Here is a 132,582-nt window from a genome sequence, read left to right on the forward strand (position 1 = left end):
AGTGTTGGCTATTCTAGAAAATCCTACCTTCAAACCACCTCCCAAAGGCTCGCAAGAGATAAACTAGTGCATCTCAATGGACGAAGATCACTTGCCTTACCAAGTGTTAGCCCAAGTGATTTAAAGGTGTTTTAAGTTAACTAAAAAGATAAAAACCATTAACGGGTCACACTTTCTCTTCATTAAAAACTAAAACAACAAAACTTCCAATTTATGTATGAGGAAACTTACCCGGTTTTCTTCACTCCAAGAGACGAAGAGCCTAGCCTCTCATCCTCTGAGAAAACATCCTCAGAGTTTGATTGGCTAGAAATAAAAATAACGAGAAAACAAAAATATATAGGAAAAACAAAGCAAGTGCTCTATAAAATATATTTCTTACTATTACAAAAGGTTGTCTCTGAGAACAAGCTCCCGAGAGATCTATTTTATGATGATAATTACAAACTATATATAAGAGGTTATTCACCCCTTTTTCCAAACTTAATAAATAAGGAATCCTATAATTGGTGGGTTACAAGGAGAGTTTGGGGATTTTGACATCAAATATCTAAAGCAAAATATCTCAAAATGTCGGTCGCAAATATCCGGAAGCTTCAGGAGAACACCGCGGCACTGTGCAAAATAGCTGCGAAACTCTCTAGGTAAGCGCTATCAGAGGATCCGGATATGTCTGACCAGGGAAGTTGAAACGCCCTCCTCTCTCATCCGGCGTCAGGCGCCAGATGCGAAATATCCGGATGGAATGTCGACGGAGAAGAATTCCGAATGTGAGACATCCGGGTGGAATGTCGGCGGAGCAGAATTCTGGATGTAAGACATCCGGGTGGAATGTGCGATGCCACACGTCATAAGGGGGTCGTCTGCATGTGCAAGGTGTAAGGACCCCTCCCCATGATGACACGGAGCGCTCATCGCTATCCGGAGCAACTCCATCTGGATTCTCTAAGAGAATATGTGGCACGCTCCCCTATCCGGACTCCCTCAGGGAGAAGCACACGGCACTCGCGATCATCACACCCTGGACGATAGCATATCCTATCCAGATATGTTATCCGGATCATTGACTAAAGTGCACAAGCCTTGCTACGTCATTCCGACAGCCTGCCATAGCCAACGTTCCGTCGTCCTCCGATGGTGTGTCTAGATGCCCTGTCCGGACATCTTTTGCCATGGATTCCAAAGAACTCTCCTCAATCTCGGATTTCTTTGGTGATCAAAAAGCTATCAAAACACCAAAAGTTAACACAATTTGATTAGAATTGATTACAAGGGTCCTTAATATGTTAATTGGGTTAAAAGGTGATAACTACTACTCAAAAGTGTTTAAAAGAGTTAATTACAAGCTATGAAATAGCACTTTTTGAGTAGTAATCAGGAATGATGTATGGCTAAGGCTCCTAAACAACTGCCAGTAGATTCCAGTCTGTTAGGAGAGTCTGGTGATTCTTTCCGTCCGTAGAAATTACAAAAATCTTGTTAAGGCGATCAAAAAAGGCCTTCTCCACCCGCTCTACTAGGCAACCTCTTTTTTCCTAGCTTGCGTCACACAAAATGGGAATGTTGGGACTAGAACTACAATTAATAAACTAAAAAGAGAAAGTAAAGGAGAAGGGAGCCAATTCTACCCAGAATACTTAATGTGTGACGTGGGTGAAAGTCTCAATCCGAATACTCAACTAAACCAGCCCATTGGCCCCGAACAAGGACGTGTCCCCTAGCATCGCCCTTGTTGGAGTCTAAAAGCCCTGTCACCAATTCAAGTGAAGGGATCTAAGAGAACAAGCTAAAGATACCCTTCCCGCTCATCTTGATTATATAAACAAAGAGGACCTCTAGCAGGGAGAGGTCCAGATGAAGAAGCATGTCTAGGATGTTGCATCCCATCAGCACCCTAACAGCTTTTGGATAGATAAAAGTCGGGGGAATTTTGGTAAAATGGAAGAACTGTTTGAGGAGTGAAGGAAGAGGAAGGCGGAGCCCTGCGTTGAATTGCTCCTTGATAAAGAAGATGGTGTTGGGAGATTCCTACTCAGTAGACATGGAAGCACCATCCACTAAATGCATGGAGATGTCGTTCGAAATGTGGAAACATTCCCGAAACTTCGATTCTATTAGGAGTTCAGTAGGTTTTTCTAGACAAATACGATCAGTACCCGTTCCTGTCCGACAGCTTTTTTTGTCCTTACTAACTGCACTAGTGGAAGCAACATCCCCTCTCGTTGACATGCTGAAGCAATGGGCCGAGTAAGACCTACACGGCACAATGCCAAATGTTAAAAAGCAGTCACTCGGTCCCACTACCAAACGGCAGTTCCCCAAATATGCAGCAAGCGGTTTTAGCAGATTTTAAGCCCGCACCCAAGCAAGGTACTTAGTCTTGCTTGCCAAGAAAGTCCCATCTAAGGGCCTCCCTGCCATAACACTTCAATAACCACAAGCCAGAGGCTTAGGTATAGCCCTCAAAGTACCAACAGACAAAAAGCATTGAAAAACCCTAGCACTAATAAATGCTACCAATCCTACCACCAACGATAATGATCCTTCCCAGAAAAACTCTAGAACCTCACACTATGGACTTCACAGCGCCTAGTTCATACCTAGGAAGTCACAAAATGAAAAAACAACCCCAAAAGCAACAAACGAATCAACCAAAGGAGTAGAAAGGAGAAAAAATGGCAATGTAAGGTGAAAATGGACTTACCAAGAAAATGTCTGCTAACAAACGATGAGGCTCACCCGAATCAAGGCTAGAAAAGACAGTGGAGCCGTTGGAAAATATGAGGCAATAGTCAAAGTTGCAAGCAATAAAAAACAAAGGAATAGCAAAGAGAAGAAGAAGAACTCCAAAAAGGTAATCCAAGGGGTTTGGAGCCCCCTATTTATAAGGGACAAAACCCTAAGGATCCCAAAAGACATGTTGCTTGGAAGCAGCACACCCCGAGGCAACGCATCGCCTGACAGTAGCCTCATTGAAAGTGACCCACTTCAATACCCCCAAGTGACACGTGTCTCAAGACCATTGAAGAAATTTGAAGAGGCATTTTAACCCACTACCTCTGCCCGGACAAAGGCGTGCATGTTAAATGGGACATTGTGGAGGCTCTCCTCCACGTGTTTGTCCACGTGTTGCATATCTCAATTCTGCCCAGATAGAGGTCATAAGTCCCGTACCTTCCTATCCGAACCACATATGCACCCCCACCTAAATGGGCAACATCCTTCACCCAGCCTCATGGCCCTCTTTGCTACATATAATTATTTCCACCTAACATAGGAGTGACTGATGGGATCTTCTCCCATCCTTGTGTCCATGTTAGTAGACTATCACACACGGCCCCATACCTCCAATAGGTTGAAACGACGGGCAGTGGCATCATGACACGCCTACTAACGGCGCTAGCCAGCCGCCCAAACTGTGATGATTGCCCTGTCATCTATAAGACTACCATCATGGCAGCAAAAGTCAAAGTGCCAACTCAGCACAACATTGACTCCCTCCTAAGCACTATAAAAACCCTCCTAAAGCAGAACCTAGTACAGGAGACAAAGGGCTTTCCCATTTTTACTCTCCTCTCAAAAGGATTCCAATCCAATTAAGCTTGACTTAAGCTTCAGAGAGGCGTGCTCAGACAACCCATCCGGACATCCTTTGTGCAGGAAGGAAGTTTGCCCAGATTCCAGTTGCTAGGCAGAAGCTCTCAATAGCATAGCGAATGGAGGATCTGACTCCAGTTGACCTCACATCAACAAGTACAGAATTTGATCTTTTCTAGTTTTGAAACTTTGAACATTGTTTTAGATTGAAAAATTATAATCTTTGTTTTGGATTAGTTTGATTCTTTGTTTTAGATTTAAAAAGTTGGAATCTTATTTAGTTTTAGTTTCATGTCATTATATTTAACTAAAAAGGAAAACTTAGATCTTTGTTTAATCTAGCTTTTAGTTTTGAGTTCATCTTATCTTGTTTATAGTTTTAGAATTTTATTTTATGATAATAATTGATTCCCCATGATAATATCCATGTTTTAATTCCGTTCTGACTTAGTTTTAATCCATCAATGGCTTTGGCCTTTTTAGTTTATTGTTTAAACTAAGCCCCTAAATAAATCCATAACTTAGTTAATAAATTTTAAATTTTAGTCCTTGATTAATTTTATTTAATTTACATGTCTTTGGTGAATAGATCTATGTCCAGGTTAATAATTTTAGTCTTTAATTGAATATGTTTAGTTTATATGTTTTTAGAATTCTTGTGGTTAAACCCACGTTTTTAAAATTAAAAACTTAGTCATTGATTGATCTTGTTTGATTTACTGTGTTTTTAAATTTTAGTTTATTTGTTCCCATGTGAACAAGTTGATTAATACCTGTGTGAACTTTAAGAATTCAATTATGTAAAATGTGGCGCAGATTATAAGATATGTTAGTGGCTTGAATTTTAAAATAAAGGAATTAATAAGTGAACATGAATTGTTGTGAGATGTTAAGTTAGTGGTTTAAATAAAGAAATAAAAATCAATGAATTGAAATAATGCATACTACCATGGATTGTTTGGTGTTGGTGGCCTAGTAAAAAAAACTTAAAAATCAATGAGCTGAAATAGTGCGTGCCGACCATCGATTTATTTGAGTTAATGTTATTTGTTGAGTGAATAAGAATAAAAATGTGTTTTGGAATTGTTAGTTAATTGATTTAGTGAATCATGTGTTTGTGTTTGTGTGTTTCTGAATTTTTTTAATTCTAGTTTTAGTCTATCAATATTCAATTTTGTAGTTGATTATAATTTTAGTTAATTAATTTAGTTATTCACATGTCACTGTTTTCGCGTTTTAAGTTTGGTAATTTTAATTTTGATCCATTAATATTTAGTTTGAGCATTTTAGAGTTTTAGTCAACTAATTTAGTTAATCACATGTTATTGTTTTCATGTTTTAAGTTTGGTAATTTTATTTTTGATCCATTAATATTTAGTTTGAGTTTTCTGGAATTTTAGCTAATCAATCTAATTAATCACATATTATTGTTTTTATATTTTCAAGTTCATAAAACTTTGGTCTTTGATTCATCATATATTGTTTGAGTGTTTTTCAGAATTTTACTTAATTTATTTTAATTGATCCCAAGTTATTTCCATATGTTAAGTTTGTTAGTTTTATTCCTTGATTGATTTTATCTTAGTTCATGTGCTTCTTGAATCTAGATGTTAGTTTTTAGTTAATATTTTGTTAATTTGTTTGATCTAGAAGTCATTAGGTTGTTGCCTTGGTGATTGTTTGTCTTTTTTTTTTCTTTTTTTCTTTTTTTTTGAGGCCATCTGAAACTCATTAAGGTTGGCGTCGACTCTCATCATATTGGTTTGGTTGGTTGTCAAAAATTTCACTTTGAAATCATGTTTTCCTTTGGGTTGCCTATGTTGATCCTTTTGTATTATTGTTTACAAATAATTTATTTCCTTTTAAAAGGAACTTTTTTTCTCAAAATGTTCCTCATTAAAATGCATTTCAAAAACTCATTTAGAGTTAGAATCCAAATCTCGTTTTCTTAAATAATATGCAACCATGTATTGATCGATTTGCATCTTTGTCAATTTTCAATAAAGAGTTTGATTTTGAGAAGAACATGAATCCAAGCTTGTGGTCCAAAATAAATGGAATTATTCTAGGCTAGATTTGTGTATATCAATTGAGGAATTGGTGGGACCCCTACATAAAATTATTTTTCAAAAAGCTCTTATTGATTAGCTTATTCAATTTATTGCACACCTGAAAATAAATTCCATTTGACATATTTATGATTTTTTTTATAAAAAAAAAATACAGTGGTTGAATGATATTTTAGACATCTTGAACATGAATTTAGAACTTGTTTTGAATTAAAAAGAAATTCTAAAGTGGAAGATATAAATAAGTCTTTTAGGGGTTCTGTTTTCATCCAGTTCTAGACACCCAAAATTTTTTTGTAAAACTAAATCATTAGATTACTTTTAAATTTTGATTTCATATGTTTCCTTGCTTTTAGACTTCTTGAAATTGATTTTAGACACAAAAAAATATTGAAAATAGTTTTCCCAATTGAAAGATATAATTTTTCATTTCTACACTCACTACACTACCCTAATTTTGAATAGAGGTTGTTTTATTGTTTTTAAAATTGATCCATGTGTCTTCTGACCTTGTATTTATTTTTTATTTTTTTGTAATATATAAATTATAAAAATATTTCTTTTTTTTATGAATTTTTAGCACTTCTATGCTAGTTTAAAAAATCAGTTTATGCATGCTATTGAATTTTGCCCTAGTCTAGACCTTTTGGGAGTTTTTGTAAACTGGAATCAACTAGAGCTTTATTAAATTGTTTGAACTTTTGAATGATAATCTAATAAAAATATGATGGCCATGATAGATGTTTTTCAAGCATGCATGATCAAAGTTGGTTGTGGCATAGGAGGTTGGGACATGCTAACATGGACCTCATTTCCTAACTCAACAAAGATGAACTTGTTAGAGGTCTTCCCAAAATGAATTTTCAAAAAGATAAAGTTTGTGAAGCTTGTCAAGTGGGAAAGCAAATCAAAAAGTCTTTTAAAAACAAAAAACTTCATTTCCACATTTAGGCCACTTGAGTTATTGCATATGGATTTATTTGATCCCTCTAGGACACCAAGTCTTGGAGGAAAGTCTTATACATATGTCATTGTGGACTACTTTTCTAGATACACATGGGTCTTATTTTTAAGTCAAAAGAATGAATCCTTTTATGAGTTTTCATAGTTTTGCAATAAGGTTCAAAATGAAAAAGGTTTTGCAATTACTTGTATAAGAAGTGATCATGGGAGAGAATTCGAAAATATCGATTTTGAAGAGTATTGCAATGAACATAGAATTGACCACAATTTTTCGGCTCCTAGAACTCCTTAACAAAATGGAGTGGTTGAAAGGAAAAATAGAACTCTTCAAGAGATGGCAAGAACCATGCTAAATGAAAACAACCTACTAAATATTTTTGGGCCGAAATGGTTAACACTTCTTGTTATTTTTCAAATAAAGTATTAGTGAGGCCCATACTTAAGAAAACTCCCTAAGAGCTTTGGAAAAACAAGAAACCCAACATTAGCTATTTCAAAGTCTTTTGATGCAAATGTTTTATATTAAACACCAAAGAAAATCTTGGAACATTCGATGTAAAATCAAATGTTTGAATTTTCCTTAGTTACTCAACTTCAAGTAAAGCTTTTAGAGTTTTTAACAAAAGAACCATAGTTGTGAGGTGTTCATCCATGATATTTTTTATGAATCTCTCCAAGAAAGAGAGAGTGTTGATGATGATTTAGGTTTGGAGACCTCCATGGGAAGATTTCAAATTAAAGAAAGAAGACAACAAGAAGAAAATGAAGAGGATCCCAAGAAAGAAGGATCACCATTGGCACTACCCCCTCCTCAACAAGTGCAAGGTGAATCAAGCCAAGACCTTCCTAAAGAATTGAAGTTTGTCATCAATCACCCACAAGATCAAATTATAGGTAATCCATCTAGTGGGGTAAGAACTAGATCATCTCTTAGAAACATTTTCAATAATCTAGCTTTTATCTCTCAAATTGAGCCTAAAAATATAAATAATGTTTTAGATGATGAAAATTGGATGATTGCTATGCAAGAAGAGTTAAATCAATTTGAAAGAAGTGAAGTATGGGAATTAGCACCAAGACCTTCAAATCAAAGTGTTATTGGAACTAGATGGGTCTTTAGAAATAAAATAGATGAAAATGGAATAATTGTTAGAAACAAAGCAAGGTTGGTAGCCCAGGGTTTTAATCAAGAAAAAGGGATAGATTATGAAGAAACCTTTGCCCCCGTAGTTAGGTTGGAAGCCATTAGAATGCTACTTGCCTTTGCATGTTTTAAAGACTTTGTTTTATATCAAATGTATGTGAAAAATGCTTTTTTAAATGGTTTTATAAATGAAGAAGTATATGTTGAACAACCACCCGGCTTTCAAAGTTTCAACTTTCCTAACCATGTTTTTAAACTTAAAAGGGCACTTTATGGTTTAAAACAAGCACCTAGAGCATGGTATGAAAGATTGAGTAAATTTCTTTTGAAAATGGTTTTAAAATGGGAAAAATTGACACAACTCTTTTCATAAAAACCAAAGAAAAGGATATGCTCTTAGTTCAAATATATGTTGATGATATCTTTTTTGGTGCTACTAACGTCTCTCTTTGTGAAGAATTTCTAAGTGCATGCATAGTGAGTTTGAAATAAGCATGATGGGAGAACTCAACTTCTTCCTTGGACTCAAATCAAGCAACTCAAGGAAGGATTCTTCATCAATCAAGCAAAGTATATAAGAGATCTTCTCAAAAGGTTCAACATGGAGGAAGCCAAAACAATGAAGACTCCAATGAGCTCATCCATCAAGCTTGATAAGGATGAGAAAAGTAAATCCATTTACTCTACTATGTATAGAGGCATGATAGGTTCTTTGCTATACTTGACCGCTAGTAGACCCGACATTATGTATAGTGTATTCTTGTGTGCTAGATTTCAATCTTGTCCTAAAGAATCTCACTCAAGTGTCGTAAAAAGAATCCTCAAATATTTGAAAGGGACAATGGACATAGGCTTATGGTATCCTAAGAGTGATAACTTTAAATTAATTGGTTTTTCAAATGCCGATTTTGTCGGTTGTAGGGTTGAAAGAAAAAGAACTAGTGGAACTTGTCATTTCTTAGGACACTCACTTGTCTCATGGCATAGTAAGAAGCAAAATTCGGTAGCTTTGTCAATGGCGGAAATCGAATACATAGCAACTGGTTTATGTTGTGCACAAATCCTTTGGATGAAACAAACACTTAGTGATTTTGATTTATCTTTTGAGCATGTGCCTATTAAATGCGATAATACTAGTGCCATAAGTATATCAAAAAATCCTGTGCAACACTCTAAGACTAAGCATATAGAGATTAGACATCATTTTCTTAGAGATCATGCACAAAAGGGTGACATAACACTTGAATTTGTAAGCACTAAAGATTAACTTGCCGATATCTTTACAAAACCTCTAAGTGAAGAATAATTTGTTGATATTAGAAGACAAGTAGGGGTGATTTCTTTATGATCTAATGTTTTCTTAATGAATTCTTTATGAATATACCTTCTTATTGCATGAATTTCATGTCATATGCATCATATAGACATATACTTAGAAAATGCTCAAATTTCGACCAAAAAAACAAAATTCCCTTAGCATTGGGCATCAAAAATTGCGGATTTCAACTGAAAATGGTAGGGACAGGGTCACAAAATGAAAAAGTGTGCAAAATGGAAAAGTCAAAATTGTTGACTACGTTGACTAGGCGGTCGACCGGACTAGGATCAGTCAACCGTTCGTTTGGATTTATGGATATTAAGAGACTCCCGCGCTTCATTTTCTACACTGTTTTCCTTCATTTCTTCAGGGTTTTTCTAGTTTTGGCTTCTCGAGACTGATTTGAGTGTGTTTTAGACTGATTGACCTGATTTTGCAAGAGTTTTGAAGACTTTGAAGGCTAGGGTTTTCATTTTGGGTGGTCTTCTCTTCCTTAGGCATGTCACAGTCAGCTTTAGCACTCGTTCCCTCTCCATTTCCGCATGCCCAAGGTTTCAGGTGTGAGCCTTTCTCTCTTTCTACCAGCTATTACTCCCTTTCTTGCTCAAGCTTCATCTTCCACATGGCTCCTAGACGATCGACATATTGCTAGTCCCTTAGCAATGAAGGAGAGAAAAATAAAAATAAACAGTACTATAATTTACAACATCATGCTGATCAAAAAACAGTTTTCAAGTGGCATGATGATCTAACTCTCACATGGAAAATTAAAGAAATAAAACTCAAACTTCAACAAGAGTTAACAAATAATTTATCTAATCACAATTCTTAAGGAGAAGGCATTATGCAAATTTAAGCTTTAAAAGAGTTTCCACTCCCAAAGGGTCAAACCTTACTCTTCCACAAAAATCTAAGTGTTATTTATTAGCTTCCGAATATAGTATGTTGAACTAATATCTCCCCCTAACCTAGTTCTTTTTCAAAGCTTAGCAAACTGGTCAACCTCCAATAGGCTAAGAACGCACCTCCTTTTTCACAATTTTTTTCTTGTAGGAGTACAAGGCTTAAAGGTATTTTTTTTTTCTAAATTGTCCATGTAATGGGGGTCCATCGATGACTCCCAACTAATTAAGGTTTAGGGCATCAAGCTTTAAGGATCTTTCAACCACTAACTCCTCGGATTTTACCCCGAACTTTTGAGAATGAAATTTTAATACCCAAGCACCTACAGTATGTTAAACTCCACCTATTCACCCTTGTAACGAGCATTGAGGTCGGTGACTCCCAACCAAGGAAGGCTTAGGGCACCAGGTTTTAAAGATTTTCACCATATACCCCTCGGACCTTGCTCGGGTTTCAAGGCAAGCAAACATTTTTTCTTTCTTTCTTTTTTTCAAAGACTCATTGGCCTTTTTCAAGGTGTCCCAACACTATTAAATGAGGTCAAGGGTACCAAGTCTAAATTTTTCCTAAGTCAAGAGGGAAATAGTTTTTCATCTTATACTCGGAACCTAGTGTGTACAGTGTGTGAATAACTTAAAGTGGAAGACATAAGCTTGAATTCAATAGAAACTTCAACAATTCATCAACTTTAATAAACATAATACAAACTCTAAGTCAAGTAAAAAGACAAAAATTCAATTTCTCTCTTTTTATTTTTGAGAATTTTTCCTTAATAACCATGGAGAGTAGAATAAAAAACTTAAAAATTTTAAAAATTAAACAAAAAGCAACTAAATTACCAAAATAACTTAGCATTAATAACAAAAACTCCCTTCCTCAACTCTCCCCCCAACCAAACTGAACATTGTCCTCAATGTGACAAGCGATTGAAAAATAGGGAGGAAGTGATACCTCCTGTGTGACATGGAGTCTGAGTCATATAGGAGAAACCACATGTTTCAAAAAAACAACAGAGTTAGTGAGTAAAGGAAATAGAAATATGCCAAGTTTAAATAAAAATGGTGTCTATATGTGATGTATCATCAGTAATACATCCAATCCCAGAATATAAGACATCAAAACATGGAATTATGTATACTAATATAATAAGTAAATACAAAAAAGTAAAGAGATGATCAAGTAATGGTAGGGTCCTGTGGAGCTGATGCATCTGTGGTGGCCTCTTGAGTGGGTTGGATCAAGAATTTGACCTCTGTTCTGGTATTCTCCTTAGATGGCATAGTCTCCTTAGCTGGAGTTCTCAGTTGGAGCTATGGGCTTTGATGGTTTAAGGAGGTTAGAAATGGAGTGAGAGGCTTGGTGTGTGTGATCTCAGTGAGAGGGCTCTCCTCTTTAGATGCATGGTTGTGAGGCTCTGTTGGCATTGTGAAGCTTGGAGATCATTTCTGCAGCTAGGGAAGGATTTTGTAGAGGAGGAGATTTTTGCAGCCCATTTCGCAACTGTGAAATGGGCGTACGGTGCTGTGAAGTGGCACTCGTATGCCAAAGGGTGGTTTCGCAGCTGCGAAATACCCTTCGAAATGGCTCCTCGGCTGCGAAATTCCCGCTCAGCTTTGCGCGTTCGTCTTCAAATGGCCATAACTTTTTCGTTTCAACTCCAAATCGCATACCGTTTGAAGCTATGCACTCCTGACTTCCCAAGATTTGAAATGACATATGGTATGCATAATTTGAGCTCCATAAAGTGCTTCAAAAATGTGTCCAACAGTAGCTAAATGGGGTGCGGCTGCAACAGGTCAGCTTTGCACATTCATCTTGATTTTGATCATCCAAAAACCTATGTTACATCAAAACAAAGTAAAATTAAAGCATTAAAATCAAAATTAAAGCATTTAAATCAAAATTAAACCATTGAAATCAAAATTAAAACAAGTAATAAAATAAAACAAAAAGATATGGACTAACTAGTCTTTAGAAAGACTAAGTCCATCAAAAAATTGGATCCTGATTCAGCTTGCCCAGATCCCATATGAAGTTTGCATCCCTCACTTGAGACTTGGTTTGTATGATTTTCTCATACAAAGCTTGGAGGAAAAGTGGATGCATGTGTTTCTTCATTATTTCTTCCTTGATGACTATCCTCCGTGGTTCTTCATCCATATAGTCATCTTTCTCTATGCTTTTCCCCTTTCTCTTTCCTTTGATTTCCTCCCTCTTTTCTTTCTCTGTTTCACTGTTCAAGATTTGAGGCTTGCTGTGGTGCTTGAGCAGGTTGCTGGTACTGAGGTGGCTGTGGTTTCCAAGAGAAATTTGGATGGTCCCTCCAATTGGAATTGTAGGTGTTGCAATCACCAAACATTTCCCTCACCGTTGGAATGGTAGGACACTCTTCCACCAAATGCTCATAAGATAAATAAATGGCACAAGGCATAGCAGCCACATAACTCATGAAGTTCATGGCTTCCTCTGCTATCTCGTATTCAATATGGCATGCACAACTAGCAATTTGTGAATTCAAAACAGAGAAAACAAAAGAAAATAAAAGAAAAAAAAATAAGGTAAACTAAAAACTAAATAAAAAGTATACTAAAATATGAACAAAGAAAAAAAAACAAATAAAAAGAGTTAGTAAAAGGAAAAGAAAAGTCACCAAACTTGTGATGAAGATCACAAGTACTCTAGAAAGGTGATATCACTGTAAAGTGGCACTTGGTGACCCGGGTTCGATCCTCGGCAACGGCGCCATTTGATTCGTGCCCACTTGGTGTATCAGCTGATTCATGTCCAACTGGTGCTCCTTGCTTGAGGGAGTAATCAACAAAATTTATAACCTATTACACCATGAACTAGGGTAGCAAAGACAAAGCTACAATAGTATAGTGGCTCTAGGATCGTTCACTGGGATGGGTTTTCACTTCGCAATTGATATTAATTCAAAGCTGAATTGGTGCCTTTTCATTTTAAGATTAGCTTTAAAAGAAAACATAAAGATGTTTCAATGAAAAAGGTTTGGTTTTAAACTAACCAAAAGTAGTAACTGATTTTTCTCACAAAGAAAAGTGTTTCTTGGAGTTTAGATCACTGGGCTCAGATTCCTTGTACAAAACGGGAGTTCCGGTCACTTGTTTATTTTCCTCGCATTGGGGATTTAACATTTAGTTATTTCCCGAACCAGTTTTGTACAGATGCTTCCCATTAATGGGTTCAAACACTAAATCCCTCTCACTGATGCATCTTGCAATGGCTCGTGCCTCTCACCTAACATTTGTCATTCAAGGTGATCTTTAACTTTGGATTTACCATCAAAAGCTCGCAAGAGATAACTAATGAATGTCTCCTTAGAGTCCAAAAGCTTACCAAGTGTTGGCTATTCTAGAAAATCCTACCTTCAAACCACCTCCCAAAGGCTCGCAAGAGATAAACTAGAGCATCTCAATGGATGGAGATCACTTGCCTTATCAAGTGTTGGCCCAGGTGATTTAAAGGCGTTTTAAGTTAACTAAAAAGATAAAAAACCATTAACGGGTCACACTTTCTCTTCATTAAAAACTAAAACAACAAAAATTCCAATTTATGCATATGGAAACTTACCCAGCTTTCCTCACTCCAAGAGACGAAGAGCCTAGCCTCTAATCCTCTGAGGAAAAATCCTCAGAGTTTGATTGGCTAGAAATAAAAAGAACAAGAAAACAAAAATATATATGAAAAGCAAAGCAAGTGCTCTGTATTTTACTTCCTTCCCAAAACTGTACAAAGGATGGATATATGATCGATATCTTCTGTAAAGGAAATTACAAACTATATATAAGGGGTTATTTCACCCTTTTTCCAAACTTAATAGCTAAGGAATCCTATAATTGGTGGGTTACAAGGAGATTTTGGGGATTTAGACAACAAATATCTAAAACAAAATATCTCAAAATATCCCAAAATGTCGGTCTCAAATATCTGGAAGCTTCAGGAGAACACCGCAGCACTGTGCAAAATAATATCTCAAAATGTCGGTGGCACATGTCGGGAAACTTCAAAGGATCCGGTTATATCCAACTGGAGAAGTTGAAACGCCTTCCTCTCCCATCCGGCGTCAGAATTCCGGATGTGAACATCTGGGGTGGAATGTGGCGGCAGCCGGGTGTAAATGGCGGCAGCGGGTGTAATGGCTCAACCGAGTGTAATGGCGGCATCCGGGTGAAATGGTGGCAGCCGGGTGAAATGACGGCAGTCGGGTGGAATGAGCAGGATCCCATACTCCTTGTATTCTGGATTTGCTTATGGATTCCAAAGAACTCTCCTCAATCTCGGATTGCTTTGGTGATCAAAAAGCTATCAAAACACCAAAACTTAACACAATTTGATTAGAATTGATTGCAAGGGTCCTTAATATGTTAATTGGGTTAAAATGTGATAACTACTACTCAAAAGTGTTTAAAATAGTTAATTACAAACTATGAAATAGCACTTTTTGAGTAGTAATCAAGAGCATACTACTGCCTTTAGGACACAGGGCAATCACCCAGCTAAGTCGTCTCAGCTGGAGGCACGCCGAAAGGCGAGGTTTTACACAACCTTGTTCAGTTCCGTGAAAGACTACCAGTGGTACAAACAGCACTTTGCTCATAGACGAGTAGTTCTTAAGAGAAATATTAATTTTCCCCAACTTCAGTACTTCAGATTCGAGGTTCTATTCACTAGGATGGGTTAGTTCCTGTGGTTATTGTTTCTGAGCCAGTTTTCCTAACTTTGGTGCGAGCTTTTTACTTGAGGGCGACTTATGGCATGGGTGGCCCAATCATTTCTACTGTTAAAGGAGTTGAGATTCATCTAAACCCGGAGAGCATCTATCGTATCTTCGATATTCTTTCGATTAGACTCAGAGTATACGAGTTCAAGATGTGGCCCATTGTGCCAGGATTTGAGCCTAGAGAGGCCATTCAAAGGATTTGTGGACTTCCAAATGCCTAAGGGATGGGCAAACCCTCAGCACACAGCTTGACAGTCATCGACAGAGTACTACACCATATGTTGTGCTCTATTTTTTTACCACGAGGTGGACGCCAAGATGAGGTCTCTTATTATGAGGCATTCCTTATTGACTTCATTCTGACTAGGAGACGGATTCATTTGGGGTATTTGATGATGATGCACACGATCTCATGTTGCAAGAGCACGACTCGCGTACTCCCCTATGGTCACTTCCTTACATGAGTATTCAAGAATACCAGCGTGACTTGAGCAGAGAGACATACTTTGAGGCCCCCAGCACTTATGATACGTATGATGATCAGTTCATAGGGAGGGTGAAATTTGAGAAGGCCTCAAATGGTTCTTAGGTAAGAAAAGCAGAGAGAGCACCAGCATAGGCCCGAGAATAGGGACAGACACATCCCGGAGTTGAGGAAAAGGTAGAGATTCGAGAAATGGAGGGTGGAGTAGACCCTTAGAGTGGCTATCAACAGAGAGAGCCCAAGCCTAACTTTCCTCCACTCCAGTCAAAGGGTGTTCAGTTCGAGGCTATCTTCTCTTAGCCGACTTTTATAGCGGGTCCATCTACTCAACCATCATTCACTAAGCCTCCTCACACTGAGATATCACCTCCTCAGGCACCTCTCACTCCTGACCATGCTCCATGGATGAATTTATCTGCTCAGATCAACTCTCTTGGCACTCGCATGGATGAGCTTTTTGTGGTCAATGATACTCGTTTCTACTCCATGGAGGATCATATGGATCAGTATCAGGTTGGTTTCACTTCACAGTTTGAGTATCTCCAGCAAAGGATTGAGCGTATTGAGGATCGCTTGGAGCATCAACATGAGGAGATGATAGCTTATTTGTGCTCTGTGTTTCCACCTCCACCTTCTCAGCCTTGATTCCTTAGAGACCTCATTTGTTCCTTTTTTATGTTGCCAAAAAGGGGAGATAATTTAGGATCTAGGAGACTATAGGAAACTTACATGCATATCATTGCCATATCATTGTGTAGACCCCAAAATTTGTCCCATTTTTATTTTTACGTTGATTTTGAGTCCAATTTTGTCCTTAGGATTTAAATCCCGATTATATGTGATATTTTTTACTCACTCACCCTTATTATTATTATTATTAAATTTGGGCTAATTTATTGTTCGTGAATTAATTTTGAATTTGTTAATTTGGGCTAAATTTGTGCTAATTTATTATTGGTGAATTAATTTGAAATTTTTTAATTTGGGTTAAATTAGTTATAATTTATATGGTTGTGCTCATTTGAATTATTTAATTTGGATATGATATAATATTGTGGTATATTTTGGATGTGGGTTTACATATTAAATTGGGTTGATTTTGATTGTGGATATAGGTTTGCATATTAAATTAGGCTTGGATTATGAGATATTAAATTTAGGCCTAACGAGATTTATTTTAATTTATCATGTTTTGGGTTTGATTAATTAAGCTTATATTTTGGCTATTAATTTGAAAATTTTACATTAGGGTCTATGAAATGTGAGATATTTTTGTTGGGCTATATTTGCTAATTTGGGCCCATTTGGTTGACGAAATTTGTCGAACTAATTTGAAGTTTGGATTTGCCCTCGAATATATTTTTTTGGACTTTGTACATTTCTAGATATTTACTTTGAGTTATTTTTGTTTTTGCATGGGTTCATTCTGCAATTCTAGTGGCTAAGTACGGATTTATGACACATGGAACACGGAATTTCAGGGAAGAAAGTAAGAATCAAAAAGTTGTGGGAAGACATTGAGCTTGTTGTAAGCTTATTTTGGTACACGTTTTATTTCCCCTTTTCATTTGGTTTTGTTTTTATTAGTTCTGGAAATATTTGTTCGTATATATTTACTTGTGTACAAAATTGAACATCGAACAAATCAAAAATTTTGTTTAAATAAGAGGAATAATTCAATAAATATGTTTTAATAAAATAATAATTTTAAAATATTTTTCTTAATAAAAGAAAGTTTTTATTAATAAAAATTCAGAAAAATGTTTTTAGAAAAATCCAAAAAAAAAAATTGTTTTTAATAGAATTTGAAAAATTGTTCTTAATAATAATTGTCTAAAAATTTCTTTGTTTAATAAAAAATTGTCTAAAAATTGTTTTGTAAATAAATTTGTCCCAAAAATTAATTTTTAATTAAAAATTCTTTTGCAAATAAAGTTATATTTTTTTAATAATTTGTATATGTCACTTTTCTTAAATGAAAACAAATTGAAATACTTTTGTAAATAAAATTGTAAAAAAATCATTATTTTCTAGTAAAAGCAAGTAAAAATAATTTTTGTACCCAAATTGAAATTTTGTAATAAATTCTTTTGACACAATAAGTGTAAATAACTTTTCTGAAAATTGAATAAAAATGAAATTGAGAAAATAAATTGACTATTTTTTGTAAATAAATAAATTAAAATCATTAATTCAAAATCATTTTTAATAAAATCCTTTGAAATTTCTTGAAAATTATTTTTTTTAATATCCTTTTTTATTTAGTTCAATAAATCATTTTGCATAATTCTCTTGTTATTTATTTTGTGTATTCTTGTTATTAGCTTTCATTATTATTTTTGTATATATTAATTTTCACCATGACATGTACATACTCATTTGCATGATTATTTTCTTGGTATCCATATTTAATTAATTAATTGTCACAATTCCCTTAATTTGTTTAATAGAGGTTGTACATATACAGGCTTAGAGGGGTGCTACGGCTCACCATCGTACCTTCCCAATAGGTAACCTGACCCCCAAATCTAGATTCTGTTTTGCATACATGTCTTTTCCAAATAAAGAGTCACACATGGTTTTCTTTCTTATTTTGTTTTCGCTTTAAAAAATTAAAATAAGTGGCGACTCCAAATCTTTTTCTAAAAATCATATTTTTCATCAAATAAATAAAAAAGTGAGTCACGCCATCGAGTGGGAATGCATCATGAAAAATGTGGGTCCACAAAATGGCTACTCCACTGGGGATCTTTAGAGGGTCAAACTTGAACTCGAGTTAAGGAATATGTGGCGTTTGATTAATTGATTAGTGGATACCCCCTTATTGTGCCTTTATTGTATATTTGCATGTTTTAAGGCATATGAGTGTTGACATGATGATTATTTGGTATATATATTGCATGTGTGTTATTATATATTGATTCTTGTTATCATGTGCACTTCTATATATTTGCTTATATTTGTATGTACCTATTTTGTATGACTCCATGCTGCATGATTACCCTTTTTCTTTATGATGCATGTTTGGTTATTATTGTTCATTGGTTATATTGACATGTTGATTAAATCAATTAATTCTCTTACCTACTTTGGCATAGTGACTCTTTTTGTTGTATGATTATCTTACTTTACTTAACATGTATATTCTCATTTTTGTATATCTTATTCATATTGGCATGATTGATTATCTTTATTGTATATTATCTTGTTTATCTCAACATATTGTTTATCTTGTTATATACCTATCTTGTTTATCATGTTCCTTGCTTAGCTTGTGTGTAGATATGGATGATATACCTATTATTTGCATGATTACTTGGTGTATGACTGTTCTTCTTCTATGTGATGCATGTATTGCTTGTCTGTGTGGGACACACATCTATCCCCTTACCTCCAACTCCCTAGTCTCAATCGACCTTGTTTCCCTTGATCTCGTATTTGATATAAGACTTGTTACTTTGTTTGCTCTTCAACTGAGCTAGTGATTCGGAATAGGGTTTAGTGATGGGCTATATCTATGTTTGGGAGCATTCTGGAGGAGGTTGACACATTGATGCTTATTGGAGTTCGATCTTTGAAGACTTGTATAGCCTAGAGCTAGATTTCAGGATATTTATGTGACCAATGTGTTTTCTCTCTACTTAGTTTGATAAGATTTTTGGATGCACCCACACCGTTCACTATGCACCTTAGATTACCACTGAGTGTTGAGAGTTGCAAGAGCTTTGACCATAGGAAACCCCCTAAGATGTCGAGGTAATGCATGTGTGGAGGTGATGACCACTTTGCATGAAAGTGTCTCGTCTCTTTGGAGGTTTGCAGGAGATTGCGTATAGTTGGAGGGTATGATCGCTTCTACTAAAGATCCTTTAAAGTCCATTCATTTTTCTTTTTAGAGTCACCTTAACCTTGTAGGTTGAGCCTTAGATTTTTTTTTATTAGGATTTCCTTTCTTACACGTGGGTGTATCTGAGAGCCTTCGAGGCCGCTTTAGTCACAGCATGGATCCAATACTCCATTTTTTGGTCTCAAATCAAGGGTGCTTAAATATCGGTGCAAGTTTAAGTATCAGTTGGACCATCCCTTCCTGTATGGTTTTGGTTTCTTTTTGTCGCTCGTTGAGTCTAAAACATTTTCTCCCTAAGGCTTCATATAGTCTTCTTTTCTTGAGTCGACACATTCTTTCAATTTGTTGTCACTTTCTGCTTGACGTTTTGGGATATGCTCATTGATCACGCTCATCTTTTTACATTCTTCACCTGTCATGGGCTTGGTACTTCATTCTTTGGTCGATTTTCCTATTTATATTTTCAACTCGATTATTACAGGAAGGGGAAAGGCATGTTTTCACATTCACATCCTTTTTAAGATATCCGCCTTGATCACCTTATCATTTTTCTTTATGGAGCTCGGGTTGAAAGTGAATTAGGGATATTTTGTTATAAATTGAGTATCGATCTCATGATAGTGTTGTTTTTCACACCTCATTCATTTTTTGGATCATTGATAGAAATTCTTTAGTCACATTTGTAGCCATCTCATAGTGGACACTTTTATGACTTTGGAGTCTCTGTCATACATCCAAATTTTGATTATCATCACATGACCACACATCATGTGTTGTGTTAGTGTTTTTTACTTGAGGCATCTCTTCACTTGCACATTGTGGTCTTGAGGCTTGACCCATCATGGAGCATATTAAGCTTTTTGACCTTGGACTAGAGACTTAACCTAGAAAGTTCAAGACTGTGACCCATCTTCCTATGATTAGAGTAGTGTCTTACTCACTCTCACACATTGACTTTGCTTTGACCTATATCCACCCATTGTGAGCTTTGCACAGCATCACCCTTGATACCATTATATGACCTTTCCATCCCTAGCTATTCTAGCTTTACATATCCCCTTTTGTTCTGACCAGGTAAAGTGTGAGGAGTTTGAGCCCAGGGTTGATCTTGCATGGCGAGGGATGACTTATGATCTTTGGTTGGTTTATGATGAGAGGATTGGTTGATTGCCTGATGGGACTATCACTTATTTTGCCATGAGTATAGAGATTGATCTTGTATGATGAGATTTGGTTTATGATGAGTAGTTGTGCCTGATGAGATAGTCGTTTACTTTGCTTTGAGATGATTATGGAGCATTTGGAGTGCAGTTTAACGCACGATTCTAGAGGGTTGACGTGATTATATCAAATGGACATTGATCTTCAATATCAATCATTTAAGGGTTTGAGAGCACGATGTTTGAGACTGTGATTGTAGGATGGGTGGCCTTCATTTCGGTTAGCTCACACCCTATTACCTTTATTGACATCCGAACCATTGATTTCCTTTTTAGCCTTGCATGAGCATCATAGCCTTTTCTTTCTTATAGTCTTGCTCACCTTTTACACCGAGATAGGGGCCTTTTGGTGTATATATATTTTATTCGGGAGTTTCATGAGCCATGGACTTATTGACTCATCTTCTTCATTATTTTTTTGTTGTCCTACTATCATTTTTCATCATACCTCTTTGTTTATATCCTTTGTTCTATCCTTTGTCTTTGTCATCACGTTTTTTTCTATGCCATGAGTGATGATCTTTCACATTTTAATGCATGGATGACGGTCATATTCCTCTCTACTCCTATCTCATGGACATTGGTTCGGAGATCCTTAGTTGAGAAGGTCATCTTGTCAGAGAGAGTTCGCCTACATCATTGTTTTGAGAGAATATCCATTTCATTATGTATTCTCAATGGTGCTCGTTTTTTGATATTTAGAGTATGTGCAAGTAAAACAAAAAACAAAAAACAAAAAGCAAAACAAAAAAAAAAAAAAAAGAATAAGCACATGTATGTATGTATACAGTATCATTCTTCATTGAGGTTGCTTTATTGAGTTAGTTGCTTATGAAAGTTCGTATGTGAACTTTCAGGAGGCTTTCATCTTCTTGTGTCTATCTCATTATGTATCTTATGTGTGAGAGACGAATGGCCTTTTCCTAGGGACTTCGAATTATTTCCTCCTTCATCAGTCCATACATTGATGATTTGACTGTCTTTCATGACTTGATTTGAGTAGATCAGTTCTCATTCATTTTCCTTTTATCTATTTGTTCTTCTCGTGGTATTTGATTCATCTTGCCTACATTGATCTTCATTCATATCGATTTACATTCTATATTCAATATTTTCCACACATAATTCTTGTACATCCCATCAGCAATTTGATATTATTCCTTTCTTCTCTTTCATCATTGATATATTCATCTTGGATTCTTTCTCCATCACCGATATATTCATATTAGACGTCCTTAGGTCCATGATTTATGAGACTCTCTGTACATATTGCATTCTACACACGAGGGTATGAATTTTGATCATTGGGTTTTGAGCCTTGTTTCCTTTCATTTATTTCACCCTATTACCTTAGCCTACATTACGTCCCGGGTCTTAAGACCACCCTGAGGCCATGATATCATGCATTGTGTTTTGATAGCTCTCACATGGGTGATATCTACGATTGGTCAGAGAGCATTCTGATTCTGATGGACTAGGAGTTATGGTATGACCCCACACTTGAGGCATAGTCACCTCAGAGAGTTTTTATCAGGTATGCAGTCATTCTGCTTGATACATTGCATTAGGGTGCACACCTTTCTTAGTTAAGGGTTGATTTTTTTAGATGACTATTACATAGGGGCACACCCCTCTTAGTTGATGATGGTTTTTGAGACATAGTCGTTCTTAAGAGGTGATCAGTTTCTTCTTTATTGGGTGATTTGATTGGATGTGTTTATACGAGAGCATAGCCCTCTCATTGGTATTGAGAGATTTTTGAGTGATTGGATCATGGCACACACTTATGAGAGCTATATTGGGTCTTGAGCATTTCAGAGATCGCCTTACACTAGGGCATATCCCTCTCATTAGCGATTGATCTTAGAGACATCAACTTACATGATCACATCATAGAGCTTTTTTTTTTTTTTTTTTTTTAGACATACCACTTTGCTTGACTTTCCACATTGGGATTTTCTCATTCCTTTGAGGAGATCAGATACTCCCATCATGTCACAGTATGAGAGGACTTCAGAGAGTAGAGATTTACTTTGACTCAATAATGTATCATGAATTATACTTCTCCTATGATGCTTGATTTGGAGATGCTTATATTGAGACATAGCCCACTCGTCGGTGATGGATTTTATGAGATGACAGTTTGTGCTAGACACATACTTCCCAGAGATTATCTAGCACTTAGGGCTTACCTATTTTGAGAGGATGCATTCATATTGGGGCATAGCCACCTTACTAATTTTGACATTGAGACTTGACCTTCTGTTTATGGTTGCTGTTTTTGATGGATTATAAAGATGATGATATTTTTGGGATCAGTCTTCTCAGCTCACCTGGTTTGATTTGGCTACCCACTTACCTTTGTTGGACATCCAAACATCCTATATATGATACCATTATACCTGCATCTATCTTGTCAGAGACTTGCATATCTTCTTTTGAGCCCACCTATTTTATCATCCTACATGACTTTATCCCCTTCTCTTGATCATGGGAGGATGCAGACTAGTCTTGAGTTTTTTGGTCGAGTTTTCACATGCCTTTGAACATTAGGTTCAACATCTTCCATGATGGCATAACCTATTAGATTGTTGATGTATTTTTTATGATGTTTTCACATTGATAGTTGACATGTCATGTCTTGACTTGCGTGCATTTTAGACTTAAAGTCTTGGTTAGCATTTGTTTGGCCTATTATTTTAGCTTTTGTGATTCATGGTCTTGTTTGAACATTTGTTGATTGAGCCTATATGTTTTCATTGCATCATCGTTGAGCACATCCTAGAGTGTCTTGTATGGTGACATTCTTTGTCCTATGTTGGTTACTATCTTACACTGGGGCATACCTCCATTCTTGAGTTCATCATATCTTTTTGCAAATTTTCTCACTACTTGATCTATTTCTTTATCTTTGCGAGTCATCATACTAGGGCATACCCCCTTTAGCGCTCTTACACTAGGGCATACCCCCATCCTTAAGTTCATTAGATCTTTTGCAGATTTTCTCACTACTCAATCTATTTCTTGATCTTTACGAGTCGTCATATTGGGGCATACCCCCTTTAGCGTTCTTCTACTAGGGCATCCCCCCTTCTTTGAGTTTATCACATCTCATGCTGATTTCATGGTTGTTAGACCCATTTGTCGATCTTTACGAGTTATCACCTAAGGTATCCCCCTACCGTCAGTTTGTTTAAGGCATCGCCTCTTCTTCAGTTATCTCACCACCATGGATTAGACATCCATGGGCATTTCAGTGTTTCTCACCATCATAGATCAAACATCTATGGGCATTTTAGTTTCACCACCATTGATTTTCATCTATGGGCCTTGATCAGTATTCACCACCATAGATTGTGTATCTATGGGCATTTGTTTCAGTTATCTCACCATCATAGATTTTCATCTATGAGCATTTGTTTCAGTTTTCACCACCACATATCAGACATCTATAGGCATTTCAGATTCACCACCATAGATTATCATCTATGGGCCTCGATCAGTTTTCACCACCATAGATCAGACATCTATAGGCATTTCAGATTCACCACCATAGATTTTCATCTATGGGCCTTGATCAATTTTCACCACCATAGATTGGATATCTATGGGTCTTTCAGATTCACCACCATAGATTTTCATCTATGGGTCTTGATTAATTTTCACCACCATAGATCAAACATCTATAGGCATTTCAGTTTTCATCACCATAAATCAAACATCCATAGGCATTTCAGATTCACCACCATAGATTATTATTTATGGGCCTCGATCAATTTTTACCACCATAGATCAGATATTTATGGGAATTTTAGATTCACCACCATAGATCAGATATCTATGGGAATTTCAGATTCATCACTATAGATTATCATCTATGGGCCTTGATCAGTTTTCACCACCATAGATCAGACATCTATGGGCATTTCAAATTCACCACCATAGATTATCATTTATGGGCCTTGATCGGTTTTCACCACCATAGATCAGACATCTATGAGCATTTCAGTTGATTCACCACCATAGATTATCATCTATATGCCTCGATCAATTTTCACCACCATAGATCAAACATCTATGGGCATTTCAGATTCACCACCATAGATTGTGTATCTATGGGCATTTGTTACAGTTATCTCACCATCATAGATTTTCATCTATGAGCATTTGTTTCAGTTATCCCAACACCATAGATTGGACATCTATGAGCATTTCAGTTGATTCACCGCCACAGATTTTCATTCTTAGGTCTTTGAGATTATCACCACCATAGATTTTTATCTGTGGGCCTTTGAGAGTTTCACCACCATAGATTGGCATCTATGGGCATTTCAGTTGTTTTACCACCGTAGGACTTCACCTATATAGGCTTTTTGATTTAGCGTTTAGAGTTAGCTTTTTGGTTTGGCTTCCAAAGCCATTCTTTTCTCAGTTTAGCGTTTAGAGTCAGTCTTGTCATTTAGAGCCACAGCTCCTGATATTCATGATCACTAGCATTACATGCTTTATTCTCACAGTTTCACATTTCATCTTACTTCTCTCATTGTTGCATATGTGCTTCTCACCTCATTATGATATTCTAAAGTTTCTTCTCATCCTTTGTGCAAAATATAGCTCTATGAGCTAGTAGCATGTGTCTTGATTGTATCATTGATACCCTATGCCTTATGCCCTCGTATGGTATACGTATGATTTTTCTCTTTGTACTCATTCCTATGTTCTTTGGTGGTTCGACTGCTACTCGACTTTGACATAGATTTTCGAGTCACTTTTGGAGACTTTTCAAGGGTAGTCTAGATCTATAGTGTAACTTTAGGGGCACTGATTCATCCCCAATTGGTGTACCTATTTGATTCAATCCTTAGACGGGAGTTATCAACAAAATTTATAAACCTAATTCACCATATACTAGGGTAGCATAGCTAGCATAGCATAGTGGTTCTAGGATTGTCCACAGGGATGGGTTTTCATTTCACACGTGATAATAGTTTAAAGAACTGGATTAGTGCTTTTTCTTTTCTAAGTTAGCTTTAAAAGAAAACATGAAGATGGTTGAAAATGTTTGGTTTTAAGCTAACCAAAAATAGTAACTGAGTTTAATTACAAAGAAAAGGTTTCTTGGAGTTTCAGGTCACTAGGTTCAGGTTCCTTATACAAAATGGGAGATTCCGGATCTTTTCGTCGTATTGGGGATTTAACCTATAGTTATTTCCCGAACCGGTGTGTTACACTGCTTCCCATTAATGGTTTCAAACACTAAATCCCTCTCACTGATGCATCTTGCAATGGTTCATACCTCTCACGTAGTATTGGCCATTCAAGGTGATCTTTAACCTTGGATTACCCTTCAAAAGCTCATAGGAGATAACTAATGGATGTCTCCAGTGAGTCCAAAAGCTTACCAAGTGTTGGCTATTCTAGGTAATCCTACCTTTAAACCACATCCTAGAGGCTCGCAAGAGATAACTAATGGATCTCTATGGATTAAGTCCAAAAAGCTTACCGAGTGTTAGCCTAGGTGATTATAAGGGATTTTAAGTTAACTAAAAATATAAAAACCATTAACGGGTCATAACTTCTCTTCATTTAAAACTGAAACAAGGAAAACTCTCACTTTTGTATCCGGATCCCTTACCTAGCTTCCTTTAGTCCAAGAAACAAAAAGCCTAGCCACTCATCCTCTGAGAAAACAACCTCAGAGGTTGTTTAGCTAGAAAGAAAATAAATACAAAATGAGTAGGTAAGGCAGAGCAAGGCTCTGTATATTTCTTACTAAAAATGTACAAGTGATCCCCAAGAATTTCTTCCGAGATTCTAAGATATTACAAAAAGAGATATCTTAAGACATATATAGAGATATATTTTTAACCCCTCAATTAGATATCCTAAATATTTAAAAAGATCTTTAGCTGATTACAAGGAGAGAATAGGTAATTACACAAAATATCTTGAGATAAAAATCTAACGGAGTCGGTGCAAAAATATCTGAAGATTACATGAAGATTTCGCAAGGTTGCGAAATTCATCAGTTTTGCAAGGCTTGCAAAATTCCTTCTTGTCCAATTCACAAGCTTGCAAATATTTCGCAAAGGGTTGCGAAATTCTTGAATGATAGATTCCTTCTCTATTTCTCTTCCTTGCATACTTGAATGATTTGGCAAAGGCTTCGAAGATCTCCATAACTTGGATTTTTCATGTACTTTAGCTTCAATCTTGCTTTGCCATGGACTATACCAAGTTCTCCCTCATTCTTGCTTGTTTTAATGATCAAAAAGCTATCAAAAACACCAAAACTTGCCAAAAACTTATTAGAAATACTTGCAAGGGTCCTTAATGTGCCAATTGAGTTAAAAGGTAATAAATACTACTTAAAAGTGTTTAAAAGAGTTTATAACTGGCTATAAAATAGCAATTTTTGAGTAGTAATCAAGCACCTTAGGAGTTTTCGTTCTTACCATTTCATTTTTATAGGGTTTTAGAGCCTCTTTTTTCTTGTTTTGGTTTAAGAGAACTTGTGTCATACTGGGACAAATTTGGTGGTCTTTCTTGTTCTTCGACAGAGTTCACTTCATTTTGCTTGTGTACACTCACTTTACTCATGGACTCTACCAAAGAGGGGCATATTTGTAGACCTCAAAACTTGTCTCATTTTTATTTTTACGTTGATTTTGAGCCAAATTTTGTCCTTAGATTTTAAATCCCAATTATATGTGATATTATTTTTTTTTTCTTTTCTTCCTTTTTTTTTTCTTTCTTTCCTCTTTTCTCTCTCCTCTCTCTTCCTACCTTCCCCAACTACCCCACCCACTCTCTCTTTCTCACCCATACCCCCTTGTCACCTTCCCCCCTCTCTTCCCTCTTCTCTCTCTTCTCATTTTTCTCATTTTTTGGTTTTTTGGCTTCCCATTCCCAAGGTTGGCTAGCGCCCCCCCCTCATTTTTTGGGTTTCCCCATTTTTTTTCCATTTCTCTTCTTCTCCCCCCAACTCCCACACTACCGGCCAGGACCCCTCACTTCTTCTTCCCTATTTTTCTTTTTCTTCTCCTACCCCCAACTCCCACACATGGTCGGCTCCCTATCTCCTCTCTTCTTTTTTCTTTTTTTTTTCTTCCCCCCTAAACACCCACCCACCAATCGGCCCCCCATTTTCGCTTCCTCTTTTTTTCTTCTCCCCCAACACCACTCCCCACTGCCACACGACCAAACTCCCTCTCACTCTTCTCCTTAGCCTTTTCTTCCTTTTTTTTTTTTTTTTTCTACTCTTTCTTTTCTTCTTCCATTTTTCTTCTCCACACCACTTCCCATCTTCAACAGTCCCCATCACCACTATCAGTGGCGTGACACCGACACCATTTTCGATACCCCTCCATCCCTTTTTTCTCCATTTTCTTCCTTCAATTTTTTTATTGTCTTCCTTTCTTTTTTATTATTATTTTATTTTATTTTTATTTTTCAAAAAGCCATCAACTCTCATCGTCGTCGATGAGCCACTGTCGGTCAATGACCCCCTCCTCTTTTCTCTCATTCCCCCACTTACCCATCTTCTTCTTCTTCTTCTTCTTCTTATTATTATTATTATTATTTATTTTTCTTGATTTGATTTGAATAGTAATTGTTGTTTGTGAGATTTGAATTATTGAATTAATATGAAATTTGAGTTTTGTTAATTAACATGGAATTTTGGTTAATTTGTTATTAGAGAATTAATATGAAATTTGGGCTAATTTATTGTTGGTGAATTAATTTGGAATTTGTTAATTTGGTCTAAATTAGTTATAATTTATATGGTTGTGCTCATTTGAATTATTTAATTTGGATATGATATAATATTATGGTATATTTTGAATGTGGGTTTACATATTAAATTGGGTTGATTTTGGTTGTGAATATAGGTTTGCATATTAAATTAGTTTTGGATTATAAGATATTAAATTTAGGCCTAACAATATTTATTTTAATTTATCATATTTTGGGTTTGATTAATTAAGCTTATATTTTGGCTATTAATTTGGAAATTTTATATTTGGGCCTATGACATGTGAGATATTTTTGTTGGGCTATATTTTCTAATTTGGACCCATTTGGATTAACAAAATTTATCGAACTAATTTGAAGTTTGGATTTGGGCTCAAATATTTGTTTTGGACTTTGTACATTTCTAGATATTTACTTTGGGCTATTTTTGTTTTTGGATGGGCCCATTATGCAATTTTGTTGGTTGAGTACGGATTTATGACACGTGGAGCACGAAATTTCATGGAAGAAAGTGAAAATCAAAAAGTTGTAGGAAGACATTGAGCTTGTTGTAAGCTTATTTTGGTACACGTTTTATTTCCCACTTTTATTTGGTTTTGTTTTTATTAGTTCTGAAATATTTGTTTGTAGATATTTACTTGTTGTGTACAGAATTGAACATCGAATAAATCAGAAATTTTGTTTACATAAGAGGAATAATTCAATAAATATGTTTTAATAAAATAATAATTTCAAAATATTTTTCTTCATAAAAGAAAGTATTTTTTTTATTAATAAAAATTTAGAAAAATATTTTTAGAAAAATCCTGTTTTTAATAGAATTTGAAAAATTGTTCTTAATAATAATTGTATAAAAATTTCTTTGTTTAATAAAAATTGTCCAAAAATTGTTTTGTAAATAAAGTCATACCAAAAATTAATTTTTAATTAAAAATTCTTTTGCAAATAAAGTTATATTTTTTTAAATAATTTGTATAAGTCATTTTTCTTAAATGAAAACAAATTGAAATACTTTTGTACATAAAATTGTAAAAAAATCATTCTTTTCTAGTAAAAGCAAGTAAAAATAATTTTTGTACCCAAATTGAAATTTTGTAATAAATTCTTTTGATACAATAAGTGTAAATAACTTTTCTGAAAATTGAATACAAATGAAATTTAGAAAATAAATTGACTCTTTTTCATAAATAAATAAATTGAAATCATTAATTCAAAATCATTTTTAATAAAATCCTTTGAAATTTCTTGAAAACTTTTTTTTTAATATCCTTTTTTCATTTAGTTCAATAAATCATTTTGCATAATTCTCTTGTTATTTATTTTGTGTATTCTTGTAATTAGATTTCATTATTATTTTTGTATATATTAATTTTCACTAGGACTTGTACATACTTATTTGCATGATTATTTTCTTGGTATCCATAATTAATTAATTAATTGTCACAATTCTCTTAATTCGTTTAGTAGAGGTTGTATGTATACGGGCTTAGAGGGGTGTTATGGCTCACCATCGTACCTTCCCAATAGGTAACCTGATCCCCGGATCCAAATTCTGTTTTGTAAACATGTCTTTTCCAAATAAGATGACACATAGGGTTTTCTTTCTTATTTTGTTTTCCCTTTAAAAAAAATTAAAATAAATGGCAACTCCAAGTCTTTTTCTAAAAATCATATTTTTCATCAAATAAATAAAAAGCGAGTTTCACCGTCGAGTTAGGACGCACGTAAAAAACACGGGTCCACACATTGTTTCTTACTTTTGGACTGTACATATTGGATATTGGTACATTTAACTTATATATGATATGTCTATATGTTTGATGACTTACATTGTTTCTTATTGCAAATTCTCTCTAGCATGTCTTGATTATCTTGGTTTTAACTTCGTAAATTTTGATTGTTAATCCATGATTGGTTTAAGGGGGAGATTCTTTTTCTCCTACATAACCAAGGTTTGTCATCATCAAAAAGGGGGAGATTGTTAATCCAATGGTTCTCCTAATCATGTTTTGATGATAACAAATCATAATTAAGTTACTAATTGGTTTGAATTGTAAAGAATTTCAGGTGTTAGTTTGGAAATTCATCAAATGACCTAATGGATGCAAAATCAAGACTTTTGAAAGACCTTTAATCATAGGAAACATATGTAAGATGAATACATGGGTGCACTTAGGATTTACATATCATTTCATGCATCTTTGAAAAACTCGATTTATGCTTTAAAGTTACATTTCCATCTAAATTCGAGATTTATCAAATGAACCTTAGGCAAAACGTTTCAAAATTTGCATATAATTTTACCTAAAGACCTTGCCTAAGTGCTAAAAGCAAAAAGACCAGAAAGAGATAGCTTTTCAGGCCAAAAATGGTGTCGAGACACTGGCCAAATTAACTCAAACAGCTAAGGTACCAATCAACCAGTTACCCCTTCCCGGTCGAGGTCCGATCGAGAGGTGCAAAAAACAATATCTCTCTTCCAGTAGCCTTTCTTTCCCGGTCAAGGGATTTGTCTTCCCAGTCGAGGTCCGATCGAGGGTAACAATCATCTGCCAAGCATTAAATGCTCCAACGGCTAGTGAACCAATCAACCCCCAACTCAACCAATCGAGGTTGCTTTTTGGTTTTTTGGCTCCCGATGTTAGAAACCTATAAATAGAGAGCTTCACTTCATTTATGAGCAAGAGAACACCTAGATTTATTTGTTTACTTACTTGTCCTTCCCTAAAAGCTCTCATTCTTTTCTTTGTGCATTAAATCTCCATTTGCATATTCTTTAGTACACCTTTGTGATTCATCATATCCTTAAGTTGTATTTGAGTCATTGTTAAGCTAGGTTGAGAGACTTAAACTTATTATTTGAGTGATAAAGCCTTCAAATAAGTTGAGACTTGAAGAGATCGTATAAGAGTTCATTAGAGCTAGAATCCAAGTGTAAAGGTGATTAGAAGCTTGATTGAAGCTTCAAGTTAATGGAACCCTTACTCGGTTAAGAGTTTGAGGAGAGTGGACGTAGGCAAGAAAGTGTCGAACCACTACAAAATCTGAATTTGATTTCTCTAACCTTATCTCTTTATATTTGCTCTTTTTGTGCTTAAATTTGTTAAGTTTAAAAGAAGATTTTTTAAATCTCAATTCACTCCCCTCATGGGCTTTTTCTCGTTTAAGATTAATCTTTATTTTCTCATATACCATTATTAAAATCTAAACAACTTTCAATAATAAAAATCTTATTTTATCTTAATAATTAAAATTTAAATATTATTTAATCAAATTAGAAATAGTAATAATTCAATAAATCTTTATATTATCCTTATTATAATTTAAGCTATAATATTAATGATAAAATAATAAAATATATTTAAATTTTTTAATTACTTATATTTTTTAAAATTCTTATAATCATTTTTAATCTTAATAATATATAAATTATATATTTATAACATCATCGATTCAACTAAAATTAAATCATTAAATCATGAATTAGTAACTTTTCCGATTGTAAAAACATTGATCTAACTAGCTAATTTGCATACCAATATTATTCACCATCACTTTTCATAACTAGCCCCATTTGTTCGCAAAAGAGGCACCCCTATGATAGCTTGTTAACCAGCAACATTTATGGGCTTTGTTAGAGAAAACATAAAATGAATATTTTACAAGTCACCATGTTCATATGTCATAAACACATCTCCCACATATTAAACTTAAAGAGAGAAGCTTGTCAACCAACAACATTTATGGGCTTTGTTAGAAAAGAGAGAGAAAAGCTTGTCAACTAGCAACATTTATGGCTTTTGTTAGAGAAAACATAAAATGAGAGAGAGAGAGTCGGCAGCAGCATTTATGGGCTTTGTTAAAGGATTGAGTCCTCTCAGGGCCACTTGAGGTTTACTCGATCGTTAACTTCAAGGCCCCGTGGGATTAGTCGAGGTGCGCGTAAGCTGGCCCGAACATCTACGGTTATCAAAAAAAAAGGGGGGAGGGGGGGGCTTTGTTAGAGGAGAGAGAGAGAGAGAGAGAGAAAGGTAAATGTGAATAGGTTGTATTTATACAAGTGAAATATCCTCTGTTGACACTTGACAATACGAAATACGTTGGGTCAATCGTTGAGAGAGAGAGAGAGGTAAATGTGAATAGATTGTATTTATACAAGTGAAATATCCTCTATTATTGAGGATACGTTGGGTCAATCACAAGCACATATTTCCCTGGGCAATTGCTCTCCATGGTTTTTTTCCTAATCATGCCCAGAAAAAAGGTCCACTCATTAAAAAGGCTAACTGTTGTTTATGCCCTCTGTTGACACTGACAATACGCTGGGTCAATCACAAGCTCATATTTCCATGGGCAATTGCTCTCCATGGTTTTTTCCCTAATCATGCCCATATTAATTAAAGTGCATCACCATGAGTGAAGAATTTAATTTAATTTAACATAAGACTCAATCAAAATTAGAAATCCAGAAAAATGGTCCACTCATTAAAAAGGCTAACTGTTGTTTAAGCAACAAGGGCGCCCCTAACTCCATCCTTTTTTTGGTTGGATATGAAGACTAAGGTGTCCATTTCAGGCAACAAAACCCTTGTCCATCTCCATAACTGGATTGACCGTGTCTTTGCTAATTACAGCAATCTAAATGCTCTCAAATAATACATCTTACATAAGCCGACTAGAGATCAATATTCTAATAAACCCAAAAAACAAACAAAGAGGCATAGTCAACCATTAAGTTCAAAGCAATATTCCTTGATTTAAAAAATTTGAGTTTCAATCTCCTAGTGATGACCCAGTTCCAACTGGAACTTATCAGTGATTGTAATCATCCAGACACTGCTCTATAACCAGTCTGGGATTCTGAAATTAATGCAACTGAAAGAAAGTAGAAATGCGAAGCCAACCCAAACCACCCACAACACAAAGATGATATGTTACTTTTTTTATACCAGGAATTGACAGCACTTGGAGAGAACTCCCGATGTTTTAAGCACAGAAGTTGAGCTTCTTCATCACCTTGGCATAAGCTGCAGGAACAAGAGCAGGCTGTCTAAGTCTGCGCTTTGCTTTCTTGGACTGCATTGAGCACCAGATTTTCATTAGTTTCAAATACAAGTAATCATGCATAAAGTTACCAAAATCTCCACAATCAGGAAAGAAATCTAGGTTAATAGTACCAGAATCTCCACAAGGAGAGGAGCAAGGATAATGATAATTATTTAACTAAGAAAAGGTTTAGTGATTCAATTCCAAGGACATGAGAACAGATGAACAAGTTCATTTCAAGGGAAAACTCAACTGGCCACACAACCAGATCACTGATTATTCGCAAGTAGAAAAATGTTACCACAAACCATCTGAAAAACACAAATGTCTGAATGAAATGATTTCACCCATCATGTAATGAAGAATTTCACCCAGCTGTTTACAAAGTACAATGTTCAGATAGGGATCATTTCTTCAATCTTCTCCCAGAGTATCTGCTCCCTGCACTTATGCTAGTCAGAAAATGCATCATATATAATGACAACTACTCCGTCTGTTTCCGGACAACATACAAGTTACCTATATTCCCTTACTAGGGTTTCAAATTTTTCTCCAACCCACTAGTCCTGCCCAATCAAACTTGGAAAAAATTAGTTTATGAAATCATGTGGTTCTGCCAGATCAGTAGATTTAGACATTCTACATATCATTCCCTTAGAAATGGTAGCTGAAATATAACTAAATGTTTTTTTGGAGGATAATTTAAAAAGACCACACTTCCCCTTCTCTCCTCTCTTTCCTTCTGTCCTTTATTTTTCCTCTCAGATTCCATGACTACTCATCTCTGACTCACTCCTCTAGTCAACAACCATAGCCTCAAAATCCTCCACAATCCTGAAGAGATCCAGAAATCTTTCCATTAGAGGGTGATCATAGTTTGTCCAGTTATTCTGTTCCCCTTAAGGATCAACCAAACCCATTGTTGAGTTACTTTCTTAGTCCTAGGAATTTTCTGCTAATCACCTCTCCCCTTCTCAGTGAACAAAAAATAAATTAATAAAAAAATAGAGCAGATGCAGTGTTTGGGTTTCTAGAGTCTTGTTGGTTGTATGTAGGTCATTGGTCTTGTTATTCTTATAAAGATGGTTGCAACATACTCAAGAAGTCACTTGTATCAGTGCCTACTAATTGCCCAACGTGATGGATTCTAAGCAATTAAGTGGATCCCTATCCGTTTTCACTGAGAGAAAATATAGCTCCAACACTCTGATAATATATATATATATATATAGCTCCAACACCTTGACTCTGAAGATGCTATTAGGAGCCTAGGAGGTGGTGGAATGAGGTCCAGAATAGAGGGCAGTATAATCACAGATTTGTGCAAAGTTTAGGGTGATTCAATCCAGTCCTACAGTGGAACAGGATCTGAGAATGAAGAAAGCATTGGTGCTTAAGAATGTTGCTGAGATCAATGCCTCAAAGGTTGGACCAATTAGCAGAGACTCTTAGGTTTTCTCAGAAGCTCCAGGACAGCAGATCTGAGAATAATCACGTTAAGAGATGAGGTGTGTCGGATATAAAAATACAGAGTGAAGTGGCGAATGATTGGGGATTGTAATTCAAAACTGTGCTATAAGGTGGATATTATTAGGAGTAGAAAGAAGCTGATCAAGTTTATACATAATGAAAATGGGTCTAACTCAAATTATCAGGATATCATCTCAAGGTAAACTTAAAGGTTTTACAACCTTATATATCTGAGGATTATGAGGTTGGTTTGGTCTCTTATATCTAAGAAGAAATCAAGATAACTGAAGAAGCCATTATGAGAGGAGCAGATTAGAGAGTACATTCTTCAGATTTATAGAATTGATGTCGCAGTTCTAAGCAAAATGAGGGGCCTATTAACCGCCTCTTGATTCCTTATTCCATGAATAGAGATTTGTGGTCTAGTTTTTTCTTCCTTTTTTTTATTTTTCATCTATTTGTCATCATTTGGGTCCTTCAAAGTCAATAAAAGAGTCTTCAACCAATCAACGTGTCAAATTTCTTCAAAGGTAGAGGAGGAAGGTATGGAGTTTATACTTGGCATGGACCAATGGTGTATTTGAGATGAATAAGATAGGGGGATCTTTATCAGAAGTGGGAACTTGCAAAGGAAGCTTAAAGGTATTGTAGTACACTCTCTATTTGTCTATAATTGGGAGCTTGCTCAAGATTTTAGCCACTAGTTCCTAGACATCATTAACAGTCTGCACTGCAGTTGGTGATGGGTAGCATGCCATTGCATTTTGTTTGTTGTCCCTATCCTTTTTTGTTTATTATTCTTGGTGTATATGCTTTTGACAAACTGGGTCTCCCTACCTTCAGTAATCTACCATGTGCACTCTAATTTGCATTTGTTCACTAAAGAAAGAGAAACACACAACTTGGACATGAGTTAATTTCAATCAATAATGAAAACTAAAGTTAACTTAAAACAGTTATTTATCTAAGAAACAAGCAATGACTCTCAAACAGAGACTTAGTTAAGGAACTAGGAGCTTCATACTACAGTTGTAATAATCTAGTGGGACCCCTCACAAACTCTTCAAAGGAAGGGTTAATACGGACTACCGACAGCAACCCCCTTGCAACCTACAAAGTAAAATCCAAGGGAGTACATTGGAATAATAAGGTAAGAACTCTTCCATTGTTCTTTACTATTGAAAAAATCCCTTTGTTGAAATAAACAATACTCGAAAACAAGAGATAAAGACATAAGCTATCATTTCAGCCAAAAAGTCCCAATGGTTTGACATGTCTCTAACAACAACTCCACAACTTCCCATTATCTTGTACCAGGCTTCTAATTTTTTTTTGCTCCATAACAACCATGAACATCTTCCCACTATGAGTTCTATAAACTAAAAACAAATGAAAATCTGTATTCCGTTTTTTCTTTTTTTGATAAGAAACAACAATTTCATTGTGATACAATATTAAGTACCAAGAAACTAGAGAAATCCTTCCAAGAAGTATGTAATCCTCTATACAAAGAAGGATAAAAAAGACAAATAAGTGTATACTAGTCCAAAACATCAAATCTAACAACAATTCACAACAGTAGAAAATCACCTACAAAAGAAACCATATGTCCACATTTTGCTAACATATTTGTTGTGTCATTGCCTAAGCAAGGAGTCCAAGAAAGGGAACATCGTAACTCTAAAGAAATGTCTAAAAACTAGCACAGCCACCCGTGAAACTTCCATGGTCCCCTTTCTTTCTTAGTCTCTCATGATATGATAACAACAAAATTACCTTCTACTAGAAAATTGGAAAAACCCAAAGCTTTCGCCTCTAACAACCCTTCTTTGGATGGCAATGGAGTGGGTTTTTTTAAGTACCTGTCATGCCCCACCCCTAGTGGAATAAGTTTGAAATTTAAATAAATAGGTTTAGGGGGGAGAGGGGTTTGAAATTTTTTTTAAAACACAAGACGGGTTCGGGTATTGTCTTGTCCCACCTCGCCCTGATTATATATAAAATTAATTTTAAAAAATAGTTTAATTTAATTTAATTTTTATTTTCCCATTTTCAATATTATTATTATTATAATAAATACTTTTTATAAAAAATAATAATATTTTAATTATTTATAAAAATATATTTATTTTAATGTAATTTAAAAATTTTTTAAATAATTGTTTTAAAAAAAAATTTCAAAATTTCAAAAAAAATAAATAAACAGGGCAAGGCGATGTGGGTATGGGAAATTTGCATACCCATCCCACCCCGCCCGTCCCATTTAATTTTTTTAATGGGACGGATATAGGAATTATTTTGAATAAACGGGACGAAGTTGGGATGGGGCTAACCCACCCTGTTGCCATCTCTAAACTCTTCTAAAAGGGCCAAAATTTCTACCTCAATGGCTAGACCCTAATCTACAGTTTTAGAGAATTCTCCTATTTGAATGATCTCTAATTAGCCCTCCAATCCATTACTACCCTAGGTTGCCTAAAGAACATCAATCAAAATTTAGCTTGACAAAAACCTACTAATGGTGGTAGTCATTCACAAAGTGACTCCTTGGTTAATCTCGTGATTCTGCAAAGTAGGCTTCAATGAAGCATAATAAGGGTTAAATGGATGCCTGCAAAAACTTCACCAATAGAAGCCCACAATGATGAAGAGAAATAGAGCAAGTCCCAAAATGCTTCTAAGGTCCTCTATCTATCCTAAAAAATCCTTGCGTTCCTTCTTGCCAAATGGTCTAAATCAAAGTGAGGTTGGCAATGCGCTAAAGAGTCCTACCTCGAGGAAGTACCCCAAAACCTCTAAACAATATAATCAACATGTCCATCTTTCTAAGTGGAATCTAATCAATTCTTACAAGTCAGAACAATCTACACCATAATGTCAATGCAAAGGTCTTCACTTTGATGGGCTTTGGATTTCTAAACAAGATTAGCAAAGTTAAGAGGAATTGAATCAAAGCAAAGATAGCATTAAAAAAGGAGCTAATTGAAAACGATCACAAGGAGGTCAAGAACCAAAATTGGGTAACAAGCAAACATTAGAAAAGCTAGCTCCTCAATTTCCTACTTTAAAAGGTTATGGCAAAAACTAAGGGCTCGTTTCGTAACTATTTTCGAAAACAATTTTGAGAAACAATTTTTGAGAATAGTTTTTTAACATTGTTTTCTAACATTTTATGGAACAATTCGAAAGCTAAAATGTTTTTAACCTGTTTTAATATTTTTAAATATGTTTTAAAAATAATTTTTATATCTAGTGTTTTAATTTTAATCGTTCTACATGTTTGTATAATTATTTTTTAAAACAAGTGAAAACAACAAAAAACAATTAAAAAATATTCTTTGAAAATACTCTGTGTTCTATTGTTAAGAATAAAAAACAGAAAACAGTTGTTGATTGTCAAACGGTGTTTTCTTGATTTTTTGATATAGAAAACAGAAAACAGTTCTCGAAAATAGTTGTCAAACAAGCCCTTATTTTATGTTTTTTAGTTGTCAAACATGTTTTTTTTTTTTTTTTTTTTTTTTTTTTTTTTTTTTTTTTTGAAAAATAGAAAACTGTTCTTAAAAACAGTTATCAAAAATACTCTAAAACTCTTAAAACACCATATTTTCTATTTTTAAGAACAAAAAACATCAAACAATTTTTTAAGTTTTCAAACATGTTTTCTTGTTTTTTTGTTTTGGAGAACAAAAACTACCCTTGAAAAAGTTGCCAAACAAGCCTTAAAGTTCCTGGATATAGGAAGGGAGAAGGAAACTCCATTTTTATCATCCCCCATAGAAAAATGAGTGAAGCAAAAGAAGTCCAACAATGTTTGTATAATAGCATTCCAAGGGCATTTATGTGACCAGCTAACAAGGCAATTGGCATCCTATCCATTTGAGTTTTAACCCATAAATACTCAAAATGACCTTGTGTCATAAAGCATCATTCTCCCAAGAGAACCATCATAACTTCCCTAGAAGGGTTCTATTCCTTACAAATATCCTCTTAATGCCTAGCCTCCCTTCTCTCTCAAGCTTACACACCTAGTTTCAACCCACAAGGAGGTCTTTCTTCCCTTCCCCAACCCCTAACCAAACAAAATCTCTCTACAATCTCTCAATCCAAGAGACTACCTTAACCAATGCTTTGAACAAAAATATAAAGTATAAGGGGATAAGGAATGAACATGAATGCACAACAGTGATTATACCTCCTAAGGACAAGTAAGCTTTTTTCTAACCATCTAATCAGCATGAGATCTTCTCCACAACCAGGTCCCAAAAAGATACTGCTTTGGGATTCCCTCCTAGAGGGAGGTCTAAGTAAGAGTGGGTCAATCTAATATCCTACAATCAGTGTTATCAAGCACAAAAGGCAATGTTAAGGCGATAAGACTTCTTTTTAACTTGAGGTAAAAGGCTAAAAATAAGGCGATAGCCTAACTATAATCAGACAATAAAAGATTATAAATATATTTAGCTACTCTATATTTAACCAAGATAAATAGTCTTTAACCAATATTTCTCATAGCTACTCTATGAGAAATATTGCCCTCTTAGGGAAATGGCTCTGGAGGTTCCCTAGAGAAAGGAGCGGTCTTTGGCATAAGGTTATTGCGAGTATATATGGGACACATCCTAATGGATGGGACACCAACACGGTGGTTAGATGGTCTCACAGATGTCCTTGGAAGGCTATTGCTCAAGTTTTCCAGGAGTTCTCCCCTTTTGTCCACTTAGTGGTGGGCAATGGGGAGAGAATTCGGTTTTGAGAAGATCTTTGGTGGGAAAACCAAACTTTGTGCTCTCAATTTGCTGATCTTTACAGAGTTATTCCTGTGAAAAACCTCTCTGTCTCAAATGTCCTTGGCAATTCCTTACCACTGTCTTGGAATTTTAACTTTCGCCGCAATCTAACGGATTCAAAAATTGATCTCCTTCAGAGATTAATGTCCTCCCTTAATTCTGTGCTTTTTTCTCCTTCTTCATTAGACTCAAGAGCGTGGTCTTTGTCCTCATCAGGCTCGTTTTCAGTGAAATCTTTTTTCTGTGCCTTGTCAAAAGTTTCAAATCCTTTAATGTTCCTTCCGGCCAAGTTTTTTTGGAGCTCAAAAGTCCCTTCAAAGGTTAAGGCCCTCGCTTGGTTAGTAGCACATGGGAAGGTAAACACTAATGACAAGTTGCAATTGAGAAGACCCTACAAAGCCCTCTGTCCTCAATGGTGCATTCTTTGCACAATCTAGTAGCCTTGAGGACATGTTGGTTATTTCTTTTAAAGGCTTGGGGAACTCATTAAGAGGCAAGACACTTTGGCAAATTGCTTGCCTTACTTTAATTTGGATGGTGTGGCAAGAAAGAAACAATAGGATCTTTGACGATAAAGGGAGAACGGAAGAGATGGTTTGGGATTTGATCCGGTTTTATTCTTCTCTATAGGCTTCTTGTACTGAAGCTTTTAGAGGAGTTCCTCTAAGCATTCTACAACCCAATTGGATTGGGGTTTGTGTTTCAAGAGTTTGAAGATTGATGGGGTTTCTCTTGGTTTTTAGAGTTCTATTGTTGGGTGTTTTTCCTTGGTATTTATGTAGGAAGGATGAGATCTCATCCTTCTCTTGGTTTTTTTCTCTTTCTATTGTCTCTTTTTTCTCTCCTGTATTTGTTCTTTTATTAATATAATCTTCTTCGTTTCTGATCAAAAAAAAAAAATAGTCTTCAACAATCAATACTACTAAATTTTCATCCCTTATCATACCTAATAAAATTAACAAAATAGAAATAATTATTCAAATTGTCAAATATCATACCCCACATCATAAGAAATATCATAGAGATATTCATTATGTCTAGATGCACATTCTAATGTTCCAAACATTCAAAAATCAAAATAAGAAACAAAATAAAAGAATGAACAGCCTAAATAAGCTTTAGACATCATCATTATAGTCATCATTGAAATTAAAATTGTCATTACTTTTATCAAGACTAGATTGATAGCCCTCCATCTCATTATCATCCTCTTCAATGTCCTTTGAATTGCTCTGTTTTTCTTCAAAATAAGTTTGTGAAGTAGTAGCCACTAAACCCCCTTTTGAACTTGTGTCATTGATCATGCTTAAAGTCAAGTGGAAGTCTTTGCATTTCCAACACCTACTGTACTTGCCACTACACCCCATGTCAAGCCATCACCCTCAAAAACCAAATCATCCTTCGTAATCTATGGTGGTGTCTTCTTCACCTATTTTTCACCTAACCACTCATTACTTTCATCAATATCTACCAATGAGATGGGGTCAATGACAATGCATCTATCATAGCATGCTTTAAGAGCTTGGTTATATTTAACAAACACCAAGTCATTTAGCTCTTTTTGCTCTACTTTGTTCCTCTTCTTGATATGAATTCATAAACATTTATCAGTAAATGTTACAGCATGCTATATGACGACTTAACTAATAAAATTTCTAATTTTATAAATTTATATATTATATAATTAACAAAGCATTAAATACTTACTTGCTCAAACACACTCTAATTACATTCACAACCCGATGCACTACAAATCAAGCTAAGAATCTTTATGGCTAGTTGTTACAAATTTAGGGTTGTGTTTGCATATAGTTTTCACCATTTAGCTATAATGTTAAATGTAAGTAAAAAATTAGTAAACTAGCAAGTAACATTTGATCTAATAGCTAACAAAATCAATAATCTAATATCTTATTTAGAAATATATACTTGCTTAAAGTACTTAATGCTTGGAGCTAGCATCTTTCTTGATCTAATGGCTATCAGAATACCAAAGAGACCCTCTGCGTTTTTATGAGTTGACAATTCACAAATGATCTTATCTTACACATCAAAGACAGAAACTAATCTATCCATGCAAGAATATGACCCTGATGTCACTTCTTGATCAAACTTCATATAAGGGTTGTCATAAAAAAATTTAGGGTTTAAGAAGTGACCTATTGCATGCAAAGGACAATGGAGTTGACATTCTTTCTCTCATCAATTATAGAGAAGATCTCCTTGTACCTATTTTCATTCTCATCAATTATAGAGAAGATCTCCTTGTACCAAATAAAATCTTACCTACCAAAGCATAGTTAGATTCATTGTCGATTATTACTCGAACAACATTCTTCTTCCCAATATGCTCCACTAACTTGCCCAATAATTTAAATGTCTTCTCCCCAATTTTCATGAATGAACTAGCATCAATAGATTCCATAAACATTGTTCCAACTAGGCAATTTACCAAAAAATTCATCACGGTTCAATTTCTTCTATTTGTCTACCCATCAAACATACGAGAAACTCCATACTTCATCAATGAAACATTATGATCTTTTAATAAATTTTTTATATACTCCACTTCTTTCCAAAGGATTGGAACTCTTAATTCATAATCACTTTGAGGTTTCATATTTAGATTATATTTCCCAATAGCTTCAACCATCCATTTAAAACTATCCAAATTTGCACAATCAAATGATATCCCTACTTGATAGAAGAATTGACCAATGTATTGGCATACACTTTCCCTTTTCCTTTTATCAAACACATCATTTATAGAACTTTGTTTCCATTTTCTTTTCGAAGTTGAACTACTTTTTTTGGCTTTTGAGACACAAAACCATCAATAGGATCTTTTGATGTTGACTGCATCTTCTTATTATCTCCCACATCACTTCTTCTATTATCGATCATTTTTTTTCGATTCAAATTGACTTCTTTAAGTTCCTCTTCTTCATTAATATCGACAATGTTTTCTAAACCACCAACCTTAGGAAAAGAACTATAATTGTCTTTTTTATCATCTTTACTAGTCATGTACTACTCAAGCTCTTCTCTTTCTTCCTCCGACCATTTTAAACACCTTGTAGCATTTCCTTTTTTTTCTATTTGATGTTGTTTTGCTTTAAAGATTCCACCATTTGTCTCCTTCCCACAAAATAGACATGTTATTGAATTTGTATCCTTGGGATCTTTCAAATAATTATATTTTCAAGCCAGATCTTTTTTGTTCAAACCTTTTGATGAAATGCCATCTTCCGATGTCATTCACAAAATCTAAAATTTAGTTAAAAAAGAAAAAGAAAGAGTTAAAATATAAGGAAAACATAAAAAACACTCTTTGAGAGTTTGAGGAAGAATAAAAAAAGTGAAAATAAAAATTGTATATGAATAGGGTCAGCCAAGAGGGGACTGTTGCTGAATGGTACCTACTATTCTTGAAATAAGGAAAGTGGTCAAGTGGTCCATGGGACCCACAGCCTAGTGGAGAATTGGAGTTACCAGATGAGAGAGGAAGTGAATATTTTTTTTTGATCAGAAACGAAGAGAAATATATTAATAGAAGGAAAGATACAAGAGAAAGAAAAGAAAAAAGAAACAAAAGAAACCACTAGAAGGATGAGAGGTCCTTCTTACACAAACTGAACAACATAAAAACACCCAACAATAGCTAAAAACAAAGAGAAACCCCCACAAACTCAAACTCTTGAAGCGCAAACCTCACTCCAGTTGAGTTGTATCACATTTAGAGGAACTCCTCTAAAAGCTGCAGAACAAGAAGCCCAAAGAGTGGAATAGAACAAAATCAAATCCCATAATGTCTCTTCCGATCTCCCCTTATCCTCAAAAATCCTCTTGTTTCGCTCTTGCCACACTATCCACACCAAAGTAAGGCAAGCAACTTGCCAAAGAGTCTTGCCTCTTAAAGAGTTCCCCAAGCCTTTAAAAGCAATAACCAACATATCCTCAAAACTCCTTGGAGGGACCCAATCCAACCCAGCCAACTTGAACAACTTGTTCCAGAGTCCAATGGTAACAGGACAATGAAGAAAAAGGTGATCAATCGACTCTCCATTACCTTTGCAAAGAATGCACCATTGAGGACAGAGAGACTTGTAGGGTCTTCTCAATTGCAACTTATCATTGGTGTTCACCTTCCCATGAGCTACTATCCAAGCGAGGGCCTTAACCTTTGAAGGGACTTTTGAACTCCACAAAAACTTGGCCGGAAGGAACAAAATAGGATTAGAGACTTTTGACAAGGCCAAGAAAAAAGATTTCACTGTAAACAAGCCTGATGAAGACAAAGACCATGCTCTAGAATCTGCCAGAGAAGGAAAGAAACGCACTGAACTGAGGGAGGACATTAATCTCTGAAGGAGATCAATTTCTGAATCGGTAAGATTGCGACGAAAATTTAAATTCCAAGCCAATGGAAAGGAATTGCCAAGGACATTTGAAACAGTGAGGTTTTTCACAGAAATAACTCTATAAAGATCAGCAAATTGCGAGCACAAAGATTGGTTACCCCACCAAAGATCTTCCCAAAAACGAATTCTCTCCCCATTGCCCACCACTAGGCGAACAAAAGGGGAAAATTCCTGGAAAACTTGAGCAATAGCCTTCCAAGGACATCTGTGTGACCATCTAACCACCATGTTGGCGTCCCATCCATTAGGATGTGTCCCATATATACTCCCTATAACTTTATACCAAAGACCACTCCTTTCTCTAGGGAATCTCCAAAGCCATTTCCCTAAGAGAGCAATATTTCTCAAAGAAATCTTCCCAAAACCCAAACCTCCCAACTCCTTTGGTCTGCTAACAACCTCCCATCTAACAAGATGATCTTTCTTCCCTTCCCCTGCTCCAGACCAAAGAAAATTCCTTTGCATCTTCTCAATCTTTGAAGCAATTGAAGCTGGGATTTTAAAGAGGGAGAGGAAGTAACTAGGGATGTGAGACAAGCAAGACTGAATTAATGTAATCCTCCCTCCCAAAGACAAATAGGCCTTTTTCCACCCATCCAATCTTCTCGAAATTCTCTCAACCACCGGATCCCAAAAGCCTATTGTCTTTGGGTTCCCTCCCAAAGGAAGACCTAAATAAGATAAAGGCCACTCAGACACTCTACAATCAAAAACCGAGGCCAGACTAGACAATAGCTCTTGCCTAGTGTTAATACCTGAAATGGTGCTTTTCTCTAAGTTGATTTTTAAACCAGAAACTTGCCCGAAAACCAAAAGGATAATCTTGAGGTTTTGAAGATGTTCCATAGAGGCTTTAGAGAAAAAAATAGTGTCATCTGCAAACTGTAACAAAGACACTCTTGTCCTATCCCTCCCCACAGAAAAACCCTCAGTAAGCCCAGTTTCCTCTGCTCTGAACAACATCCTACTCAGAACATCTGCCACTAAAGTAAAAAGAAAAGGAGAGAGAGGGTCTCCTTGTCTCAAACCTCTAGAAGCCTTAACCCAACCCTTTGCATTCCCATTAACTAGGATTGCAAAACTAGAAGAAGACAAACAACCCCTTATCCACAATCTCCATTTCTGGCTGAACCCCTTCCTTTGAAGCACATGATCTAAGAAGCCCCAATCCACATGATCATAGGCCTTCTCAAAATCGATTTTGAAAACAATTCCTTCCTCCCCTGACCTTCTTTTCTCATCCACCACTTCATTGGCTATCAACACAGCATCTAGAATGTGTCTCCCTTCAACAAAGGCTCCTTGAGAATCAGAGATTGTTTCATGAAGAACTTTGCGTAAACGCCCTGATAAGACCTTAGCAATAATCTTATACAAACTTGTAACCAAGCTAATAGGTCTATAATCTGAGATTTTAACAGATTGACTTTTCTTAGGCACCAAAGCAATGAAGGTCGCATTTGTACTTTGGTTTATTACCCCATTGGTGTGGAACTCGAGAAACACCCTCATAAGATCCTCTTTTATCACATCCCAACACTCTTGATAAACTGCAATAGTAAAACCATCAGGACCAGGGGCCTTTTCCTTATTCAATTGGAAAACTGCCCTGCGAACCTCCTCTTCCGTAAAAGGCCTATCCAGCCAACCTCCACTCTCACCAGAAATAGGGACCCAGTCAATTCCTTCAACCCTCCAAGACTCACCTACAGGTTTGGAATAAAGATTTCCAAAGAAATTAACAATCTCCTCAGAAATATCCTCAATGTTGTTTAAAGTCTCCCCCCTCTCAGAAATCAGAGACTTGATGAACTTCCTACTTCTCCTACCTGTGGCCACTCTATGAAAGAATTTAGAGTTGCAATCCCCTTCTTTAATCCATTTAACCCTAGATTTTTGTCTCCATTGAACCTCTTCCTTTAACAACACATCCTCTAACTCCCTTCTTTTTAAGGTCCTTTCTAACACCAAATCAGAATTCAAATTCCCTTCTTGTTCAATTAGATCAATTCTACTTAAGTCCGTAAGAATGAGTTTTTTTCTCTCTTTTAAATCTCCAAAGGTCATTATATTCCACTCTTTCAACTTTGACTTAACAAACTTTAATTTCCTCATAAACTTATGACCTTCCCACCCTTCACCCGTACACTCTAGCCACCAAACTCTAAACTTCTCCTTAAACTCAGGATGGAGCAACCACATATTCTCAAACCTAAAAGGAGTCGGACCCCACTTTAAAGGATTAGTTTCCAAACAAATAGGGCTATGGTCAGAGGTCCATCTAGGAAGCGCCTCTTGAAAACTTTGAGAGAAAAAAGTATCCCACTCAGAAGAAAACAAGAATCTATCCAATCTCTTACAAATAGGGTCAGCTTGCATGTTTGACCATGTAAAAGCCGCATTCCTAAGAGGGGGGTCAATCAAGCCACTCTCCCTTATAAACTCATCAAAACACCTCATATTGAGAGTTAATCTGGTCTCCCCCAATTTCTCAGATATCCTCCTAATAACATTAAAATCCCCTCCTACACACCACCTTGGGAAGGTTAGACCATATAGGTCTTGAAGCTCCAACCAAAAGTCCTTCCTCCACAACGGATTAATCGGGCCATACACTGAAGTTAACCAAAAAGAACCTTCCTCACCAGAGTTAAACTTCACAGTTACAGAAAAAGATCCTAACACCTTCTCTGTACACTCGAGCTTGCTAGAATCCCACAAAATCACAATCCCCCCTGACGCCCCACAGGCTGGAAGAGCAGCCCACTCCACTCTCTTGCCTTTCCAAACACTGCTCACAAACCTCCGATCCCAAGTTTCCCTCTTTGTTTCCTGAAGCATCACAATATCTGGATTTTGAGTACTTAAAAACCTTCTGACTATCCTCCTTTTCTTCTTGGATCCTAATCCTCTCGTATTCCAACTTAAAATCTTCATATAAACCAAAAACAACCCAGCACAACCAGCACCCAAACCTAATCCTCTCCTCGGTTTCCAGAAGCATTTTTCCTCTTCCTTCTGAAATAAACCTTGTCCGCAAAAGAATTACTCTGGTTTTCTTGTTCCGCACCTTTTCCATTTTCTCTGACTAATCTGATCCTCAAACTCTCCAAAACCGACTGAACCTTGACCATTTTTCCAGGCGTGAGTCCCTCAACCTGAAAGCCTTCCAACGGGAGGCTGGGATGTTCTGGGTTTGGGGACTGAGCCTTCCCTGAGACACAAAGCTTTTCTGGGCTACTTAGAGAGTCCTTAAATAAAGGCCGTTCTTCAGAATTTCGGTTAGAGGTTTCTAGGGGAAACGCCACTCCTTCAGGACGGGACACGCCAACAAGACGACTGGGCTCAACAACAGCAATTTTCGGAAAGGGACTACGCTGAGAGACAAGGCTTGACTCCAACGGAATCGGAGAAAAAGCCTGACATCGAGAAGGAATAACCGAAGAAACAGAGGAGTCGGAAAGAATATTTGGATTAAAAGCCCCATCCAAAGGAAGATCCTTCTCAGAGAGAGCTACGGAAGGAGGACGTACCTTTTTTACCCAGTTGCATGTCGAGATCCCTTCGTCTCCCTCTGTCCCCCCAGTGAAGCGTCGGGATTTTTCTGAAACAGGAGAAAGGGCGCCCTTTTTGAAGACTGATCTGCCCCAAATAAAGCCTCGATTTGCTTCCGGTGCGCCATCCCCATCTAGGTTGCGCTTTGGGACAATAGACGTCACCTTTAGGCTCGGCGGCCAACTCCTCGCCTTGCGTCTTGCAGTAACTGAGTTGCCTTTTAGCTTTGCTGACTGAGCTATCGGCATCACCTCCTTTGCAGAGGTTCCAGATCGCTGAAGCTTTGAAGACGAAGGCGTAGCTGGGCCACCATTAGAAGACCCTGCTTCAGTTTCGTGGACTGGACCCACAGAAGGCCCAATGTTCTTCTCCTCAAAATGGGCCCTAGCAAAATGGCCTTTAAAAAAGGCTTCTGGTTTTGTTAGCCCGTCAACACTTCCCGCCGTTGGGCCCAAACAGCTCTTCCCCCTTCCTTTCTCCACTTCGGTATCTGAATTTGAAACTGAATACCGAACACGGGAGCGATGACGAGGCCTCCATCTGTGGTACTCATTATCCCTAGCAGTAGCTCGTAGCCCTTCAGCATTCTTTGGCCTCTGATGGACGCAACCTTCCGCTGACGTTACTTCGTCCTTGCTTCGATTTGACTCTGGCCTGAGAAGAAAGTCTTCTTCAGCTTCTCCGATGACGGAGACTGCAACTGTAAAAGACCAGGCTCCGTCTTCCACCTCTAGCAAAGCTGGTAGCACGACTTTTGGATGCATCTCCACCCACATCTTTACCTTCGACAAGTCTACGAGTTTCAGAGTTTCCTTTGCCACCTTCGTTACCCTCCCCCATTTCTGTAAAATGTACCTCAACTGAAACTCATCCCATAGATGGAAAGGAAGGCCTCTCAGCTCTAACCAGCCCCTTCTAAACTTTCCACCAACAACAGAGTTTTCTTTTGGTGACCATCTCCTCAACGCAACAACCCCTCCTCTCACTGTTAAGCTCCCTTGATCTTGAAACCACATAGCTCTCCTTGCTGAATCCACAAAAAAGCACCCCTTGTATTCGGAAATGGGGGTTACAGACACCATCCCTTTCGTACCCATCATCCTCGCAATAACTTTCCCTACATCAAACCAATCCAGAATTTTTCCTTTACTTTCGCAAATTACAGCTCTTGCCCATCTTCCAACTGGCATTGAAGCTCCGTTTCTATGTCCTTTCTCTGCAACCACATCTGCATAGGACCGCCCTTCTCTGTACATTCCTTTGCTCACCTGAGACTCTTTATCCTTCTCCTTCGAGGCTCTTACAGCCTGATCAGACACATCTTGGACTCTAGAAATCGCCATTCTAAGGGTTTCCCACCCATTGCCTTTAACACCCTCAGGAACAACTAGCACTAGAGATTTTCTCTTTGCAACAATTTCTGTAATTTTCATAAATCTTCCTCTACTATTGAAGCAAATCTCCATCAAATGCGTCCTCGTTTTGCCCCTAATCTTCCGAGTAAAACCCCCGGAAGCCTCCAACTCCACAGCTTTCTTCAAATGTTCCAACAACCAATCCAACTCCTCCTCTCCAAATCCTAACGAAACAACAAAACCTCAACTTCTCTCAGTTATTGAAAGCCACATTCCCCCATTGATGCCTTCAAACTTTACCTGAAAAGCCTTTCTTTCCACATCAAATCTTTCCATCACTCTGAATTGGTTTTAAGGATTAACTATTCCCCAAACACATCAGCCCAAAAAACATTAGTCATACGGTTTTCATCATCAAGTTGGATTGCATAATAGAAGCCAGGGTTCTCAGCCTATGTAAAACCATATCATTCAGATATGTACTATGCATAGGAACTTATCATAGAGAGGAAGTGAATATTATAAGATCTTTTCTCAACTTTGAGAGGCTGAATGGGCTATGCAAGACAACATAAGCTTAGTAGCCTGTTAAATGAAGCGTACAAGTCATCTTTTGATATTAAAAACTCAATTTTTATTGTTGCCAAATGAAATGAACAAAAAGTGAAAGAAGAGGTGGGACCCTATTGAATAGATGGGTCATAGATAAGTCAAGGAGAAAACACTTTGTATTGTGCCAGTGACAGCACAAACAAAGAATAAAATAAAATTACAAATAAAAAAAAAGGCTAGTAGTGACAGCAGTCACAATAGAAGCAGAGAATATTTTTTTATATAAAGTTGGATTTAAACTGTAAAAGACAGAAAAAGAAAAAGTGTAAAAGAGTTATAGAGAAAGAGGTGAAAAACTTGTCGAAGTATACCACACTGCCAAAGTTAACCATGCTATTGCTGAAATCTTTTTCCCTCCACCTCATCTTCTTGCTAAAAGGTAACCACCGAAAACTTTCTTTTCTTCTTCCCTCCATCTCATCTTTTTCTTAATCCCTAAATCTTCTTATTCTTTTTTTTTTCTTTTATCAAGGCTTTGTTTTCAACCTTTCAAATTCCACATATTTCACCTTTCAAAATTTTATTTTTAAAATTTTACTTCATTTTTTTCTAAATTTTCAGCCTTGTTAAAGAAGATAATTGTTGTTAAAGCCACCTCTTTAAAGTCGCCTCACTTGGGTCTTCAAGAGGCAATTTTTATTTTTCTCACCTCACCTGGTGGCCTAGGCGAACCAGGGAAACCAGGCAATCGCCTTTGACAATATTGTCTATCGTCATACTCAAGTTTGACTAATATTGATACCTATCAAGGATGTCATAATTAGCTAGCACAACTCTTTTGTTGGGAAGAAAAGGAAAAAGGCGCAGAATGCAGCCCCTTTATGTTTATTCTGGACCTTATGGAAGGAGAGAAATAGAAGAGTCTTTGAAGACATTGAACTAGCAGACCAAGCTATTTTACGGTCCTTTTTGTACATGTTTTTGTAATGGATCAAGGTTCAAGTAGGTTTTAGCTCGTGGTCTTTATTTGATTTCATTGATTGATTGGGATGTAACTAAGGTGGTGTTTTTTTGTGTTTTCCCTTTTCTTTTTGGCCTTAATGCCTTGTATGCATCATGCATACTTTTAGGTGTACTTCTTTAGGCATTCTTAATTCAATTGCTTTTACTTATCAAGGTACTCTTATCCAAATTCACCTTAAGCCCAAAAATGTGTCCAAAAACCAACAAAGTTAACTTAAGGTTGTACACATCCTCCTCTCTTGCTCTTGAGAAGAATATTGTCATCAATGAAAACTATAAATGAATCACTCTTTTTTTATTTCTACCTACCAAAAAGCCCTCTAAGAATTCCTTCTCTACTCTCAACATCAAACTACTCAACACATTTGCAACAATGGTAAAAAGAAAACAGGACAACGGGTTGCCTTGCCTTAAGCCCTTACATGTCATATTCAGTATCACTTATTTTTTCCTTTCTCTATCCTAAATACTAGTAAAATCCAAGGATGAAAATATCGGTAATCATAGATATATCGATATTTCAATTTCGCGAATATATCGGACATATCAGCGGATATTTTGGAAAAAAATTCGATAGGCCTAAAATTCATCAAAACTCATGCAAATGTAAGAAAAACCTCATAGAGATGTAATTAAAAGTATAATAGACATTTTAAAGTTGCTTTATTGAATAATTTGATAAATGTATGATATAATTTATCATATTTGATAATAATATTATATGCATCGATAAAAAATATAAATTTTATAAGTATACATTCATTATTAAATTACATCAAATATTATTCAATAATAATATCATGATATTTGATTATAATATGTCTAATTTTAAAATATATTTAACATTAAAGTTATGATACGTTTAATTGAATTGTATTAAATGATATAAAATAAATGATAATATATATATAATTTTTTAATATTTAATTAATATATTAATGATATTAAAAACACCTATGAAAATTTTTCATTTAATTATAAAATAATTATAATTAATTTGTTCTTTAAAATATTCTTTAATATTTGGTTAATATGATAACTTTATATATATATATATATATATATATATATATATATATATATATAACACATGTGGTGCAACATATTTACTGAGAGGCCAACTTGCCCCAGTGGCGGGCAAGGTTCATGTTGAATCTTTTGTTTGGGGTTCGAAGCCCCTCCTCGGCAGAAAAAATCAAGGCATTTTTTAGCTAACCGTGCCTAACCCTCATGTGGGATTACGCGATTTTTGTCAAAAAATTGATGATTTTTCACCAAAAAATCAGCAAAAAAATGCAGCAAATGGCGATTTATTCCACACTTCATCAAATAATCGCCAAATACTGAAATTTCAATGAAACATGCTAATTTTTTTCGACATTTCTGTCCTCCGATATTTCTTTTTTTTTTTTATTGGTATATCTATCCTCCAATATTTTGACCCCCTGTTTCGCTTCCACGACCCTCAAAACGTGATATTTCGGCGAAATTTCACCAAAATTTATGGAAATTTTCATCCATGGTAAAATCAAACCACAAATACAAAACAACAATATAAATGTACTTAGGCATGCACAAGATACAAACACAAAAGAAGGCTAAATAAGCCACAAGCATTGTTGTTAACTCATAAAATGTATCATGTACCATTTTTCTATTTTTTTGTATTGTATATCATAAGTGTTTTTATATAGTGAAAAATGAATAGAAAAATATGTATATGTGTGCATATTTATTGCAAGTGTGAAGTATAAAGTAATATATAACCAATTTTATGAAAGATAGCATGATCTAAAGAGTTAAACTATATCATATAATATGAGAACATTGAATATTAGAGTTTTGACAAGTTTAAATTAATAAAATATGACTTTAATATATTGATTCATTACATAATCCACACAAATAAACTTTTTCAATTTTTAGCAATGATTTTTAGTTCCAAATTCTAATTATGAATATACACTTATTATGTTTTTGATCAATATATATATATATATACTCTAATATTCAATTTGAACTTGTCAAAACTCTAACATTCAATGTTCTCTCATATGCACCTATTGTGGATTATATATTGAATATTAGAGTTTTGACAAGTTCAAATTGACAAAATATGACTTTAATATATAAGATTCATCATATAATCCACAAAAATAAACTTCAATTTATAGCAATGATTTTTAGTTGCAAATTCTAACTAGGCATATGCACTTATTGTGTCGTTAATTGATATATATATATATATAGTTTTTTGTACATTTTGTTTGGTCAGTTTTTGTTTCAGCTGTAAGGGGGTGAGTCTCCCTTTTCTTGTACATCCTAAGTCATTATTTTAACGTCTTTTTTGTAATACATTACACTCAGTTATCAAAATATATACATATATATATGATTGATATATAACCCACAACAAGTGCATATGAGAACATTGAATATTAGAGTTTTGACAAGTTCAAATTGACAAAATATGACTTTAATATATAAGTTTCATCACATAATCCGTAAAAATAAAATTTTTTCAATTTTTAGCAATGATCTTTAATTCCAAATTCTAGCTAGGCATATGCACTTATTGTGTTCTTGATTGATATATCACATATTGTATCATGTATCATTATATCAAGTATCGTATCATGTATCATAAATGTATTGAAAGGTACACTTTAAGATAAGATATGGATTGTGATACATATCGATTTCCATGAAAAATGTATCTTATCATTGTATTGTATCATTTATCGTAAGTTTTTAACAACTATGGCTACAAGTATAAGCAACAAGTCATACACAACTATATCCCACTCACCAACATTCAATCAAAAGTGCAGTAAGATGTCATCATAGGCAAAATAGATTTTGCATACTGTCACATTTGGCTCTATGAAATCTTAAGTGAAAGAAAAATGAAACCAAACTTCTAAGTCTTACATTTTTTACTTTTATCAATCTATTTGGTTCCAAATTATCACAAAATGAATCTAACTAAAGGAAAGGAATTAGTCATTGCCGTTTATCTTGTTTAGGAAAAGGAAACAAAAGAGTTTATTTTCCATTGAGTTCTACCGCCCTTAGTTTTATATTTAAAATAAGGGCAACTTTTCAATGCATAAATATTTAATTTAAACCTCTAGCAAGTTCCACTTTTGCAATCATGTAAGCCAATTCCTCCAATTTCCTTCCTTACCAATTCCAATGGTTCCCAATAAAATTCAAATTTTTAAAAGCAAACTGTTTCATTTCTACCCCTATCCAAACAAAGTGTCAAACCAAGAATTTCAACAATTTATATCAATGAAGTTGAAATGCAATAATCCTTTTGAGAAGTTTCCTTCATTGGGTTACTAGTAAAATTGATAGGCAAGAAAAGGTAAAAACCTTTAAATGTGCATTGTGGCGTTTTCCCTCTCTCCAACGCCGGATATTCCCATCATTCATCACCCGGAACCTCATTTTAAAGGACCTGATCAGAAAACTCAAAGCCATATAAATTTGATATAATAGCAACAATTTTAAACTAGAATAAAACGAAAAAATGTATGCAGAAACCCACGAATAAGATTTCATTTTGATCTTCTTGATCTTGGAAGTCACTGGTGTAATTGGCCTTCTCTTGTTTTTGTCTTTGGAAGAAAAATGACGGACTGGAACCACCTAAATATCAAATGAAACCATCAATGGACAAATCAGTGTTTCGCCCTCCCTATGACTAAAGAGTAAGGGGTTCTAATTTTATTCCTTTCTTTTCCTACCTTTTCTCGCCAACCAAATGAGCAAAAAGAGAATAGAATGGAAAATTTATAAATGATTAGATTACCCTCCATTTGGTTGCTGAGAAAAAGGGAGGAAAAGTAAAGGAAAAATGGCAAATTGTCTATGCTTTTCTTCTATACATTTTCTAGGCAAGCCAACGGAAGAAGAGAAGACAATTGTAAAATGAAAAGTCACTAAATTGCCCTCTGGTGGGTTTCGGGCATTAGGGAGAAAAATATGTTATCTTTATGAGAATGGTTGCCTTTCCCACATTTCTCAGCATCCCATCAGAAGGGGAATAAGAAGGAAAAAAAAATGGAGAAAACCCTAACTTACATAGAGAGGGAGAAGAGAAGAGCGAAAGAAGTGAGCTGCCATTGAAGAAGAAGCTGCGGCATTGAAAAGGGGCACAAAGTTGGAAGTGGTGATTGAAGCAGATGGGAGAGATCGATGAAATTGAGGAGAATGATGGAGGAGACGACGCCATTGAGGTGCCATAAATGGTTGGTTTTGCCATGAAGTGGCCAGAGAGCCAAGTTTGGCGCACCATCTCTGCATCGCGTTTGCTCCAAAACTCAGATTTCACACAATTGCTTTACCCAGAGCCTAGACCCTGGTCCATGACATGTACTAATTGACCGGGCCTGGGTTTCGGGCCTATACTGAGGGCCTGGGTTCGAACATTCATGCCAAATCTATTTTGCTTTTATTTTTAAATTTATTAAAATAAAGACCCGCTATAAATACTCAATTGATTCGTTACCAAGGATTAAAATATAGAAAATAACAAACATATCGGTAGTTGAATTGTACGAAAATATTAAAAATATTAACAATATCAATAAAAATTTAATATATATATATATATATATATATGTATAAAGTTTTAAGAAATAATAGAAATAATACTATACATATTAAAATCATTGTACTAGAAAAAAAATTACATAAATATATGTGATATATAAAAAAAAAGATTTATGTGATTATTTTTTTGTTTAAAAATGTTTATAACTTATTTATTAGTTTATATATATAAACATTTGTTTAATTGTATTCATTATAAAAGTTATCATGATGTTTTTATATCATGAGATAATTAAAATTTTATTTTTGTATTTCATTAGTTTTGGAAAAAGTTTTAAGTAGTATATATTTAATATGACTTAAAATAAGTAAGGGTAACTTGCCCTAATGGATGGAGTTATCTTTTGTATGCCCCCGGATCATGGGCTCAAGCCTCCTAGTCGTTGTCAAAAAAATATGATATAATCTATATATGATATTTTTGTTGAAATTTGATTGTATTTCCTATTGGCGTAATTTCAGTGACTTGATGCATTTAACGACATCTTTATGTCCCTCTTTAGTGCCTTAGGAGAATGACTTTTATGATTCATCCATTTAATAATTGAATATGGTTAGATGGTTACATTGATATGCTTTCCCCTAGGGGAATATGGGGTTTGAGTTACCGAGTAAAAGATCTAGGGTAAAGGAGACTTTTGGACTTTTCAGACTTCATCTTCATTAAAAAAAATTATTTTTGCTTTCATTACATTGGATTTGGAGGCCTAGGGTAATTTGCATGCATCTATACGATATAAGGTTATGGAAATAGAGAGCTCCAGGGTTCCTAGTGTAACTTGCATTTGGTTTACAATGGTTTGTACTCAATCAAAATAATTTGAGATCAATTTAAATTCATTCATGCAAAGAGATTTGAATTCACTTCTTAATATTTACAACCTCATTCGTCTGATACGATCATCACATTTGTAGAATTATTACGGAGTAACCTACTTCTTTTTTCTTTTTTTTCCTTTGAGATTTTTTAAAATATGGTTTCATTTATTGCTTGGAATATTGCATATAGTACTTTTTGATCTTCCTTTTGAGAATCCTTCAGGCTATGTTTGGTTTTCAAAAAATTAGAGGGAAAATGCAAGGGAAATAAAATACAAAGGAAAAATAGAAGGAAAGAAAAAGTGAAGGAAAATAAAAAATGGATTAAAGTTGATAAGTTATTTTTATTTTTTACTTCAAATTCATTTTATTTATTTTAACTCATTAATATAAAGATTAAATAATTTTAAAATACATAAGTTTTAATTATATTTGATTTTCTTTTATATTTTTCATAGGACAACTAAACATGAAAAAATCATTTTCCTTTGTATTTTTTTTTTCCTTAGTATTTTCCGGGAATCAAACATAACCTCAATGAATCTTTATACTCTTTAATAGTGTCTTGAATTCTTTTGAATTGGTCACTTTAATGTAACCACTATTTACTATATCTCATAAATCTTGAGATCTAAACAAGACATACATCCGAATATATCAATTATCAAATTTCTTACTAGTGAATTTTGGGAGTTGAGGATGAATTAAGTTATTATTTATAATCATAATTTTACCAACAAAATCAAAACTTTCTTATGATTTTGCACATTCCTTTGTATTTTAGTTTTGATATGCCATTTCACATTCCCTAATCTTTTGTCTTTGATACCATTGGTTGGAATATACACAATCGGGTATTGATAATATTTTTGCTAAAATAATATTTTATTGCATTCTATTATTCACCATAATAACAAACCTATTCACAACAAAGAATCATACTTGCATTAAGACTTTAATTCATATTAGACCAAAAGTCTTAATTAACATAACAAACCTAAATAATTAACAATTCCTAATGTTTCTCAAATTCTTAAAATTCTTTTAATTTGACTTTAAGTCGAATTATAATTTCAACATGTTCATGTCTAATGCACTTTGGGTAAACAACTACATATAAATTCTATTTCTAAGTCACCTATGATTTTCTGTTATATTTTCATTTATGAAATTGGGATGATATTTATAGATTTTGAAATGTTTAATCAATTTGAATATTTTGGACTAAAACCTTCGTAAAAAATGGGGTAGGGTGAATAATAAGAATATATTGAAGTTATGAATAGAAACTACAACATCCGGGTGGCATCATCATAACTGAACAGGAGGAGATCTGGAAAAATAAATACAAAAATGGAAGAAAGAGGCGATGATTGTGGACAGCTTTCCGCCGCAAGACGCAAGTTACGGAGGAAAGACTTGTTTTATTCATTCAAGAAACCGTTGAAAAAGGTGGAAACGCACGCATACACTACACGACAACTTTCCAAAAGCTGCAAAAACCCCACCACCTCCACCCCAGCCTCTCTCTCTCTCTCTCTCCCTAACTCCTCTAAGTCCTCTCTCCCCTCTTTGAATTGAGAATTAGAGAGGATTATTGTATCACGAAACATAAACGAACGAAATAAACAACATGCCACGAGTGACGAGTGTGAGTCACTTGTTCTAAAAGAAGAATGAAAGCATGTGAGGATTGAGTTTGACACATCAGAAGGGCACCATGGCATTCTCAACTTTCCACTATCCTATAGACTACCGATAATGGCAAAAGTAATAAACAAAATAAAGTAGCACAGCTCATGTTATTCTTTCCCCTCTGCATCTGCTATTCCTCTGCTTCTCCATTCCCATTTTCATTTCCATTCTCTCTCTCTCCATCCCTCTCTGCACTCTTGGCGTCCAATGGCCACTCTTGAAGACATAGGGGTCTCGGCTTCCATCAACATACTTAGTGCATTTGCCTTCTTGCTGGCCTTTGCTCTCCTCAGGATTCAGCCCATCAACGACAGGGTCTATTTCCCTAAATGGTACATCTGTGGAGGAAGAGCCAGCCCAAGGCGCTCGGCGAATTTTGTGGGCAAGTTGGTCAATCTCAATTTTTGGACTTACCTCACTTTCTTGAACTGGATGCCTCAGGCTCTGAGGATGAGTGAAGCTGAGATCATTCAGCATGCCGGTCTTGACTCTGCTGTTTTCCTCAGAATTTACACTCTCGGGTATCCTTTTTCTTCTCTTCCCAAATTTTGTTGTTCCGGACAAATTGAATTATGGGGAATTCGTGTTTTCCTTATTTTTTTTCTTCTCTCAGCGTTTCTGCTTCTGGGCCATGTTTGTTCTCTTTGGAATTTTGTGCTTCTTTTGGACTTGCATCCCGGGAGTTCATTTTCCTTATCTTTCTTATTTCTCAGTGTTTCTCCTACTGGGTGTTGTTTTCTCCTTTGAAGTTTTGTGTTTTCTTGAGAATTTTGCATTGTGGGGAATTTGTTTATTTATCTTTCTTATTTTTCTCAGTATCCTGCTTATGGGTGGCATTTGTTCTCTTTGCAAGTTTGTGATTTCCTGAGAGCTGGGGAATTCATTTTCCCGCTCCCCCTTATTTTATCAGTGTTTCTGCTTCTGGGTGTTCTTTGTGTTCCTCGGAAGGTTGTGTTTTTCCTTAGAATTTTCAGTCTAGGGATTTCGGTTTTTGGGTATCTTTCTTATTTTTCAGTGTTTTAGGTTCTGGTTGTCCTTTATGTTCTTTTTCCTAGGATTTTATGTTTTCCAGAGAATTTGAATTATGGGGAATTCCTTTTCCTTGTCTTCTTTATTTTCCCAATGTTTCTTCCTCCCTCCGAGTAGTGTGTTTGTCTTTCTGGAAGTTTGCAGTTACACTCTGAAATTTATTTCATCCTTTTTCCTTTGGGCTTTGGTCGGTAGAGTTAGTTTGTTTATGGCTCCACAAAGCGCATCGTTTTCAAAACGGTTTTGACCTGTGAAATCGATGAAATTGAATACCAGGCCGTTTTCATATTTTTGAACGTTTTTGGTTCAAAATTCTCGTGAAAACGGATTGATCTCTACCAAAATGTTGAAAATGATATTTCAAAACGCCCTGCCAATTCTGTTTTTCTTGTCGGTGTTTTATTTTTTAATTCTCTTGTTGGTTTATTTCCAGAAAAACGGAAATAACATCAAAACCCATGGATGTTATAGCGTGCTTTCTTCTATCTTTTCTTATTTGCTCAGTAATTTCTACTCTTGCTGTTTCTTTTCTTTTCTTTTCTTTTTTTTTTTTCAGAAAAATCTAGGCTCCCCTGCTTAACTGGCATTAAAGTTTGAGGATATGCTGTTATATTTTATAGTTTTTTTTTGTTTTGGTGTAAAGTATTTTTGGGCCTCTCTTTCTTATGCTGCAAATAGATTGGGTAAAGGTAGGAAAGAGCATTCATGAACAGTGGGTCATCTCTCTCTTTCTCTCTCATCTTTTTTATTTTTTTACTTTATTGTGTTGAAAAATGACCAATTTCTTAGCTGTGATTTTGACATTTATATTTGATGTATTTTGAAGCTTCATGGTCTATGGATAATCTTATCACCAACCAGTTTTTGGTTTGTTTTTTGCCAGATTAAAAATTTTCTTACCAGTGACTGTTCTGGCGCTCCTTATTCTTGTTCCAGTCAATGTATCTAGTGGAACATTATTTTTTCTGAGGAAAGAACTGGTTGTGAGCGATATTGATAAGCTTTCAATATCTAATGTCCGTCCTGAATCAACAAGGTAACTTTGCTTTTCTCTTAGACAAGGAGATATATTTTCAAAATGTGAAGAAACATATTTATAGCTTCCTGCCATATATGTGATTGACTTTGCTGTTGTTTCCCTTTGGTCAGACATAAATCACTGTGTTAATGAAATATAAAAACATTTCTGGATGAAATAAGATTAAAGTGAAACTACAGAAATGCATATTGGAGGATTTAGATGTAGTTTGTTAGCAAATCTTTGAGATTGGTTGACAATGTGCTTTCCCAACTGAATTAAAGAGGTTTGATCTATTCTCATTGGATGAACATAAGTTTTGAAGCACATGACTTATCTCAAGAGAACTTGGGGCAAATTTTTAATGGTGCAGACAATAATAAATTAGGAGAGGATGCAAGATTTTAATTAGAATGTTTCTTAAAGATGCTCCAAGTGGGCAAAGATAAGAAACCCTTGTCTAAAGTAGCTGTTGATGATGCAAATGGGCCATGAAAAGTGGCCTAAAAAGCCAAGCACTTGTAAGATGACGTCTCTCAGTTGAGAGAGTGGCACTATATGGCAGAGAAAAAGAGAGAAAAGTAGTGAAGGAAGGCCAAGTGTGCAAATTCTAGACCTTGGTATGCACCACCTTAGCATGTTTGTGCCAACACATGAAAGAAGAGGGTAACATGATTCATCAAGCTTGTCCAATCCAGCTCATAATGCCACCCCCACTGTAGATGATTCAAGGCTTAGGAACCTTCTCCCTTGGTTGTGCTCCAATTCTTAGGTTGTACAACTTATCACTTACATCATAAATGCATGTTGTCAGGGCTATTGTAACCTTGAAAGCTCCCTTAATTTGCCCTATTCTCCTTCTTGAGCTGCATTCCTTCTGTCCATGTCATTGCTAAGGTAACAAAGAGGGCATATGTTGGATTTTGTTGATTTATTAGACTCTAGCGCATTCCTTTAGTTTTCCCCATTATGTTAGACACTGTATAGGAGAGATATCTATGTCCATGTTGGATTTTGTAGATTGGTTGGGTTCAAAGTAGGCGTGGGTAGGATCTACACTTTTCTTTTATCTTGTTTGCTTGGCACCCTATGTATATGCTCCTTGTATACTCTGGTTTGTCCTTGTTGTAGCTCCTTTTGTATCTCCTCTTTTTATATATTTTGAATATATCTTATGCTTATTAGGAAACAAAAGTGCCTCGCATATGATGAAACTGAAAGAAAAGTACAAAAGTTTCAGTACTGTTAGTGCTGACTGCTTGAAGCACTGATTTTATAGGTCCAAAAACCCTTAGGTTAATTACTGATTTCACTTAATAGTTTGGTATTGCTTTCCAGATTTACCATTTCACTCTTGTGGTGACATTCTTTAGACTTGCAGTGATATTATCTCCATAGATATCAGTAACTACATATCTTTATGTACAAACCTTTCTATAAAGCTATGATAAGATTCAGCAACTTGCACGGTAAACATTATAGTAGCGAATTTCTGCGCTTACTAAGAGCAATTCTTTAGTTGTAAGTTCTCAAGCTAATTTCACTTGGAAATCTCAAGTTTTTCCCAAAGAGAGCCTTCAGATGGTTAGGGGCTAATAAAAGAGTGAATATTTATCTGTTACAGATAAAGAGACCATTTAAAGCTTTTCAACACTAAGTATTCTGTTCTTTACTTAAATAGCAACAAGCCAGCCAGTGGTTCATCTCTTTCTTCATTGTACTATGGCTGGGAGTTTATGAAAATGTGCTATTTCAGGAGTGGGGTTGCTTACATACCCCTAGAGGTGTTCTGAGATGATATTCGTTCTTCATGTATCCCTTATTTCTGTTTATAATTTAATGGAATGCTTGTTTACTATCAAAATAAAAATGTTATATCTTGTTTAATTTTTTGAAATTCATTTCTTTACCTGTTTGACAACTAAGAAATAAAGCAGCAATTTTTTAGGGGCTCCTAGAAGGGAATGAGGAGTTCTTATGGGCTCAAGGAATTTTGACAGGTTATGCCAACCTAAGATTTGTTTTGAAACAGTTCATTTCAAGGATGTAATATCATATCCAAGATCTGAGTGTGGCTTTGAGAGAGCTGCAGTTCTTTGCTTGAGATTGAAGCTGCATTGTTTTATATCTTTTTGAATAATTGACTTATTAGATTTATGGTTGTATTGTGTGCAACATTGAGGACATCCAGCTCATTATGGCCGGAAAATTACTTTCTGTAGAGGGCAAGATAGAAGTCAATTAATTTTGGATGTCACAGGATATGCATTTGCTTGCTTCATAGTAGCAGGACCATGGGCAAAAGTTATTTCAATTAATGACTATTTTCAATTGCTAGCTCAATGCCATTTTCAGCTATCAGCAAAAAGATGGCTCAAATACTGTGCAATATTGGCTGTTATTGACTTCATTCTGTGTCAAACATAAGTTTAATATGTGGTCAATAAATAGAAAATTTTCTACTGTTATAGATATCATTTTTTTTCCCTGATAGGAAATGAATTTAGGTGTCATTCTTATAGATGATGCTACTTTGGTCAGAATTCAGAATTTACTGTGGGATGATATTGCTCTATTGCCAATTGTAATTATAAAATGTTTAATTTACTTTTCTTCTCTCTCACCCACTTTTATCTCTCTTTTTCTGAATGAAAAAGTTATCCTGTAGATATTGTATGCTTGTCCTGTGGAAAAATTGTAAATATTTGAATTTTCAGGTTTTTTTTCCACATAGGGATGGAGTATCTGTTCACGATGTGGATTTGTTACATGCTCTACAAGGAATATCATAATGTAGCATTAATGAGGTTGCATTTCTTGGCTTCACAGCACAGGCGTGTGGAACAGTTCACTGTGAGTTGAATGATGTTTGCATTACGGTACTTTGAACTTTGGTTATCTGCAATAATCTTATAAAAAATTTATATCGTGGCATCTGCTAAGAGAATACAGTGATGTGATTATTCTTTGTTCCAGTCTTCAAATATTAACTACTCAGTCAAGTGGAGTTGAGGGTCATGAAGTTTCATAATTATTACTTATGTTACATGATCTTATTTTCTATTTCCTTTCCATTCTTTCAGAGAAATTTTGGTATGCTGTTGGTTGTCTGTTTATCAATTAGAATGGATTCTTTTTGTCCTTAGATAAAGATTGTATATGCAGGGAAAATAGGAAGGTGAGCAAGCAGTAAAGAAAAGGACCAGAACTGGAAAAATCTAGCCTGGAATATCAGGTTCTAAACCACTTCCATTATGAGTCTGGGAATGCATAAAGAAGTTGAAGATTTGCATATACAGAGATAAAAATTCAAAACCTACCTAGAGGAAGAAAAAAGAGCATCCTCTTCACCCTTTTCCACGAGTCTCCAGATCATCGAAAATCATGTTGACTTTCCGAACACTGGGCACAGAGAAGTAATATTACCTCCAAAACATTTGCACTTCTTTATCTGGGCCTTGGAATACCTAGAAGTAAAAAACTTTCTGAACAAAAGAAGGAATATATATCATCCAACACTTGCAAATGAAAGCTCTCAAACAGCATCTGCAAATTGATTGTGGATGCTCAATGGAATTTGAACTAATTAGAATGCTCAGACATGGGGCAACATATTTTCCAAAAATAAGATGATCAATTACTAATACCCAAGGCAACTTGCAATTGATTCAGTTCTAATTATATTGTCAAAATGGGCACAGTATTGGTCATGGAAGGGCATGATTGTGGTTTTGGGGACATACATGGACATTTTATTCTCTTGCAAAGACATTCATAAAACTCTCTAAATGGAGAATGCTCACATATGCTTGGAGAATGTTCTCTGATGTCAAACATTTCTTAAGGTTCTGTTCATCTTTTAGGTAAGTGAAGTCTTGGTAAGGGAGTGTTTAATGTTAGATGCTGTCTGTATCACCAGGATTAACTGCCAAAAGCTCTTTCTGACTGCTAAAGTGCTTTGGATTGTGTCTACTTACAAGCTAATCATGTTGATTCAGAATATGCACCTTTATCAAGGAGTAATTTAATCCAAGTTGAAGGCACAAAGTTACAAGAAGTATGCCAAAAAAAGACATGGTTTGGCATGGAGAAAAGGCATGATTGAGGCCTCTAATATACAATATGGCTCTAGATAGGACCGGATGGTAAAAAGGATTCATGTAGCCAACTCCCTCAGGGCAAAAAAATGCTGCCTTTGCATAAACTCTCCTCCTATGTCAGAGAAATTTGAAAAAATGTTAAAGAAAAATTCCAATCTAATAATTAAGTAAATGCAATATAGTAAACAAACTAATATAATGCAAAAGTCTTACTTTCTTGCTGAAATATTATTTCTTAGTGAGAAAATGGTGATCAGATAAGAGGCCTAGGGAAACACTTTTAGACATGTATTTTGTGTGTGTGTGTTTTTTATAGGTAAAAATATATATTTATAAATTAGTAATAGGAAAAAGTACACCAAAGTACACTGGCATATACAAGGAGAACCTAAAGGAAGACGTCAAAAAACCTCCCTGACTCTCAACAAGACCCCACTCAATCTACAAAATCAAACAAAGGTATTGAGCCTTCACTCAAGTACATGCTAACCCAAGCTGAAAGATTATAAAGGAACAAAAGTTTTATCTTCTAATCAGTCTAGAAAATATGCAATTCTTGTCTGCAGATCTTCCATTTTGCACTATTAAGTACTTGTGTTTTGAAATCCCCTAAAAGAAGTCCTATATATCTGGATTCCTCATGCATACTGATTCAAAATGTATGATCAGTTTCAACTAAATGGCACAAAATGCTGCAGAACTTTTGTGAAAGAAAAAGAAGTATAATGCATTTTATGATGGGTTTTGTAATTTTGTATATCATATATCTTAGGTGTGAATAAGCCTAACTGCTCTAGTACTCACATTTGCTTTGATGTGTGATGAATTCAGAATTTACTGTTGTGATTTATGTTAGACAAGATTTTAGATTCTTTTACATTGATGTTTTTGTAGGTGGTGGTTAGGAATGTGCCGCATGTTTCTGGTCACTCAATATCAGATACTGTAGACCACTTCTTTCAAACAAACCACCCGAACCATTATATTGATCACCAGGTAATACAGTTCTTTTAGAACTTTCATGGGAAAAATCCCTATTCCATTATCTGTCTTATAAAACTAGTCCAACCATAATAACTCTTATTAGGATTTATTGGATTAACTCTACATGTATGAATATTGTGCCTGTTCTTTATCTTAAAGGACTTCATTTAGTTTTATAATCTATTCACGTTATTTAGGTACTTTTATGCAGGCTGTCTATAATGCAAACAAATATTCCAAACTTGTGAGAAAAAGAGAGAGGGTCCGAAATTGGCTAGACTATAACAAGCTTAAGTTTGAAAGACATCCAGACAGGAGACCGACTACAAAGGTAATTCATTTAATCAACCCAAATGGTTTAAACTGCAGTAGTTTGGTATTTTTTTAAGTAGTTCCATGGACCATTTAATTATGCTAGTACAAATCACCTATAAACATTTGGAACTCTGGATGTGACAATCTGGAATCTTTTCATTTTTCAGATTGGATTTCTTGGGATCTGTGGTAAAAGAGTTGATTCGATTGAGTACTATGAACAACAGATAAAGGAGATTGATAAAAGGGTAATTCACAAATGTTACTTCATCTGGAATCTATTGAATGCTGCAGTTTTTTTGGCATAGGAATCTATTGCTTCATGATGTGTTATCCATGAATTGTTGCACCTTTAAAAAATTTCCGTTATCTTTTTTAGGGAGATTAACTTATCTCAGTAAATCTGATGTCCTAGTATTTTTTCTTCCCTTTTGAATGTTGAGTTGCTCTAATATACGGATGCTTGATCCTTGTATTATGTGCTAGATTGCATTAGAACGCCAGAGAATTCTCAAGGACCCAAAATCTATTATGCCAGTTGCTTTTGTTTCATTTAATTCACGTTGGGGTGCTGCAGTATGTGCACAGACACAGCAAAGTAGGAATCCCACACTTTGGCTCACAAATTGGGCTCCAGAACCTCGTGATGTGTACTGGCAGAATTTGGCTATTCCATTTGTTTCTTTGAGCATCCGGAAACTTATAGTGTCACTAACGGTGTTCGCTTTGGTGTTCTTTTACATGATACCCATTGCTTTTGTGCAATCCCTTGCAAATTTGGAGGGTCTTGAAAGGGTTGCTCCTTTCCTAAGGGCAGTGATAGAATTGTAAGTGAGATTTTCATTGTCTTCAGTATTTGGTTCATGTTATCATGTTTCATTTTCAAAACAGGAGCTTATTGCTTATGGGGAAAGACTTGAGGATGTTTTACATCATGCTCTTGGTGTTGATGGTTATCTCATTTTATCATGTAGTATAATACTAGAAGTAAGGGCACACAAAATGTGTCCTTTGCCATCAATGTAAAATTATATTATGGTAAAATACCTAAGGAGCTAATCTTCATTTTAAAATAAGAGTAACATTAAGCTAGAATCCAAGCACTAACATTAAACATAAAAATTTTAACATAAACATTTCCCTAACAGTTTTAACCAAACGAAAATTAAATGAAAACCATGTAAAAAACTAAGGTGGTGTAGTTTGGATAGACTTCCTTTTTTTTGTTTGTAACTCCTATATAAATGTGAGAACTTTTATACCAAAGTAGAGACTAACCATATATACTTAAAAACTGTTTTCCTATTAAAAAAAAAATACTTAAAAACTGTTATAAAAATTTTTAAATCCTGAGGTAGTAAAAGTTTTTGAGTACTTATATTTTTTTTTAAAACAGTTTTTAAAAGACCAATGCCTTTCTAAGATAAGTCTTTACTATTTATATAATAGTTCCTATATTTTATATAGGGCAGATTAGGTCAAGTTGGTCGAAACCCAAATTAAAAAAGCAATCAACCCAAGTCCAACCCAACCCAAAGTACTTGATTCAAATCACAACTCAACCTCATTTTTCTAAGCTTGGGTTGGTTGGATTCAACCCAAATTGGTCAAGTTGATCAGGTAGTATGATTCAAAGTCTATCCACGATGTCTTTTTAAAACTTTTTGCTATATATTTATACCAAAATTTAATTCCTAAATGGGATAAAATTTCAACATAAAAACAAAAAGGTAAAAATAAATTTATATAGCTTTATCCAAAAATGAAAAGGTATATGATATAGTTAGAATTTGATATCTTTTATTAAAAATCTAAAAAGAGAATAAATAAAATGAATATTATATATTGGACAATATAAATTATAAATATTATAAAAATATTAAATTGGGCTTGGGTTAGACTTGGATTGTCCGAACCTTAACATGAGTCCAACCCAAATTGAGTTTAGGCTTAAAACTTAACCTCAGCCCACATCTATTTTGGCTGTGGGGGTTCTTCCCATCTGAACCAGCAAGCCTGCTTTTGTTAGTAGTGTCAGAAAGGAAAAGAAAAGGGAAAAAAATGAAAAAAAAAAAAAGAAGAAAAAAACTATTAAAAAAAGTTAAAAAGAAAGGCAGAAAACTTAAAACAGGACAAGGGCCTTTAGTCCTTTCTCTACCAGGGTAAGGGCAACAAGAATATGGATGATATTGGATTTCGCTGGAACTGCTTTATATATGTGTCTAGATATGGTGTGAATTTTTTCTCGGGTCATATTTACAACTAATTCACTGGCAATTTTGTGCAGGAAATTCATCAAATCATTCCTACAGGGTTTCCTTCCTGGTCTAGCTCTTAAAATCTTCTTGTATATTCTTCCTACAGTTATGATGATTCTGTCAAAAATTGAGGGATATATAGCATTATCAACACTAGAACGAAGGTCGTCTGCCAAATACTATTATTTTATGTTGGTGAATGTGTTCCTGGGGAGTATAGTGACAGGAACAGCTTTCGAGCAACTTCATTCATTCCTTCACCAGTCACCTACTCAGTAATGTTCCTTATCCCTATCAATGGAGCAGTGATGTTCACTTTAGAATTTTTTTTAGTCAGAGGTTCTTTGATTGTGTTGAATTGATAGTTTCCTCAATTTTAGTTCTGCCATGGTGGCATTGGCTCAAAGACATCAAACTCTGTTAATAAAGTTCATCAGAATACCAAGTTCGTTTATTACAAAAACTGGTGTTCCTTGTTTAGTTGTTATAGTATACTGCTAGAGTGCTAGGTTTAAGACAAAAGAATGACTGTAGTTGTGTGCTTCATTATCTGGCCTTAGATTCTCTTATCCTTGTAAGGGTTATTCTAGTTTTTGTTCTTGAAGTTTGGGTTATAATCAATTTGATTTGATAATTTATATTTCATTTGGAGGTACATCCAATGATACAATTTATGTATTGTTTTCAGTTCAACTCTATGCAGAGGCTCTGAGGTTACTCGCTCATAGTTTTAACTTTTTGTCTTGTTATTAAGTTTTTTTTTTTGGATTTTGATTGTTTTATTTCTACTGTTACAAATATGTGTAGTTTTTCCTAAACAGCTCATTGTTTGAGGAATAGTAATATTTCTTTCAAATACAAATTATGGTTATATTAAAAAACTTCAATTATCGTATATTTGTAATCCAACTGCCAGTTTTTATCCATAATTCTCTGTTTTTTTTTAGAAGTAATTAAAATTGTCATACCATAAGATTTGCCAACTTTAAATTTATGTCGAATGAAAAGTGGAAATTTCCATGACATAAAGTACTACATTGACTATATTTTTAGAATCATAAAATTGTGATTACATAAGTTTTACTTTTCCAATTCTTTATAGGATTGACATTAGTCTTGTTAAATTTGTTTGTTTAATTAGGCAATTGGTTGTGAGAAGGATAGCTGTAAGGAATGAAGCCCTATTAGGGAGTGGTTGTGGAGGGTTCCCTAAGGGAGTAATGTTGCATGGCACAAGATCATTCTGAACATTTACAAAATACACTCTATTGGGATGCTAATATTGTTGTTAAATGATCATATCGGTGTCCTTAGAAGGCTATTACACTGATATTTTTGTGATTTCACTTGGTATTCAATTGGTGATTGTACAAAAACTCGATTTTGGAAAGGTACTTAGCAATGTGATCTACCTCTTTATGTTCAATTCCCAAATCTCTATAGAGTGGTGAAGGAAAGCGATTCTAGTGTTTCTTCAATTTTGAGTTCAACTTCCTCTGTGTTATAGAATCTTCGCTTTTGTCCTAACCTCTTGGACCATGAAACAGAAGAACTTACTTGCCTTATGGTGACATTAGGCAATGGGTATTTATCATCTACTTTTCCTGATGAGAACATTTAATCTTTGACATCCTCTAATCTATTTTTGATCAATTCTTTTTTTAAAGTCTTCATTGTCTCCACCAACTCGAATCCTTTCAACCTACATTCTGAATCTAGAAATCTAAAACTCAAGGCTTTGACATGGCTAGTGGCATATAAGAAGGTTAATACATATGATTTATTATAGAAAAGAATACCTTATATGGCCTTCAACTAGAATGATATGTCATGTGTAAGAGAAGTGGGGAATCAGTAAATCATCTTTTTCTACATTGCTTTGCAGCATTAACATAGTGGCACAGACTATTTGAACATGCAAGGATTCCCTAGGTTCCATTTAAAAGTTTAGTGGAGATGGTGACTATTTCTTACTAGTTTGAAAGCCTTCCTAAAGGCAAGTCTTTATGGTGCATTTATTGTCTCTCCTTATTATGGACATATTGGCAGGAGAGGAACACATAAATTTTTAAGGTTAGAAAGAAGACTTTTTAGGGCATTAGGGGATCTATTTTATTTCTCTTCATTTTTTGAGCATCAACTTGTGCAACATTTGAGAGTACTCGTTTTAGATAATATTGTTAGATTAAAACCTAGCGTACAGATCTACTAGGCCATATTGGATACACTACCTATTTGGACTCCTTTTCTAGCTAAACTTAGATGGATATTTTCTGGGTAACTAGGAAGTGGGGATCATCTTAGAACATTAGTATGAGCATTCTTGTAACATGCTGGAGAGAGGCTAGCCCAAAGGTGTTAGCGTTGCTTGAAGATTTGAAGCTAGCTAAAGCTAAAGGTCTCTCCAATATTTTAGTAGAGGGAGACCTGGCAATAGTCATGTCTTAGATGAATAAGAAACAAACAGGTTGAAGGGAGTTAGATAGGTGGGTTCACCAAATCCTTTAAATTGCCTCGAAGTTGGAGTGCTATTTTTGTTGAATTCTTTATTTAACTAATCAGATTGTGAATTCGTTAACAAAGAGGGAAGCAAAACATTTGACCTCCTTTGTGGGGGATTTTCTACCTCCAGGAGGAATTGATTTTATAATTGTGTCTTCTTTCTAGTTTTTGATTAGGGATTGTAATTTTGTTAAGGGAAAGGATCTCTCCCTTCCTTGCATCTAATTATTTTTTAGCAATTAAATGTTTATTTTTGATAAAATGGAAAAAAATATTTGTTTAATTAGTCTATTTGTTGGTGCATTTTGTTCTTTTCAAGGAACAACTTGTATTGAAAAGGCATAAGAGATAAGCAAGGGAAACTACATAGAAATGTGGGAATTAGGCTACATAGAAATGTATTCTATTCATGTTCTGAAAAGCAGTGGCTTTGCTTTCCTGCAAAAGGCTTGCATTAGATTTGGGTTGATGTAGGGAACCATGGAAATATCATTCTGAAAGCATGGCAATGGTCACCAATCTCCTCAATGAAATACATGGTAGGGGTTGCGATGATACATATACATAACAAACCAATTTGCCCTAGATTTCGTTCTTTTTTCCTTTTTCCTTCTTGGAAAATTAAAAGGAAAAAAGAAAAGGTTGAACATAACTGCGATATCATTTATTAGAGTGCCACAACATTTTCAACTTTAGGATAAGAACACTGTTTGATTCCACATCAAATTTATGATGCCACATCAAAGTCTAAATACCTACTATGATGTAGATATTCCCTTTCTTGACTTTGTTTCCATCTGAACAAACTGATTCAAATTTGAGAAGTTCGTTTTCTATTGGCAAATCCTAAAAATTGTAAAAATGACAGCCTTTCTAGGAAACTAATTGATTCATAGTAAAAGTAAGGGAATGAGCTTGCTTGTAAAAAACTGTTTGTCAGTGTAGCAATTCTTCCAAAATCTTCCCTTTAACTTAAGCTGATATCTGTCTCCTTTTATGTGCATGATTAATCTCTGTTGACTTTTCTCTGTACTGCAGGATCCCTAGAACCATTGGGGTGTCAATACCGATGAAGGCTACTTTCTTTATTACATATATAATGGTTGATGGATGGGCTGGCATTGCTAGTGAGATTCTTCGATTAAAGCCTTTGGTCATATTTCATCTTAAGAACATGTTCTTGGTGAAAACTGAAAGAGATAGAGAGCATGCAATGAACCCTGGGAGTGTGGATTTCCCAGAGACCATCCCAAGTCTCCAATTGTACTTCCTTCTAGGGATTGTGTATGCTGTGGTTACTCCAATCCTTCTTCCTTTTATACTTGTCTTCTTTGCCTTTGCGTACTTTATTTACCGGCATCAGGTTAGTTTCTTCACATTGCTTGATACTTTGTTTTCCACTTGATACGTGTGAGGTGCTATATTGATGCTTTGAAGCAAACAATGAAAACTTTCTCATTTTACAAAAAGAACTAATATTATAATCTGGACTTGGTTTTCATTTGCAGAATTTTCGGTGATATTTTTGGGTTATGAAAATTATTTGGTGCCAGGATTAGCTTAGAATTCAAAAAGTTGTGCATATTAAAAAGAGGCATTTAGGCATGAAATTGGCTAATAGTTCAGTAATTGTTGTCAATTGCAACATTCATGAATGATATGAAAATTATGAAATTATGCGGATAAGTTCTGCTAAAGTATGCTGAATGGAAATTTGTGCATAAATAAAAACTTATTTGTTTAGCAGACTCTCTTAATGCCTGTGGGATATTTGTTTTGCTTAAAATATTGAACTAATATATTGCCACACATTTTTGCTGGTATAAATTCTTACTTGTGATTCTGGGCATTATTTGATTGTGTAGGTCATAAATGTGTACAATCAACAATACGAGAGTGGTGCTGCATTCTGGCCACATGTTCACAGCCGCATAATAGCAAGCTTACTAATATCTCAACTTCTTTTGATGGGTCTGCTCAGCACAAAAAAAGCTGCTAATTCCACTCCATTGCTGATTGCTTTACCCATATTAACATTAACATTCCACAAGTATTGCAAGAATCGATTTGAACCTGCATTTAGAAAGTATCCTCTAGAGGTATGCTTTATTCTTTCTGAATAACTATATTTTGAAAATTATCCCGCAATCTTTTTTTTTTTTTAATCTTTTTGACAGAAATGTCTTTGTTTATGTTATGCCATCCATCTACCTATATTATAGCTTACATGAACTGAATTATTCTCATAATTTATAGATACTTTTACTTAATGTGGCTAGCCAAATTTAAGAACCAACCTTTAGTCTCATACATGCCATTCCTGATATCTAGGCATAATGCTTCTGTCGGTTTGAGATAATTCTTGGGCTCATTTAATGTAGTTCTTAAATGTTTATCATTGACTTCAGATATTGGCCGTCAAGAATATTAAGGGTGTCAGCATCTCAAAATATGTTTAGTTTCATGAGCATAGTTGTTAAAGGTGCTCTTTAAGCATGCCTAGGCCAAAGGCACAATGATTCCCTAGCTATAGTGAGTTGCCTACCAAAGCACTCCTTGTTGGAAAGGCACACCTTGTCTTGTTTTTTTTTTTAAAAACACTTTTTATTTTTAAAATTTCTAATTGCATATTGAAATTTTATATGATTTCATTAGTTTTTCTATAGGATGTGTTTCTTTTCAATGCTTGGAATCTTGAAATTTTTTGTTTCATGGATTGGTCATGGAGCATATTTTATAAAATTGATATGTACCTTGGGTTGTACCACACTTTGCTTGTGTGTGTGCCTTATGGTGTGTCTTGCATCAAAGCCTTAGAAGACATTTGCACCTTATGTGCTTGCTGTCACGGACTTAGTCTTTTCCTAAGCTCATGCGACACTTAAACAAGTCAAGACACTTGATCTTGCTAAGTCAGCCTTACTCCCAATACCTAGCTTGTTAGGCTAAGATGCTTACGACTTGGAAGCTTTAGAAGGCGTAGTAGGCAACTCTTAAAGAATGAAAACTTTTATTGCTCAAAGGAAGCTTTACAAGTGCTTTGGAAACTCACTTGCTTGGTGCCTTGGCCAAATGAGGCCTCACCTATTTATAGGCACCAATGGAACTCTTTGGAACCTTGGAGGGTTCCTTACAAATCAAGAATATTCTAAAACACCCTATACCATTCTATGTACAAGCCTATGTACAAGAATATACAAAAGATCTCTAGAATTCTCTAGAAGGCCTTGGACTCCTTTCATGCCTTCCACCATAGTGTAGAGATGTGTGGACTTCTCTAGGCATTTCTAGAATCTTCCACATTCTTCCTACTAATGGCTAAGTGTAGGAGTCTCTAGAAGCTTCTTGGGCTCTATATAAACCCATGGGGAGGCTCATTTGAAGCATCTTGTGACACTCTCCCCACCTAAGCTGCAAACATCTTTGTTGCTCCTTTCGCTTGAAACCGCTCAATATGCTCCTGGAACTGCCATAGTGCATCTGTTGGCTCCCAACTAGCCTCGCTCTCTAGTAGTCCATTCCATTTCACTAAGTACTCCATAGCAGGAGGCACACCTCATCTCCTGATGACTCGATTTGCAAAGATGTGTTTTACTTCCTTGTTATAGGAGGTCACGACCGTCGTAGGTGCCCTCTTAGAAAACCCTCGGCTTGGATCATCCTTGTTTTCATGATATGGTTTCACGTAACTTACGTGGAAGATGGGATGAATCTTCAACCTTGGTGGTAACTCAACTTTATAGGACAACTTGCTGACCTTCCCAAGTATGGGGAAGGGTCCTTCATACCTCCTCACAAGGCCCTCATGCACTGGCCTTAGCGACTTGAATTGTTGAGGAAGGAGCTTGACCAGCACCATATCTCCAACCTTGTACTCTGTGTGATGTCGCTTCTTGTCAGCTCACTTCTTCATCTTCCTAGTGGCCTTATCCAAATATGAGCGTGCTATGTCAACTTGCTCGTGCCACCCTTTTGCGAACTTGAAAGCCGCTGGACTTCTCCTCGTATAGCCTATTGTTAGTGTGTGAGGAGTTAATGGTTGTTACCCTGTGGCTAGCTCGAACGGGATCTTGTTGGTTGCCTCACCCCTTTGCAAGTTGTATGAGAACTGGGCTATATCTAACAACTTAGCCCAATCCTTCTGGTTGGCACTCATGAAGTGCCTCAAGTAAAGCTTCAGTAAGGCATTCACCCTCTCAGTCTACCCATTTGTCTGTGGGTGAAAGCTTGTGGAGAAGTAAAGCTTCGAACCCATAAGCTTGAAAAGCTCCGTCCAAAACTTCTCTGTGAAACGCAGATCGCGATCACTGATAATGTACTTAGGCAACCCCCAATACTTGACTACGTGCTTTAAGAATAACCTTGTCGTCTCCTCCGCAGTGCAGTCGGTCGGGGCTGTTATGCAGGTCGCATACTTAGAGAACTTGTCCACTACTACTATGATAGAGCCATTATCCTCTGACTTGGGTAGCCCGATGATGAAGTCCATGGTGACGCTGTCCCATGGGCGCTCTGCTATTGGTAGTGGTTCCAACAGGCCTCTAGGCTATCGTTGCTCCACTTTGTCTTGTTGTCACACAAGACAAGTCTTCACATAGGCCTTAACTTCATCCCATATTTGTGGCCAATAGTAAGCTGACTCAAGTAGTGCCCTCGTGCGTTGTTGCCCAGGGTGTCCAACCCACTTGGTGTCATGACATTCCTTAATCAGATTCCGCCTTATGTTTCCCCATTTAGGCATGTAGAGTCGTCTCCCCTTAGTGTAAAGTAGGCCATCCTCTACCCAAAACCACTTAGTTTTCCCTTCATGAGCCAGAACGATGAGACTCTTAGCCACTAGATAATGTTGCAACCCCTTCCTTAGAAGATCCATTATGTCTTCTTGAGGCTGGCTCGTCATGGATGCTAGTTCTGCCTTACGGCTTAGGGCATCGGCCACATGATTAGCGCTTCCTAGGTTATACTTTAGCGTATAGTCGAACTCAGCTAGGAAGTCTTGCCACCTAGCTTGCTTAGGACTTAACTTCTTTTGTGTTTGAAAGTAGCTAGTGGCAACATTGTCGGTCTTCACTATGAAGTGAGACCCTAGAAGATAGTGCCTCCAGGTGCTCAAGCAATGGATGATGGCGGTCATCTCCTTTTCTTGCATCGTGTAGCATCTCTTTGTGTCATTTAGCTTGCGACTCTCGAAGGCGATCGAATGCCTATCCTACATAAGGACTCCCCCAATAGCTAAGTTTGAGGCATTTGTGTGTACCTCAAAAACTTTGGTGTGGTCGGGTAGTGCCAACACCGGCTCCTCAGTCACAACCTTCTTTAGATCTTCAAAGGCTTGTTGTCACCTTCCATCCCACTCCCATGCCTCTTCTTGAGAAGATTAGTGAGTGGAGCTGCCCTTGCGAAGTACCCTTGATGAACCACTGGTAATAGTTAACCAAGCCAAGGAAAGACCTTAGTTGAGGTACCTTAGTAGGTGGATCCCATTCCTAAATGGCCTTCACCTTGCTGTCATCCATCATCAGCTTACCATCTTTGATGCGATGTCCTAGGAAGCTCACTTCTTCCTTAGCAAAGGAGCACTTCTTCTTCTTTACGTATAACTCGTTCTGCCTTAGGATCTTGAAGACCTTCCTTAGATGCTCTACATGCTCCTTCAGGGTGTTACTGTAGATGACTGTCATCCAAGTACACCACCACGAACTTGTCTAAATATGGGTGGAAGATCTTATTCATGAGCGTGTAGAACGTCGTTGGGGCATTGGTGAGGTCGAAGGGCATCACTAGGAACTCGTATGAGCCATACCTGGTCACACTTGTAGTCTTCGACTTATCCCCCTCCGTAATCCTTACTTGGTAGTAGCCCAACCTCAAGTCTAGCTTCGTGAAGTATCTCGCCCTACCAAGTTGATTGAACAAGTTGGCGATGAGTGGAATAGGGTTCTTGTTCTTTATTGTCACCTTGTTGAGTGCCCGGTAGTCGATGCACATCCGTTGGGACCCATCATGCTTTTTCTGAAACAAGATTGGCGCGCCATAGGGAGCCTTGGATGGTTGGATGAACCCTGCGTTCAACAACTCCTTAAGTTGTCTCCTTAGCTCCTCCAGCTCGGGTGATACCATTTTGTATGGCCCCATAGTGAGGGGCTTAACTCCCGGCTCCAACTCAATCTTGTGATCCTCCTTTCTTCTAGGAGGGAGTCTCTTAGGCAACTTGGGCGGCATCACGTCCTTGAACTCATCAAGGACTCCCTTGATTTCCTTAGGCATGGGTTCTCCCGACCCATCATCCTGTTCTTCCTTAAGGGTGGCGAGGTAGGTCACCTCTTTCCTCTTTAACCCCTTCTTTACTTGCATAGCCGATAACATAAGGGTCTTGGGCGAACCTTCGGTGATCGTAGGGACCATGCATGACTTCTCCTCCTCTAGGATAGCCATTGAGCCTAGGAAGGGTACTGGCACGACCTTGACCTTCTGTAGGAAGTCCATCCCCAGTACCATCTTGAAGTCGTCCATGAGTGCCACTGTGAAGTCAACCCTTCCTTCTTAAGAGCCAATGTGCATAGCCACCCTGCGAGCTACTCCGTGTGATGGCTTGGTAGTTGAATTAACTACCTTGAGCCAACCTCCTTCCTTGGATGCTTAGAGCTCTAGCCTCTTTGCCTCATCCTCCTAAACAAAGTTATGAGTGGCACCAGTGTCCACCAGGGCCTTGGTGTCCATTCCATTTACAAGGGCCTCTACATACATTAGCCCTTTGCTTTGAGGCGTCTTAGGCACTGACTTGGCCTTAAGGGCGTTTAGGAGTTGTAATGATCTCACATGAGCATTACCCTCCTTCTCTTTTTCCTTGATCATAGCATTTAGGGCTTTTCTCTTGGGGTAATCTCGCGCCTAGTGTGGCTTATCACATAGGAAGCAATTGGTCATGGGCGTGAACTCCTTTCGTTTATCTTTGCCCTTACCATCCTTGCCACTAAAGGTCTTACTTGATCCTTTTTTAGGAGTGTACCCCCTTGATCCCTTGTCTCCCCCGCCTTTGGCATGATTACCCTTGGACCGTGGCTTGGGCTTGGAGGAGTCTCCCCTTTTATATTCCACCAAGGACTCTGCTACTGCCATGGTTGTGGCTAGGTCTTAAACACCACGTCTCCTCAACTTTTGCTCGGCCCAGCTTTGGAAGTTGTCCATTAAGTTGAACAGTAGCTCCTCCTCGGACATGTTGGGTGTCTCAAGCATAAGCGTAGAGAACTCTTTGACATACTCACGGATTGAGCCCGTGTGCTTGAGACGCTTCATATTTTTCCTCGCTAGGTAAGTCACATCCTCAGGGTAGAATTGCCTTTTGATTTCTCACTTAAAGGCATCCCATGTGTCTATGGTGCACGTCCCTTTTTCTATATCGGTAAACCTTCGATGCCACCATAGAGTAGCATTATCAGTGAGGTAGAGGGTTGCGGTGCGTACCTTAGTTGCTTCATCCGTCAGTGCGATAGCCTCAAAGTAGCACTCCACGTGCCATAAGAAGTTTTCTAGCTCCTTGGGATCCTTCTTGTCACTGAACGTGTGTGGCTTGGGCACCTCCACCCTTGGTGCCTCATGAGTGGCCATGACTCGTGCTGATACAACAATCTTATAGATGGTAAGCTCTTGTCGAATCTCCTGGTCTCGGGCCTCCATGCACGTAGCCAAGGCCTCCACCCTTGACTCCATACTAGCGAACATGCTCATGACCTTGTCTTGGAAGGACATGAACTCCTCGTGTGACACCGGCTGAAATTGTGGGCCTAGCACCCCCTTATGAGGGTCTTGAATCTGCTCCCTTAGATCCCCTAAGCCCTTCTCCATGCCTTGCTCGATCAAGTCCACCCCCTTCTCGGGTGTCTACCATGGCTAGCTCCACTTTGGCTAGCCTTGCCTCCATGTTGGCTATGGCATCACGAGATTTATCCTTCCTGCCCCTGCCCCATGCAGTAGGCTTGATCTTCCTCCCACGGGTTTGCTCGCTAGTCTCCTCCACGTTGGAGCCCGACATGCTTCCTTTACTATGCCCGCTTCGTAGCCGTGCTCTAATACCAATTGTCACAGACTTAGTCTTTTCCTAAGCTCGTGTGGCACTTAGACAAGTCAAGATAGTTGATGTTGCTAAGTCAACCTTACTCCCAATGCCTAGCTTGCTAAGCTAAGATGCTCACGACTTGGAAGCTTAGAAGGCGTAGTAGACAACTCTTAAAGAATGAAAACTTTTATTGCTCAAAGGAAGCTTTACAAGTGCTTTGGGAACTCATTTGCTTGGTGCCTTGGCCAAAAGAGGTCACACCTATTTATAGGCACCAATGGAACTCTCTGGAACCTTGGAGGGTTCCTTACAAATCAAAAATATTTTAGAACACCCTACACCATTCCATGTACAAGTCTATGTACAAGAATATACAAGAGATCTCTAGAATTCTCTAGAAAGCCTTGGACTCCTCTCATACCTTCCACCATAATGTAGAGATGTGCGGACTTCTCTAGGCATCTCTAGAACCTTCCACACTCTTCCTACTAATAGCTAAGTGTAGGAGTCTCTAGAAGCTTCCTGGGCTCTATATAAACCCATGGGAAGGCTCATTTGAAGCATCCTGTGACATTGCACCCTTCAAGACTATGTTCACAAGTAGCTTCTTAAATGTAATAGAACACCAAACTTTATATTGGGAAAATGGTTTTTTTATGAGACATTTTAGCTTCTAGAAATCAGTCTTTTTTCCTTTTTCTCCTAATTGCTGGGGGGAAAAGCGGAACATGCATTTGTTGTATCTCTGAACATAGTAAACGCTCAAAGATATTTTAGTAATACATCCATGATCCAACTGCCAACACTTGCCTCTAGGACTGCATTTGGTGCAGCAGCCTTCTTATGCTTGTAGAAAGGAGTTCTAGACCTTAAAAACCCATTTGGACAATACCCTGATCTGTGATGGAGCTGGAAGTTCTGTGGAAGCATGTACAAGAATGAAGTGCTGGGTTGTTCTCAAACTGTGCTTTCAGGAAGGTGGATGAAGCTGTTCGTGATGTTCTGAGAAGAGAGCGAGATAGCTCTGTCAAATGCATTCTAATTCTTCATGAGGTGTTTAGATGTCCATCCTAACTATTTGTACTGTCATTGTTTTTCAGTAATGGTCCCACTTGTGTGCATAAGTGGTGATCAGTACACAATGAATTGTTTCAAATCCCATAAAACATCCTCCTTCCTATATAGGCACTTTCCTAAGTTTGCCCCTAGCTTGCTTGTAGTTGAATGTGACCGTATTCGACCCACATTCAAAGGGATCAAAGTGCTTCTTTAATCTAGATCACTTGTCTATGGTAGAAGCTCTGGTGCATACACATTGCTCAAGGGAGGTGCTGATCTGTTAATCTATTTGTATTGAATAAATTTCAACATGCTTTATCCTCAATATTTTTTAAGTTCGTTGGCTTTTAGAAGTTATCGTTTTATGCATTCTTTCACTTTTGTTTTTCAGGAAGCCATGGCAAAGGACACAATGGAACGGACTACAGAACCCAACCTCAACATAAAAGCCTACTTGGCTGATGCATACCTGCATCCAATTTTCCAATCTTTTGAGGAAGAGGAGTTGGTTGAAGTTAGGGTAGACAAAAATCAAACTCACATCCCCAGTCCTTCAGAAAGCGTGGTCAGTTCCCCATCCCCGCCTCATTATGCCTATCATTATGAAGTCCAGCCTCCACCTCATTATGTACATCATTATCATGAAGCTGAGCCCTGAATGAATTAATATTGGTATAGAGTTGCTTATAGAAAACAGTAATCAGTTTTTCCTGTTATTTAACTTTTTAACTGGTGAGATTATTTCCCTTGTGTAATTGTAATTGCCATATTCTAATTCCATCGACGATTCAATGTGCATATGCCTGAGTTCTCATATCCAAAGTGGCATGTAAAATTTTGAAAAAACAGAACTGAAAGTTTTTCACAAAACTACAAAAGAAATGGCAAGGCCGTGGATGAGAAACTCAGAAAATGCCTGAATTAGAGATGAAGAATTTGTTCCAATAGTTCAAAGTCAATCCGTAAACAAGAAATATAAGTTGACAAGTGGGGGAGCCCCTTGGAAGCTTTGACAATCTCTCTCGAGAATCGACTCCTGGGTGGTTGTGTAGAGCTCCGACACTCGACCATTTTTCAGCAGATAACATATTATGATTTCAAGCCTATCATCTTTCCCACTAAAATTTTTAATCTCAATTTGCTTGACGTGCAACGCCAGACAAGTTGTCACGTACCGCAGCACAATGCAATTTTTGGCTGGATGATGGGGATTGCTAGTCAAATGTACATTCACAAGGATGAGAAGTTGTAGATTAGGTGACCTCTCGGGAAAGTTTTCCACCCATCCCCAACATTTGGGAATATAGGGAGATTATTATAATCAGCATCACCACTCAGATACTGCCATGCACCACATGTAAATGTATAATCAGCTTCATTTAATAATGGATAATAATATGATATGTATATATATATATATACACATGGATGCATGCCTAGTTGCAGAACTGATCCATGTATTGACGGAGGCACTACTCAGAGGACTGCGCCATCTTAGATGGAAACTTGGCATGCATGAGATATCGCTGAGAAGCATTACTCTTTCCACAATATTCATCAACGTACTACTGTTAAGAGTGTTGGTAGTGTGTGTGTGTGTGAGTGTTTTAAAGTGAAAAAGAAGGAAAATGATAATTCCGCATTGGAAAGGGATGTTTAGTGGGTATATATATTAATTCACTTCCCTTACCCTCATGAGGTTGTGGAGATGCAAGAGAGGGCCTCATGCACCTAGGGGTCTAAGCCCATTCAAAAGGGAATTTGGGTGGCTCGAACCAAAAACCCTTAATACGCGACATGTCCACACACGCATCTTGCCTGGGACTCTCCCCTTTCCACGTCTAGGCATGTGAGTTTAAATTAAATTTGAATTAATTGGTTTTGACAGTTCTACTTTAATGGTTGTATCCATTTAGGCTTTTGAGGTTGTAGTTGTTTGGCATTTAAGCCTTGTCACCATTTAGGAGAGTCCCTTGAGCCTATAAATTGAGAACCCTCTTAGCCTTCCTCTTCATTGCTCTTTGCTCTCTCCTCTCTCTCTCATTCTATTGCTACAGTCAGTCCTCCCGGTTAACCTCTGCATCTACAACAACCACTATGCAACTAGTCCCATCTTCATCCTTGTCACTGAACTACTATTGTAACACCAAAACACTACTACATCCTATTTATAGTCTGTTCATTCTATTTTCTGGAGGAATTCTTTTTTGTTTGAGTTGTACTATTCCTTGCTGAAGTTCTGCACCCAAAGCAAGGGTTTTTGGCTATTAAATCCTAGAGGTAGGTAGCTACTTCCCTTATGCACCGAGTTTTAATACCTAAAAGGACGGACCTGCTTTAAGGACGATAATTTTCACGCCTTAGCCTAATCCAATATAAGTGTCCTCTTTCAATTTTTTTTTCCGTTTGTTTGTTTTGGTCTTGGTCAATTCTTGCTTAGTCCCTTTTTTTTGAGACCTATTTTTCTAACAAAGAAGAGACTTGCTTGAGCCTGATTCTTCTTAGACATCCTCATCCTCATCCTCAAAGACAAGAGTAGGGGAAGAAGCTTAGATGTATCTCCATTTTGTTGATAGAATGTTGCATCTCACTACAACTTTTGTTGGAAGAAACGAAAGGATATGACACAGAAGCGCATCCAGTAGATTGTTGATACTATCTCTACTTTCTGTGTCTCTTGAATCTACTACTTGTATCACCTCCTCATTCTTGTTCCAAATTCAAAACCAAAATTATTATATATTCAAAATGATAAATGTGTTTAGAAAACAAAAAACAACGCCCAATCAACCTCATGGCACATAGATGGTGCAGTTATTCATAGATGGCTTTGTCATCGCACTTCCAATGTGTTTGCAATCAAGGATTTCAATGGAAAAGAAAAGAAAAGATTCTGATGTTCTCAAAAGAAAAATATAGATGGTGGACTTTACAATCCTTATTATTCTTAGAGGGATTTAAAGACATTTATGCTAATCGTCATAGACATAAAAACTCCTATATAATTTTTCGTGTCTGTGCGAGACTTAGATACCCTTCTAAGCTAACCTTCTAAAAACCACACAAGATTAGAACAAGAAAACCCACACAAGGCACACAGAAAATTACAAGGCATCGATTCCAACTTGTATTTGATTTCTTTATTAAATAAGAATACAAGACACGGTTCTTAGCAAGACTCTCACAATAGCACTGGTGAGTTCATACTCTCTAAATCTCTCCATCTAGATCTCACATTAGGCGGCTTTCCAGCCCTTCCTATTTATAGAGTAGCAATACCCACTCCTTGTTAGAGTAGGAGTACACATCCTAGTTCTACTAGGATGTTTTCTAATAGGCTATGATACTAACCACTCCTACTAAAACTCAGAGTCCTAAACTTACTAAAACTACAATTACAATAGGAATAAGACTCCTACTCATACTCAACTTGTAATCCCACTTTGAGTCCATCTCTTATGTGCTACTACATGAGCTTATATAAGAAGCTATTGTGTGTGCCAAGCCCTTTTCTTGGTCTGCACGTCTGAGTCTCATCCATGTCAAGGCAACTAACTGTCTTTATGCCCACACCCCATGATGTGCGCATAGGTTGCATCACACCTTGGTCTCCTTACCCATGGTTGCACGCTTTGGCAAGGATCACTACCACCCTTTGCTCATGTCTAAAGCCCACACCTCTTCCTATTGTTACGATGACACCATGCCATATCTTAATCTCTCTTGGTGCAACAACGAGTCATGACATTGCACCCATGACTCCTTATCCATGCACAAGTGTGGACCCCGCATTTCGGCTCAATGCTCGAATGCGTTTCCCACTTGAATGGCGAGCTCGATTTTTATTTGAAAAATTGATTTTTATTGATTAAAAAAATTTGACTTGGAGTCGCCACTTATTTTTGTTTTATTTTTAAAGGGTAAACAAAATAAGAAAGAAAAACCCTAAGTGTGACTCCTTATTTGGAAAAGGTGGTCTGTGAAAAACCGGATCAGGTTCGGGGGTCAGGTTACTCATCGGGAAGGTACGGTAAAGACCGTAGCACCCCTCTAAGTCCCTAAAGTCGGGCCTCTACTAATAAAATGAAGCTGACGTGGCAATGATGAAGAAATCAATAAATACTCAAATCAATCATGCACATATGAGTATCAAAACATGCGTATAGCAAGACCAGAATAAGGACAGATGCGTACCTGGGCAACGATCTTCAATGCGCTATCAAGAAGTGAGATTAGTGCACAATTAAAGGATAGTCACATGCATATTATAGAGCAGAATAAATCATGTATGGCACCCAAATCAACCAAACAATCCATCAATCATAAAATCTCATATGTTGGGCCCCCACCAAAGCCCGTTTATTTTTGCATGAATTGATTCCATAAATTCCATTATTCGGAATTACGGAATTTGATCCACACTTATTTCAAAACATTTTAAAATCAAGAGAAGTATATAAAAAAATGAAAAAGGCTTGCCAAAGAGAAAAATGGCAACCAAAATTTTATTGGAAAAATGGATTTTTGGAAACTAAGAAAAATACTAAGGATGAAAGATAATGAGTTTGAAATTATTTTAAAACAAACTAGGATCTAGAAAATTATTTGAAGAAAGGGATTTAAAAGAATATTTTTCAAAGTTGAAGATGGTGAAATGGGAAAATGGCATTGTGGCCCAAAGGTGGCCATGCACCATGCAGAGAATAGAGCCATTCTGGAGGACAACTCATGCTACTGCCTCTTATTTCAATGTATGGAACCCAATTTGAAAGGCTAGGTCAATTTCAGAACTTGCAGTCTTCCAGCTTCTTTACCACTTCTGAAATTTTGGGGCCATGAGCAGGCAAGTGTAGAGTAGATAATCGAGTCACTTCCCTGGTGTCATCACTCTTCACTTCCTTCTGTCTTGAAGCCTTCCAATTAGCAGCCAAGGATCCCTCCTTAGTGAATCTGGAATTGAGATTTGCCAAGCAATCCTGCAATAGGAGTAACGTCAACGGTTCCCCAAGTAACTATTTGGCAATGAAAGTCACTCTCATTCAAACAAGTCACGCGCCGGAAGTATGTGAGGGCAGAAACGGAGCTATGTGAAGGCTATTGAGCATTGGTTATTCAGTTTTGGACAAGCCCAGTTCGCTGAGAGAACAAGGCGACGACCCCGAAAATAAAGAACATGAGAAGCATCCCAGAGTGCTCAAAGTCATTCGTGTGAGATGGGTTCAAGACCCCATTCACAAAGAACTTGAGATGAGTTGAATACAAAAACTCTATGCACATCTCAATAAAAGTTCCGATTGCCAACACATAAAGCTCCAAGTATCTAAGCCTTCCATCAAAACCAGACACTGGGTTCAAAACCCGAACCTGAAACTCCTTTGGGTTCATCACAAATCTCACTACTGCGCTGCATGTGTGCCACAAAGAAACTGACGCGAGAACATTTTTATCAAACACAAATCTCTGGCGAAATCTGGAAATGAATCCATGTGTTTCTCATTCTCTAGTTTGTCTTGCTTGTCAATGATATTATCAGTAACTGGTGAATTATTTTTCTCAACCTAGTTTAAGCCATCATATTTAATGTGGTTTCCTGGGAAACCCAATTCAAACGGTGGCTGGTACTACGACTGTCAGGGGACTGTTCGAACATGATCTTGGGTGGGCAGCATGTCTCCATAGGTCTGGGCACAAGACATCATTCAAATTGGACCCAATACGCCTGTGAATAATGGGTACTTCACGTCTTCATAGCATGTGCAAAGCCTGTTGGTTTATCCAATGCAACAAAACCAAGAAAGTCAATGACGCAAGCAGTCCAGTTCTCAACCTGTAGCATGATATCCCTACCCCAATGAGCAATGGAAATGCCGAAACTGTCGTAGCAGCCAACCACTGTGTAATACGAAGCAATGAAGGACATTTGAGTTCAAACATAGGTCAATCATATCAACTTATTGATCACTTTCCTGACCCATCTATCAGATTCTGTCTTTCCTTGATGTTGCTTCTAGTATGGAAATCTGCCACGGATTTCTAGTTCCAGAATCTTTAGTGCATAATCATTGATCACATTCTCATCTGAAACAAGGATGCTATGCTCTTCAAACATGCCATACATTGATGGGAACTTGTCAACATCTGGAAGCTGCTAAATATCATCATACAGAACGGATAGAGACACCATGTCAGCAGACGAAAGGCTAATTAGTTGCTGTCATTGAAGGAAGTCCCATATGCCCAGGCAATTCAGGCTGCTGCTGTTGAAGCTTTGGTTGCTGCCCCAGATGAGACACTGCCCATTGGAGGTGATAAATTTTCTCATGCATGCATTTGAGTTTGGCAAGAATTTGGAATCCCAATGACGGCTTTGGATTAATTTTGAGTGGCCATGCAAGGTGTAGGAAATGGGTATCGAGAAGTGGAGGTATGGTGTTGAGACTGGGTGAGGTAAATTTCAAATGTCAGGCATGGAGAATAGGATGATGGGGAGTTGGAGATGGATATATACAAGGGATTTCATGCACATGGGAAAATAGGCGACAAGTGGGTATGATAGGTGAAAGGCTTCGGTGGAGGGCTTCAAAAAGAATTTGGATGTCTTTCAGCTGATGACACACGTCTATCATCATTGGGAATGACTTTCTCTATGGAATGAGACCCATAAACTTTTTTGATGCTTATAAAAAACCTACAACTCCAATAGCTGCATGATTTGGGAGGTGATCTATGCACTTCGTTCCACGTGGAATTGAGACAACACTTTCTGAAGATCGAAGGACAGCAATAGCATTGTCGCATTTCAGAAAGGCATCATCACGCTCAGATATTGCAGCATTTTGCTGCAGTAGTGCCTCATATCCTAGGATAGTCAATTTGCAGCTATAGTCATGAGGGTCCCACATAACTTTGTAAAGGCTCAAAGTGGAGACAAAGATTTATTATGTGAGCAGCAGAAGCAGTGACAGTGGTCACGAGCATCTGCCATCCTCAACTGGTTCCGGAATAGGAGGTGTTTCTATTTGGACTTCAACATTCGTTGTGGTATCATCTGCTGCAACAGCCATTATTCCGATGCTAATTATGCCATCTATCCACTCCGTAAGTAGAATGTCTGATGCTCCTCTCCTGTCTTCTAACATATCTGTGAATTAGAAGGTCATCACGGTTGCATATACTAAACACAGCCTCATTATCCTGAAGCTCTAGCAGACAAGTTGTTGTCGCTGTCCAAGGATCCATAATTCTGATGCAAGAAAAACCTACTTGTCAGACTCTTCCTTTGGATAACCTTATATGCTCCTCAGAAAGAGGATCGGGGGTGAAGAGCTTCTCGATGGCGACATCATCAATGATAGGGCCATAGGTGGGGTCATCCTCCAATGAGCATCTTCTTGTCATGCTGTGAGAAGTGACATCTGGAAATGGTAATATCTGTGCTTGCACGAGTGATATCAATCAGTCCAGCAATATATTGAGCTCCGCTGTCTAATAGGAACATTTTCCTCACATCCACAATGCTACAACTATCATGGATTTGGTTTGTAATGTATGATGGCACCATTTGCACCCGAAGCACTTATAGTATCAAAGCTTATATCCAAGAAATCTGCCTACATAGAATAGAATTTAAGAAAATTGTCTACAACATCTACTCCTGTCAATAGCACACCCTTAAGGATTTCTCCTTTCAGCCAGGACCAAAACTGGTGCAAGAGCAGCTGCATCCCTTAAATGAGAATTGCGCATCTCTTCTAATTTAGCCTGATTTTTCACAGCCTTCGCCAGCAAGATAGGTGATATCATATAAATCTCCAGTGAGAAAACCCCAAACTGATCTTGATGGGGACACTAAACATCTGTATGAAAGTAACCTGCACAAGATCCAGCCATGCGCTTCCAGGTTGAGCAACAACATCTTAACCACTTTGTCATTCACTCCTTTCAAACATCCCTTCGTGAACGTCAGCCCAGGTCATCATATACGTGAGAAGAAGGGACCTGACCACTATCAATATCACCAGGATGGCTATTAAAGCCTTTCATAGAGTTTTCATTTGCACTGTGACCCATTATACCCATGGCAATAACAGATGATACACATGTCAAATCTATAGCAAATGGAATGTCAGCAACTTAATCACTTCTTTATCAAAATGGGACTCCTTCGTTAAAACACTTTGAATTTTCCTTGAACATCTCTTGAAAGAGCAAAACTCTCAAAAGGTGGTTGAACTGGTGAAGGAATCAACCAGTTTCCTTACTGTGACTCAACTCTATGACCATGTAGCGTGTGATTCTCAATGAACTCGCCAAACATAATATTACCTGGGTTTGGTAAAACATGTCACTGCCTTGGACTCTTGAAGAAGCTAATGATTAGCCGGCATGACCAGAAGCATCTAAGGAAACCAAGGGTAAAAGAGGTGTAGCCGGAATCTGGATGTTACCATTCAAACCGATGACCAGTCAAATGCTCTGTAATGAGGTCATCTAACAGAAAGACCCACTGAGTATCACTTCTACGCACAAATAGAATATCAACAAATTCAGAATGGCATCATTGAACCAATTGAACCTCCCGTGATCCTCATAGTAGAATCTCATCACCCAATCATAGTCCCTTCCCGTCATATTTGATCTCTGAATGAGTGCACAGCCAGACCCAGATCTACTTTCTTACAGCCATTACATTGAAGGAGGCCCAGAAGCAAAGTATTGGTCACAACAAAGAAAAGAACCATTGAAAAGAAACACAAAAGAAAATGAGTAAAGGTGATTTTCAGAGGTTTCACTTCATGAATCATCCGTGAACCCTCTGATTAGGTGAGAAAAATCATTTCAAAGGCAACTATGGGCATTTTCATAATAGGAGAAAAACATACTAAGATTAACAGTGGCAAATATGTAGGCATGATTATGTTTCAACAAGCAATAAGTGGCCTTCATTATCCACCCCAAGCAAATCAACAAATATTCAAATATCAACAAGCAATGCAGAGGGATAGCAAGGATCCAAATCAAACAATAAACCTGTTGCCTCCATACCTGAGAATATCCTTTCCAGTAAGGCTCTGTTCTGCTACAAACACCTCAAGTTCCCCTTTAAAATCAACAAAACTAATGAGACAGCAGCACCTCTTCTACTCTTCAAACACACAGCTCTGCCCCCTTGCTCTCTCTAATCGACAGCCTCCCACGGAAAACTCTTCAATGGCAATGGAAGCTCTCCTCAATGCCGCTGCCTCCTCTCCCTCTCGTCCTCCACTCTCAAAAAAACTCCTCTCAGCAAAACTATCCCCCCGTTTTTCTCCTCAAGAAAACATCCCTCTCAAAGACCAGAAAAATTCCCCCTGGTTTTTTTTTTTCCTCTCTGAGCTCTCCTCCAGCTCTCTGCTAACCAAAAGCTCTCCCCCCTCTCTCACAAAAGCCACTTTTCCTAAAAGCAACCCCCCTTCTCTACAGGAGACGCCCCCTCTCTTTTGCATGCAGCTGGCAAAAAAACGGTCTGCAGCTTTTGCAGATTCCCTCACACCCCGTGTCACCTTCTCATTGGCTCTTAAAACCACTATTTTGATTCCACAACAGCCAATCTCAGGACAGCATGTGGACTCCTAGGATGGTGACATCTGGCCACAGCTAGCTGCAAGAAAGGAAACGTGAGAAAAATCACAGCTCCCCAAAATGGGGGTCTACAACAAGGCATTGCACCCTCATGTGTTTTTCATTGCTGTTACATCTTCATACCTCTAAGCAACAGACCATGGCATTGCACTCTTGTGCGCATTGTCAGGAGGGGAGTCCACTTCATGCTCTATGCTATTGCGGTCATGGGTTGCACACCACCACATGTCTTGGAGCTCATGTGTAGGTGCCAACAAGGTTTGCCCTCTGTACCTTACTCATGTTGGAGGCCTTGCACCGAGGCCCCCTTGGTGTGGCCACACTTATGCCACCTTGAGTCACCTACTCCCCTTAAAAAGCATTTCAAATTGTTTTAGAAGTTTCTAGAGGAGTCATCACCTATGCTTGAGGAGGAATAATGGAGTTATTAAATAATTTTAACAATCTAGAAATTCCCATAAACCCTCATGTTGCTTGCGTGTGCGCCCCATGCGCACGACTTCTTGTGCATGCGTCCCATACATGTGTGCAATTACCATGTGCGGGCCCCATGCATGTGGCCTGTGCTCGATGCCCGTGCACCCGGTGTGTGTGGCCTATGAGTGTGCCCCATGCACAACCCAGGTGTGTGCCTCATGCATAACCCATGCATACGCCCCATGTGGGGGCTTATGCACAGTCCATGTGTGCATGAAACCTATGCACACCCGCCTAAGTGCTGCAACCCTTTGCCCATCCGATGCCACAAACCCGTTACCACCTTGTCTCTTTCCTCAGAGCGAGCTCCCCCATGGCTGCAAGGTGCCCACCCGAGTAAGGGTGCGGGTGCTAACACTAGTCACAATGCTAATGCACCAAGCATGTGAAAAAATTTATTATAAGAAATTATTACTTTTACATGAATACGGAAAGAACATGAGTGAAAAAGATAAAGGGAAATAAACTTTGACAAAAGAACCTAGGCTTGTTAGGGAAGAAAGAAAAAAAAGTAATTCAAAACCTAATTTATAAAATTAGGTGGTTATTCTTTCGGTTGTGATTTAGAAAAAGGAAAAGGAAAAATTTTAAAATATAATGAGAATAATCTTTTAATAAAAAAACTACCACACATATCTAACTCAAAATAATATTAATCTAGGATGAAAAATATACAAAAACAAGCACAATTTTCATCTCATCAAGTACAGCTTCAAAGAAAAGAAAAGTATTAAAAATACATAAAGGTAAAAGAGATATGGAATTTCAAATAAAGAAAGAAAATTGAAATTAAAAGTGTAATAAAAATATGATAATGGTAGTAACAAAGTTTCAAAGAAAAGAAAAGTATTAAAAATACATAAAGGTAAAAGAGATATGGAATTTCAAATAAAGAAAGAAAATTGAAATTAAAAGTGTAATAAAAATATGATAATGGTAGTAACAAAGTTTCCATTTTTCCACTCTCTCTTTCCATCGAAAAGAATATTAAAAATAAAAGATCAAAGATATGACAAGAAAAAAAAAATTAACGGGTAGAAGTTAAAAATGTGAGATAGATTAAGATTTTCCCAATTTAAATTTTAAACCACAAAAATAGAATCCCAAACTATAAATTGCTGGAAAATATAAATTGAAATAGGGTTGTAACTTGGGCGGATTGACTTGATACAAACCGAATCCAACCTGACATTTGGGTGGGCTTGGACAATCATTTTCAATACTTGGATTGGACTTGAGTTAGGTTTTTTCAACCAGAACTCAATTTGGGTTGGGATTGATCTAAGGTTTAGACAATCCGATCCCAACCCGAATCCAATTTAATGTTTTTATAATATTTATGATGCACCTTATCCTATATAATAATATTCAAACCTGAGTCTATGTTGAACAACCCGAACTCAACCTAAAACTTAGAAAAATGAGGTTGGGTTGGGTACCTCGGGTTAGGGTTTGAGTTGAGTTAAGTTTGGGTTGATTATTTCTTAATTGGGGTTGAGTTTAGGTTAGTCATCGACTCGACCAAAACACCTAAGTTACAACCCTAAATTGAAATAAGAAAAATAATTATAATAGAAGGGATGATGAATATTATTTCACGAAAGAAATTAACCTTTTTCCACTATATTAGATAGATAAATAATGGGACTAATTAAGTAATTTTATCATGTAAACTAGGTATTAGAAATGGATCTTCCAATTAATAGTATAGATAATCTTTTAATTTTTTTAAAATAGTATAAGTAACTTGTGCAGATTGGGCTGGTTGCAATTTGTGTAGATTAATAGTATAGACAATGAAAAAGTAAGGCGTCATTTGGATATCATTCTTATTTTTTCTTTTTTAAAATAGAAAATAGTGGAAACTTGTGCAGATTGGGCTGGTCGCAATTTGTGTAGATTATATTGGGTTAATAACATTTTATGATAAATCATTTCATAATGTTTTAAAAATTTTTTATATATTTATATCAAAATGTAAATAGCAAATGAAACAAAATTTCAAAATAATAACAAAATTTTTTAAAAAGTATATGATATAATTATAATTTGATACTTTCTTTAAAAAATATAAAAAATGAATTTCATAATATAACATGATAAATATTATAAAAAATTAAATGAAGCTCAATTAGGCTTAATGTAGACCCATACTTTTCACATGTGTTCCTATTCAATGGCAAAACTTACTAAATATTAAAACCCTAAATAAAAGTTAATTTGGTATGAAATTAGCAAATCCAAAATAAGAAAATAGTTAAAAAAAGTTCTAAATAATAAAAGCCTAAAATTAAGATAGATTTGGCTTGAAATTAGAAGCTCTAGAATAGGAAATAATTGATATGAATCTGGAAAGTCAATCAGTCATTAATCCACGTCATAAATCGCGCCCAATCAAGCCAGATTAGCTCTCAATAGCTTGGATTAAATTTATTACACTTTCATCTTCCTTTGGACCAAGCTTGGAATGTCCTGCGTTAGAATCAGCCCAAATTTCTTGAATTAGCCCATTAAGTGCTTTTTTGATCTTCTTGGATCTTATTTTAGTAATAGGCCAACTGGAACATACAATGGATCCTTGAATGCTTGTTGATTCTCATCACTTAAAATAATAGTAACATTTATATAAAATATAAGAATTTTTAAAAATTGATTTTAAAAAGATAATGATTTTTTTTTAAAAATTGAGATATAAAAGTTTAAAACATTTAAAAATATAATGTAAGTTCATATTTTTTTTTTAATATTAAGAGTTTCTACATTTCGTATAGAAGTTGATCAAACTATTACCATTTTCTATTTTTAAAAGTAAAAATAATGAAGTGGACATGAAATTTAATGATATGTGTAGTATAACATTTTAATTCATCCCATTTCGCCTTTATTGCACATCAAAGATACCTCATTTATATAAATATAATCTTTATTGAATATCAAAGACCATCAATTCATCTCATCTCATATAAATATAATCTTTATTAAAAATCATGCACAACTATGAAAAATTTACATTACGGCTATGTTTGGTTCCTAGAAAATTTGAGGGAAAATGCAAGGGAAAGAAAATATAAAGAAAAAGTAAAAGGAAAGAACAAGTGAAGGAAAATAAAAAATAGATTAAAAGTTGATAATTTTTTTTTTTTTTTTTTGTTACTTCAAACTCATTTTATTTATTTTAACTCATAAATATAAAGATTAAATAATTTAAAAATGTATAAGTTTTTAATTAGTTTTAATTATATTTTATTTTCTTTGATATTTTTCATAGGACAATTAAACATGAAAAAAATCATTTTCTTTTACATTTTTTTTTCTTTTCTTAGTATTTTCCGAGAACCAAACATAGCCTAGATGTACAGATTTTTTTAAATTAAACTAATTATATCTTTATACTACTTAACCCATATTCGACTAATTTGAAATTTGTTTTTAAATAAATAAGTTAATTAAATCATAAATTTGATTATAACAATAATTATATATATATATATATATATATAAAATCTAACTTAGCCTGATCATAAAATGGGTTACATGCTTGTTACTTGCTTAATAATTAAGTAATATTTAAATTTATATTTTTGACATGATTATTATTCATATTGGATTTAGGTTGACCTATATAGTAGAATATCAAGGCTTTAACATAACACGAACACGACCAATGACACGAATTGCCACCCCTATTACTACCATTGTAACATTATAGTCAAATTCCACACCAGCTACAAAATATTGTAAAACCTTCTTTAATAATATTGGGTATAATTCTTTCATTCGTTGCAATCAAAAACCATTTCTCAAATGTAAAAATTTGAGGCTAGGAATAGAAAAATCCTTATTGAATAAATCAAATTGAAAAATCGTGGGACGTGTCCTTTATTTCTCCCTTTATGGGTCCATCAAAATTGAGCTTAACATAAATAATCTCTATAATGAAGTTAATTTGGCTCTAAAGGCTCCGGCCTATACCCCTGTCCGCACCAACAAAAAGAGAGAGAGAGCTTAAATTCTAGAAATCATAAATAAGTGCTTTAGTTCCCTTCTGAGGATCTTTCCAGCTGCAGACTTGGGTATGGGGTGTGTGAATATAACCTTTCTCACCTTCTTGTATGGTGCAACCTGCCACAAGAAAACAAAAATAGTGTTTGAGGGGTGTTGGCTTGTCATTGTTGAAAAACCAATTTTCCTAAAAACTTAAGCTTGTAGGAACCAAAACAAGCTTTGATACATAGTTGTATTATCGATTTTTTTAAAAGCTTAAACTTGTAAGATTTAAGTTCAACATGCATATCATGCTTCTTAACAATCATGTGCAGAGGTGATGAAAATGCTTTGCTCAAAGTGGCAAACCTGTTTCTCGACATAGTTAATAATAGCTGCCTGAGAAAGAGCACTTCCAGGTCTCTTGACTACAAATGCAACTGGTACCTCCCCAGCCTCCTCATCCCCAACCCTGTAAATTGATAACAAGGAACGACACACCGGGTCTGAAATCACTTATTCAAAAATTATATCATGCAGTTACATGGAAATGAAACCATTCCAGTTGTTAGATTTCAACTACTAGTAGTTGGTGTATGTGATCTTTTTTTTTTTTCATTTTGTTTAGCTTGAAGAAATGAACTTACTACAAATTTTGCTACAATGGCTGCTGAAAATATTCCACTTCTGTAATTATATGGGATGTTACTATTATTTTGTGGTGATCCAGCCATTAGGAAAACATATTTTATGTTTTAACACCTCAACTCAACAACGCTATTATCGATTTCAGGTGGCGACCAGGACCACATTTCTGTCAGATTATAGCAAATCTGTTCATGTATTTGCTTTCCAGTGCTACAGAAATGAAATAAAAATATTTCAATTCCGCATTGTGTCAAACACATGGTAAGAAATTATTCAAGTGCATAAAATGATCACACATACCCAGCCACCGCAGCATCACTTATTTCTGGATGTGATATCAATATAGACTCCAAATCAACAGGAGCAATCTGCAAACATGGAACATGCCAAACAGGAATTTGTTAATCATAATAATCATAGTGCAAACATACTTTTATTAAGTATAATGTGCTCCTTCCCTGCATTTATTATTTGCCTCGTCACAAATAATATTTGTAACCCTAAGCGTATATTTTCAAAAAATTTGAACACCGAAATTAAGGCATAAGTAAAGCAAACTACATCTTGATAAATTGTTCTGTCTAAAGAAAAGCCAAAGAATAGCAGTTTCTGTTGTCACTTCCAATAAAATCACTGCCTACATGTATGAAACAAATAGCCTTCTTTTAAATTTACTTTTCAAAAGCCAAGGATTCATAAGTGGGTATTAACCTATGCTAATAATTTTTGTGGATGGAAATGCATTCGAAATTTAATATTATGAAGAGAACAGAAAAAAAAAAAAAAACTTAAAGTATTACCAAGTAGTAAATATTAGAGAATACCAATTAGAATCAAGGAACAAAGTCATTTCCTTAAACACAGAGACCAAGGGGCTCTGCTGCAACCACCTCATCAATATAGCCTATTAAAACAGGTTTAGCTTGCAGGTGCAAGATAAATGGTACTTCTATCCTAAAGAAAAAAAAATAAAAATTTTAAATGATGATCACAAAAATAATACAACTACCTCATAGGTTCACATCTTGTTAAATGGGAGATGCATCTTTTTGAAAATTTCAACTGAAACAAACAATTGTATTGTTTGGATAATTATAAGACATGAAAAATAAATTATTCACCTGAAAACCCTTGTATTTGATAATCTCTTTTATCCGAGAAAACATATACAAGTACCCATCTTGATCAAAAGAAACAATGTCTCCAGTGTGTAGCCAACCTTCTTTATCAATTGTTGAAATCGTTGCTTCCTCATCATTTAAATATCCTGGAACATTAAGGGAAAATTACCAAATCCCTGCTTTAACATGGACCTAAGCAGTTGCCAAAGAAAAGGAAAAGGACATGACTCCATTTGTTTTCTAGGATAGTATGGTGAAACAGTTCCCTTTCATTATCATGGAGATGCAATACTAATAATCAGTTTGTGGGATTAGGATTCAAACTATAGCCCTCTAAAAGTGAATTCAGTTGAAAAATGATCATGAAACCATAAACAGAGTTTATGGTGTTAGATTCATTCCCCAAAGAAATCTAGTGAAAGGAAGTATCTCTCAAAATAGGCACCTTATCTTGTTTGGGAGAAGGAGATATATGCAAGGATTGGCTTTGACCAAATCTAATATGATAATCAAATAAAGAAGTAAAAATAGTTATAAATCAAGAAAACTGAACTGGATCCTGTGAGAAAGGTAAATAGGTTTTATATCACATGGCTCAATGAGAAGGATTTCAAATTCCCATAAAGATGATGGTACGTCATACCCTGTTGAACTCAACTCAAAAAACTTATTATAAATACCCAATGTCTCAATTAAACTCAAAACACCAAAAACATCGTTTTTTTCCCCTTCCATTTTTTGACATTAAGCTACCTAGGGCCATATTTTAGCTGAAATGTTGGTCTATTATGACATATTTCCCAACCTCAAACCAAATCCTTTTAGCCTTCCTCTTGTCCTTGGAATGTCGTATCTTTGTTAATATGATTTATACTTTATTAAGACTTTCTTATCCTTCCCTTTTATTCACTGAACATGATCTGCTTTTTCTTCCATTATCTGAACAAGTTTGGAAAAACATCTTTGTCCCCATTATAGTACTCAACTTGTGGCGTAAGTCATCATAATCTTAATTTTATCCTAATTACAATTTTCTATTTCTTTTTTAGCACTATACATGTATTTCTTCCTAAGTTTCCTCATTTCTACATCTATTGAGCATTGAAAAAGACTTTTCACATTAACTGGCTTTAGAACTTCCCCATTTTACCATCAAGTTCCTCTTGATGAAAGTTTGGATTCTATAGGTTTCCTTTTGCAACTCTTTTGATACAAGAAGTGATTTCATCACGTATGATTTTGATTTTACACCCTCTTTCAAAATCCATTTCCTTCTCTCATATTTTTGGCCTTTTCTCCTCTCAAATTTTATAGGGATATCCTTGGGCAACTATTTCCCCTCTCTTCCATCTGTTAAAAAAACACACCTTCTAGTATAGTCTGTGTCCTGTTTAGCCTTCAACTCCTATTTGTTGTTTATTTTAATATGCAAGTAAGACTACTAAACATAAACTTGATCCTTTTTTTTGACCGATTTGAACATACATGTTTTTTTTACCATTTATGAAGGTCAGCAAAGAGCCTGTTTGGGAGTGATGCATGAAGGATTAGAAACATATCATAATCTTGGAAGTGCTTTCTTCCAAAAATTAAGCATTTGGAATAGTTTTAAAAATCTAGCAAATCATTTAAAGTGATTCTTAGACAATCACTTGTTATGTGGTTCTTCTAAAAATCATTTTTATGTAACATATTACCAAAAACACTATCAAATGCCTGTTTTAGTTTATATCTAAACACTAGGAAATTATCCATAAAAGCATATCTGATTGAAGTTCTCTCAAAAAAAGCACTTTAGGAAAAAAACACCTATACCAAAATCACTCCCAAAACAGGCACTAAATGTCATGTGAGTGATTAAAAAAAGTGTCCTTGCTATTAGAAGACAAAATATCACTTCAGAATCCAGGATTCTCTCTATTTGTATAAGATTCTAAGATCATATCTTGTGCCTTATTGTTTCCTAAAACCAAAACCCCACGTTGCTGCCAGGTTTTGGAATGCAACAAGCAAAATATTGAAAAATTAGCAGGATTCCCTTGTTATATGGGATTCAACAATTTTGCAAATAACTGAAATGCATCGACACTGTGACCAATAGTATCAAGGTTCCAGAGAACTGAGAATCTTTGTTACCTTTCATTATACCAGGTCCTTGTAGCCATAGCTCCCCACAGTTTCCAGGAGGCAATAGAGAACCACTGCTCAAATCCACCACTTTGGCTCGCATGTTTGGAGCCAAAAGGCCTATTGAAGAATAATTCCGAAGCTTCTTTGTATTGAACCCACGAGTTCCTACTGCAGTGGACTCAGTCATTCCATAACCCTGGAAGCATACAAATTTACTTCAAGACATTCTAAAACTAAGGAGGGGAAAAAAAAAAAAAAAAAAAAAACAAAACCAATGTGAGCAGTTATATTCTAGTAGTAGCACATGTGCCTCAGGAACTGAAGGCTTCAACCAATCAATGATGACAAAGCCTGTTTTTGTATCCATAAACCAAATTTTAATCTCGACAAGAGTTCATGCAAAAAAAATAAGGGCAAGAAAAGACATGTGGCAATCTTCCTCTTATTTGAATGTGTAGGTAGAAAAATACAAATACAGATGCAGACCTTTTAATCCAGGTGATTGTATGCATGTTATAGTTCAGATTTTCTTCCTCCTATTTCTAGGCAACAAAACACAAGCAGGGGGAAGTTTCTCAGCCACCAATAAGTAATGAAACAAACACACTTGCTCTAGTCATTGTTGACCCTAAAGATGTTGTCAAAGGAGATCAATGTAGGTGATGTACCTGAATCAAATCAACATGTGACAGAGTCTGCACAAATTCCTGTATGCTTTTCTGAGTCAAAGGAGCAGCCCCACAACAAACCTGTTTCAAACTCCCAAAACAGCCAGCTCCAGCAGCCCTAGCACTCTTTATCAATGCCATCAATACTGGTGGGACGACTGGAAAATGCGTTACTCTGTATCGATCAATGGCTTTCACCATCTCATTAGCATCGAACTTCCTCATCACAACAATAGCAGACCCCAATGATATCAACCCCGTCACAAAAAGTGACAGCCCATAAATATGGAACATTGGTAAAACAGCCAAGTAAACATTCTCCGACCCCGAGTTCTCATACAGCGAAGCTTCAAATCGAACAAAAGTCTCAACCATAGCTATGAAATTCCCATGCGTTAGAACAACAGCTTTAGTTGAACCCGTAGTACCAGACGAGTACATTATTGCTGCCACATCATGCTGATTAATCACAGGCCTAGGACAACAATCCGGGTCACCAGAAATTAGCCAATGGAAAGTAGAAAATTCCTTGGATTTGGAATTGAAACTCCCATTTTCTGGTACTCCAATGACAGGAACACCTAATGCTCCAAGTTTCTCCGATGTCTCAGGCACAGTAAAGGCCAGACTCAAACTACAACCAACTGTTTGTTTCCTGATCTCAGTGAGACTGCTTAGAGGATTCATGGTTGTTGCAATTCCACCAAGAGACAGAACAGCCAAGAAAATAACAGGAAAGTAGATAGAATTAGGCAACAGAAGCAAAATTACATCACCTTGTGAAAAGCCCATCTGGTGCAGACCAGAGGCCATGGATTTCACCAGTGGGTGCAGTTGTGAGTAAGATATGGAAAACCCGGACGAGTAATCAGTGAGAGCTGAGACCCCATTATGGTTTTTTGAGAAAATGAAGGAGACTATATCAAGATGTGGGTCTGATGGAATGGGTAGGGAAGGATATGTGCTGCTGTAGATGCCTGTTTCTGGTGAAAACCAGTGAGGGTGGCCATTTGGGTGTGTGTTATCAGAGGCTCTTTGGGTGTTGGTGGCTTGGTTTTGTGAGGAGGCACAGGCATTCAAGGGTGTTGCCATGGATTTTTGCACTGAGCTGGGGGCTCAAGAGTTTTAAGTGGGCGGGGGGAGCCTTGAGGCAACAGAAAACAGAAAGTCTGAAAAACACAAGAGCCAAAGAGCAGAGAGACGTTATACAGCAGAAGTTAGAAAACAGGGCATGTTACGAATACATCAAAAAGCCGTATGTATATGGACTGCCTTCCATAGGAAGGAAGTTTGTTAGATGTCAAAAAACCAAAAATATGAAAATTGTACAACACGATCGCAGCCCACTTGTGCACATCATAATACCCACAATTATTATATTTAAATTTTTTCTTTTTTAAGAAAGAATTATATTTACTTCACTACATATCCACAAATGCTATAATGGAAATACATATACACATATATATATATATATATATATGTGGTTAATGTATATTAAATTTATGGTATATTTTGAATAAACAAATGGGTGAGAACTTTTTTGGTACAGCCCTGACCCATGTGTTGTGGTGTGCAACAAGAGTTACTGCACGCCTAAGTCCCTTTAATCCCATGACTCCATCATTTCTGCTTACATAACACACAACTCAGTCTCAAACTCTGTGTCTTGTCATACCAATGCCACGCCACCGCAAACTCTATTCCTCGCTTTTGGCCTCCCATCGCCACCTCGTCAGTCGGTCATTTTTAGAGATAAAAAAAACGTCTCTTTGGATCAATTTGATAATTATTTTGCAAAACAGTTTTTAAAAATAGTTTTTTTAAAAATTATTTTTTTGATGTTTTATAAAACAAAAATATGTTTTGAAAACTTGAAATATTTTAACATATTTTAATATTTTTAAAATGAATTTTATATATTAACTTTTATTTTTAATTATTTTATTTATTTACATAATTATCTTTTCGAATAGTTATCAAAAAACAAATAAAAGTAATAGAAAACAATTAAAAAAATGTTTTATGAAAATGTCATACTTTTTGTTTTTAAAATAAAAAATAAAAAATAGATTTTTTTTTTTACTAAACATATTTTTCTATTTTTTTTGTTTTAAATAATAGAAACATATTTTTAAAAACCGTTACCAATAGACCCTTAGATATTTGAAGGCATAGTTGGAAAATAAATAAATAAATAAAACCATTGCTAAATTAACCGACAAATAGCAATAGCCCTGAATCTTAAATAAATAATGGTATTCAAAGGAGAGAGAAGGAAGAAATATCTGTGCCTAGGTAGGTAGGTAGTTGGCCTTGTTCCTTTGTTTTCTACTAAAAGTCCTGATTCCCTGTTTTAAGCTATGCCACATTCATAATAATTTAACCGTCCCACTCATCACCTTTGTCTACGTCTGTCCCGGGAGAGGTTGAAACATGAAGTAAGAAGCCAAATGTGCTTATTGGGCTCCTTTTCATGACTAAAGCCTTCCAAGTTCCACCAAAGCTCTCATGTGAGACAAAGACGTGGAAATTAACTTTCTACGACAAGCCCAATTGGAACTCCATTAATCAAGAACTAATCCATCGTTTGTAATATGTCCACATTTATCGCTCAAGCTTCTCTTAATGCTCAAAATTAACTTACATGTATTGTTTCATCTCAATTGATATCACAATAATATGATATTTTAATTACATTTATATTCCTACTGAAAAACTTAAGATCTAATATATATGGTAACACTCAAAGAGGGTGAATGGGCGTATTTCAAAGATTTTAATACAATAATTGAATTTTAATATTCAATTAATCATTTGAGAGATTAAAATAACTAAATTCAATTATTCACACAAATGAGACAAAGGATTTTACATAAAAAAAAACTCTCACACAAAGTGTGGAGATAAAAAATCATAGTCTAGGACCTTAGATAAAAAAATCACTATATGAGATCGTAATACACAATTTTACTTGATAGATGTTACCTAAGACTTACTTTCCAACACTGTATCATAATCCACGTTCATGATACAACACCTCAAGTGCTCCAATGGATTCACCTCAGCTCTTGAGGGGGGTGTAGGTCTCTCCAACAACCTAGAATTCGTTCAAGGAATCTTTAAAAGCTTTTGGGTATAGTAGGGCAAGTTAGGATTTTTTAGAATGAGAACATCAAATCTTAGAACACATTTAGGTAGAGTATATATAAGTCAAAGGGCCTAAAAATCATAAACAGAATTTTCCCAAAAAATAAAATCTCAAATTTCCAAACAACGAATTGCCAAAATCAAGCAATTTTTGGATTGAGCGATCAAGTGGACTTAACCATCACTTAAGTGCTTCAAGCACTCAAGCACTTAAATAAGCTCTTGAGCATGGCTCAATGCTCAAGCATTGGCTTAGTGGTCAAGCATTTTGGCCAGTGTTCCTGCCAATTTTTCAAAAATGTTTTAAATAATTGCACTCAATTCCAAGTTTCCAATCCAACCCATACCACTTCAAAGACTAACTTGCCTTTACCTAAACATTTTTAGAGTTATCTTAGTGGCATTCTAGTTGATTGAACAGTCAGTGTCTAAAAAGATCCTATGCCATAATGAAAAAAAAAATGCTAACAAACAATATCAATGCATAATATACCAATACCTATTAGTATTATGTTTTCAATAAAACCTTGGTGTTGGGATTCTAGTTATACCATCCTAAGATAAACATCTAAAAGAGAGGTGAATCAGGTATTAGATTTTTTTTTCTTTCAATTTTTAATAAATATTAACTATGATTTAGCAATAATATAATAAAAATAACAAATAATAATTGCATATAAATAGAGTAGGGAAAAAGAAAAATGCAAACTCAAGATATATATATATATATAGTGGTTAGGCGCAACACAACCTATATTCACTCTTCTCAAGCTCTAATTGAGCTGAAAGTTCCATTTATCCAAGACTTTTAAATTCAAACTCTTCAAATTCTTTACACTTGGATTTTTGGTTCTAAGTGACCTTTTAAAAGCCTTAAGAGATGAATCAACATCCTCTTTATGCGTTTTCTTTTCTAGTGGTTGATCGCTTGATTTTTTTCGTCGTTTATTGGATCAAAACACAATTTATAACCTAATTCACTATTCTAGAGTAGCTTGTACCCGATCAAAAGTGGTTTTAGTACAAACTACTATAGTATAGTGGTTTTTAGGTGTCATCCACTAGGATGAATTGTTCTCGTTAATTAAGACTTGAATGAGAGGAGAAGAAATGATTGTGATCAAGTGAAATTGATTTGAAAATTTATGGTGAAAAGTCAATTTAACAGTGGTTTCTAATTGAGAAGAACAATGGAATGTGAAATGGAAGAAAATTAATAGGAAATGGAATTCTCGGAGTTAGAATTTTCTAGAAAACAAATTCCATGGTGAATAGATGTTGAGATCTAATTTTCATCAAGTTAGATTGAAAACTTAAATTCTCATTTAAACCGATTTTTGATGTAGCTTTAGGTCTAGATCTAATTTCTCTTCAAATTAGGTTATTTAATCCAAGAGATCAATTCAAATCATATATTCAATTCATCTTAAATTATCTTCCAATGATTCACACAATGCAACTATTCAATCTCATCAAATCTAGTTTTAAGAATTTAATGAATCTACCTAGTTTGCATTGTAATAATCATCCAAGACAATTTGAAGAGAAAAATCCCAAAAATTCAATTAATCAATCAATTAGATCAAATTACCTTTGCAATTAAAGCTCATTTCTCTAATTTACCATAGATCTTACCTCTAGATTCTCCTTCCTCCGAGAAAAACGAGATTTAGCCACTTATGCTTGGAGATTTGATCTCACAAGGCATGTTTGGTTAGTGAGAAAATGAAGGAAAATAGAGAATTCTAGTGAGAGAAAATCTAGAAAATTCTACAATTATAAATGTCCAAAAAGCTCTTTACATGAAAAATTCAAGTTTCTATTTATAGGCCAAGGTCAAGTGGACACTTGGCAACCTCTCATAGTCTTCTAGAACCTTCCAAATTTAAAGACATCTGGAAGTTTAAAATTTCCCATGAAATCTGGACATTTCGCATAAGATATTCACATTTCTCCTGATCGTGCAAAATTCTAAGGTGAGTGGTTGCAGCATGTTGAAACACTTTCTGGACCATTTCGCATGAGAGTGCAAAATTTTCGCTTGATCATGCAAAATCAACTTACACATCTTCCTTAACTTGAAACCAATTTTCCTTATCTGGTTCATTTTGCACAATCATGCGATTTTGCAACATTTGGTTTTTGAGCTTCCCTTTGTTATTTATTCCATTTCTTTGTTTTGATTCCACCTTAACTACCTCCAATTAGCTCAAATCCTGGTCTAAACCAATTGCATTACTTCTTTCATTATGAATTTGGATCATCATCAACATTATTTGTTCTCTTCAATTTGATTAATCTCTTTTGTCACCAATTTATCAAAATCATACATTGAAATAACTCCAAAACTTCATAAAACTTGTTAGTAACTCTTGTAAGGGCAACAACATATTAATTGAGTGTTTTAGGCATAATTACTACTCAAAAGATATGAAACTCAAGAGAATTATTATTTAAAATATGCTCTTTTTGAGTAGTAATCAATGGTACTTCAGTTCTTTAGATCATGCCACCATCTCACTGTTATCACATAACAGAATCTTAGATGATATAGCCAAGAGAACTACCGATAAGCCAAAAGGCTTCCTTTATTTCCATGAAAACAACAAAAAACCACTTAGAGTGTACATATACCCAGGCTAGAGTCCTTATCAGACTAAAGTCCAATTTCCTGATACAAAAGGAGTATCAAAGATACTAAAGTATATGTTTGACATTCGTCTAAAACTCTAATTGGGAAATGGACTAATATCCACTCATTATTCCTAGAACAAAGCAAATATCTGGTCTACCACATAGCATCACATACTTAAGGCTATCTCGCCTTAATGTGATCTCTCTCCATAAATGTCCAAGGACATTATTGTTGAGAAAGACAACTCCAAATCCAAAGAGTAACAAACTTATTTTGGTAACCACTCTTAATTATAAATTATCTATCATGAATTTCCAAAATTAACTTATTTTCTTTGAATTGGAAATCCTGTACAAAATAAGAAAAATAATGTCTTCAAAGAATTGGAAAATAAGAGCTTTTCCTTAAAAGAAAGTGTGGACCCGTTTTTTTCACAATGCGTCTCCACTTGAAACGCCGAGACTCACTTTTGATCTATGAAAAACATATTTTTATTAAAATTTAGAGTTGCCACTTACTTTTATTTTTATTTAAAAGGGGAAATCAAGTAAGAATAAAACCCTTAAAATGACTCTTGACTTTTGGAAAAGCTGTCTGCAAAAAACTTGAGTCTCGGTTCAAGGATCAGGTTACTTATTGGGAAGGTACCTTTGAAGATGTAGCATCTATCTAAGCCCTAAGGAGGTCTTTACTAATTGAGTTAAGGGAAACATGATGATAAATTAATTGATTTTAGGTACCAGAAAGGGCTAAGGTGATTTCAAAATTCTACTAACATGCCAAATAAGAAGTTAAATTGCAATCATAAAGAGGAGTTAGGGTGTATACCTAGATTGCTTCTTAAGTGCTATCATGAAACACCAAAGTTAGGTCAAGTATTATATCACTTAACATGCATTTTATCAAAGGAAATCAAACAAAAATCAAGGTACCCAAAGCAGTATCAAATATGGATATAGTTCACTCGAAACATTCTTTTTCCAGCCAAAAGAAAGTGAAAGTTGCATAGTGTACCTGGATAGTATACTCTAAATGCAAATACACTTGCGATATGAATAGAGAGGTTAGGACAAAAAATGATGACATTCAACTAGGAGAGAAAAACGTGACATGCATGATCATAATAAGATGTTTAAAGCCAAGAATTATCAACAATGACCTAGTGAAATAGCGAACTAAAAAACATTTTTGCCATACATCTGAAAACCTAATAAACTAAAAAAAAAACTAAAATACTTTAATGAACTAAATGAAATAAATTAAATTAAAATGAATTTAGGAAAAATATTTTACCACATAACTAAATAATCTAGTAAAAATAACTTTAACTTAAATCACCCAATTAAACTAAAGATTTTAAAGACTCCAAATTTTTTATTATCACAAGAAATTTAACTAAAACTAAAATTTTAAACGCTCTAACTTTATCTATATTAAAATAATATCTAAAACTAAAAGTAAACAAAATTCAATTCTTTCATTAGGATTAAAAAAAATATTGAAAACTAAATTTTTTTAAAACTCTAGCTTTTATCTACATTAAAATAATATTTAAAACAAAAAAAATTAAAAACACTAACTTTCCTATTAGCATTAAAAAAAAAACAAAAAACCTAATGCTTAAATTTTAAAACTGTAACTTTAATCGACCTCCTACACAGGTTTTTTATCCTTAAAAAAATCAACCATTATATTTATCATTTTTCACTATCATCAACATGCATTTTAAAGCAACCATTACATTTCAATTACACTAATTCATTTGATATTTAAAACCCAAAACATTAACACACACAGTCACATATTATATTACTTAATATTTAAAACCTGAAACACTAGCTCTCACACAACCACATATTATATTACTCATTTAAAACCTAAAACCTAAAAATTAATTAGAACAACAATTATATAATATAATGCAATTATATGAAACTGCCACCACCACTATACAACAACAATTATTCAAAAGTATAATAATATAATATAATATAATAATAATAACAATAATAAAATCATCTCAACATTACATATTATGAAATTATTCGTACTTGAAATTCCATGGCCACTATACAACAACAATTTTTAAAATAATGAAATTAAAGCACTTTGAAATGGCAGTAACAACCTCAACCTTACAGAAATGGCAGTGGTGTTATTCATAATAATAGGAAACTTAATTAGTAGTGGCTACGCGTGAGGATATGGCTGCCCCATCTTCAAAATTTTGGTGCCTCCTTGATCCTTTGTGTGTGAGTGGCTCTTCCAAAAGCGCGTGTTGACTTCCTAGCCATATGATGGTGTGGCTACCTCCACTTTAAAAATTCTGTGTATGAATCCTCAAGTGTTCTGCCATCAACTAAAACATCAACTTTCCGAACAAATAAATGGATAAAATCAGAAAACACAAAACAATCCACTTCCAAAATCCAAAACCCAGAAGAAAAAAAAACTATATATCACATCTCTCAAAATGACCATCATTGGAACCTCATGCCTGAAAGGAAAACCTGTTGACCTTGACCTATATATTTTTGGCAGCAAACACTACCCATATTCTTTATCAATCTCCTACCAATCTCGCTTATAATTTACAGCTCACACATATCTCTTGTAACCATTATATAATACAATGAATCACAAAGGAATAATATGCTCTCATTTTTCTATCCTTTCTGTAAACCTAACATGGTATCAGAACCCTACTTGCTATAAGTAAGCTTTGCACAACACATCCAATAACCTCTATCATCATTCCCATTTTTTTTTTATTTATCTCTCTATTCGTAGTTTTGAATCATGGCTGATGAGTTTTCTTCATCCTCTGCAAATCCTGTAGTTCTCACAACAGGAAACAATCTCTCATTTCAACCAAACACCCTTATCTCCATCAATGCTGCCACACAAATGCCATTCAAACTCGGCAAAATGAACTATGCGTCTTGGAGAGCACAGTTCACTAATCTTCTCTTTGGATATGATCTATTGGGCTTCCTCAATGGCACAACTCCTTGTCCTCCCGAAACCATCCTACAATCTAGTTCTACAACGCCTATCTCCAACCCCGAGTGTAAGTTATGGAAACGATAGGATAGTCTCATTCTCTATGCCATTCTTGCATCAGTCACATGGGTTGTTGCCTCACTTATCTCCTTTGTTATAACTTCTCATGAAGCATGGTAGAAACTGGAGACCACTTTTGCAAACCGATCATGAACCATAATGCTTAGTTTACGTAATATTCTAATGAAGACAACAAAGGGTTCTCAATCCATTTCTGAATACATGTAGACCATCAAAATCATTACCGATGATCTTGCTTTAATGGGATATCCTCTTAGTGAAGATGAAATTATCCTCCATGTTCTTAATGGGCTAGGCAATGATTTTAAAGAAATTAGTGCTACCATTTGAGCCAGAGACTCACTAGTGACATTCAAAGAACTTCATGACAAATTACAGGATCAAGAAGCTCTTTTGAAGCAAGATGACGCCAGTAGGGAAACTCCACCAATCACTGCTCAGTTTCATTACAAATTCTCTAATCATAAGGGAAATAGTGAAAAAATTGGTTAGCATTTGGGAGGCAATTTCAACAACAAAGGATCAACCAGTAACTTTGGCAATAGAAATATCTTTGACAATCAGGGAAAAAAGATTGTTCAAGGTAATCAGTAATTTTCCAATCAAGGAAATCTCTATCCCCAACAACATTTCAATTCTTCACAACATTCTTAGCCTCCCAACAATGGTACTAATCAACACCGAATTATCTATCTACTATGTGACAAAGTTGGCCACAGTGCCTAGGTATGTTGTTCCGGACCACCACCATGCTTCTCACCTCAAGCCAACTACAAGGCCAGGGATCAAGCCAGCGACAGTGACACTTGGATAGTTGACTTGGGTGCCTCTCATCACATCACTTCAAATCTTCAAAATCTCTCACTATACTTTGATTATGGTGGTAATGAGGACATTATGATTGGTGATGGTAATGACATTCCTATAACTTATGTCCGTTCCACCACAATCGATTTACCCACAACCACTTTTTCGCTTGATAGTGTTTTATGTGCACCCTTGATTAAAAAAACCCTTATTTCTATTTCTCAATTTTGCCATCAAAATAACACATCTATTGAATTTTTTCCTCATTTCTTTATTGTGAAGGATTTGAGCACGGGGGCATCCTTGGTGCAAGGTCAGAATAAAGGAAATGTCTACTAGTGACCAATGTCATCCTCAACCTCCACAACCAAACCACAGGCCTTGCTCACCAACAAACCCACCATGGAGTCTTGGCATTGTCGTCTTGGTCACCCCTCATCTCAAGTCCTCACCAAGCTGGTTTCTACTCAAGCTCTACTTATGTTTGCACCTCGTATCTTCTCTTCTCATTGTGACTTTTGCCTTAGTAATAAGAGTCACAAATTGACATTTGGCACCTCATTAATCTCGTGTACTAGGCCATTAGAAATAATTTACACAGATGTTTGGGGTCCTGCACCAATAATTTCATATGATCATTATTGTTATTATGTGATTTTTGTGGACTATTTTACAAAATATACATGGCTTTGTCCACTTAAACATATATTTGATGTCACTTCTATCTTTGAATGTTTCAAAACTATTGTTGAACATTACTTTGCAACTACCATACAAACAATTTATTCTGATGGTGGTGGAAAGTATCAAAGTCTTAGTCATGTCCTTTCTCATTTCAGTATTCAACATCTTAAGTCACCACCTCATACACCTTAAATCGTTGGTACAACAGAACGTAAACATCATCATGTGGTTGAAACTGGACTTTCTTTCTCCATCATGTGTCAATGCCTTTTTACTTTTGGACTTCTGCATTCCAAATAGCAACCTATCTTATTAATAGGCTGCTAACTCCAATTTTGGTCACCAATCTCCTTTTGAAAAACTTTTCAAGAAACATCCTAACTACACAAAATTGCGAGTATTTGGATACTTGTGTTATCCTTGGTTTCATCCCTATACGTCTCACAAACTTGATTCTTGTTCCCATCCTTGTGTGTTCATTGGTTACTCCTTAGAACATAATGCTTATTGTTGCCTTGATCCTATGTCTCATAAACCCTTTGTCTCCTGTCATGTTGCATTTATGGAATCAGAATTCCATTTTCATACTCTCTTATTAAAGGTAGATAGAGTTGTAAACACAGACCTCTCCCATTGGTCTCTCATTGACCAACCTACCTACTTTCCAATTCTGTATACCCATACATTCTCTTCTTATTAACCAAACACAGACCCACCACACATAACTGTTAGGATAGAGCCCTTAAAAGCATGACATGGTGTAATAAAATTGGAATTCATTATTTATTTAATGATGTTCTAGTTTCACTTTTATCTATCATCATTCCATGTATTATACTTTATGAGCATTATTACTTGCATATTTTGCATTGTATGTGACATAGGTGCATTAGGAGTTGCACAAAAGATCTAAATCATGGGTTCATTGCAAATAGATAACTTGTTCACATCCGATTCATGGGTTTAGGCAACCCATTAGAGGTTGTAGTGCACCACCTCCTAATTGGAGGGATGACTGGTCTTGGCTATTGAGATGGATTTTCCATGGTGAGTGCACTAGTGTGTATGGTTACATATTGGATAGGACCTATAGTGAGTCATGACTTAAGGCTATCAAGTAGTCATGACCTTACCAAGTTGCTTCAATGTGTTGTCTCTCAACCTTGAGAGAATATTGAGTTTGTGGTAAAGTTAACAATGAATTTGACCTACGGGTGAGATCATAAGTTGATCATATATTCCTTATGGATTGGGTCATTGTTGATGGAAGCCGGTAGCCATAAGTATTCTCAATAGAGGCACCATGAGCTCTCTTAGGATTGAGACAGTGTGTCCCCTTGGGTGATTTTAAGGAGGTGTGTTCATAAAAACTATGGCCATAGTAGTTCTTTAAGTGGAACTTGACATAGGCTCTTTGAGAGCTAAGATGTGTTAATTAAATACATAATAGAAGGATCTATAACTTAAGGATGTTAGAGGTAGTCTTGAAAGGCTGATAGTTGTTCTCTTGTTAAACTACAAACACCAGTTCATGGGGAGATTGAACACAATGGATAGTAGGTCACATACCTGAGCACTTAGTGTCTCGTTGTTATTTACATAAGATACTAGAGTTCAATTAATTCTTTCTAGTGGAATGTTGAATCAAATTTAGAAATGGATTTTGAGGGAGCCAATATTCCTATGGGTCCCAATGGTTCCTGTTCGGAGCTCATATACCTTATTGGCATGGATTATGAAGGTCAGATTGGCTTTAGGTTCCCTTTTGTGTATAAGGGCATTTTGGTAATTATGTAAGATTGCAACGGGGTAAGTGAACAAGGTCTCTGGATTGGGCTTATTGATTAATTAGTAGGCCTCCTTAGGTTAATTAATCAATTAAGATCTATTTTGGATTAGATTAAGTGACCCAAGTCCATGTGGGCTTAAGTCACTTAAGCCCACTTAGGAACCCTATAAATACCCTTAAGGGTTAGGATTTCCATAGCTTTTGTCTTCCACCATCCAGAAAGATTGAGAGCCATAGCATCCACCATCTTTTCCTCCTAATCGAAAGTTTGCCAAGATCAAGGTTCGAGTCATCGGGCGAAAGACTTCGGGTTTACAAGACTTTTACAATTTCGATCTTCATATTCACCATGTAAATTTGATTTGGGAGCATCCAAATCTGAGTTATGGTTTTCATTAGCACTTTATGAATCCTTTTAAAGTATAAAAATATTATTTTTGCGCTGTACATAGGATTTAGAAAAAGCCTAGGATAGTTATGCATGTTCTTGACTTGATCTAGACTTGGGAAACAGAGAGATTCAGGTTTTTCCTTTTAACTGGTATCAGAGGCATAGGTTAGTAATAATGCTAGAACCATTCTAAGGTGTGCTAACTTGTTTTTACAAGGTTTTTGTTTATCCCATGGCCCCAGGGATAATTAATGTGTGTTCTTTATTATGATCTTGTTATAATATGATTGTTATAATTGTGATTGCTTTTTATTGGGGATGTAATAATTATTGGATTGGTTTTTTACTTTTCTTATATGGGTTGTAAGCCTCATAAGAGGCATAGGATTTTTTTTCTTTTGTAAAAATATATATTTTTTAATTTTTTTTATACCTTAGAATGATATGTAAAAGTATAGGATTTTGTTGTAAAAATTCATTCTTTTTTTTTTTTACCACTCTTTATAACCTATGGAAGGTATGGAAGCAATCCAAAGCATCATAAAGAGTTTGCACACATTCCCTTTCTAGAAAAGAGAAAAGAAGGCTTCTTGAAGTTTCTTTCATGAGTTTATATGGTGATTTAAAGGAAAAGAAATAATCTTGAAAGTTTTTTATTTGAGATCCTTGGCAGCACAATTTTTTCATCTTTAACTGAAAATTGGGATGACTTCCCATGAGTTTCTTGGAGTAACCCACCTATGAATTTGAAGCTTAGGAAGTCATGAATCCAAGGCTTTAAATAGATTTCAATTAATCAAGGTTGTGTAGAGAGCATGGCAGCATAGTGACGTTGACTTCAAATCAAAATCGGGGCTACCTCCTATGAGATTTTTGGGGTAAAATTCATATGGATTTGAAGCTTAGGAAGTTAGAAATCTAGTGCTTCAAACAGATTTTAATTTGGAATTGAAATGAGAGAGTTATAGTTGATTGAATCAAGACTGTGTAGAGAGCATGTCAGCACAGTGATGCTAACTTCAACTCAAAATCGGGGCTACCTCTTATGAGCTTTTTGGGGCATTATGGTTTTGAAGCTTATGAAGTCAGGAATCTAGTGCTTTAAACAGATTTCAATTCAGAGTTGCAATGAGAGAGATATGATTGATTGAAGTAAGGTTGCGTAAATGGCATGTAATTATTGGGATTGAATTTGGGCCAAATTGTTTTTGGCTATTTGGGCTCAATTTTGGGCCTCTTTTTGTGATAATTGGGCCCATTGGATTTTTCTTTTTTTCACTAATCTTATCTTTGGTTGCAAGGTTTTTTTGGTAATTGGATTTTATCCAAGTTTTAGTTATCAAATTTGCAACAGGATCTCTAAGGCCATGAGAATTACTTATTTAATTTCCTTTCATGTCTTTTATGTTTTTTTATTTTTGGCATAGAATATATTTTGATATTCTTAAGTTAATGAATTTGCATTTTTTTTTCCTTTTTTAGATAATTTATTAAATTGGAATGTGCTAGGAATTAGAAATTTTTTCATTTTAGGTAAAGACAAGTTGAAAAGAAATAAGGAACTTACTTCTTTTTCAAAATTAAACTCTTAGAATTTTTTTTATAAATACAAATCTTTTTAGATTTTAGATCTCTAAGAATCTTTTTATTTTAAGGAAGAAGTCTTATTTTTCCAAGTCTTTATGAAATAAAATCTTTCCTATTTAGCACAAGATTCTAATTTAAAGAAATAATTTTTTTTTTGGAAAAATATATGATAGATAATTCATGATTAATATAGCTTACCAAGATATTGTTTCAAATAAAATAAATTAAAATAGTAATTTATTACTTTCTTAAAAGAATAAATTTTCATGAGTTTTATTTCCACTATTATTTATTTAAGAAATTGGTTGTTGTCATTTGGAATTTCAAATTCCTTTTGGAACTTTTCTTTATTTAAGTTAGGTGGTTCTACAAGCTTTTCCCCCAAGAGAGAAGGAGAATGACACTTAAATTGGTCCTCTAGATTCTCCCTTCCTGAGAGAAGGAGGAAACCGTTTAATTTGAAAATGAAAGTTCATGGATGAGGAATATGAAAGATATCCCTAATTAGCATAGGAGTCCCAATTCAAAAATAAAAGTTTTGGAAATTCTTGTGATAGATAATTTATTTTAAGATACTTACCAAAATTATCTTGAAGTCTCTCTTACAAATATTAAGTGGGAATGAGCCATAGGCAAACCCATAGCCTCCAAGATCAAGCCCATCTTGATTTTGGGCCCATCACCATCATAAAGATGGGTGGACCCAGGTAATCAAGGGATATAGACTATTCTTTATAGACAAGACTATATATGTTTGTAGTGGGAGTGGCCAATCCTAAAGATGAAACTCTTCACTTGGTAACATTGATGTCAAGGATCTTGGTTATACACTTAACTTAGATATGAAGTGATAGAATAACCTAAAGTGGTCCCACTTGCATAGGCTAAAGGCTAAACATAAAGGTATGTTGATCAATGCCTTAGGATAATCTTTAAAGGTTTAAGGTAGGTTGATTAATTAGAGTGGGTCTCTACCTAGTAATAAGAGTCATGACCTGCTTAAAGTAGGCTTGATTCTTATGATACTAGGATACCTTGTATGGATATATGTAGTTTGAGAGCACTACATTTTGGCTAAATTAATTACCAACTTGCCTTGAATGCTCAGTTTCTTTTTATTAATGCATGGAATTATTATATTTATTACAGATATCATGTCTTTAACCTTCACCTATTATTTTTTTTATTTATAAATTGGACCTAATTATATACTGAAAATAATATGGATATAGTATTAATTTCATAGAAGCTGATTTTGACAAAGTTTGTTATTTTCTTTGAACAAACCTATCATAAAGTAAGAGAAACATATTAAAGGTGGCATAAGACAAATCAAAAGGCTAAGTCTCTCATACTTGTATCTTTAGATAGTGTGTTACAAAAGCAACACATGTCTATTGCCATAGCCTATGATATTCTATTTAAAGTTGCAAGGGTTATTTGGTGATAAGGGTAAGTCAACTAAACAAGTTGCCCTTAAGACTATTATGAACACCAGGATTCAAATTATCTTTAAGATCTTACCAAAATCCTTCGGGATGGGTAAGAAGATTCTCAAAGAGTAAAAGGGTGCACATATAGAAGTCAAGGTTCTTTAGGTTTTTTTTTACCAAGAAGAAGAACAATAACACTAAAAAAGGGAAGTTCAAGAAATGGAATGAGGGCACAAACTCATGGGCATTGATTCCTTTGTGACCTTTTAGGACACTAGAAAAGGAATGCTCAGAGTGCCTAAGGATAGGCAAGTACACATCATATTCTCATTGTTAAATAAATAGTGGTGGATAGATTCCGGCCCCACTATCTGTAATTTTTTATAGGGTTTTCAACAAATGAGAAGGTCACATGATGGGATTATAATTATCATAACTTCAATTGCAAGGTCAATTGTGCAAGCTAGTGGGAGGTTTACCTTTTTTATGTGAGACTCCATTATCATTTTGCCAAGTAATGAGAATAGTTAGATCTCACTAAAAGAAAGAACCTAGAACTAATCAAACATTTGTCTTCCAATGCCTAGGTCATATTAATCTATATAAGATCCAAAGACTAATTAAGTTTGGACCTTCTTAATCTAGAAGATCTTTTAGTCTATGAATCCTATATAGATGGTAAAATGACCAAGAGGCCCCTTTATTTTTAAAGGACTTAGAATCAAGGAATGTTTGGAGTTAGTGCATACTCTCATATATGAACCTTTTTTTTGTTATATATGGAAAGTATGGGTATTTGATCAATTTTTTTTTTTATAAATACTCGAGTTTTGGATATGTAGATAGGAAATCTAATGCCTTGGATAAACTCATTGAATTTAAGGCTGAATCAGATAACCTATTAGGTAAACACATCAAGACACTTTGATTAGATCAAGGTAATGTGTCTAGTAGGTTTGATCCTTTCCATATGGAGCATGAGATGATATCTTAGTTGTGTGCACTAAGGACTTTATTGCAAAATAGAGTAATGGAAAGAAGATATTGAACTTTGATAGACATAGTGAGATCGGTGATTGGTTTCTCATTACTTTCCATATTCTTTAGGGATATATCTTAAAGGTTATGTAATACCTTTCTTTCTAAAGAGTTGTATTAGTTTATAAGATATCCAAGAGAATTTAAGGATTATTACTTTATAGCCAAGATTATTAAAAGGTGTTTGTTGTTACAAATACCAGATTTATGATGAAGACTACATGATATGTAATAAGGTAAACAATGATATAGATTGGAGAATACTAGAAGATAGTCCCACTATACACAACATACTATGGATCCAGTACCAACCATTTCCATTTCTCGTACATCGATGCCATGTCATAGTGGGAGGGTTGTTAAACAACCCTATCGATTCGTGTATTTGGGAAAGTCTTTCTAGACCATTCTAAAGGAACATGAGATTGATCCCATAGATTACGATAAAACAATGAGCGATGTAGATGCACATCCTTGGCAAAAATCTATGGAGGCAGAGTTAGAATCCTTGTGATTCTAATGTCGTTTAGGTTCCTCAAGAAGCACCTGAAGGGATAAAACCCATAGGTGTAAGTTGGTCTACAAGAGGAATAAAGGAATAGATGGAAAAAGTTGAGATTTATGTGGCTAGGTTGTAGCTAAAGGTTATAGTTCAAGACATTGTTTTGAATATAGGAAACCTTTTCACCAGTAGCCATATTAAGATCCATTAGAGTACTCCTACCCATTGCGGTGTATCTTATTTATGAGATAATTGCAATAGGATGTCAAGATAGTGTTCTTGAACGATTATCTTGATATTAACATCTATATGATGTAACCAGATATTTTCATAGCAAAGGACCTTGTGTGTACAAGAAGGTGCAAGGAAACATGGTGGCCTTTATGATCTTATATGTTGATGACATTCTACTCATTGGTAATGATGTAGGGCTATTGTCATCAATCAAGATTTGGTTCTCAACTTAGTTCTAGATGAAAGATCTGGGAGAAGTGTAGTATATTCTTGGGATTAAGGTCCTTAGGGGATTGTAAGAATAGGAAACTAACGCTATCTCAAGCTATCTACATAGATAAGCTTTTGGTCAAGTATGTGATGCAGGATTACAAGAAAAGTTTGTTACCTTTTAGGCATGGAATTCCCCTTTCTTAGGATTAATGTCCTAAAACACCTAAGGAGATATAGCGCATGCAGTCAATACCCTATGCCTTTTTAGTGGGTACTCTTATGTATGTGATGCTATGTACTAGGCCAAATATTTGCTTTGAAGTGGGTATGGTGAGTAGATATCAGTTTAATCCTGGTCTAGAACGTTGGACAATTGTCAAGCATATACTCAAGTATCTTAACAGAAAAAAGGATTATGTGCTTATGCTCTAAAGTGTTGAGATAGTTTAGAGGGTGACATGATGGTTGACAAGATACCTTTTGTAAAGAACCTAGTAGATCCCTTCACTAAGACATTGACAGGGAAAGTCTTTGTTGGTCATAGGGATAATATAGGTTTCATATGAGTATTTGGCATGCTTTATAGGCATGATGCTTTGAGGGCTAGTGGGAGAATGTTAGGATAGAGCCCTTAAAAGCATGACATGATATAATAAAATTGGAATTCATTATTTATTTAATGATGTTCCAGTTTCACTTTTATCTATTATCATTGCATGTATTATACTTTATGAGCATTGTTGCCTACATCTTTTGCATTGTATGTAACTTAGGTGCATTAGGAGTTGCACAAAAAATTTAAGTCATGGGTTTCTTGCAAATAGATGACTTGTTCACAATCGATTCATGGGTCTAAGAAACCCATTAGAGGTTGTAGTGCACCACCTCCTAATTGGAGGAATGGTCGGTCTTGGCTATCGGGATGGGTTTCCCATGGTGAGTGCACTAGTGTGTATGGTTACACATTGGACAAGACCTATGGTGAGTCATGACTTAAGGCTATCAAGTAGTCATGACCACACCAAACTACTTCTTTGTGTTGTCTCTCAACCTTGAGAGAATATTGGGTTTGTGCTAAAGTTAGCAATAACTTTGACCTATGGGTGAGATTGTAAGCTAATCATATATTCTCTATGGATTGGGTCATTATTGATGGAAACCGGTAGCAATAGGTATTCTCAATAGAGGCACCATGATATCTCTTGGGATTGAGATAGTGTGTCCTATTGGTTAATCTTAAGGCGGTGTGTTTATGGAAACTATGGTCATAGTATGTCCTTAAGTGGAATTTAACATAGGCTCTTTGGGAGCTAAGATATGTCAATTGAACACACAATAGGAGGATTCGTAACTCAAGGATGGTAGAGGTAGTCTTGAAATTGATAGTTTTCACCTTGTTAGACTACGAACACCAATTCATGGGAAGACTAAACACAATAGATAGTAGGTCATGGACCTAAGCACTTAGTGTCTCGTTATTATTTACGTATGATATTAGAGTTCAGTTGATTCTCTATAGTGGGATGTTAAATCAGCTTTAGAATTGGATTATGAGGGAGCCGGTATTCCTATGGGTCCTAATGGTCCCCACTCTGAGTTCATATACCTTGTTGGCATGGATTATGAGGGTCGAATGACCTTTAGGTTCATTTTTGTGCCTAATGCTGTTTTGGTAATTACGTAAGGTTTGATTCGTATTCCCCACTTGGTGTTTGTCCTGTTGATTGGTGTTCAATCAACCGGTGTGCCTTGATTTTGGTCCTTAGACGGGAGTAATCAACAAAATTTATAAACCTATTTCACCATATACTAGGGTAGCTTTAGCTAGCATAGCATAGTGGCTCTAGGATCGTTCACTGGGATGGGTTTTCAAATTACAACTGATATTAGTTTAAAGCTGAATTGGTGGTTTTTCTTTTCACTGTTAGTTTTAAAAGAAAACATAAAGATGTTTGAAAAGGTTGGTTTTTAAGTGAAACCAATAATAATGTAACGGAAATTCCTTACAAAGAAAAGTGCTTCTTAGAGTTTTTAGATCACTGGGCTCAGGTTCCTTATATAAAAAGAGAGTTCTGGTCACTTGAATCTTTTCCTTGTATTGGGGATTTAACATATAGTTATTTCCCGAACCGGTGTGGTACAAATGCTTCCCCTTAAGGGATTCAAACACTAATTCCCTATCACTGAATCATTTTGCAATGGTTCATACCTCTCACCTAGTATTGGCCATTCAAGGTGATCCTTAACCTTGGATTACCCATTAAAAGCTCGCAAGAGATAACTAATAGATGTCTCCTTGGAGTCCAAAAGCTTACCAAATGCTGGCTATTCTAGAAAATCATACCTTTAAACCACCTTCCAAAGGCTCGCAAGAGATAAACTAGTGTAACTCAATGGACGGAGTCCACTAGCCTTACCAAGTGTTGGCCTAAGTGATTTTAAGGGATTTTAAGTTAACTAAAAAGATAAAAACCATTAACGGGTCACACTTACTCTTCATTAAAAATCGAAACAACAAAACTTCCAATTTTTGCATTCGGAACCTTACTCGGCTTCCTTTACTCCAAGAAAAAAAAAGCTTAGCCACTCATCCTCTGGGAAAACATCCTCAGAGTTTGTTTGGCTAATGAGAAAAATACAATCAAAATGAGTAGGTAAGGCAGAGCAAAGCTCTGTGTATTACTTTCTTCAAAACTATACAAAAGTTGGTCTCTAAGAAAAAACTCCCGAGATATCTTAAAAGAAAAAATTACAAATGATTATATAGAAAGGTTATTCACCCTTCCTTCTTACTTTCTAACTAAGGAATCCTATGATTGGTGGATTACAAGGAGAAAATAAGGATTTAAATAACAAATATCTGAAGAAAAAAATCTAAAAAAAGTCGGTCGCAAATATCTGGGAGTACACAGGTGGATTTCGCAAGTTGAAACATGACTTATGAAAATTTCACAAGTTGAATTGTCCATTTCGCAAGTTGAACTTTGATTTCGCAAGTTGATTTCGCAACTTGCGAAATTGTCTTTCAGCTTGGTGCGGTTGTCTTCCAATGGCTATAACTTCTTCATTTCAGCTCCGATTTGCACACTGTTTAAAGCGTTGGACTTCTGACTTCCTGAGCTTCGAAACGACATATAGTATGTATAAAATAGACTCTAGGAATTTCTCGAAATGTGTCCTGCAGCTGCTCTCCTCTTGAATTTCTTCATGTTAGATTTCTCTCTCTGTTTTTCCTCCTTGCATTCTTGATTTGCTTTTGGCAAAGGACTACGAAGCTCCAAAGCTTTTGTTCTTCATGAAAATGAGCTTCCATTTGCTTTGCCATGGACTATACAGAGCTCTCCCTCAATCTTGGATTGCTTTGGTGATAAAAAAAGCTATCAAAAACACCAAAACTTAACACAATTTGATTAGAAATGATTGCAAGGGTTCTTAACATGCCAATTGAGTTAAAAGGTAATAACTACTACTCAAAAGTGTTTAAAAGAGTTAATTACAATCTATAAAATAACACTTTTGAGTAGTAATCAAGGTTGCACAAGGGTAAGTGAACAAAGTCTCTGAATTGGGCTAATTGATTAATTAGTAAGCCCCTTGGGTTAATTAATCAATTAGGACCCATTTTGGGTTATATTAAGTGACCAAAGCCCATGTGGGATCAAGTCACTTAAGCCCACTTAGGAACCCTATAAATACCCTTGGGGGTTAAGGTTTCCATAGCTTTTGTTTTCCATCATCTAGAGAGATTGAGAGCTATAACATCCACCCTCTTTTGCTTTCCACGAAAAGTGTGTCAAAATCAAGGTTCGAGTCATCGAGTGGAAGACTTTGGGTTTACAAGACTTTTGCCATTTTGATCTTCATCTTCACCATGCAGATTTGATTCGGGAACATCCAAATCTGAGGTATGGTTTTCATTAACACTTTCTAAATCCTTTTAAAGTATAAAAATATTATTTTTGTGTTGTGCATAAGATTTAGAAAAAGCCTAGGATAGTTATGCATGTTCTCAACCTAATCCAAACTTGGGAAATGGAGAAATCCGAGTTTTTCCCTTCAATAACCCACTATCCACCAAATGACTTGGTTCACTTGGAATCCACTCTTTCATCTTGTACCAATGTTGGCCACTTGCATGACTCATCATAGGTAATTCAATCCCCTAATTCTCCTCTATTACATCCCCCTCACCAAAAGAACTCCTCATCCCCACACCATGGTCACAACATGATTACCAGAGCCAAAAACAATATTTTTAAACCCAAACAAATTCTCAATTTGAGTGCCACCACCCCCATCATACAATGAATCCTTTGAACTCACAATTGTCTCCCAAGCCGTAAAAATTCCTCACTGGTGACAAGTAATGAGAGAGGAATTTGATGCCCTAGTTTGTAACTCTACCTAGACCCTCGTTCCCCCAATCCCACACAAAACATTGTTGGATGAAGTGGATTTTTTGTATTAAGCAAAACCCTGATGGCTCAATGATGAGATATAAAGATTGTCTTGTTGCTAAAGGCTTTTATCAAAGACCCGGAGTTGATTTCTCAGACACTTTTAGTCTAGTGGTTAAGCCAACAACAATTCGAATCCTTCTTCACTTAGCTATCACTTATGGTTGGGCTTTACGCCAATTGGATGTTAACAATGCATTTTTGTAAGGGATTTTAACTAAAGATGTTTTTATACAGCAACCACAAGGATTTCTTGATCCCAAATTCCCACAACATGTCTACAAATTACAGAAAGCTATCTATGGTCTTCGTTAGGCACCACGTGCATGATACACAAAACTCTGAAATTTCTTACTATCGATTGGTTTCATCATGTCCAAGTCTGATAGCTCACATTTCATCCATAGTAAAAAAAAGTTCATTGTGTTCTCTCTTGTTTATGTGGATGACATCATCATCACTGGCACATCCTCTCAACAGGTCCAATAATTTATTACCACTTTGGCTCATCGCTTTTTCCTCAACGATCTTGGTCATTTGGCATACTTTCTTAGAGTTAAAGCCATACATACTTCCTTCGACCTCTTCCTTTCTCAGTACAAGTACATTCGTGACCTACTAGAGAAACACAATATTCTTGGTGCTAATGAATTTCCACCCTGATCATCTCCACCATGTCCCTTAAGTTGTATGATGAGGCCCTTCCAATTGATCTTACTAAATACCATCAAGTCATTGGTTCTATGCAGTACCTCTCCCTCACTCAACCCAACATCTTTTTTGCAGTGAACAAGCTCTCTTAGTTCATGCACTGCCCATCCATTACTCATTGGTCTACAGTTAAGAAGGTTCTTTGGTATCTCAGAGGTACTATTCTTCTTAGCCTATTTCTTCAAAAGCACTCGCCACTCACTCTCTATGCCTTTGTAGACGCTGATTGGGTGGGAAACTCTAATGATTTCACTTCCACATTAGCATATGTTGTGTTTCTTGGGTGTAACCCAATCAATTGAAAATCTAAGAAACAAAAAAAAGTGGCTTGATCCTCCACTGCAGTTGAATATCGAGCTATTGCTACCACCGCAACTGAAATCAATTGGGTGCAAAACCTACTTTACGAACTTCATGCCCAATCTCCCTCCATTCCAACAATTTACCATGACAATGTGGGAGCTACATATGTGTGTGCCAATCCTGTTTTTCATTCTCGCATGAAACACATTGCCATTGATTTCCACTTTGTTCATGATCAAGTGTCTAAGAAGTGCTATGTGTCTCTCATATTCATACTTCTAACCAACTTGCTAAATCTTTCACAAAGCACCTACCTCGCCTTTAGTTTTTAAATCATTTTTCCAAGATTGGCATCCATGATGGAAGCTCAATCTTGCGGGAGCATGAAAGGAAAAAACTTTGACCTTTATCTATATATTTTTGGTAGCAAACACTACCCATATTCTCTGTCAATCTCCTACCAATCTCGGTTGTAATTTACAACTCACACATATCTCTTGTAACCAGTATATAATACAATGAATCACAAAGGAATAATATAATCTCATTTTTCTATCCTTTTTGTAAACCTAACAATGCCAACTCCAACTTCCTCTTCCCAAAAATGCATGTAAGTTGTCTAAAGATCCTAGTCCAGGCCGTTTAATCCTCCAAATTTTTATTTTTATTTTTTATTTTGTTATTTTTATTTTCTTTTATTTTTTATAGCAACATGCCAGTGTGAATGGAGATGGTTGCCCCCTTTACTCTTATGAATGCATGGTTGATGTCTTGAAAAATCCTCCTTTATAAGGGTGCCACAAAGTGTCATTGGAAAGCCATAGCCTTCCCCCAAAAAATCTGTGGTACAGTTCCCTTTCTTTTTATATTTTGGCTTTATATGGATATCCATAATAGGGTCAGCCTTCATGTTCAACAAAGTTAACCCCTCCTCCCAACTATGACATCACAAACTTGCTCAAAGAAGCCAGAAATAGAGGAACACGGAGAAAGAACTAAAGAAAAGAAGTAGGTGCAAAGCATAAACACTCACCAAACATGCATAACCCATTTCATTAATTTACTTATAGGTTTCATAATTAGTGGGTTAACTCAGGAAATAATATTAAGAAGAAAGAGTAGAATATATTAAAACCCCCAAATGTGAAACAACAACCAAAACATAATCAGAAAACCCTTGAACAAACTAGAGATAAAGGATGAAATAACAATAATCAATCCATAACAACTCAACGAATGATGAAAAGGGAACAAAGGAAAAAGATAAAAGAATCATAATGAACAAATTAAATGAAGAGCCCAAACAGTCTTACCAGGTACCTCCCCTCTAAAACAAGAGTTGTTTGGCTTCAAGCTGGTCTTCACCTCTCTGATCCTCTACTCTACTCTCTGGTTCTCTAGTTCTCTCTTCCCTCTAATTTCTTTTTCTTTTTTTCTTCTTTTTTTCTCTCTAGTTTTTCCTCTTTCTTCTTAAAAACCCCCCATTCCCCTTAGGCTTCCATGTCTCATCTTATATCCCTCCTGTATCTGCTCTGCTCCTCACCAAAAAAACCTTTTGAATATCTTCTTGTAATCTACTAACCTCTCCTTCTTGATGGTCCCTCTCCACTTTCCCATGTAAACTCTTTAATTCTCCCAAAAATCCAACCTATTCTCTTTCTCCATGGTCTCCTTTTCACTTTTACACCAATTTTTTTTTTATTATTATAAATGAGTAAATAAAATAAAAATAAATAAATAAGTATTTTTGAAAAAAGAAATGAAAATAAAATAAAAATGAAATTAAAAATAAAATATAATAAAAAGAAAAAGGAAAAGAATAAGAAGAAAAAGAAGAATAACAATAATAATAATAATATCAATAAAATAATAATAATCATAATTATAATAATTATAATAGAAACAATGGTAACAAAGACAATTCTAATGACAATAATAATAAAAATAAAAATAACAAAAATATACAATGACTATATATATAATAGATAAGAAAATGAATAAATAAATAAATAAGTATAAGTACGCGACACATATTCACAAAGAAAACATGCAAGTTGTGTAAGCCATGTAAGCCATGTAAGTCATGCAAGCTACGTATGCCATGTAAGTCATGCAAAGCATACAAGCTACGTAAGCCATGCAAATGACTTAAGGGTGTTGGGGTAAGCCTAAGTGGACTAGGTGCACCTAGACGGGCCAGATGTGCCTAATGAGCCTAAATATGTCTAAGCAAACTGTCATAAAAGTGTACCGAGTATCTAGAATAGCTCAAAGAGGTAAGCCATATGAGTAGCAATGACCCACCAAGAACTACTTAAAAAGCACTAAATTAGGACATGTGCTAAGAAGACAAAATGGAGGGTCTACAGAAAGATTTTATTTTTAGAGATCTCAAAGATTTGAGAAGATTTTAAATAAAGTTAAAATCTCTAAGAATTAATTTTAAAAAGGTAAGAAAGTTGTTAATCCTTTTTCTAAATTACATTTTCTTTAAAAGAAAATTTTCCAAATCATGCTCATTCCAATTTAAATAAGTTTTCCAATTTTGAAAAAAAAACATGAAAATTTATTTCCAATTAAAAATACCAAAATATCTTGAGGCCACATATGCAATTAATCAAGAGCATACAATAAATTTAGGGATCTTATTGCAAATTTGGTAATTAAAATTTGAATAAAATTCAAATTACCAAAAATATCCCTACAACAAAAAATAGGGTTAGTAAAAATAGAAAGCCCAAAAGGCCCAATTGTGACAAAAATTTGAGCCTAAGAAGAGGCCCAAAATTTATCCCAAACAACCAAAAGGAATGAGACTCGTATGTAATTTCGTAACAACATGCTCTTTGCGTAGCATTGCTTCGATTGGTCATATTTTCCTCGTTTCAACTTTGAATTGTGATCCATTTGAAGCATTACATTTATGAATTCCTATGCTTCAAAACCATAGGTGACTTTCCCTAGGAAACTTATTGGAAGTAACCACGATTTTGGCTCAAAATTGATGTTATTGTGCTGCCATGCACTTTGAGCATCCTTGCTTCAATCAGCCATATCTCTCTCATTTCAACTCCGAATTACAATCCAATTAAACCATTGGATTCAAGACTTCCTAAGATTCAAATCCATATGTGGCTTGCCCTAAGAAACTATTGAGAGATAGTCCCAATGTTGAGTTCAAGTCAACATCACTATGTTGCCATGGATCTCAAACCAAGAACTTCTAAGAATGCTTTTTTTTTTTTAACCACCATAGAATCTAAAAAAGAACTTTAAAGATTCCTTCTTTTCTCTTGGGTAACCATAGATTGACATGAAAAGACTAAAATTTTTACAACAATAAAAATTCTTGTACTACTTTAATGGAGCTTACAACTAATCTATTGAAAAGAAAAGATTTTTACAACAAAATAAAAATCCTATACCTCTTATGAGGTGTACAATCCAATCTAGAGAACAAAAGGCATAGATAATATTCAAATGAATAATTAACAATCAATCACAATTATAATCACTGTATTGACATTCATTCAGTTGAACAAATAAAAACATCTCATTCATTCATCCCTTTGGGCCATGGGATGAATAAAACAACCTTGTAAAATAGAGTTAGCACACCCTAAAACAAATCTAACATGCTAGAACCTACCCTAGGGCTCTGATACCAATTGTTAGGAACCCTAAATTACTTCGTTCCCATGCCTTGGATCGTGTAGGGTGCATGCAAATCTATCTTAGGCTTTCTAAATCTATTGTAGTGGATAAACAAGTATTCAAAAATAATATGGATACCTTATATAAAAAAACATAGATTTAGAGAATAAAGCCACATACCTTTGATCTGGATGTTCCCGGATCAATTCCAATTGATGTAGATAACTCCAAAGTCATAATGGATCTCGTAAGCACCATGATCTTTCGTCTGATGAATCTTCCTTATGTTTAGGTACTGAGATGGTGGAGATCTCAAAGGTGGAGGCTAAGGTTCTCCCTCTAGACTAAAGGGGAGACTAGCAAGACATAGAAACCCTAACCCTTAAAAGGGTATTTATAGGTTTCCTATTAGGATTAAGTGACTTAAGCCCACCATGGGCATGGGTCACTTAATCTAGCCTAAAAAGGTTGCAAATTGATTAATTAACCATACAAGGCCTAATTAATCAATTAGCCCAATCCAGAGATACCACTCACTTATCCCTATGCAACCTTGTGTAATTACCAAAATGCCTTTATGAACAAAAGTAAACTAAAAACCCATCCAACCCTTATAAACTGTGACATAAAGGAATATGAACTTAGAACGGGGACCACTAGGACCTATAAGATTACTAGCTCCCTCAGAATTAAGTTTTGAAATTGACTCGACATCCCACTACAGATAGTCAACTGCAATTCAATACCATATCTATATTATAATGAGACACCAAGTGGTTAGGTCTATGACCTACTATCCACTACATGTAGACTCCCCATGAACTGGCATACATAATTTAATAAGGTAGTGCTATCGCCTATCAAGATTAATTCTCAAATCCTTGAGTTACAGATCCAACTTATTATGTGATCAATTGACATACTCTAACTCCAAGTAGCATATGTCAAATTCCACTAAAGGAATTACTATGGCCATAGATTTCATGATCACATGTCCTTTGGATCACCCAAGGGGGCACATTGTCTCAATCCCTTGAGATATCATAGTGCCTCTAATGAGAATACCTATTGCCATCAACCTCCATCAGCAGTGTCCTAATCCATATGGATATATTGAAGGGAAAAATCCAAATCTCTTTATTTTCCAAGTCCAAATCAGGGTTAGGAACATGCATAACTATCCTAAGTTTTTTTTAAATACTATGCATAGTAGAAAAATAACACTTTTATCCTCTAAAAGGATTCAGAAAGTGCTAGCGAAAACCATACCACATATTCGGATGTTCCTGAATCAAATCCACATGGTGAAGATGAAGATCGAAATCGCAAAAGTCTCATAAACCTGAAGTCTTTCGCCTGATGACTCAAACCTTTATCTTGGCACACTTCCAGTGAAGAGGAAAAAATGGTGGAGGCTATGGCTCTCAATCTCTCTAGATGGTAAAAGACAAAAGCTATGGCAACTCTAACCCCTAGGGGGTATTTATAGGGTTCCTAAGTGGGCTTAAGTAACTTGAGCCCACATGGGCTTGGGTCACTTAATCTAGCCCAAAATGGGTTCTAATTGATTAATTAACCCAATAAGGCCTACTAATTAATCAATTAGCCCAATCCAGATACCTTATTCACTTACCCCTATGCAACCTTACGTAATTATCAAAATGCCCTTATACACAAAAGTGAACCTAGAGTCAATTTGACCCTCATAATCCATGCTAACAAGGTATATGAGCTTAGACCGGGGACCATTGGGACCTATAAGAATACTGGCTTCCTCATAATCCAATTCTAAAGTTGATTCAACATCCCACTACATAGAATCAATTGAACTCCAATATCTTATGTAAACAACAATGAGACACCAAGTGTTCAGATCCCTAACTTGCTATCCATTGTGTTCAGTTTTCTCATAAACTGGTGTCTGTAGTCTAACAAGGTAAAAGCCATCAGTTTTTCAAGAATACTAGTACAATCCTTGAGTTTTAGATCCTCCAATTGTATGTTGACATATCTTAGCTCTTAAGGAGCTTATGTCAAGTTTCACTTAAGGAACAACTATGACCATAGTTTCCATGAACACATCTCCTTATGATCATCCAATGAGACACACTGTGTCAATCCCAAGAGATATCATGATGCCTATATTAAGAATACCTATTGCTACCGAATTCCATCAACAATGACCCAATCCATAAGGAATATATGATCAGTTTACGATTTCACCCGTAAGTCAAAACCACCATTAACTTGAACACAAGCTCAATATTCCCTCAAGGTTAAAAGCCAATACAATGAAGTAGCTTGGTGGAGTCATGACTACTTGATAACATTAAGTCATAACTCACTGTAGGTCATGTCTAATGTGCAACCATACACAATAGTGCACTCACCATGGAAAACTCATCCCAATAGCCAAGACCAGCCATCCCTCTAATTAGGAGGTGGTGCACTACAACCTCTAATAGGTTGTCTAGGCCCATGAACCAATTGTGAACAAGTCATCTATTTGCAAGGAACCTATGACTTAAATCTTTTGTGCAACTCCTAATGCACCTAAGTCATGTACAATACAAAAGATGTAGGCAATAATGCTCATAAAGTATAATACATGGTATAATGATAGATAAAAGTGAAAGTAGAACATCATTAACTAAATAATGAATTCCAAATTTATTACATCATATCATCCTTTTAAGGGCTATGTCCTAATAATCTCCCACTAACCCTCAAAGCATCATGCCTATAAAGCATGCCATATACTTATCTATAACCTATGTTATTCCTATGACCAACAAAGAGTCTTCTTGTCAATGTCTTGATGAAGGGATCCACCAAGTTCTCCACAAAAGGTATCTTGTTAACCATCATGTCACCCTTTAAACTATCTCAACACTTTGGAGCATAAACACATAATTCCTTGTTCTCCTAAGATACTTGAGTACATGCTTGATAGTTGTCCAATGTTCTGGACCTAGATTAGACTGATATCTACTCACCATACCCACTTCAAAGCAAATATCTAGCTTAGTGCATAGCATTGCATACATAAGACTACCCACTATAAAGGCATAGGGTACTAACTGCATATGCTCTTTCTCCTTAAGTGTTTTAGGACATTGATCCTGAGAAAGGGGAATTCCATGCCTAAAAGGTAACAAACCTTTCTTGGAATCCTGCATCACATACTTGACCAAAAGCTTATCTATGAAGGTAGCTTGAGATAGCGCTAGTTTCTTATTCTTGTGGTCCCTAAAGACCTTAATCCAAGAATATATTGCATGTTTCCTAGATTTTTCATTTGGAACTGAGTAGAAAACTAGATCTTGACTGCTGACAATAACCTACATCATTACCAATGAGTAAATTGTCATCTACCTATAAGATCCTAGAACACCACCATGCTTCCCTACAATTTCTTATACTCACAAGGCCCTTTACTATGAAAATATCTGGTTACATCATATGGATACTAATATCAAGATAATTGTTTAAGAACAATATATTGACATCCTATTACAATATCTCATAAATAAGATACACCGCAATAAGTAGGAATACTGTGATGGATCTGAATATGGTTATTGATGAAAAGGTTTCCTATATTCAAAACATTGTTTGGAACTATAACCTTTAACTACAACCTAGCCACATAAATCTCAACTTTTTCCATCTACTCCTTTGTTCCTCTTGTAGACCAACTTACACCTATGTGTTTTATCCATTCAGGTGCTTCTACAGGAACCCAGTCTACATTAGAATCACAAGGATTCTAACTTTGCCTCCATAGCTTTGTGCTAAAGATGTGCATTCACATCGTTCATTACTTTATCATAATCTATGGGATCGATCTCATGTTCCTTTAGAATGGCCTCAAAAGACTTTCCCAAATACATGAATTAGTCTAGTTGTTTAACAATCCTCCCACTACGACAAGGTATTAGTGTACTAGAAATGGGAATGGTTGGTACTGGATCCATAGTATCTTGTGTATAGTGGGACTATCTTTTAGTATTCTCCAATCTATATCATTGTTTGCCTTATTACATATCATATAGTCTTCATCATAAATATGGTATTTGTAACAACAAACATCTTCTAATAATCCTGACTATAAAGTAAAAATCCCTAAATCCTCTTGGATATCTTATAAAGTGATACACCTCTTTAGAAAAAAAAAAAGTATTATACATCCTTTAAGATATATTCCCAAAGAATATGGGAAGTAATGAGAAACCAATCACCGAACTCACTATGTCTATCAAAGTTCAATATCTTCTTTCCATTACTCCATTTTGTAATGGAGTCCTTGGTGCACACAACTAAGATATCATCTCGTGCTCCATATAGAAAGGATCAAACCTACTAGAGACATTACCTCCTCTAATCGAAGTTTCTTGATATGTTTACCCAATAAGTTATTTGATTCCGCCTTAAATTCAATGAATTTATCAAAGGCATCAGATTTCCTATCTATATATCCAAAACTAGAGTATTTATCAATAAAATGATCAAATACCCGTACTTTCCATATATAAAAACAAAAAGGTTCATATACATAAGTATGCACTAACTCCAAACATTCCTTGGTTTCAAGTCCTTTAAAAATAAAGGGGCCTTTTGGTCATTTTTCCATTTATATAGGATTCATAAACTGAAAAATCTTCTGGATTAAGAAGGTCCAAACTTAATTAGTCTTTGGATCCTATATAGATTAATATGACCTAGGCTTTAGAAGCCAAATGTTTGATTAGTACTAAATTCTTTCTTTTAGTGAGATCTGACTATTCTCATTACTTGGAAAAGTGATAATGAAGTCTCACATAAAAAAGGTAATTCCTTCCACTAACTTGCACAACTAATCTTGCAACTGATGCTAAGGTAAGTTCAATCCCATCATGTGACCTTCTCACTTGTTGAAAACCCTATAAAGAACTATAAATAATGGGCTTGTAATCTATCCACCATAATTGGTGAAATCCGCCTCTATGTATTCAAAGACAAGAACATGTTGTGTACTTGTCTATCCTTAGGTACTCCAAGCATTCCTTTTTTAAGTGTCCTAAAAGGTCACAAAGGAATCATTGCCCATGAGTTTTTTCTCTCATTCCTTTTCTTGAACTTTCCTTATTTAGTGTTGTTATTCTTCTTCTTGGTAGAAAAGTCTAAAGAACCTTGACTTCCATATGTACCCCTTTTAATCTTTGAGAATCTTCTTACCCATCCCAATGGAATTTGGTAAGATCTTTAAGATAACTTGAATCTTAGTGTTCATAATAGTCTTAAGAGCAACTTGTCTAGTTGACTTGCCCTTATCACCAAATAATCCTTACAACTTTAAAGAGAATATCATAAACTATGGCAATAGACATGTGTTGCTTTTGCAACACATTATGTAAAGATCCAAGTATGTGAAACTTAGTCTTTTGATTCGTCTTATGCCACATTTGATATGTTTCTCTTACTTTATGATAGGATTGTTTAAAGGAAATAACAAACTCTACCAAAATCAGCTTCCATGCAATTAATATTATATCCAGATTTTTCAATATATAATTAGGTCAAATTTAAACAAAAGATAATAGGTGACAGGTTAAAGACATGATATCTGTAACAAATGTAACAAATTTCATGCATTAATAAAAAAAAACTAAGCATTCAAGGAAAGTTGGTAATTAATTTAGCAAATATATAGTGCTCTCAAACTACATATATCCATGCAAGGTATGCTAGTATCATAATAATCAAGCCTACTTTAGGCAAGTCATAACTCTTATTACTAGGTAGAAACCCTCTCTAATTAATCAACCTGCCTTAAACCTCTTAAGGTTATCCTAAGGCATTGATCAACATACCTTTATGTTTAGCCCTTAGCCCATGAAAGTGGGATCACTTTAGGTGATTCTACTACTTCATGTCTAAGTTAAGTGTGTAACCAAGATCCTTGACATCAATGTTACTAAGTGAAGAGTTCCATATTTAGGATTGGCCACTACCACTACAAACATATATAGTTTTGTCCATAAAGTATAGTCCATATCCCTTGATTCCTTGGGCCCCATCTTTAGGATGGTGATGGGCCCAAAATCAAGATGGGCTCGATCTTGGAGGCTATGAAAACGCCTATGGTTTGCTCCCACTTAATATTTTGGAAGGGAGACTTTAAGATAATTTTGGTAACTATCTTAAAATAAATTATCTATCATGAGAATTTTCAAAAATTTTATTTATTACTTGAATTGAGACTCCTGTGCCAAACTAGGATATCTTTCATATTCCTTATCCTTGAACTTTCCTTTTCAAACTAAACGGTTTCCTCATTCTCTTAGGGGGGGGGGGGACCCTGGAGGACCAATTTAGGTATCATTCTCCTTCACTTTGGGGGAGAGCTTGGACAACAACCAATTTCTTAAATAAATAATAATGGAAATAAAACTTGAAAATTTATTCTTTTAAGAAAATAAAAAATTACCATTTTAATTTATTTTATTTGAAACAATATATTGGTAAGCTATCTTAACCATGAATTATCTATCATATATTTTTCCAAAAATAATTTATTTCTTTAAATTAGAATCTTGTGCTAAATAGGAATAAACACTTGGAAAAATAAAACTTCTTCCATAAAATAAAAAGATTCTTAAAGATTTAAAATCTAAAAAGGTTAATTTTGAAAAAAAAAATCTCAAAGAGTTTAATTTTGAAAAGGAAGTAGGTTCCTTATTTCTTTCCAACTTGTCTTTACTTAAAATCAAAATTTTCTAATTCATAGCACATTTCAATTTAATAAATTATCTAAAATAAGGAAAAAAATATGAAAATTCATTAACTTAAGAATACCAAAATATATTTTATACCAAAATTTAAAAACATAAAAGACATAAAAGGAAATTAAATAAATAATTTCCATGGCCTTAGGGATCCTATTACAAATTTGGTAACTAAAATTTGGATAAAATCCAAATTACCAAAATATCCCTACAACCAAAGATAAGGTTAGTGAAAAAAGAAAAAAAAACCCAACATGCCCAATTGCCACAAAAAAAAAAAAAAGGCCCAAAAATTGAGCCTAAACAATCAAAAAACAATTTGGCTCGAACTTAATCACGTAATTGCATTCCCTTTATGCAACCTTACTTCAATCAACCATATCTCCCTCGTTTCAACTCCGAATCTGTTTGAAGCATTGGATTTTTGACTTCCTAAGCTTCAAAACCATATGTGGTTTGCCCCAAAAATCTTACAGAAGGTAGCCCTGATTTTGAGTTGAAGTGAGCGTCACAGTGTTGCCATGCTTTCTATGCAACCTTGATTCAATCGGCTATCACTCGCTCGTTTCAACTTTGAATTACGATCTGTTTGAAGCCTTGGATTCATGACTTCCTAATATTCAAAACCATAGGTTTCTTGCTCTAATAAACTCACCAGAATTCATCCCAATTTTAAGTTAAAAATGAAAAAAATGTACTGCCAAGGATCTCAAATCAAGAACTTCCAAGATTTTTTAAAATTTTTTATTTATCTTAAATCACCATAGAAACTCATGAAAGAAACTTCAAGAAGCCTTCTTTTCTCTTTTCCAGCAAGGAAATGTGTGCAAACACTTTATGATGCTTTGGATTGCTTCCATACTCTCCATAGGTTACAAAGAATGATAAAAAAAGAAAAAAAGAAAAAAAGAGTTTTACAACAATATCCTATACTCCAAAGATTTGGAGTTTAAATGTCATTCTAAGATATACATACATATATATATATATATATATATATATATATATATATATATATATATATATATATATATATATATATATATATATATAGATAGATAGATAGATTTTTACAAAAGAACAAAAATCTTATGCCTCTTATGAGGCTTACAACTCATCTTGGAAAAGTAAAAACCAATCCAAGTAATTATTACATCCCTAATAAAAAGCAATCACAATTATAACCATCATATTATAACAAGATCATAATAAAGAGCGCACATTAATTATCCTTGGGTCCATGGGATAAACAAAAACTGCAAAAACAAGTTAGCACACCCTATAATGGTTCTAGCATGATTACTAACGCATGACTTTGATACCAGTTGAAGGGAAAAACCTGTATCTCTTTGTTTCCCAAGTCTGGATCAAGTTAGGAACAAGCATAACTATCCTAAGCTTTTTCTATATCCTAATCTTTTTACAAATCCTATGCACAATAGAAAAATAGCATTTTTATACTTTAAAAGGATTCAGAAAGTGCTAACTAAGACCATACCTCATATTCGGATGTTCCCAAATCAAATCCACATGATGAAGATGAAGATCAAAATTCCAGAAGTCTCATAAACCCGAAGTCTTCCGCCCGATGACTTGAACCTTGATCTTGGCACACTTCTGGTGGGGAGAAAAAGAAGGTGAAGGCTATGACTCTCAATCTCTTTGGATGGTGGAAGACAAAAGCTATGGAAACCTTAACCCCTAAGGAGTATTTATAGGGTTCCTAAGTGGGCTTAAGTGACTTGAGCCCACATGGGCTTGGGTCACTTAATCTAGCCTAAAATGG

General features: G+C 35.6%; 3 protein-coding genes across 3 annotated transcripts; 1 reads left to right on the forward strand and 2 right to left on the reverse strand.

Moving 5' to 3' along the window:
* Positions 1 to 32,772: 32,772 nt before the first annotated feature.
* On the reverse strand, positions 32,773 to 54,720 carry LOC109123913 (uncharacterized). Its single transcript, XM_019224998.2, has 4 exons — positions 54,343 to 54,720; positions 53,807 to 53,907; positions 53,632 to 53,716; positions 32,773 to 33,117 (listed from the first exon to the last, which is right to left on the reverse strand). The coding sequence occupies exons 1-4, from the start codon at positions 54,562 to 54,564 to the stop codon at positions 33,028 to 33,030; spliced, it is 498 nt and encodes a 165-aa protein (XP_019080543.1). The 5' UTR covers positions 54,565 to 54,720; the 3' UTR covers positions 32,773 to 33,027.
* Positions 54,721 to 57,174: 2,454 nt separating this feature from the next.
* Positions 57,175 to 79,506, forward strand: LOC100263040 (CSC1-like protein At1g32090). The gene is made up of 11 exons (XM_002273696.5): positions 57,175 to 57,908; positions 59,300 to 59,452; positions 62,152 to 62,287; positions 64,429 to 64,530; positions 64,730 to 64,849; positions 65,001 to 65,081; positions 65,320 to 65,660; positions 67,121 to 67,366; positions 70,632 to 70,956; positions 71,459 to 71,692; positions 79,100 to 79,506. Exons 1-11 carry the CDS (start codon positions 57,595 to 57,597, stop codon positions 79,364 to 79,366), a joined length of 2,319 nt encoding a protein of 772 aa, XP_002273732.1. The 5' UTR covers positions 57,175 to 57,594; the 3' UTR covers positions 79,367 to 79,506.
* A 13,155-nt stretch (positions 79,507 to 92,661) lies between these two features.
* LOC100261471 (4-coumarate--CoA ligase-like 6) lies at positions 92,662 to 98,688 on the reverse strand. Its single transcript, XM_002270324.4, has 6 exons — positions 97,358 to 98,688; positions 96,696 to 96,885; positions 94,560 to 94,705; positions 93,739 to 93,806; positions 93,160 to 93,262; positions 92,662 to 92,928 (listed from the first exon to the last, which is right to left on the reverse strand). Exons 1-6 carry the CDS (start codon positions 98,447 to 98,449, stop codon positions 92,812 to 92,814), a joined length of 1,716 nt encoding a protein of 571 aa, XP_002270360.1. The 5' UTR covers positions 98,450 to 98,688; the 3' UTR covers positions 92,662 to 92,811.
* Between the last annotated feature and the right edge of the window lie 33,894 nt (positions 98,689 to 132,582).

The sequence above is a fragment of the Vitis vinifera genome, chromosome 2 (assembly GCF_030704535.1).
Source record: "Vitis vinifera cultivar Pinot Noir 40024 chromosome 2, ASM3070453v1".
Lineage (NCBI taxonomy): Eukaryota > Viridiplantae > Streptophyta > Magnoliopsida > Vitales > Vitaceae > Vitis > Vitis vinifera.

What these genes read in the sequence shown, in the direction of transcription:
- LOC100263040 (XM_002273696.5), top strand. Translation starts at nt 57,595, where the DNA reads ATGGCCACTCTTGAAGACATAGGGGTCTCGGCTTCCATCAACATACTT. An exon ending in ACCATTATATTGATCACCAG is followed by an intron (nt 64,531 to 64,729) that starts GTAATACAGTTC and finishes ACTTTTATGCAG; the next exon opens with GCTGTCTATAATGCAAACAA. An exon ending in TTAGAAAGTATCCTCTAGAG is followed by an intron (nt 71,693 to 79,099) that starts GTATGCTTTATT and finishes TTTGTTTTTCAG; the next exon opens with GAAGCCATGGCAAAGGACAC.
- LOC109123913 (XM_019224998.2), bottom strand. Translation starts at nt 54,564, where the DNA reads ATGCAGAGATGGTGCGCCAAACTTGGCTCTCTGGCCACTTCATGGCAA. An exon ending in ATCAAAATGAAATCTTATTC is followed by an intron (nt 53,717 to 53,806) that starts GTGGGTTTCTGC and finishes TTTTCTGATCAG; the next exon opens with GTCCTTTAAAATGAGGTTCC. An exon ending in GCCACAATGCACATTTAAAG is followed by an intron (nt 33,118 to 53,631) that starts GTTTTTACCTTT and finishes TGCTCAATGCAG; the next exon opens with TCCAAGAAAGCAAAGCGCAG.
- LOC100261471 (XM_002270324.4), bottom strand. Translation starts at nt 98,449, where the DNA reads ATGGCAACACCCTTGAATGCCTGTGCCTCCTCACAAAACCAAGCCACC. An exon ending in CACATGTTGATTTGATTCAG is followed by an intron (nt 96,886 to 97,357) that starts GTACATCACCTA and finishes GTATGCTTCCAG; the next exon opens with GGTTATGGAATGACTGAGTC. An exon ending in AGTGATGCTGCGGTGGCTGG is followed by an intron (nt 93,263 to 93,738) that starts GTATGTGTGATC and finishes ATCAATTTACAG; the next exon opens with GGTTGGGGATGAGGAGGCTG.